Below are 144,179 nucleotides of genomic sequence, written 5' to 3'. Positions count from 1 at the left end.
TAGTCAGAAATGATGGTAAACAGAGAAGCAAAATGTGATTAATCCTTTTTTTGACTTAAGAAAACATCAGCATATGAAACAAAAAAAATGGGTTAGCGTTAGTACAAGCATAAATGGTGATTTTATTCTAGTACGTCTTGTTTTCTTGTATTTTTTCTTAATATATTTGTGGCGCTTTAACTGTGGTGCACCTTTTTGCAGGATCCTGACGGGCTCCTACGACAAGACGGCCAGGATCTGGTCTGCAGAAGGCAAGGCGGTGATGACGGTGGCAGGACACTCGGACGTGGTCAAAGACGTAGCCTGGGTCAAAAGAGGTGAGGAGGCCGGCGGTCACATATTCTCTCTGGCATTAGTATTCCGTGTGATTTCAAACGTTGGGGGCGGTTTTGCGTGCAGACGGCCTGACGTCTCTGCTCCTGACGGCCTCCCTGGACCAGACCGTGCTGCTGTGGGAGTGGAACTCTGAGAGGAACAAGCTGAAGGCGCGGCACTGCTGCCGAGGCCACACAGCAAGTGTGGATGCCGTTTCCACGGACCCCACCGGGTCAAAGGTAAAGCTGTCGCTGCTGGAAAAGGTGGTAACTAGGACTGGGGATCGATTCAAAATGTCAAGAATCAGTTCCATTCCGATACTTAAAATTCAGAATCAATTATCACGCTTTGATTCGATCCGATTCCGATATTGATTTGGGTTAGTGTTATTAAAATAGTTTTTTCAGCTGTTGCATGAATTATATGACTGTAGTTCTGCAACATATTAATACTAGTATTATATTGAGATTCAACAGCAAGTATTGGCAGCTAATGATGCTGTAAGGACCAATCAGCTCCCAGAATGCTGATAGAACTACTTTCAGAAACATCGTGTGGGTCAGAATTACCAAACAGATCCAGGGCAGCAAACAGAGGAACTATGAAATCGGTTTTATTTTTTCTCACATTCCATTTTTATTTGTTCCATTTCCGGTCTTTTTCGGTTTTTAATTTTTGAAAATTTGGTTTTTAGCATTTTATGCAAATTTAACCCCAAAAAAGTATATAAACCAATGACAACTGAAAACTTTAATGTTTTCATACTTTTAAACATATTTAAAGGCAAAAACATGGCAAAAGTTATTTGTGTGAAATAAATAACTCAAATATGCCTTTCAATATCCATTTAAAGTGCCAAAAAATAAAGAAATTGCAACAGCTCAAAAGCGCATATGTGAATTAAATGACGAGACTACTGGGATTAAAGTTCACCGGGTGAAAATGTAATAATGACAAAAATCGATCTTTAGACATACAAATCTGTTTTTTAATTATTTAATTAATGAGAATTGAGTTAGAATCGGAAAATCAATTTTTTTCAACACATAATTACCAAACAGATCCAGGGTAGCAAACAGAGGCCGTATGAAATCGGTTTTATTTTTTCCTATTTATGAGAATTTGGTTTTTAGCATAAAGATATAGACAATGTATGCAATTACAACTGAAAACGTTAATGTTTTCATACCTTTAAACATATTTAAAGGCAAAAACAGGGCACCAGTTATTCTCATGTCCAACAATAATGGGCATAAACAAAAAGTTGTAATGATGAAAAAAAAAAAAAAATCGATCTTTAGACATGAATCGATTTTTAGGAATTAATATGAGAATCGATTTAGAATCAGAAAATCGATCTTTTCAACACAGTCCTAGTGGTAAAACATTTTTTATTTGTTGTTTTACTACTACTACTACTACTGTCATTTAGCAGATGCTTTTATCCAAAGCGACTTACATATGAGAGAACAACACAAGCACAACATTTTTTTGTTTTAATCCCTCTGTGTGTTTGCGTCCCTCCTCTTTAGTTTTGCAGCGGCTCCTGGGACAAAATGTTGAAGATCTGGTCAGCAGGTGAGTGCAGAAGGACGGAGCCCGCTGTTGCAGCACACCTGAACTAAAGGCTTAAACTCATGTCGCTGCTTTCTTTTGGTGCCAGAACCCACAGATGAGGCGGAGGAGGTGGAGGAGCCTTCAGACAGACCCAGGAAGAAGCAGAAGACGCAGCAGCTGGGCCTCACCAGGGTGAGTACACGGCTGTGAGAGCTGCAGATGGCTGCTCCGATATACCGTATTGGCCTGAATATAAGACGGTGTTTTTTGCATTGAAATAAGACTGAAAAAGTGGGGGTCGTCTTACATTCGGGGTCTAGACGTTATACCCATTCACACCGCTAGATGGTGCCAGATATTCTTTAAAGCGAATGCTGAACTTAACTCCCCAGGACAAAGCCAACCCCTGTCACGAAGAAGAAAAATAAAAAATAGTATAAGAAAGAAAAGAGAAGAAAATAAGAGAAGAGATAACAGAAAGTGGAGAAACGTAGCGACAATCTGGAGAAAAGAGGGTGGAAGTTCGGCAGGTAAACCGGCAGCTGAGGAGAAGTTATGATGCAAACTTCAAGATAATGATTTCAAATAGTCAAAATAACATGCTTTTTCTCTCGAATATATTGTTATAATCATTTGTTTCAGATGTACTGTAATTATTTTCTGTATAAAAATTGAATTTAGTGTTCAAAAAGTCTTTCTTCCAACTTGAGTCTTGAAAAAGAGGGGGTCGTCTTATAATCGGGGTCGTCTTATATTCGGGGCTGTCAAAGTTAACGCGTTATTAACGTGTTATTAACGCATTAACGTAACGTCGTCTTAACGCCGACAATTTTTTTTAACGCACGATTAACACGCAGGATAAAAAAAAGAAAAGCGCATTCTATAATTTCTGGCGGTCGACGGCACCGTAGCTTGAGGAAAAGTATGGTGGATTACTGCGTGAACTTTTTTGAAAAGTGAGGAAAGATGGAGAATGAAAGGGACTTGAACGGCCAGTTCACTTTCAAAAAGATGCCAGATGGTTCGCTGGACAAGACTAAACATTTTTGCATGTCGATTTGAAATGAATTACCATGGAAGTACGTCGAGTCTTAAATACCACTTTCAACCAAACACACAGAGATGTAGAGAGCTCCCCCCCTCGTCAAAAGCAGACAACGCTGGATAGCAGCTTGCAAAAAAGGTGTTTTGATTCTAATTAGGAGAAGGGGATATTTTTTTAGCCTTTTATTTTCCTCCATATGAGGATAGACATAATTACATGGAACATTTAACTGACCAATGCACTTTTTGTACAATGTTTGTGATGCATATCGTTCATTGTTGTTCATTGAGCTGCTTAAAAAAACAAGGAATCTTAACCCTTGTACCGTCTTTGGGTCAAAATGACCCAACTCTTCTATCCTCCTTTCCTCCTGCCATGCTCTCTCCTTCCTTCTTCCTTTCCTTTTTTACCCTCCTTTACTCCTTTTTCTTCCTACCTCCCTTCCGTCATTCGTTCCTTACCTTCTTTGCTTTTCCTTCCTTCTTTCCTTATTTTCATCCATTCCTTCCTTCCTCCCTCCCTTCTTTCCTTTCTTTCTCCCTTCCTTCTTTCCATCTTTTCTCCCTTCCTTACTCCCTTTCCTACTTCCTTCCTTCTTTTCCCCTTTCTTCCTTACTTCCTTCTTTCCTTTCTTCCATCTTTTCTCCCTTCCCTACTCCCTTTCCTACTTCCTTCCTTTTTTATTCTTTCTTCCTTACTTCCTTCTTTCCTCCCTTCCATCTTTTCTCCCTTCCTTACTCCCTTTCCTACTTTCTTCCTTCTTTTTTCCTTTCTTCCTTACTTCCTTCTTTCCTTCCTTCCATCTTTTCTCCCTTCCTTACTCCCTTTCCTACTTCCTTCCTTTTTTATTCTTTCTTCCTTACTTCCTTCTTTCCTTCCTTCCATCTTTTCTCCCTTCCTCCGTTCCATCTTTTCTACCTTCCTTACTCCCTTTCCTACTTCCTTCCTTCTTTTCTCCTTTCTTCCTTACTTCCTTCTTTCCTTCATTCCTTCTTTCTCCCCTCACCCTCCCTTGACCCAAAGACAGCACAAGGGTTAAGTTAATCTTTACAAGTGTAAAGTTGGGACTACATTGTGTTTGTATTTATGAAGGAATGTTACATTCAGGTCAAAAGCTTTGCTTTTGTGGAAAGTTGAATAAACATTGGCATAAAGCAAGCATATTTACCCTTTCTCATGTTGTTAACAGTGTTAAAAACATAAAAAAAATGTGTGAATAAATGTGCGATTTAAAAAAAAGAATAATTTGACAGCCCTAATAAATATATAAAATATAACGCGTCTCATCGTCCTCTCGCAGACTCCCTTGATGACGTTATCTGGACACAATGAGGCCGTGTCCGCCGTCCTCTGGAGTGACGCTGAGGAAGTCTGCAGTGCATCCTGGGATCACACCATCCGCCTGTGGGATGTTGAGACTGGAGGAATGAAGACCACGTTGGTGAGAAAAAAAACCCTGATTATTCTGGAGAGATTGTAAATAATTGTCTCTTAATTGTTTATGATTTTGTTTGTGGTTTCAGCAGAGCCGGCGGTTAAAATTCTGAGCAAATTTAATTCTGTAGTAGGGATGGGCGGGATGGACTAAAAAAATGTATCACGATAATTTCTGGCATTTATCCCGATAACGATAAAAAAAATACCACTACAAAAGGTGTCATCAACCGGAATTTCTTTCTTTCTTTCTTTCTTTCTTTCTTTCTTTCTTTCTTTCTTTCTTTCTTTCTTTCTTTCTTTCTTTCTTTCTTTCTTTTGTGCTCATTTTTTTCTTTCTTTCTTTCTTTCTTTCTTTCTTTCTTTCTTTTGTGCTCATTTTTTTCTTTCTTTCTTTCTTTCTTTCTTGCTCATTTCTTTCTTTCTTTCTTTCTTTCAGGCTCATTTCTTTTTCTTTCTTTCTTTCTTTCTTTTTCTTTCTTGCTCATTTCTTTTTCTTTCTTTCTTTCTTTCTTTCTTTCTTTCTTTCTTTTGTGCTCATTTTTTTCTTTCTTTCTTTCTTGCTCATTTTTTTCTTTCTTTCTTTCTTTCTTGCTCATTTCTTTCTTTCTTTCTTTCAGGCTCATTTCTTTCTTTCTTTCTTTCAGGCTCATTTCTTTTTCTTTCTTTCTTTCTTTCTTTCTTTCTTTCTTTCTTTCTTTCTTTCTTTTGTGCTAATTTTTTTCTTTCTTTCTTTCTTTCTTGCTCATTTCTTTCTTTCTTTCTTGCTCATTTCTTTCTTTCTTTCTTTCTTTCTTTCTTTCAGGCTCATTTCTTTCTTTCTTTCAGGCTCATTTCTTTTTCTTTCTTTCTTTCTTTCTTTCAGGCTCATTTCTTTTTCTTTCTTTCTTTCTTTCTTTTTCTTTCTTGCTCATTTCTTTCTTTCTTTCTTTCTTGCTCATTTCTTTTTCTTTCTTTCTTTCTTTCTTTCTTTGTCATTTCCTCAATTAATCGTTTTTACCGCGAGATGACAAATTCTTACCGTGGGGAATTTTTTTGACAGTTTATCGTGAACGGTAAAATATCGCCCATTCCTAATCTGTATGCAGTATTTTCAACAACAAGACTCACTGGTTTGTGTTTGTTTCCACAGATGGGCAGTAAAGTGTTTAACTGTGTTTCCTACTCCCCGTTGTGTCGACGGCTGGCCTCAGGCAGCACCGACAGACACATCAGGCTCTGGGACCCCCGCGTCAAAGGTACCACTGCGTCCAAAATACCACAAAAGTACCTTCTTTTCCTTTCTTTTCCTCTTCGTGCCCACTAACCCCTCTCCTGCGTGGCAGACGGCGCTCTGGTGCTGCTGTCTCTCACCTCCCACACCGGCTGGGTCACCGCCGTCAAGTGGGCGCCGTCTAACGAGCACCAGCTCGTCTCCGGCTCCCTGGACAACCTGGTCAAACTCTGGGACACAAGGAGGTGAGTGAAGATGTGCTTTTCCTCTGATGTCCCTGATGAAACGTTGCTGCAGCCACAAGTCAGGGGAGTAATCCCCTCGCACACGTGTCTATGGAGGATTTTTTGTGCCAAAATTAAATAAATAAATACATCATTAATTCATTAAAATGGGAATGAAATATATCATTAATTAACTAAAATGGGAATGAAATATATCATTAATTAATTAAAATGGGAATGAAATATATCATTAATTAATTAAATGTGTAATTAATTAATTAAAATTAGAATTAAATATGTAATTAATTAATTAAAATACAATTCATTTTAAGTAAAGTGAGTGAAACTGACAGTTTTACATTTCATGATTCACACGCAGCAACACGAAATCATTAATTAAATGTGGCATTAATTCATTTAATGCAGTTTTACATTTCAAGATTTACACACAACACGAAATCATTAATTAAATGTGTCATTAATTAATTAAATGCTGAAATAATAAATATATTTTTTTACTTAAAATGAATTGTATTTTAATTAATTAATGCCATATTTAATTCTAATTTTTATTAATTAATGACACATTTAATTAATTAATGATATATTTCATTCCCATTTTAATTAATTAATGATGTATTTATTTAGTTTTGGCACAAAAAAAGAGGATTTTTTGTGCCAAAATTAAATAAATAAATACATATTAATCGGTCTATTTCGGTTTTTAATTTTTGAGAATTTGGTTTTTAGCATTTTCTCCAAATGTAACACCAAGACAGTATATAAGGTAATGAAATATAGACAATTTATGCAATCGTAACTGAAAACGTTTTCATACCTTTAAACATATTTAAAGGCAAAAACATGTACAAGTTATTCTCGTGTCTAACAAAACATTCCTTTTTTGGGCATAAACAAAAAAATACCAAAAGTTGTAAAGTAATGATGAAAAAAAAAATCATCGATCTTTAGACATAAGAATCAATTTTTAGGAATTAATATGAGAATCGATTTAGAATCGGAAAATCTATTTTTTTTTCAACACAGGACTACTATTTATTTTATCTTTGTAATATATGCCTTTTTTATTCAGCTGTTTCTAACTGTACAGAACTTTGGTCAAACTCAGTTGTTTTAAACTGTACTATATGAATAAAGGTTGAGTTGAGTTTTAATAGTTTAGTAAATGTTGGAATGACTGGACAAATCTAACGTGAACATAAATGTGTCATCCTTCAGCTACAAGGCTCCTCTGTATGACCTGGCAGCTCACGAGGACAAAGTCTTCTGCGTGGACTGGACAGAAAGCGGCGTAAGAAACGGGTTTCTCCAGATTTCAACCGGACAAAGAGACATTCTTTTATTTCTAACGCGTGTCTGTTTTTCTGTTTTCAGCTGATGTTGAGTGGAGGTGCAGATAACAAGCTGTACACGTACAGATATTCAGCGTGTCAGACGGATGCAGGGGCGTAGCGACACACTGCAGGGGACGGGACACGGATGTGGATGTATTGGATAAAAACCTTAGATTTTACACAAATTTCCTCTTGGCTTGTCTTTGTTTCAATGTTATTCAAATAAAGTATTAATTAATTTTGCCTTCTTTTCAGTTTCATTCAAGAGTACTTATTTTGGTATTTTCGGGGTTGCTCTTCATCATTTCAGTTATGCTGTCAGAAAAGTAGCTCACAAATCAGATCAACTATGTTGATCTTATACTTAACATGTCCAGCTTGTGTTATTTATATACACACAAAAAAAACGGTGTATTTCCTATTTGCAGTTATTTCACATAACAAACTTCCTTGTGTTTCATGCTCACAGGAGAGAAACTGGTCTTGTAAATAAGTACGGTACCTTCTTTCCTCCTGCTGTAACTGGTTTTGACGATGGATGAGATAAAATGACGAGTTGTCACTACTCACTCTTCTGATTTAGCTGGAAAGAGCCAATACATCCAGATTACTATCACAGCTTTCCCAGACATTTGAAGAAAGCAACCCCTAATTAATAAAACATTTTAATCCAAGATTAGTTTTGAGTGTTACGGGTTTTCACCACCACCATTATTCTTTATTTCTTTCATTAAAAGAAAAACAACAGTACATATAATTACAACAAATCTCTTTCCTTGAATGAAAGGGATCAGAAAGAAGACTAAAGCTTATTTTATCTGTCCCTTTTTCCTAAGAAATCAAATTTCAATTAATGTAATAATTAAAAAAAAAAAAAACAGATTACAAATTACGCAATTTAAAAAAACCCAACACTTTCCAATAAACTTAATTTTAAAAAACTAAACAAAAACAAAACCACCAATCCAGCATCATCCAGCATCAAGTGTTTTAGCTAATCCTACTATCAACCCTCATTTTCCACAAATTTTGGTTGGTGGCAGTGACTTTAATGAGGTTAAAATTCCAAACAAATCAATTACCGGTAGAAATACGTTTAATTTCATCTCATACCTCTCGGTATCTTACAGAAATTCAATCTTACAGTTTTACCCCAAACATATCATCACCATGTTAGGAACAAAATACTTAAAATTTCCAATTACTCCCAAATCAAAAGAACTCCATTTTAAAACTCATCCAGTGATTTGTTGCGACAGCGATTTGGTATTGAAACTAATACCTGTGTATTTTGTGATGAATGTGAAACCACTCATTTATTATTTGAAACCATATATTCTAATACCCTTTGGCAGGATATACATGACTGGCTTCTCCCAAAGGTGTTTGATCTGCAGGACTTCTCACGAAAAGCTATTATTTTTGGACTTTCAGTGGACAATACCAATGATGACTTTCTGATTAATAATATAATTCTGGGTAAATTCCATATCCACAAATCCAAGTATATGAAAGTGAAACCTATATTTTGTGTTTTCCATAAGGAATTCCTTCACTTTTCTAAAGCTCTTAAACTCATGACAAAAAGAAATGCAACACAACTTTTGAACATAATTGTTGAGTATAATTTATTGGATAAGCCCTAACCCCTTTCATTATTTTCCTTTTCATTTTATTTATTTTCTTTTCCTTCTGTTTTCTCTCAAATGCACCTGTTTCTTGAAGCATTTTGATAAAGTTTGATGCCTTTTTTTTCAAACACTTTATTTCACAAAAACATGAAGTTTACATATTACAGGACTGTCTCAGAAAATTAGAATATTGTGATACACTTCTTTATTTTCTGTAATGCAATTAAAAAAACAAAAATGTCATACATTCTGGATTCATTACAAATCAACTGAAATATTGCAAGCCTTTTATTATTTTAATATTGCTGATTATGGCTTATAGTTTAAGATTAAGATTTCCAGAATATTCTTTTTTTTTTTAGATAGGATATTTGAGTTTTCTTAAGCTGTAAGTAATAAATAAAGGCTTGCAATATTTCAGTTGATTTGTAATGAATCCAGAATGTATGACATTTTTGTTTTTTTAATTGCATTACAGAAAATCACAATATTCAAATTTTCTAAGACAGTCCTGTATATATCTTCAACAGAACATAGAAATCACATTTCATGCCAGGGGGATAAGAGTTTACAAGAAAACATTAAAATGAGCACAGATATTAATAGTTTTGATCGCCTTTTGATTAAGAGAAAATTTAATGGAGTCGATGTACTGTTTGAGCTCATTGTAATAAGCAACAAAAGAGGGTTTTCTATGTGTAAATTTACATTTGTGAATGTGAAATTTTGCCAACAGTATGATGAGGTTAATAATGAATGTTTCATTCGGTTTTGGCTTAATCCTGTCAAAGTCAAAGAATCTAAACTGCACATCCCTCCAAAACAACTTAAATTCTTCTTCAATATTGTTAACAATACAATTACATATATAAAGTTTGATGCCTTGTTGTTTGTATATAAAGGTATTTTAAATAAAAAAAAGAAAAAGTTTTCTTCTGGTTTCCTTTAAACTGGGATAAACTGGGAACAGCGACCTCCTGTGGCCGAGTTTCGCTACTACAGCAGCAGGTGAACAGCGACCCCTGCGGCCGAGCGTCGCTACTACCAGTACTAGAGTTGAGGGGCGATGGCATCCCCCCTGAAATAAAAACGGTCCAAATCATCCCCCCTGTAAAACTGCCATCCCCCCTGTAAAACTGCCATCCCCCCTTTCCATCCCTTATGTCATTTCATCAATGAATGTGGTTTTACTGCTATTTCAACATTTAGAGTCATCACCAGAAAAATAACAGCAGAAAAATAACTTATTTGACAATTTTCACTTAACATAGTAGGAAAATCTGCCAGTGGGACAAGATTTATCTTCTCATTACAAACAAAAAAATCTTTTTTCTACTTGTGCCGAAAAACAATATAAATCCCCCTCACAATATAAATCCCCCCTTACAGAAATAATATATAAAGAAATAAATAGAAAAAAAGAAAAGAAAAAGAAAATAAATAGATAAACATATTTTCTCATCAACAAAGCATATTTTACATTTTTATACATTCCATTACATTTTATTGTCGGAAAAATGGTTCAAATATGTTATTTTGTTATTTGATTTTTTTTAAATTTATTTTGTTGATGAAAAAATATGTCTCTATTTTTGTGATTGGGGATATATATTGTTTTTCGGCACTACCTTGTTCTCTATAGCTGATATAATATGAATTACTCCTATGAGGGATCAATAAAGTTCTTATTTTTGCCTTCTGAGGAAATTAAATATATTATATTTGGTGCCTAACTGTTTCCCAAGTATATTAGTGCGTGTGTGAATAAATAAATTAAACGTAAAACGTAAATTTCTTTGTAGAAAGGCGTTTTATGAAAATAGGTCAATTTACTTGTATTAGTTTACATTGCAGTCTTGCCACATCCAATATGGCGGGTGAACAGCGACCCATGCGGCCGAGCGTCGCCACTACAGCAGCTACATCCTGCTTCTCTGATCAGATGGTGTCGGCTGTCGAAGGAGAACCTGCTTAGCCGACCTTACACAGATGCTCGCACTGCTGGACAACACTAAGGTAGCACTTTATTTATCTAGTCTTATAGTGTCTGGAAGAGGAAGAAGAAAAAAACCCGGACTTGTTTATTATTACTCCACCGCTGCAATAAATATCAGTAAAAATGTGTTGCTACTAGCTAAACTGCTGCTAGCACACAAGATCCTTTTACATCCGTTTTTGTCTCTTTTATCGACTCCGGTCACGCTTGTTTCCTATTTCCTCACATTATCAGTCAACCAGTCTTCAGAAATAGTCGCACCTTGGTACGGCTGGTTATTTGTGTGTCCTGAATGCAGCGTTTATCTGAAACTGAACACCTGCTGGTTCAGCTGACTGACTGGTCCAGGTACAGGTGGATCCTCACTCTCCACTACTGTGTTACATTTTATTTCTTTTCTGCGTCTCTTCGAGCCTCCCTCCATCCCCAGCCCCGGATAACGTACAGGGACGGGTTCTAACTTGGTTATAAGCAGGTGGATTTGGTGAAGCAGCAGCTGGAAACAGCTGGAAACAGCTGGCAGCTGTTCCAGGCAGGGGCGCCACCAGGGTGAGAGGGGGGCCAGGGGTGGCCATGGCCCCCCCTACTAATTTACTGCCCACCCCACTTGCCAAAAAAAAATCCCTATTTATATCATAGTTATATTATATTATATTTATGATAGAGCTTACATCTTGTATTAAACAGGCTATTTTTGTAAAAATTACATATATTTTTACAAATTAGTGTATAGTATGAAAAATTGCTGATTGTTTTGCCCAAATTATTTGGGCACATTGCATATCAGAAGGCGTTTCTTTAAGTATTTCTGAGCCTAATAATAAAAAATATATTTATATGTATAAATGTATGTATGTGTATATATATATAAAAATGCATATATATGTATATGTATTAATAAAATAAATATATAACATATTAAAATGTATATGATATATATTAAAAATGTTTATATATATATATATATATATATATATATATCGTCAGTAATGCATTTCATCCCACATCATTTGGGCAAAATGCATATCAGTAGGTATTTCTTTAAGTATTTCTGAGCCTAATGATAATAATAAAATGTGTATATTTATATATTAATAAACTAAATATATGATATATTAATATATATAATATGATACATATTATATATGAAAAATGCATGTGTGTGTGTGTATATATATATATATATATATATATATATACACACACATTTGTATTAATAAAATAAATATGTGACATATTCAAATATATATGATATATATTAAATATAAAAAATGCATATAAATATATATATATATATATTTTATTAATATATATATATATATATATATATATATAGATATGTATATATATGTATTAATAAAATAAATATATGATATGTTAAAATATATATGATATATATATATATATATATATATATATATATATATATATATATGGGTCAAAGACGTATAAGGCCTTTGAGTAGCCCATTTTTAAAATACTTAAAATAAAGATATTTTTGGCCATTTTCCAAACATTTGAAATGTAGTGTACACATACATGTATGTGAAAACTTCAAACAAAGGTATTTTAGTGTTTTTAAACCTTTAAACCGTCATTCGGGGCGACCATTTATCTCAAACTTAATAGATTTCCGTAACAAAATGTATATTTTAATAAGTATCAGTAATTAAATTAACTGTTCAAGAAAGATAGACACATTTTTCCTTTCATTTTTTGAAAACCCTTTTTAAATACATTCTATCCATAATGGCAGTGTCACCCTCTTACTTACTCTAAAATTCATAAAACTGATTTAAAATGTGTACAAAGTGTATCCACTTATGCATGCTATACCAATAATTTATATTTGAACCAAAACTGATAGACATTCAATTTTGAATTTGATACAGAATTGCCATTTGTTGGTCACCCCACATGATGCTTTCAAGTTTAATCAAATATAACAGGCTAACAGTTAGCTATATGATCTAAGCTAGCTACTTCTCACCACATATCACTAACAAATTTACTTTCAAAATATAGATTTGCAAATAAAACTAATTATTTACAGTTTTAGGGTGGTCACCCCACATGATATCAAAATGTGACGTATACACTGCAGCAGTTAGAAAGAGGATTTATTTGTAAAGGAGAGAGAGACTACTGACCTGCAGGTTGTCTCTCTGGGACCCTCATGGAGTAACTGGCTGATGCAACATCCTCTTTGAGATGATTGTCAATATAAAAGTCCCTCAATTGTATTTTTTTCATGGTCACCCCAGATGATAATTCAGACAATGAACATATTCGGACAAGATTAGTTTGTGTATTATGATTGAAATGTGTGTACAAATGTTCCATAACTTTGTCAATAAATCTAAAACAAGTTTGAAAGTATGCCCAATAGGGCAAGCATTATTTTTAAATTGTTTTAATGTGATTTAAAACCAGTTGTCCAAACAGAAGTCAAGGCCGGACGGTCACCCCACATGATGTTTTCACACTTCAGATGGCAGAAAATGACCAATAACCAACATGTTTAAATAAAATAAGAGTGGGCACATGTAGAAGGAACGTATTAGACATACATGTTATATTTTTTTATTCATTTTTATGTTTATTATTAGGTAAAAAGTTCCATCGGACAGAAAAAGTAAGCGTCACGTCTTTGCCCATATGCCTTAGGTTTTTACCAACATGGTATTGACCATTAATATATAAGCAGTTAGAAAGTAAAAAAAAAAAAAAAAAAGGTTTTCTAAGCCTGTATACTGAAGAATGTCCTTCCTCTGTTCAAATGATATTTATTTAGCCAAATTGAGTATTTTAATTGAACATGTACAGCCCGCCACTTGCTATAAATGTACAATCGTTTGTATACTTGTGCTCCATGTGATCATGGTCCTGAGTTAAATAAATGATGATGATGATGGAAAGCCAGCAGGAGTTTTTTTCCCCTATGATTTCATTAACTTTAAGACACCGAGTGCCGGTTTAACTTATATGTGGTCGTATATGTTTGTGAGAGAACCTTTTATGAGGCCTAAAAACACTGAAAACATGATTCCGTCTCCAAATAATCCCCATTTCTCTGTATAAACCTGACCTAAACTCTTTCTTTTTTGTCTGCTTTCCTAACAGGAAACGTGTAATATCCCGTGATGGATGGGTAAGTTGGTGCTGAGCTTGTACTTGTTATTATTTTACCTCTTTTCTTATAATTTTATTTCATTTTATTTGTTATTTACTGTTTTTTTTTTCTTTTTTATAACTTTATTGATAAGATTTTTCAATATTTTTTAAGACAAACAACCCCACATATATCCCACCCTCCCCGGTTCCCACGTACAAAGAAGATAATAGCAATAAAACAGAATATGTAAACAAGGGAAAAAAAGATAAAATAAAATACATAAATAAAATAATATGAATAATAATAACAACAATAATGATGATAAAATAAATACATAGATGAATAACACATGGACGGTTAAGGGTTACACATTAGTCCAAACATCTGTCAGTTTGTAGTACAATTGAGGGTTTCCACACATCCAAGTAACACTAAAACATGACAAAAATAAATGCTAAGCTACATCATCGAAAGACAGCGTAAGGATGAATTCTAAGAAAGGGGACCAGGCCTTAATACATTTTTGGTGAGATTTCAATCTATCGTATCCGAGCTTTTCTAAAGGTATAAAATATATCACATCTTTGACCCATTCCGTGAATGTTGGGGGTTTGTCAGATTTCCAATTGCGGAGGATAAGTCCCCGGGCTATGAGAGAACAAAATGCAATAAAATTGGCTTGAGGAGCCAAGGAGTAACTGGTGCATCATCCGTGGGAACTCCAAATATAGCAGTCATAGGATTGGGTTCAATAATTACATGACAAATGGTCAAGAAGGCATGGAAATGTTGTCAGAGACGTGAATCCCCAAAACATATGTCACATAGAGGCTCCAGGTGACATCTTATACAAGTAGGGTCAACATCAGGATGATTGTTATTTACTGTTTAATTGTGTCTTGCCGCTTTTAATGTTGATGTAAAGAACTTTGAATTACCTTGTGTGAATTGTTCTATACCGGGGGTCGGCAACCCGCGGCTCTGGAGCCTCATGTGGCTCTTTAGCGCCGCCCTAGTGGCTCCTGGAGCTTTTAAAAAAATGTTTGACCTTATTTTCCAATTTTCTTCTTTTTTTTCTCTTTTTTTCGTTTTTTCTCTCTTTTCTTCTTTTTTTCTCCTTTTTTTCTCTTTTTTTCTTCCTTTTTCCTTTCCTTTCTAATCTCGCCATTTCAACTTTTTTCTAGACATAGATTGTACTTCAACATTCATCTCGACATTTCGACTTTTTTGTTGAAATTTTGACTTTTTTCTCGACAATTCGACTTTTTTCACGAAATTTCGACTATTTCCTTGACATTTCGACTTTTTTCTCAACATTTCGACTTTTTTCTCGAAATTTTGACTTATTTCTCGACATTTCGACTTTTTTCTCAACATTTTGACTTTTTTCTCAAGATTGTACTTCAACATTAATCTTGACATTTTGACTTTTTTTCTCGAAATTTTGACTTTTTTCTTGACAATTCAACTTTTTTTTTCAACATTTCGACTTTTTACTCAAAGTGCATAATGAAAAAAAAAATCTTCCCCCAGTTATACAAGACTTTTCATTTTTTGCGGCTCCAGACATATCTGTTTTTTGTGTTTTTGGTCCAATACGGCTCTTTCAACATTTTGGGTTGCAGACCCCTGTTCTATACAAATAAACTTGCCTTCCTGAATGCTGTCCACACTTGTTTTCTTATTGAAATAAGTGTGGACTGCAACAGCAGCTACTGTATATTCTTCCAGAAATCCAGCTGCTGTTGTTGTGATATGAGCTCTGTAGACAGCTGTCCCTGATGGAGCTGTTCCCTGGCCTGCAGGCTTGCAGGGGACCTGCTGAGCGGGGGACGCGCTCTGCTCGGGGACGACAGCTCGGTCATGGCCCGCATGCAGAAGAAGTTCTGGAAGACCAAGCAGGTTCTCATCAAAGCCACGGGCAAGAAGGAGGACGAGTACGTGGTCGCTTCAGACGCTGACCTGGACGCCAAGCTCGAGGTAGGAACGAACACATTTAACACGTCTTCTCCAATGTTTTCTGAAAAAAAAAGCAACTATTACTACTTCTCTTTTTTTTTTTCTAAATTTTATTTTTGTTTCCCATTATAACAGAACACATGAACATGGGGTGTTTTCTATTGTAGTAATACAAGAAAATAGATACATAAACGAATCTTGTTTAAAAGAGGAAAGAAAATTAAACAAGTGCATGGCGTTTCAGGGAAATATACATTTTCCATTGCTCCCAAATGTCTTTGAATTTAGATTGCTGTAGCCTCATTAAGAAAGTAATTGTTTCCATCACAAATATGTAATAAATTATATTATACCATTCATCTATAGATGGGATGTCTGGCTTAAGCCATTTCTTTGTTATTGCTTTTCTTGCAGCTAAGCTCAGTATTCCAAATAAGTGTTTGGTTTCAGAACTTACAGTGGTTGAACGTACAAGCCCAAAGAAGAGTTCTTCCCAATTAAATGCAATGTCCTCCCCAAATATAATCACTAGTTCTGTGTGAATGTTATGCCAGAAAATATTTTATTCCTACTTTTCATCAATCCAGTAATCATTTCAGCACTGCCTCTAATTTTCCATGACCCCCATTACTTGTTACTCAGCAACCCATGGGAGTGTTGTTTGTTTGTTCCTCTTTTTATTTCAAGTTCAGTGTTTCCCATAGAATTTTTTTATCAGGCCCGGTGGTACACACCGAAAAAACCCTAAACAGACGAGACGCGTGGGACAGCATATTGGACATGTGACATGCAGCAATATAACAAAGTTTCACATTAAAAATCACTGTAGGCCTATATTGCTGAATGATATCACTTCAATGAAATCATTAGGCTTAATCTAACCTTTAACCAAAGTGTCATGGGCCTGAAAGGCTGCAGTGTGCTGGTCTGACCCCATATGAGCATTGAGCACATCTTTTCTAGATATTTCAGAGGGATCTCTATGAAAACCCTCTGGTCCTCTTTTAACGGCTGCTTGTGCTGACGGCATATGCGACAAAACATCCCTATTCACAATTGAGATTATATCAGTTATAAATAATTTAAACATTGTAGAAGATTTTCTTTTTCCCATTTTGTTATAACAGAGTTACATGCATTTGACAATGCCTGGGGAAAAAATTAAACTTCAGTGGTTCTAGTGGAAAGACAATCTATTGTCTATGTTATTTTCATCATTATTGCTTACCAAAAAAAGAACCTCAATCAGAACAAAAATGTAAGCTAAACAACAAATTGGAAATTTACCAGGGGGAGTGTGGTACGACCAAGGGCTTTATTTATGGTTATTAAGCCATTCGGGATCCCAGCCAGATGTTCTGTGTTTAAATGCTTTGTTTTTTACTGGGTCACCAGTCAGACGGGGGTCGGCAGTTGGACCGGTGTCAGCGATGGTAAAGGCTGATTTATGGTTCCGCGTTAAACCAACGCAGAGCCTACGACGTAGTGTACGCGTCGACGCGCACCGTACGCCGTAGGCTACGCCGTGACCTACGGCGATAGCTCTGCGTCGATTTAACGGGGAACCATAAATCAGGCTTAAAGGTAATTGAGCAGCCCCCCTCTCCACTGCAATCTGCCCCTCTTTCTCCCGTCTCACCTGCACCTGTCATGTTTTCCTCTGTTGCCTCTGTTACTCTCCCTTCATCTATTTTCCGTGGCTCCGGAGTCTGGCAGAAACATTTCTTTATATCATGTTGTTTGTCGCCCGCAATATTTTTTCTTTTTTTTGACGGCGCCATAGTTGGCTAGCTACAAACTAATGTATAATAATGTGCCCGCGCTCTCAGCAGCGGTACTCGCATCGTTACTAGGCAACGAACCAGGTTGACTCCTGTTGCAGAACAGCTCCTAAACGTAAATTATCATTGATTTATGAATGAATGGATACGCATCTTATTTTTGGCATATTACATTTTTTTTTTAGGCCTGGCGGGGGGTCTCGTTGGCCTGGCAGCCCTGCCAGGCCTATGCAAGGGTAGGGGAAACACTGAAGTTGAAGTATCGCCGCTGTTGAAAGCACAGCACTTAACCACTTGTGGCAACTTGAACTTGAAAAATTAAATTAAACAAGTGTAAAACCCTTCAACACAAGTAAATGCATTGCTTCGTAATTGTATTTAAGAAAAAGTGGAGAAATACACTTTTATGAGATTGGTTTTTCATTTAGAATTAATTTACCGTTTTATAATTTTAACTAATGCTCACACTACTATTAAGTTTATAATTAACCGGTTTATTCTGGGCCCAGTCTGAGAGGTGGGTTATTCTGAAAAGATTCTGATCACAGGAGGTTGTCTGAATATGCAGAGTCCTCCGAGACATGATAGCGTTTCAAAAAGTGCCCAGAGAGAGCTGGGACAGAAAAAAGTGGGTATAGATAATGGATGGAAGTTTTGGGAACACAGTGTGAGCATTGTGTTAGCTCTGGAACAAGATTGGGCCTCTTCTTCCATTCTTCTCTCGTTCTTCCTTCATTCATCCATCATGAGACAGAAGCCAGAAAACAGCTAACAGTGTTGAGACAGAAACGCCAAACAGATCAAGAGCTCCGTTAACTCACACCAACATCCAGAAAGATCCAGAAAAGAGTTCATACTATCTGTTTGCTTTTCTTCCTCCTCTCCTCCTCACTCCATCAGCAGAGCACTGAAACCACCGGAGCAGATTAGATTTCAGTCGCTTCACAGCCGTACATGTGATGACCTTACACAGTCAGGTTTTTGTCTCTGCATTTTCCTCGTCTGCCTTTCGCTTTGTATCCTGTGAGCTTCTTCAATATGTTTTTTTTTCTTTCTTTATAAATAAGAGAAGAAACATTTTAAGTAGGCCTGTGTTGAAAAAATCGATTTCCCAATTCTAAATCGATTCTCATATTAATTCCTAAAAATTGATTCATAAGACTAAAGATCGATTTTTTTTTATTTTTTTTAAAAATTTTATTTATTTATGTTTTTTTTTTTTCATCATTACATTACAAATTTTGGTTATTTTTTTGTTTATCCCCAAAAAAGGAATGTTTTGTTTGACACGAGAGTACTGGTGCCATGTTTCATGTTTTTGCCTTTAAATATGTTTAAAGGTATGAAAACATTAAAGTGTTAGGTTATAATTGCATAAATTGTCTATATTTCATTACTTTATATACTGTCTTGGGGTTACATTTGCAAAAAATGCTAAAAACCAAAATAGACTGAAAATGGAACAAATAAAAACGGAATGTGGGAAAAAATAAAACCGATTTCATCCGTCTCTGGATCTATTTGCTAATTCTGCCCCACGATGTTTCTAAAAGCAGTTCTATCAGCATTCTGGGAGCTGATTGGTCCTTACAGCATCATTAGCTGCCAATACTTGCTGTTGAATCTCAGTATAATACTAGTAGTAATATTTTGCATAACTACAGTCATATAATTCATGCAACAGCTCAAAAAACTGTTTTAATAACACTAACCCAAATCAATATCGGAATCGAATCAAATCAAATCTTGATAATTGATTCTGAATCTTAAGAATCGGAATCGAATCGATTCTTGACATTTGAATCGATCCCCAGCCCTAATTTTAAGTGATTTAATTTACTCAGATAAACTGAACCATGACGCCACAGTGTCTCATTCTGGTATCATTTTATTTTAGTTCACAAAGATGGTTCACTATCATCACTGCAGTTCTCCCAGTGCAGACTTTCTTGTCGTCTGAAATGGCGTTCATGTGCACCAGGTACCTTTTACTTTTAGCACGTGTCTTTTGTATCAAACAGAAAATATTTGTGAGACGATACACAAACAGGTTAGAAAAGAAACAGTCCCACTGGTTTCTGGTGACGTTTACCTGCAGAGGATGTGAAATGTTCAAGGAGCAGGGATGTTGATTTCAGCCATGCTTTGTGATGCTGAGCTGTTTGGACCTGGTGAAATGCAGCCACCCCTCATGAGCACGTGCACACCTAAAATGCAGAGTGCCGAGTATGAATTATTGCAGAAATGTACCTCGTCTGTCCAACTGTCCATGTTCCACTTAAAAACCCGTCTACAGTAGGCCTGTGTTGAAAAAAATCGATTTTCCGATTCTAAATTGATTCTCATATTCATTCCTAAAAATCGATTTGTATGTCTAAACATCGATTTTTTTCTATTATCACATTTTTGCCCGGTGAACTTTATTAATCCCAGTAGTCACGTCATTTAATTCACACATGCGCTGTTGAGCTGTTGCAATTTCTTTATTTTTTGGCACTTTATGGATATTGAAAGGCATATTTGAGTTATTTATTTCTTAGTTATTTATTTCACACAAATAACTTTTGCCATGTTTTTGCCTTTAATATGTTTAAAAGTATGACACATTAAAGCAGGGATTAAAGTTCTCCGTACGGGGTACGGATTTCCGTCCTGGGGATTTTTTTGGGATATTTTTTTATGAGATCAGCGCAAATCCGACAAAAAATATGAACACCGGGGTGTCTGTAGCGCCGCGGTGACTTGTCGAACGGCGCCCACTGCAGTCAATCAGCTGTTGGCTGTGCACACACAGTAAAGTTCTCCTCTGGTTTTAGATGCACGTAACCTGACACCTAATAACTCAGCCTAGGCTGAGTTATGGTTCTGCGTCAAAACGACGCCGTGCCTACGCATGTGGTTTGCGTCGACGTGTTTTTGATTGTTATTTTATTCTGCATGTAAAGCACCATGTGTTGCAATTATACAGACATCAGAATCTTCCGCGGAATTCCGCGGATTTTAGTCTCAGCAAAACATTTCCGCGGAACGGGGGGGAAAAAAAAAAAAAAAAAATCCCCAAACAACGGACCAGGCCAGAAAAGAAAAACATAATATGCAAAAAATAAGCGACGTATCTATCCATTCATTCAGAAATCAAAAATCATTTCCATTTGGGAGCTTCTGTGCGGCGCTGAATATGCAATGCAGTGTTTTGCGGTGTGCTTCTCATTGAAATGACTGGAGGCAACACGTTGCGAATGAGCAGAGCCGGCAGGGAAAAAAAGTCAACAGTGCCGCGTGTCCGTGTGTAACCCAAATCTACCATGGCCTCAGTGTTAGGGCTCGGCCAGGTGGGGCTTTATAAATATATGGGCTTCATAAATGTATTAAATATATGAGCGCGGAGTCGGCGTGGCGACGAGCCGGGCGCGCGCCGGCGGACGGTGGAGTCGCGCTGTGAAGCCTGAATTATGGTTCCGCGTTAAATCGACGCGTAACCTACGCCGTAGGCCTCGGCGTAGGGTACGCGGCGACGCGCGCCGTACGGTGCGTACGGCCGCGTACCCTACGCCGGGTCTGCGTTGGTGTAACGCGGGACCATAAATCAGACTTAAGTCCCTTTAGGCTGATACTGTGAGAAATAACCTCGCTCTCATAATAGCGGTACTACGGTTAATAAATGTAATAAATGCTCCTACTGCCGTTTCTGCTGCTACTGAGTCCCGTAAGTGGCGAGTGAGTTTTAACTCCTTAATTACTAAGGTGCATCCCTAGTTTTTTCGGTGGGAAAGGGGGATTCTGGCCATTGTAGAAGTTTAAGATATAATTATCTTCATTTCAAGATTTATTCATGCATGAAGAATTACCCATGATGATGAATGCGTGTTATTATGTTATCAAAATGCATCATTCTTTGCAAAAATTCAGATTTTTTGTGTGTATTTTTGTGTGTATTCTTGCGCCGTGTGCTCTGCGTTGGTGTGACGCAGAACCATAACTCAGCGCTAGACCTCGTCGCATGTCGATGTGCCGCAATGTAAACACTGCGTGTCCCCCTACAAGCCTACGTTGCATTACGAATGTGACGCGCTGTGAGCTTGTATATCTGCATTTTAATTTCAGATGCTTTGTTCAAAGTTATGTAGCCAGTCTGTAGTGCAGTGCCTCGTTTAGAACCCCTTGTCATTATTACATAAAAAGTATCTACTAGCACGGATATTGCCACTGGATTAAAAGATGAACTCTCAGGAATGGATTATAAATTTACGTTTTCAATCGCAACGGGGGGGGGGGGGTCTGAAAACTTTCCGTCCTGGGATTTTTTTTTGCTTTAACCCCTGCATTAAAGTTTTCAGTTATCAATGGTTTATATACTTTCTTGGGGTTAGGGCTGTGCGATTAATCGATTTTAAATCTAAATCGGATTTATTAATCAAGACAATGTTAAAAAAAGGAAAATCGATTTTCCTTTTTTGCAGTTGGCTGCATTACAGACAGAGCTCGTCTAGTCATCTTTGTTTGGTCAAGAAAATTGTAAATGTTGTCACTTTACTAAACTCAAGGAGGATTTACAGTAACTTTCAATTGCACTTCATTCCCAATAGGGAAATTTGTTTGCTATTTTTCTTTAAAAATAAAGATAAAATATTTGAAACAATTTATTCCATTGACTTTTGTAGTTTTACCAAAAAAATCCAAATCGGAAATCGGGTTTTCAGAGAAAAAAAAATCAGGATTTTATTTTTGTCCAAAATCGCCCAGCCCTACTTGGGGTTAAATTTGCATAAAATGCTAAAAACCAAATTCTCAAAAATTTAAAACCGAAAAACCCAGAAAATGGAAAAAATAAAAATGGAATGTGGGAAAAAATAAAAGCGATTTCATCCGTCTCTGTTTCCTCCCTGGATCTGTTTGGTAATTCTGCCCCACATGATGTTTCTGAAAGCAGTTCTATCAGCATTCTGGGAGCTGATTGGTCCTTACAGCATCATTAGCTGCCAATACTTGCTGTTGAATCTCAATAAAATACTAGTATTAATTAATTAAGTCATATAATTCATGCAACAGCTCAAAAAACAGTTTTAATAACACTAACCCAAATTGATATTGGATTGAATCAAATCTTGATAATCGATTCTGAATCTTAAGAATCGGAATCGAATCGACTCCTGACATTTGAATCGATCCCCAGCCTGTGCATGCGTGGGAGCAAATGAATATGTTCTTCTCATTTGTGGCTTTGTTTGTGTTCTTTCTTCCTTACATAACACAAGACAGTTACATGAACACGATGATGTCAATGAATCCGTCGTATTGATAGTCTCTCTGACAAGGAGCAGTGAGCTACTCACCGACACACGTTTGGCCACTACTGAGAGGGAAAAGTTGAAGTTGGTGGCTGTTTATTCTGCAGTTAATGAGTAACGCTGCACATGTGCAGGTCCCTCCTGCAGCTGCTCCTGCAGTCTCACGTCTGTGAAGGGAGAAGAAGCAGCCAGCTCTGCGTTTCTTTTATACATCTCACCTTGAGGACAAACAGTGAATGGGGGATGTTCATTCTCTTTCCCAATAAATAAATAAATAAGGGAGCATGATTTTGTATCATAAGTTCGCTATTGAACCATTTAAGGTGCTTTTTGACAGCAGATGTCTTTGCTCCTCATTTTATGACGAGCGTTGGTTTCTCATTACGTCAATTGTGGCTGTTCAAGTACAACGTCAAAAGAACAAATTAAAATGTTTTTCCCTGAATATGAAGTTGCAGTTCCACCCTATTAATCATTTACAAAGATACTAAATATCTCCTTATGATTTTAAGTCATTAAAATTCCCCTTTCTTGAGCTGCTTGGTGGTGCAGTAGGTTAAGCAGCGGCTCATATACTGAGGCTACAGTCCCCTACAGTTTTTTTAATTCCCCTTTCTTTCACGAGTCCTCTGACGTCTCTGTGGTATAAGTCACAAGATGAATGGATTTTTTAAAAGTATTTTATTTACTTACTGATGTTTTTTCGTGCAGAAATAACAATAATGGATGTGAAAGCATTGAGATGGCTTTAAAATATGCAAACAAACCTTTCTGATAAGCTCCAACCTCCATCCATATTTGCTCTTTCTGAATCCTAATGTCTCCACCGTCACTCTGAAGGTCAAGGCTGAAGGTCAAGGTGACTCCTTCCTCTAGTTTCGTGGTTCCTATCCCACGACAGCGACTCCCGCTGGGGGCTTTGATCGACATGAAACACAGAAAAACATCCCCCTACATTTTTAAAAGGAGAAAAAAAAAGTCAAAGCTCTGTTTTGATATTGAAGTTGCCATAGTAACACATTGTATGTGTGACTAACTCTGATCCCACATCACAGATGGCAGGTGGTGTGACTGAATGCATCCGGACCATTACAGCCGACATAATGATGCATAACAATCCTTTAAAGCACATTGAGTCTGCTTCAAAGTGCATGATTTGAGGTTTTTTAACAATGTGATTTTTGTGGTGCATAAATGATCCGGTAGCTACCGGTTGCTTGTACCAAGGATGAAACTAGTGACATTTAGGCCTGTGTTGAAAAAATCTATTTCCCAATTCTAAATCGATTCTCATATTAATTCCTAAAAATCGATTCATATGTCTAAAGATCGATTTTTTTTTTCTTTTTTTCTTTTATTTATTTATGTATATATTTTTTTTCATCATTACATTACAACTTTTGGTTATTTTTTTTTTTATCCCCAAAAAAGGAATGTTTTGTTGGACACAAGAATAACTGGTGCCATGTTTTTGTCTTTAAATATGTTTAAAGGTATGAAAACATTAAAGTGTTAGGTTATAATTGCATAAATTGTCTATATTTCATTACTTTATATACTGTCTTGGGGTTACATTTGCAAAAAATGCTAAAAAGCAAATGCTCAAAAATTAAAAACCAAAATAGACCGAAAATGGAACAAATAAAAACGGAATATGGGAAAAAATAAAACCGATTTCATCCGTCTCTGTTTGCTATCCTGGATCTGTTTGGTAATTCTGACCCACAATGTTTCTGAAAGCAGTTCTATCAGCATTCTGGGAGCTGATTGGTCCTTACAGCATCATTAGCTGCAATACTTGCTGTTTAATCTCAATATAATACTAGTAGTAATATTTTGCATAACTACAGTCATATAATTCATGCAACAGCTCAAAAAACTGTTTTAATAACACTAACCCGAATCGAATCGAATCAAATCTTGATAATCGATTCTGAATCTTAAGAATCGGAATCAAATCCATTCTTGACATTTGAATCGATCCCCAGCCCTAGTGACACTGCAGGACTCTAGTTGGTACGTTCTCTGTCTCTGCTGCATGTCTGATCTTTACATGTCTCTCATCCCTCGTCCTGAAGTATCACATTTATTAGAAATGAGTCTGGGTGCTGGTTAGAGTTGTTTGGATTTGTCTGAAAGCCATTTTGATTTTGTCCTCTTTGCAGTTCTTCCACTCGGTTCAGTCCACCTGCACGGACCTGCTGAAGGTGATTGAGAAGTATCAGTACAGAATCACACGTAAGTCCCATCCACTCACTTCACACCGTCACACATTAGAGGAGGAACATTCATGAAGACAAACAACGCTTTCTTTGCTTGACAGCATGTTTTCGAGTATCTGAAATGTAACTGTCACCCAGGTGACATTGAAACTCCACGCAGAAGAGACCCAACATGATTTATTTAGTAAGACTTCAGACAGGCTTCCTGCCGCTGCATCCATGTTTGCTTCTGTCCACCCGTATATATTCCTCATATATTCAAGATGGTGCCGCGCTAGTGCAGCTCCTAATGTATATACTGTTTATATTTTGTAATTACTGTATTTTCTGGACTATAAGCCGCTACTTTTTCCATAGGTTTTGAACCGTGCGGCTTATACAAAGGTGCGGCTATTCTGTGGATTTTTCTTCCACCGCTAGGGGGAGTGCTAACCGGAATTAGAATCAAAACTAAGACAAAATAAATGCAAAGAAGAATACGCTACTTCTTCTTTAGCAGATAGAAGTAGGTAGAAGCAGACAGATAACAGACAAAGAGATAAATAAATACCGGTTATTTTCTCTTGGTTCTGTCCCGTTTTAATCAGCAAAGTTGCTGCCGTGTTAAAAGACACTTAGGAAAGGATCTATTTAGGTACAAACATGTACATCATTTACAGTTCAAAATCGGTCTGTACATGTAGTAAATATCTAATCTAACAACATAAATATCTGCGGCTGAAATATATATATATTTTTTTAAATAGAGCGGATGCGGCTTGTATGCAGGTGCGGCTTGTATATCTTTTTTTTAATTATTTTTTAAAAAATAAAGCGGATGCGGCTTATATACAGGTGCAGCTTATAGTCCAGAAAATACGGTATATTTTTTTTTACCCTTTCCCTGTGTGTTGAGTGTTCTGCTGCTGCACAAAGAGACTTTCCCCAATGAGGGAGAAATAAAGGACAATCTAATCTAAATCCGTTCAGTAAAGGTTTACGCTGGTTAATACGAGTTGTGTTTTTTCTTTAACTATTTTATTCCTGGGAGCTCCAAAGAGTAGCACCCTGAGATTTCATTGAACAACAACCCATAATTCTCTGCTCTCAGGTTTGTCCCAGGAGGAGAACGAGCTGGGGCTCTTCTTGCGCTTCCAGGCTGAACGCGATCGAACGAAGGCCGGCAACATGATGGACGCCACCAGCAGGGCCCTGTGTGCTTCTGCCAAGCAGAGGTCTGCAACTGCCAGCCATGTAGAAAGAAATGTGAATAAACAAACAAGTCTTCTTGTTTTCTGCTTTTTTTCCCTTTCTCTCAACACCTCACTCTGTCTTCTCCTCCTCCTAGGATGGCGCTTTGCCCGCCGCTGCAGCGCATGCAGCAGGAGGTGGAGACGTTCCGGCGGCGCGCCATCGCCGACACGCTGCTGACGGTCAGCCGCATGGAGAAGAGCCGCACGGAGTACCGGGGAGCGCTGCTCTGGATGAAGGACATCTCCCAGGAACTGGACCCAGACACCTACAAGCAGCTGGAGAAGTTCCGCAAGGCAGGACATAATAATAATAATAATAATTCATTTTATTTAGAGGTGCCTTTCGGGTCACCCAAGGTCACCTTACAAGTGATACAAACACACATTTTATAAGTTGAAATACAGTTTATACAAAAAAAGCAGCAACAGACAGCATAAATAAAGTACATAGACCAATAAATAGAACAAACTGGTGGAGTGTAGAGCTACAGAAGAGTATTAGGGCCAGGCAGGAGAAAAATACAAATAATATTTTAGAGGAGGAAGCTTTTTTTTTCATTATGCACTTTGAGAAAAAAGTCGAAATGTTGAGAATAATGTTGAAATGTTGAGAGAAAAAAGGCGAAATTTCGACTTTTTTCTCGAAATTGTATTTCAACATTAATCTCGACATTTCGACTTTTTTCTCAAAGTGCACAATAATAAAAAATCTCCCCCTCTCAAATATGTTTTCTCCTGCATGGCCCTAATACTCTGTAGTAGTGCACAGTGTCCAGTTAGAGTGAGCGAGCGAGTTTGAACAGGTGGGTTTTGAATGTTTTTTATTTAATTTTATTTATTTTGTACATGTATAAGACAACAATTAAAGAGAAGATAAGAAAACAAAGCAAAAAAAAGCAAAGAATTTCATCCTTTAACACTTAATATCTTAATTTACATGTGCAAAAAGAAGTAGGAAGAAGTGTAACTTATTTAATCCTACCCCCATTCACTAATCATTTATTAACACGTATTTATAATAACTAACTAAACTATAATTATACTCACACATTTACCTATACATACATACACATAGTTGAGTATTTCTATTCTATTTGTACACACATGCCCATATAAATAGTTATATAAATATACTTATTTACACCATAATATCTCTATATTAACTCCATCTCATCTATAGCTATATATATCTACTTACACAAGTATTCACACGCATACAGGCGCTAAACCCCTTCCTCTTTGTACCTTGTGAAAATCATGTTTTATATTTGTTTTTAAACTGGTTAATGTTTGGACATTGTTTTAATTCTGTTGTGATGGAGTCTGTGTGTTTTATGTGTGTGTGTGGGGGGGGATTACAGGATTTAATTGTTCCCTCAGGTGATCTGATATCAGTCTGTAATGGAACTCCGTCTCTCCGTCTGTCGTCAGGTCCAAGCCCAGGTCAGAGGAACAAAGGGCCAGTTTGAGAAGCTGAAGAACGATGTTTGTCAGAAGGTGGACATGCTGGGAGCGAGTCGCTGCAACATGCTCTCCCACTCGCTCTGCACCTACCAGGTGTGTGGAGTCGCCGTCACGGGTACTTATGTAAACCCCTGGAGTAAATCCCACACAGTTCGATAGATGGAACGTCTTATCTCTTTATCTGTTGGTTGAGTATCTTGAAATAATGTAATTAGAGCTGAAATGTAGTCAAATACTTTCCTGACAGTTAGGGAACCACACAACACGGATTCAAACTTTTTTGGTGTTAACTGAAGTGTGTGTATTTGTTCTTCTGGGGGAAGAATTTTTTTTCATTGTGCACTTCGAGAAAAAAGTTGAAATTTTGAGAAAAAAGTCGAAATGTTGAGATTAATGTTGAAGTACAATCTTCAGAAAAAGGTCGAAATGTTGAGAAAAAAGTTGAAATTTCGAGAGAAAAGTCGAAATGTTGAGATTAATGTTGAAGTACAATCTTGAGAAAAAAAGTCGAAATATTGAGAAAAAAAGTCGAAATGTAGAGAAAAAAGTCAAAATTTCGAGAAAAAAGTCAAAATGTCGAGATTAATGTTGAAGTACAATCTCGAGAAAAAAGTCAAAATGTCAAGAAAAGTTGAAATATCGAGAAAAAAGTCAAAATTTCGAGAAGTCGAAATGGAGAGATTAAAAAGTAAAGGAAAAAGAGAAAAAAGGGAAAAAAAGAAGAAAAAAGAAGGAAAAAAAGGGAAAAAGAAAGAAGGAAAATAAAGGAAGAAAAAAAAGGTCAAATATTTTTGAAAAAGCTCCAGGGAGCCACTAGGGCGTCGCTAAAGCTTGTGTTTTCATGCATGTGATGATTGAAAGTGTTTTGTAAACACACACACAGATCCATCTTTGCTATCATGGGCCAGTCTGTTAAACCGAGCCTAAGAAACCTGAGTGTTGTGTTTGACAAAGACATGTCATTATTGCAACACTGCAAACAGCTGACAAGGAATTGCTTCTTTCATCTGAGGAATATCTCTAAACTCAGGAAAATGTTGTCACAAAATGATTTGGAGCTGATCATTCATGCATTTGTGTCTTCGCACCTATTCTTAAAGCTCTTCATTTATTCAGCTGCTCGCTCGGTCGGTAATAAATCTACCATTAACCACAATACATGAGAGTAACCATGGCAACCAAACTCAAGCTGGACATAAATACGGCATAAAATTTGCAAAGGAAACAAACCTTGTGCCCCTTATCAGCCAGGTGCTTTTTGTGTCAGTTAGGCTCCACTTTAGCATACCAGACACTCGTTTAGTCTTACAGACACACTTTCTACTGCCGTTAAACTTTTACCTTTAACTTTTAAGTCCGATGTTTACAAGATCTCGGCGAGACGCCTGCAAAATAAAAGCACTAAATATCGGTCTCCTTAATATATAACAAATAAAATAAAAGCCTGGCTTTAAATAACGTTAATGAGAAAACAAACATAAAAACACATTTATAGAAATACTAATATTAAAGGTAATTTACAATTTCCATTATTTTATTTGATTTTTTCGAAAATGACGTTTTATTATTATTATTATTTTTATTATTATTATTATTATTATTATTATTATTATTATAGAGAAAATACCACAGTTTTTAATGCCGATCTTGTCATTTTAGTTTTTATCAGCTACACCTTTAGATTGGGCCGTGAAAATATTGTATTATATTATAGACATTAAACCGGTCCGCGGTACAGAAAAGTTTGGGGACCACTGCATTAGAGTATTAGTTACCGCCAAAACTAACGGCGTTACTGTAACACTGGTCACATGATACTGTAAACATGATGCTGCCACTTCTGTTGGGGGGAGAAATGGACAACTGAAGGACAGAGTTTGTTTTCTTTCCATGTCAGACCACTCTGCTTCAGTTCTGGGAGAAGACGGCCCAGGCCATGTCGGGGATCCACGAGGCCTTCAGCGGCCACGTACCGTACCAGTTCACCACACTCAAGGTAGGTGGGCGTCCAGCCGTGCAGGATTTTCCTTCATGTCTGACAAGTGCTTTGGTTTGAATCGCTTGATGATTTTTTAAACTTGGAGCATTTTTCCATAGTTTAGTTTTAGTTTGGTTCAGTACCGGGGTGCAGCCCTTTAAACCGTTAAGAACATGCTCGCCGCCTACTGCTAGGATGCGTCTGCCACAAGAACAACAACGTTCCTGCAGGAAGAATATGCGTTGTTCTGGTGCCGTCCTCACCAGAAGGACCAGAAACAGAGTTCAACAGATGGCGTCCAAGTGTGATTATGGGCTAGAACAGGGGTCGGCAACCCAAAATGTTGAAAGAGCCGTATTGGACCAAAAACACAAAAAACAAATGTCTGGAGCCGCAAAAAATGAAAAGTCTTGTATAAGCCTTAGAATGAAGGCAACACATGCTGCATGTATATATAATAGTTATGACTGGGGGAACAATTTTTTTTTCATTGTGCACTTCGAGAAAAAAGTTGAAATATCGAGAAAAAAGTCAAAATTTCGAGAAAAAAGTTGAAATGTTGAGAAAAAAGTCAAAATGACGAGAAAAAAGTCAAAATTTCGAAAAGAAAGTCAAAACGTCGAGATTAATGTTGAAGTACAATCTCGAGAAAAAAGTCGAAATGTCAAGAAAAAAGTCCAAATGTCGAGAAAAAAGTCGAAATGTTGAGAAAAAAGTCAAAATGTCGAGAAAAAAATCTAAATTTTGAGAAAAAAGTCGAGATGTCGAGATTAATGTTGAAGTACAATCTCGAGAAAAAAGTCAAAATGTCAAGAAAAAAGTTGAAATGTTGAGAAAAAAGTCAAAATTTCGAGAAGTCGAAATGGAAAGATTAAAAAGGAAAGGAAAAAGGAAGAAAAAGAGAAAAAAAAGGAAAAAAGAAGAAAGAAGGAAAAAAAAGAAAAAAAGGGGAAAAAAAGAAAAAGAAAGAAGGAAAAAAAGGAAGAAAAAAAAAGTCAAATATTTTTGAAAAAGCTCCAGGGAGCCACTAGGGCGGCGCTAAAGAGCTGCGGGTTGCCGACCCCTGGGCTAGAATCTGTAGGTGTAAAAGCTACCTGAGTGTACCAGAGTCCATGTCCCTGCAGGACCTGCGGGACCCGCTGGAGCAAATACCGGACTCACACAAGCAAGAGGAGAAGAAGGAGAAGGATCAGCAGAGCAACATGGACAGGTCAGAAAACACACTTCACAGATCATTCAAACAGAAATCATGATGATAACATACTTTGCTGCTTCCTAATGGCTCTATCCTCGGTTCACTAAGAGCAGTCTTCACAGTTGTCTGTGCTACACTGTTGCCCTGATTTCATGACACTTCTCTCTCTGACACCAACATTTTTTCTCTGTATTCCCACCTAATCGACTCAGTCCTTGTTTTTCACACAACCCCCTCATGACGTCCTGAAACACGACGACAGCGTTGTACTGTGTTTACTTAGAAGTGTGTGTGGCTGGATGTGCAGAAGTAAGCTGGTTGGTAATCACCGGAGCTGTTCTTCACTGAGTTTTAGGGTGACACGACCAGCATCCCAGACTAAGAGGAGACCTATTGCATTGCTTTTCATCCTGCTTTCCTTCTCTTGCAGTTTGATATTCTTGGAAGACAACAAGCCATCAGGAAGTGCCGCTGATTCAGGTAATGCATGGCTCCTGTTGGCTGGAATATTCTATAGGAGGACAAACATGACACAAACATTCTGAACGTTTTCCAATGCTGTAAAAATGTGTAGAATAAATATTAAATTTCAACATTTTTGTTAACGAAGATTTGTACGGAAGAGTAAGAGTAAGAGCAAGTAAGAGGCCATGCAAGAGAAACATTTTTGAGAGGGGAAGATTTTTTTTTTTATTGTGCACTTTGAGAAAAAAGTCAAAATGTCGAGATTAATGTTTAAGTACAATTTCAAGAATAGTCGAAACTTGTTGCAGTCGAAACTCCTGCAGGGACATGGACTCTGGTAGCTTTTACACTTACAGATTCTAGCCCAGGGGTCGGCAACCCGCGGCTCTAGAGCCGCATGCGGCTCTTTAGCGCCGCCCTAGTGGCTCCTGGAGCTTTTTCAAAAATATTTGACCTTTTTTTTTTTCTTCCTTTTTTTCCTTCTTTTTTTTTCTTCTTTTTCCCTTTTTTCCTTTTTTCTTCTTTTTTTTCTTTTTTCCTTTTTTTCTCTTTTTCTTCCTTTTTCCTTTACTTTTTAATCTCTCCATTTCGACTTCTCGAAATTTTGACTTTTTTCTCGACATTTCGACTTTTTTCTCAACATTTCGACTTTTTTCTCGAAGTGCACAATGAAAAAATTCTTCCCCCAGTCATAACTATTATATATACATGCAGCATGTGTTGCCTTCATTGTAAGGCTTATACAAGACTTTCATTTTTTGCGGCTCCAGACATTTGTTTTTTGTGTTTTTGGTCCAATACGGCTCTTTCAACATTTTGGGTTGCAGACATTTCAACTTTTTTCTCGACATTTCGACTTTTTTCTCGAAGTGCATAATGAACCTTCCTCCTCTAAAATATTATTTTTATTTTTCTCCTGCCTGGCTCTAATACTCTTCCGTAGTTTTGCGTCATAGCCAAACATTTCCACCAGCAGGGCGGCGCAACACTCAGACTCAGCAACACTTTTCTAAACTCATGTTTATATGAATTATTCTGGCCCAGAAGCTTTTACTCAAATAAAAAACCCACTTGTCTGTAGTGAAGAGGACTTGTGTCTGGACAGTGGGGTAGAAAAGAGCGGGGAAGGAGAGACGAGACAGAGATGGGATGTAGCTGGGTGTCTCTGGGGTGTGTTGAGGGGGTGGGGGATGAAAGGATAGACATGTTAATGGAGGACAAACAGGTGGATACAAACAGACAGAGGAGGAGAAGCTTTCACGCTTAGTTGTGTAATGTGTGTGTGATGCATGTAGGTGTGTTAGCATGTTTGAATGTTTGTGTCTCAGCTGGGGAGGTAGTCATAGCTGTATACTGATTACATGAAAGTAACATGTACATACTATCTATGTATAGAAATATACGTTCATGTATCTCTAAATACTCGTACATGTGTAAATATGCCAATATGAAGTCATGATGCAGGAATAAACGTATAAACATATTCGGACAGTAAATTATGCACACACGTATAAATATATTCATGCAGTTAATTGTACACACGTATAAACATATTCATGCAGTAAATTATACACACGTATAAACATATTAATTATTGGTCAAATAAAGTAATAACTGTGCAGTTCTCAATGAAGCAAACGTCTAAGTACTTATCTGAGAGTACATTCATGTCATCCGTTTATCTATTGCAGGGGTCGGCAACCCAAAATGTTGAAAGAGCCATATTGGACCAAAAACACAAAAATCAAATATGTCTGAAGCCGCAAAAAATTAAAAGTCTTGTATAAGCCTTAGAATGAAGGCAAATGGCGAAAGGTGAAATGTTGAGAAAAAAGTGGAAATGTTGAGAAAAAAGTCAATATGTTGAGAAAAAAGTCGAAATGTTGAGGAAAAAGGGGAAATGTTGAGGAAAAAGGGGAAATGTTGAGGAAAAAGTCGAAATGTTGAGGAAAAAATTCAGTATGTTGAGAAAAAAGTCGAAATTTCGAGATTAATGTTGAAGTACAATTTCGAGAAAAAAAGTCGAAATGTCGAGAAAAAAGTCGAAATGTCGAGATTAAAAAAGGAAGAAAAAAAGAAGAAAAGAAAGAAAGCAAAAAAGAAGAAAAAAAGAGAAAATAAAGAGAAAAAAAGAAGAAAAAAAGGAAAAAAAAGGTCAAACATTTTAGAAAAAAGCTCCAGGAGCCACTAGGGCGGCGCTAGAGAGCCGCATGCGGCTCTGGAGCCGCGGGTTTCCGACCCCTGATCTATTGAGATATTGTGTTGTGTGCTTTGCACTTGGTTCACACAGGAGTATGGATAGTTTATTCCCTTCTGTGGAGCCATGTTTGTATTTGTGGAAGACCAACAGACCCCAGAACTAACAGCTTCCCAGCTTGTTCCAACATCCACGTTCACAGATGTTTGTTTTCCTTCCTAGGAGCAGACGTCGGCAGCGATGGGCGGAGTCAGAGCGGGGACACTGGTGAGTTGCTGAGTGTGCATGTGAGCAGTCCAGATGTTGCAGCTGCTGACTGGACTGGATGTGTGTCCCAGCCTCAGCCCTGTGGGATCTCGGAGGAGCCACTGCAGCCAGTGACGACCTGGTGGCGTGCGGCACGCCGAGCTCCCAGCTTCCTCCCCCCTGGCAGGCTGGAGAGCAGCATGAGTCCAGCAGCTGGGGAGGCCCCTCCCAGCCCCCTGTCACCGGTAAACAGGCTGCTTGTCCTGTGGCCTCCTGATTCCTAGCTTTGATGCGCTGGATCTCAGCTTCCTTTCCAACTTTGCTTGATTGGGGCTAAAATTCACTTCTACCGTATTGTCCCGAATATAAGATGATCCCGATTATAAGACGACCCCCTCTTTTTCAAGACTCAAGTTTGAAGAAAGACTTTTTGAACACCAAATTCAATTTTTATACAGAAAATAATGACAGTACATCTGAAACAAATGATTATAAAAATATATTCGAGAGAAAAAGCATGTTATTTTGACTATTTGAAATCATTATCTTGAAGTTTGCATCATAACTTCTCCTCAGCTGCCGGTTTACCTGCCGAACTTCCACCCACTTTTCTCCAGATTGTCGCTACGTTTCTCCACTTTCTGTTATCTCTTCCCTTTTTTTCTTCTCTTTTCTTTCTTATACTATTTTTTATTTTTCTTCTTCGCGGCAGGGGTTGGCTTTGTCCTGGGGGAGTTCAGCATTCGCTTTAAAAATATCTGGCGCCATCTAGCGTTGTGAATGGGTATAACGTCTAGACCCCGAATGTAAGACGACCCCCACTTTTTCAGTCTTATTTCAATGCAAAAAACACTGTCTTATATTCAGGCCAATACGGTACTTCAGCTGCAATTTCTATCGCGTTTGTGCGTCTGTTATAACTTGAGTTGGACACGTACCTGCCAGTTCGTCATGATGGTGCATGGCATTCAGCTTACAACTAGGGTTGTCCCAATCAGGATTTTTTAACTCCCGATCACTTGAGTTTGAGTATCTGCCGATCCCGATTTTTCCCGATCCAATCACTTTTTTTGGCTCCCGATACATTTCCGATACTTTTTCCCGATCAGATACATTTTGGCAATGAATAAAAAAAAAAAAGAGGACTAAAACTCCCAAGTTTCTTTTATTGTCCATTGGAAAACAACATGGACATATATTTCAACAAAGCTCATCAGCTCTGGTACCAGAAAATGTAAAAACCTGAAATTGTAAACTAAAACAAAAAGTGCAGAATAGTGCAATAACAAAAATAAATAAATGTAACTTAGAAGAGGTAGTTGAATGACATACAGTCAAACTCACTTACTTACTTTTTTTTTTTTAATGCAACATGAACATATATAAAATTTCACAATTCAAACATGTAAACCATGTTAGTTTCGGCTCACGGCCGGCCGGAAGTGACACCAGTCGCCGTTAAATGCAACGATATACAAAACGATTTCATATATATTAAAAACATTAATAACTAGGTATGTCCCGATACTTTTTTGGCCGATACCGATGTTTTGAAACTGCCGTGATCGGGCCCGATCGATCGGTACAACACTACTTACAACATAAGTTTTCCTTCAAATGACACTGACACCTGCCAGAAACGAGAGATCAGTTCTGTTGTCGTGAATGTTGCAGCGGCTTCAAGGTGACTGGATGCTGCCTACAGGGTTCCTACGGGTGCTTGAAATCCTTGAAAGTGCTTGAATTTCAATGTTATGTTTTCAAGGCCTGAAAAGTGCTTGAATTTTAGTTTAAGTGCTTGAAAGTGCTTGAAATTGAAAAGTTTGAAAGTGAAGTTTTTGTGTGATTATTTTTAATATTGACTGCCAGATTAGATGGCAAACCAAGACTTCTTGCAGATAGGTGACACATTTTGAAACATAGAAATGTATGTAAAAAAAGAAAATTACAGGGTGTTCACAGATCTCTCTTTGTCTCAGTGCAAGTGTGCCTGAAGAATGCCAAGTGGCTTACCTTTTTTTTGGATAAGATTTTGTGTTCTCCTTTAATTTCTAAACGTTTTGCTATTATGAAACATCAACTAGATGTTTACAGCATGATACAATGTACATAATTGTGATAAAAAGCGGAAAAAATTATTATGAGTATATATATTCCTGTAGATATTTTACCCCAGCGATAAGGTGCTTGAAAAGTGCTTGAATTTGGCCTTGAAAAATGTGTAGGAACCCTGTACCTACATGCTGCCTGGATGCTTCTCTGCTGTGTGAACAGCTCAGGACGTTTGATTCTGTCATCGTACCGTCCACAGAAGCCATAATGGCGCTTTTCCACTAGTACCTACTAAGTCCGACTCTAAACGAAGAATGCATCTTTTCTGTTCTCCACCTTCTCCAGGTGGTGGTGTTCTGGCAGGCTCCGCGCCCCCCACCTCTGAGACGGGGCCGACCCCTGAAGAGGACGACGGGGAGCCGGGGGACATGGCCTTCCTCAAAGACCTGCTCAGCCCCGGCCCCGGGGCCGGTGACGACTTCAGCAGGGAGTGGCAGGACGCCTTCGGCCTGTTCGAGTCCCCCGGCCTCCCCGCGGCGAGCGCAGAGGCAGCAGGCAGCAGGGCGGCTGCAGCTCCAGCCTCCAGCCCCCCCAGCCCCGCCGGCTTCCTGCCCTCGCAGCTGCTGGACCACAGCCTGAGCTCCACAGGTCAGCAGCTCCCCCTGCTGGACACATCTGCTCACTGCAGCACGGAAACACAAACGCTGCAGAGCCAACACAGTAGGGCTGCAGATATCCAATATTTTTAGTAATCGAGTATTCTACTGTAAATTCCATTGATTAATCGAGTAATTGGATAAAACATATTTTTGTTTAGTTAAAGAGCAATTATAAACATACATAAGATGTTATAATACAGTAGGTTCATGGCTGTGCATTTAAAAACCCTGAACCCTGAACTTAGGGCCAGGCAGGAGAAAAATAAAAATAATATTTTAGAGGAGGAAGATTTTCTTTTCATTATGCACTTCGCTAAAAAAGTCAAAATGTCGAGAAAAAAGTCGAAATTTCGTGAATAAAGTTGAAATGTTGAGAAAAAAGGCACAATTTTGACTTTATTCTTGAAATTGTATTTCAACATTAATCTCCACATTTTGACTTTTTTCTCGACTTTTTTCTCGAAATTGTATTTCAAAATTAATCTCGACGCTTCGACTTTTTTCTCGACATTTCGACTTTTTTCTCAAAGTGCACAATAAAAAAAAAAACTTATAATATTATATATATATATATATATATATTATAATAATAATATATATATATATTATATAATAATATATTATAATATCATATTTTTTCAGCAGCATGGCCCTAATACTCTTCCGTACAAAAAACTTATTTCTAACCTAAAAATGCCATTACACCTGATAACACACATCACTTAAAAGGTTAGGTGTTTTTCCCATCTGTTTCAGTTGAACTTTCATTTGTGTCAAGCAAATTTTAAGTTCTAGTTAAGTTTTAAGTTAAAGCAGCACAACGTAACTTTCAGCTTTTCTGAGTTTGGCGGCATCTTTTGGACAAAAGCGGTAGTGTTTTACCAGAAAGAACACTACGTTTCCCATGAGCACCAGCGCGTACTGCCAGAAACTCCTGTCCCGTCGCGTGCATTTGTTTTGATGAGAGAAGACGGGACGCTTTTCTGTTTCATCAAGTGAACAGACAGAATGCAAAAAAAAAGATGTTAAACTGCTGGAAAGGAACTGGAATTTACCGGGATACCTTAAACAAGGAAGCCAGGGAGCGGTATATGGAGAAAATAATGATTATTAATTATTATTAATTATAATAATAATTAATCCCTACTGAAGAGCCATGTGTTTCAATAAATTAGTATAATAGTACAACATACAGTACATGTTTTGTATTACTCTTACTTCTCTTTTCTTTTTTTTGACTGCTATATTATGTGGAAGAGGCTCCGAGTGTGAGCAATATTTTTGTTTTCCTCGTGAGATTATTTTTTTCCTCTGCAGCTACAAATAAGAGTTAATATTTTTTCCTCAACAAACTAGTTTTATCTGAAGATTGGGGTTAATTGCACCGCAGAGAGCTGGCCAGCAACTGCATTTAGCTGGCGAAGTGGGGAATAAAACCCGTGTTTTGATCCGACGCCCGTCTGTGTGAGTGTTTGTGGTTTAAGGCTGATTTATGGTTCTGCGTTAAATCGACGCAGAGCCTACGGCGTAGGGTACGCGGCGACACGCACCGTACGTTGCGTGTCGCCGCGTACCCTACGCCATAGGTCTGCGTCGATCTAACGCAGAACCATAATTCAGGCTTTACTGTGTGGAAGGTTTGGTCGTTACAGCCGCGATCCAAAGCGAGCCGACGACTCTTTCACTCTTTTACTTTGTTATATCAGATACTTGGCCTGCGTGGTTCTGCCTCCGAGCAGGAAACCGTTGAAAAGTTAAACCATTAGGGTCTTTTCCCCACGTCTGTTATGTGGAGCTGCTGCAGCAGCAACGCAGCAACAGGTTCTGCGGGGCTCTGAGCTCCAAGCCCCGCCCATTTTCGTCTCGACTGCGAATCGGGAAGGAGGGGGAAGTGACGTATGCCGTAAAGCAGTCAAAGTCGTAACGATTTGTAGTTTTTTAGTGTGGCAGGGTTCCTACAATGCTCCTCAAAGTTACATAGTGCCAGTGAAGGCGATACAGACCCCTCCAGACCATGACAGAGGTGTCATTAAACCTGTTGGAAGTTGATGTACCATCACAATGACTCTGGAAATATTATATTAAGGTGGAAAAGTTACGTAGTGTCGCTTTAAGCTCTTGATAAGATTTTGAGTTTTGGCAGTGTTCAAAATAAAATTCTGAGACCTGCTGTATTGGAGCACATTAGGTACCAGTGCTACTTGATGTTTTATCCATGAATGACTACAGAGATAAAATTGAAAACTACCCAGTTAGCTTTATTACGTTTTTATTTTTCACCCTAATCATTTTACAGCTCTGTTTTTACAGATTAAATGCATTAGCCGCATCGACAGTAGTAATAATTAATAGAAACCTAGCCCTCCACAGGGCTAATGTTATGTTAGAAAGGTACCGTAACGTTAATCTCATTAATTAGGGCTACGGTAACCTAATTCTACCGTGTCTCGGGTGACGGTCCTCCGCTCTCGGAGTAAACCGGGTGTTGGTGGAGATGCTGCAGCATTGAGGACGTACTGTTGTCGTATCAAGCGCTGTTTTACAGTGAAGATGCAACAGTGTTGCCTTGGTGTCCAGCTGGAAATGCTCCCACACTTTTGACATTTTCTGCCTTTTCCTTTAGTTAAAACCAAACATATCCACCGCCTCTTTCTTCTACCTTTACGTGCGTGGCGTCAGCGCGATGTGCCGCATTAAACGTAGTCCGGGCGAAATACCCTGCTTTTAGCTGGCAAAATTAAACAATTCCTCGAGGCAGAGAAGATTCCTCAATCATTTTTTGTAATCGAATTACTCTAATTATTCGAGGAATCGTTTCAGCCCTACAACAGAGTGAACGTTTCCCCCTGTGCTTTGTCTTTCAGGCTGGGCCACCCCACCCATGTTCCAGGCTCCACCCCTGCAGCCTCCGTCTGGCCAGAACCAGCCGCCCCCTCGGACTCCGAGTTCTGCAGTTAACGGTACAAGTTTCCTCCCAAAATGACCATTAAATAACCATGTCACATATAGACCAGTATGATCCTTAACTGTCCTGATGGGATTCACTTTGATCAGGATCTAAACAGCTTAAACCTGGTTCCCTGCAGGAACTTGCAAAGGCAGTTTTATTATTTCAGTTCTGATGAATCTTCAGTGTCACAGACTACGTTTACATAAGAGATAAGATAATCCTTTATTTCTCCCTCAATGGGGAAACTCGCTTTGTTCAGCAGCAGTACACTTAAGTAAAGTAAAAAGTAAAAAATATAATAATTATATATGTATATATAATAAGCACATTATTGACTACGTTTACATGCAGTCAAAATTCAGTTTATGGTCAATATTCCGGCTACTGAAACATTGGGAATAATCTGTTTCCATGCGTGAGCAAACAGAGTTATCCCTGTATACATGGTAATTAATCATTTATCTGGATCAAACCAGCGACTCACGGAGAACGTCATGACGCAATTCCCATCATTTCCACTTCTTCTTCCTGTATCCAAATCCAAAACAACAACAATAACAGCAGCACGGTGGATAATGAACAGCCCAGTACAAGTTCGTTTAGTTTCTTGTCTTCCAGCGGAGCTTGATCCGGCGTTCGTACAAATCCTGCTTAGCACAACTTTTCACTCACCTTTTTGTAAATCTGGCTATCCCGGTACTTTCTACCGTCTACAAATGCCAAAATGTTCATATATTTCATTAAATTTATGAAGTGATTAGTCTCCTCCTGGTGTTGCGTTTCTCCGTGTTTATAAGAACTTCCTGGACCCAAAAGACCAAGATTCCTCGCATAAAGAACATTATGGGCAGAAATATGTGCCACTAGAAACTGAATTTGAATAATTAAATTTGAATTTAAATTGCTCAACTTGAATAATTGCATTAAAAAACTTAATAGAAAGAAAATAGAGGTTATAGTAGGCTACGTGGAAAGGAGTTCTATGTATCTGCACTCGATGGCTGTTTCTCCGGAAGACCCGGATGTCTGGCACAGTAGAATTGAAATTGAATTGCAAGAACTGAATTTGAATTGTGAGAACTGAATTTGAATTGTGAGAACTGAATGTAGATTCAGTTTTTCAATGCAATGATTCAAATTAAACAATACAAATTCAAATTATGTGATTCAGATTCAGTTTTTTAATGCAATTATTCAAGTTGAGCAATTCAAATTCAAATATAAATTATTCAAATTCAGTTTCTAGTGGCTCATATTTCTGCCCATAGAACATGCAGAAAATAAATTCTTGTTTCTTTTGATGGGGATATCCCGTTAGACTATACATGACCAAATATTCGGGTTAGAAAAGGAGTAACCCAGGGGTCATATTCAGGTTTTTAAAAACCGGAATATGAGCAAATTCCGGTTAATCAAAGGGGTTATTGGTGTTTACATGGCCGTGCAAAACCGGGTTATTGCTAATATTCCGCTTAGAAAGGGTTATTGATGCATGGAAACGTAGTCACAGAGCCACTGGTGTTGTGGCTGCTGTGGTTGCTATGGTTACTAACTGCTGAGTGTGTGTGTTTGTGCAGCTGCCTCAGGGGGATCTAAGGACATGTCTGCGTGGTTCAACCTGTTTGCCGACCTTGACCCGCTCTCCAACCCCGACGCCATCGGTCGCTCCGCAGACGAGCTGCTCAACGCCTGAACTCTCTCTCCGAGTCGCAGCGCTGTGTGTTTTTGTTTTTCTCTCTCTCTCCAAGGATCTCTGTTTCGGTATTGTATCATCTACCAAGTAAACAAACAACGAAACAACAGAATATCTTATCCACTCACACACACTTGGTTCGTCCTGCACACGCCTGCGTTTCTGTCACCAGGAGAGATCAGGGCTGACCGGTCCTGGATTAGTGTTACACTGGAAGATAGTTACAGGTTTACAGGAAACTCCTAGACCTCAGCGTCTGTCTGTCGCTCTACCGCTTCTGTAAAAGACTGTTAACAGTAACTGTGAAGCCTCTAACTCGTGCACTCGGCAGACTCGTGTGGTTTGTGTTTCCGGTTTCCTGATCGGCGTCTGCAGGGAGAAGGTTGGGGTTCTGGGTTTGTTTGGGAGGGGGGGGCGTGTGCCTTCGTGTTTGCTCCATGTTTGAGTTGCTGCCGTGTGTGTCGCTCTGCTGTGTGTCTACATACCACAAGGGACCCAAAATGTTTAAAAATATTAATATATAAGAAGATATACATATATATATATACTTATATAAGAAGTGTGAAACAGAGCTGTTGCAAAACTCTTTAAATGAGGTTTTTTTGGCTCTCTCTTATGGAACGCTGAAACATTCAAAATTAAATAAATAATTAATTCATTAAATAATTGAATAAATGTAGAATGAAATAAATACAATTGGAAATACCTAAATATATAATTTATTTAACATACAATTAAATAATTAAATGTGTCATTCAATTATAAAATTTTGAATATTTCATTGGATATTTCATTTAATTATTTCATTACATATTTAATTATTTCATGGTTCCTGCATTGGGTGAAGCACATTATGAATTTATTTAAACTGAATTTATTTAAACTGTCACTTGGTCCCTTTATAGATATAATTTCCTGTTTTCCGTTTTCGTCCCTGTCAATATAAGCCTCTTGGTATGATCAATTTATTCTGCTCTGGCCGTTTATCTCCAACTGGCAGCTACGGCACCTGAACGCCTCACGGTCCGTGACGTCAAAACCAAAACTAAAACTAATAAAAACTAAACTAAAACTAAGCATTTTTGAAAATATAAAAACTAATAAAAACTAGCAAACCCACACTAAAAACTAATTAAAACTAACTGAATTGAAGGAGAAAAAGTCAAAATGAAATAAAACTAAACTAAAATGAAAAATTCAAAACTATTATAACCCTGGCCCAGATCCTTGTTAGCCCCGCCCACCGAGTTTGACGAATCGAAGTGACAGTTTAAATAAATTCATGATGTGCTTCAGCCAATGCAGGAACCATGAAATAATTAAATATGTAATGAAATAATTAAATATATATCCAATGAAATATTCAACATTTAATAATTTAATGACATATTTAATTATTTAATTGTATATTAAATAATTATATATTTAGGTATTTCCAATTTTATTTATTTCATTGTACATTTATTCAATGATTTAATTAATTATTTATTTATTTAATTTTGACTGTTTCAGCGTTCCATACTCTCTTCCTGAAACATGCCTTGCACCTTTCCTTTGGGCTGGGAGTGTCCTCGTTGTGTCCCGGGTTGTAAGTTCTCAGGTGGGGGGGGGTTGATGCAGCTCTGTGGTTAATCATAGATCCACACAGGCCTGTTTTTGTGAGGTGGAGCCAGCGGGACGCTGCTGTCCCTCAGTTAATCCTCCAGCTCTGAGCAGCCTCTGCTCCACTCCTGTCCATCACACACGGGGCAGCACAGGTGAAAGGAGACCTTTATAGAATACCGTATTGGCCCGAATATAAGACGACCCTGATTATAAGACGACCCTCTCTTTTTCAAGACTCAAGTTTGAAAAAATACTTTTTTGTGTGCAGACAAGGTTAAAAAAAACAAAACAAAAAAAGACCTTTTGAACATCAAATTCAATTTTCATACAGAAAATAATTACAGTACATCTGAAACAAATGATTATAACAATATATTCAAGAGAAAAAGCATGTTATTTTGCCTCATTCAAATCATCATCTTGAAGTTTGCATCATAACTTCTCCTCAGCTGCCGGTTAACCTGCCGAACTTCCACCCACTTTTCTCGTTTCTCCATTTTCTGTTATCTCTTCTCTTATTTTCTTCTCTTTTCTTTCCTAGCTCTATTTTTCTTCTTCGTGACAGGGGTTCGCTTTGGCCTGGGGAGTTAAGTTCAGCATTCGCTTTAAAGATATCTGGCGCCATCTAGTGTTGTGAATGGGTAAAACGTCTAGACCCCGAATGTAAGACGACCCCCACTTTTTCAGTTTTATTTCAATGCAAAAAACACCGTCTTATATTCAGGCCAATACGGTACATGATTATTCTGGGCTTGAGATCATCAAGATGCCTAAAGAAACTATAACATCTTAAGAGGTCTGACCACTATTATCCAGCCCCACCATCCTGTTCTCCCTTCTCTCCGTCCCACCAGTCAGATCTGTCTCCTCGGCGCGGCGCCACTGCTGCGTGAAACGGGCTGCCGACGAGGAGTTTTATCATTATTCCCATTTGAAGATCCTACTGATGAATTGTGCCATTTCAAAGCTGAAGAAGCTTTCTGTGCCTCGGTTGGGCTTTGTGCCTGTTGACTGCAGTTACTTCACTCTGGCCCGTTCGTCTGCTGCACCAGAACCCACCAGAACTTCGACATATTCAAACAAAGAGTCCATCCTGACCCCGTCCCCTCTGCAGCTCCGTCTCCTCCACCTCCCCGTCTCTCTGCAGCTCCATCTCAGAAGCAGATCGTGTAGATTTGCAGAAGAAGACCTCAGTTTTTAATCAGCAACGGTTGAAACAGTGTTTTTCTGCTGCATCCGGAGCAACACGTGGAACGATTATCAACCTTTAGACCTAAAAAGTACGGAAGAGTATCAGGGCCAGGCAGGAGAGAAATAAAAATAATATTTTAGAGGAGGAAGATTTTTATTTCCATTATGCACTTTGGGAAAAAAGTCGAAATCTCGAGAAAAAAGTCGAAATGTCGAAATTAATGTTGAAGTACAATTTCGAGAAAAAAAGTCGAAATATATTTCAACTTTAATTTCGACTTTATTCACGAAATTTCGTCTTTATTCACGAAATTTTTACTCTATTCTTGAAATTGTATTTCAACATTAATCTTCACATTTCGACTCTTTTCTCAACATTTCGACTTTTTTCTCGAAGTGCACAATAAAAAAAAATCTTCCCCTCGAAATGTCGAGAAAAAAGTCGAAATTTCGTGAATAAAGTTGAAATGTTGAGAAAAAAGGCGAAATTTTGACTTTATTCTTGAAATTGTATTTCAACATTAATCTCCACATTTCGACTTTTTTCACAACATTTCGACTTCTTTCTCGAAATTGTACTTCAAAATGAATCCCAACGTTTCGACTTTTTTCTCGACATTTCGACTTTTTTCTCGAAGTGCACAATAAAAAAAAAATCTTCCCCTCTCAAATATTTTTTCTCCTGCCTGGCCCTGATACTCTTCCGTAAAAAAGTTCCCTGGGAACAATGTCTGGTTTTTACCGTCACTTCCTCTGTCTGCGTCTTCTCCCCCATCAATCTGATCACCTTAGAAACCTGGACATTGATCTGGAACTATGTGGTCTAACATGATTAGACCACATAGTGTAATAATTATAGCATATTTCATTAACTTTGCTCGATTGTAAGTAAACGGTTATTGGACGAGTAACGACAGTTGCAGATGAACTGACTGTAAAACTGACTGAGGTGTGAGAAAAGATTACCTTTCATTGCAGCTTGATTCAAAGTGTAAACCGTTAGAGATGTATCGATCCGTCTCCATCAGGGACTCGGACCCGTCCGTCAGCATCACTAAGTTACAGTCAGAGTGGAGGAAAACACTAAACCTCTTTACTGTTACATTTCTCAAGTCAGAAAAAGGACATTTGAAACTCTGTATGGTTAAATCTCCTCGTCATGAGAAAATGTTAAATATCTATTTTGTTAGTTCTCTCCAAGGAAAATGTAATGAACTGGAATCTTATTTAATTTAAACTTTAATGGCTTATTTAAGTTCTACAAGTAAATACCAGAATCTGCTGCATTAAAGTGAATTATTTTTAAACCATACCACAGGTCGTGGTCATATAAAACATGTACTATTTTGTGTGGTAATTTTAAAAATGCAAATGTATGGAAAAACATAATCTGGAGTAGTTTTTACTACAAGTTTCACCCCTAAAAGTGTATTTTTGAGTGGGGAAAAACTAAACGTATAAACTTGTGAACGCTTGTAAATTGTTCAAAGTGAAGGATGTGAAAGTGAAGGGAAATGAAATGCTGCAGTGACGGAGAACCAGAACCAGCCTGCTTCTTCCCCTGGTGCAGCTGAGATAATCAGAGTGCATCATGGGAAATCCAGCAGCTCCGAAAACCCCTTTTTATACGAACCGCATATCAGTCCAGCTGTTTTAGTGTCTCCATCACTTCACGTTGCACAGCTGTTTACTCTCAGTTTACACACTTTAAAACAAACGAATGTATTTCTCAACTCATTCAAAGATATTTTATTTGTTTCACCTATGCATTTTATTTCACTCCAAAGGGGTTTAAAGAAGAAAACTTGGCAGTTCGGTTTCCAAATAAACTTGACAAGCAAACAGAATTGTGTCTAGCTTCATTCCAAAATAGTTATTTGATCCACTTTGAAACGAAAAGACGTTCCACATGAATGAACCCGTTCTGTCAACCTTGATGCCTTCGAGAATAAACTGTTAATACTGTGATTCTTTACCAGGAAGTGGATGCTTTTATTGTGAAATAGCACTTCTTTTTTTTTTTTCATTTTTCATTTTAGCCATTTCAGTAACCAGCTGTTTCTCATTGAACAGAAAACAGCCACACTTCTCTAGCTCTACTCTGCTACAGGTTTAAATAGTTCCCATTCTTCCACTGCATGAGGCTACATACATATCAGCTATCTTCGTTAGCGTACATTTGTAAGTCGACTGACAAATAGATCTTTTAGTATCTTATTTACTGTAACCTGAGATGGATGATGTGATCTATTCCTGCTTAAAATTCTCTGGAGATCCAATTCACGTTGTCTGATAAACCAGTAGATGATGATTATTCACATTAGTGCCGAGAGGTGGAGGAGTTCACAGTACTGAGCGGAGGACGAGGAGGAGGTTGTTGCTCGTTTTCCACGTCGCAGTCGGCGAAAAAAACACAAACACGGTGCCGTGATATTTACAGTCCGGTACATTCCTGTCCCAGCACGGTCCAGGAAAGATGACGTCACGGGGACGCGGGAGGATGGACGTAACCGTGGAGACGCCTGCAGGCCGGAGAGACATATGGTGGCAGAGACCCGCCATTGCTGAAAATAAAAGTAACGCTGCAAACAGAAACAAACGCCGCTGCAAATTAAAGAAACACTGCAAATAAAAAGAAACCCTGCTGCAAATAAAATAAACGCTGCAAATATAAAGAAACCTCGCTGCAAATAAAATAAACGCTGCAAATATAATAAACGCTGCAAATAAAAATAAACGCCGCTGCAAATAAAATAAACGCTGCAAATATAAAGAAACCCCGCTGCAAATAAAATAAACGCTGCAAATATAAAGAAACCCCGCTGCAAATAAAATAAACGCTGCAAATATAAAGAAACCCCGCTGCAAATAAAATAAACACTGCAAATAAAAAGAAACCCCGCTGCAAATAAAATAAACGCTGCAAATATAAAGAAACCTCGCTGCAAATAAAATAAACGCTGCAAATAAAAATAAACGCCGCTGCAAATAAAATAAACGCTGCAAATATAAAGAAACAACGCTGCAAATAAAAATAAACGCCGCTGCAAATAAAATAAACGCTGCAAATATAAAGAAACCCCGCTGCAAATAAAATAAACGCTGCAAATATAAAGAAACCCCGCTGCAAATAAAATAAACGCTGCAAATATAAAGAAACCCCGCTGCAAATAAAATAAACGCTGCAAATATAAAGAAACCCCGCTGCAAATAAAATAAACGCTGCAAATATAAAGAAACCCCGCTGCAAATAAAATAAATGCTGCAAATATAAAGAAACCCCGCTGCAAATAAAATAAACGCTGCAAATATAAAGAAACCCCGCTGCAAATAAAATAAACACTGCAAATAAAAAGAAACCCCGCTGCAAATAAAATAAACGCTGCAAATATAAAGAAACCTCGCTGCAAATAAAATAAACGCTGCAAATAAAAATAAACGCCGCTGCAAATAAAATAAACGCTGCAAATATAAAGAAACAACGCTGCAAATAAAAATAAACGCCGCTGCAAATAAAATAAACGCTGCAAATATAAAGAAACCCCGCTGCAAATAAAATAAACGCTGCAAATATAAAGAAACCCCGCTGCAAATAAAATAAACGCTGCAAATATAAAGAAACCCCGCTGCAAATAAAATAAACGCTGCAAATATAAAGAAACCCCGCTGCAAATAAAATAAACGCTGCAAATATAAAGAAACCCCGCTGCAAATAAAATAAATGCTGCAAATATAAAGAAACCCCGCTGCAAATAAAATAAATGCTGCAAATATAAAGAAACAACGCTGCAAATAAAATAAACGCTGCAAATATAAAGAAACCCCGCTGCAAATAAAATAAACGCTGCAAATATAAAGAAACAACGCTGCAAATAAAAATAAACGCCGCTGCAAATAAAATAAACGCTGCAAATATAAAGAAACCCCGCTGCAAATAAAATAAACGCTGCAAATATAAAGAAACCCCGCTGCAAATAAAATAAACGCTGCAAATAAAAATAAACGCCGCTGCAAATAAAATAAATGCCGCTGCAAATAAAAAAATGACAACGAAAGTGAATTACCGGGGACTATTTTTGCTGATGCACCGGTGTTTTATACGTGAGAGGAGAAGAAGAAGACAAAGAGGACGTAAGTGAAAAGGAAGAAATAAGAAGAGCGAGGAATAAGAAGAACAACGAACGAGAAAATAATTGAAAAGGTTAGTGTTCTTTTCCTCTCACATAAAAACACCGGTGCATCTGCAAAAATAGTCCCCGGTAATTCACTTCCGTTGTGGCTTTTTATTTGCAGCAGGGTTTCTTTATATTTTCAGCGTTTCTTTAATTTGCAGCAGCGTTTGTTTCTGTTTGCAGCGTTACTTTTATTTTCAGCAATGGCGGGTCTCGGCCACCGTAGAGACGAGCACATCCTGCCACTTTTAGTTTGAACCCATTCATTCATTCCATCTGAGCTCTGAGTCAGACCCAGCGGTGGCCGTGACGGCGGTGTTATCTCTGAATCAGTGACGGCAGGTTTCAGGGCCGGCGGCTCAACTCTGGGCTGCGGCTGGCGTTGCCATGGTAGCGGAGGCCAGTGTTTGAGGAGGAAGGGATGGAGCAGACGCGGCCGACACGCCGCTAACACCGTGTCCTAACTGCATGCGACGCGAGCGAGCGTCAGCGACAAAAACAATTCCATTGCTTTATTTTCTATTGGACTGTACAAACTGGCCGCGAGTGACGCAGCGCGACGTTTTGAGCTGATCTTTTGTCGGACGCCCTGCTTCTATTTTCTTCCTGTCGCTCGCGTTGAAAGCGCTGTAGGAAACAGTCATTTCAATACAAGAACCTCAATAAAGTGGCAGCTGGCTGGAGGGAGATCGCCAAGGTTCTGATAAGATAATAAGATATAATAATAAGTAGGAATGGGCCATATTTTACCGTTCACGATATACCGTCAAATAGGGCTGTTCGATTAATCGATTTTAAATCGTAATCGCGATTATGTAATTAGAACGATGTTAAAACGTGAAAATCGTAAAATCGATTTTTCAAAAAAAAAAAAAAAATTTTTTTTTTTTTATAAACCTTGTCTGCACACATATTAATGATTGATACCATATTAATGATTGATGGAAATACCTCTCAATACCTGTGACAAGTGCCCCATCGGAGAGGCTCTTTAGTGTAGGAGGGGGCGTTGTAACCATGGTGATATACTAACATGCCACCGGGTAGACCGGCTCGTGTTCCTTGCAAAAAACTTGCAAATATGAATAGCAAATGTAATGACTGACATTACACACCTCTACCTCCTTCATGGGTTGCATTATTATTTAGCATACAAAGACCCAGTTTAGTTTAATTAGAAAATGTCTTGTTTTATTTAATTGGAAATATAACTTACTGTATTTTTGCAAGTGCTGATTTGCTGATTTTTTTTTTCAGAGATAAAACTTTATATTTTATTATATTTTTTAAAACTTTTTTTCAACTTATTTCACAGAGTTTTGCACTTTATTCATTCATTTTTGGTTTAATAAGAGCAAAGTTTGCACTTAAAGCCCAATGGGGCAAATGTTCAATAAAAAAACAGCATATTTGAAATCATTTCTTTGCCTTTTGTCAATTCACAAATAATCGTAATCGAAAATCGGATTTTGAGAGAAAAAAATCGAGATTTTATTTTTGGGCAAAATCGAACAGCCCTACCGTCAAAAAAATTCCTCACGATAAGAATTTGTCATCTCGCGGTAAAAACGATAAATTCCAGTTGATGATGTTTTTGTGTAAAGCTGATTTATGGTTCTGTGTTAAATCCACGCACAACGTACGTGAAGGAAGGAAGGAAGGAAGGAAGGAAGGAAGGAAGGAAGGAAGGAAGGAAGGAAGGAAGGAAGGAAGGAAGGAAGAAAGAAAGAAAGAAAGAAAGAAAGAAAGAAAGAAAGAAAGAAAGAAAGAAAGAAAGAAAGAAAGAAAGAAAGAAAGAAAGAAAGAAAGAAAGAAAGAAAGAAAGAAAGAAAGAAAGAAAGAAAGAAAGAAAGAAAGAAAGAAAGAAAGAAAGAAAGAAAGAAAGAAAGAAAGAAAGAAAGAAAAATTCCCGTTGATGACGTTTTTGTGTAACAAACATGGCGGATCTTAGAGTGAGATAGATTTATAGTTACAAAGATGGAGTTTAATTGGTATTTTTTTTATCGTCATTTTTATCGTTATCGGGATAAATGCCAGAAATTATCGTGATACATTTTTTAGTCCATACCGCCCAACCCTAATAATAAGATAATATATAATAAGATAATAGGATAATATTTCTTTCTGCCACTTTATTGAGGTTTTTGTAGTGAAATGAGGAGGTATCATAGAGATAACTTCTCATTTCAACTAACTGGATCAGCCGTTCCTCATCATGACTGTTTCCTACAACGGTTTAAACTGGCTTTCAACGCGAGCGGCAGGAAGAAAATAGAAGAACATTTAAATATCACAATATCAAGCTTGTTTTCTGCATAGAAAGTACAAACGTAGACAGATTACAAGTACTCACCCATCTTTTACTTGTCTCTTTACTCTTTTAGGAGTTTCTTTCAGGAGCGCACGGGCGGGTAGTGCGGTGAGTAAAGGCTGATTTGTGGTTCCACGTAAAATCGACGGCGTAGGTCCACGGCGACGCGCAACGTTCGGTGCGTGCGCCGCGTAGCCTACGCCGTAGGGTCTGCGTTGGTGTAACGCGGAACCATAAATCAGCCTTTTAAAAAGCGAGTTTCAGCTGTAAAATCAAAATAAAGTGGGGGCCCATAACGGTTTCAGTGTGGACAGAGAGCGTCCGATACCACGCGATAGTCGGACGTTCGCGTGCAGTTAGGACAGGCTGTAACGTGGAGCCTTGGCCTGAGTTTCCACGGAGACACGGAGGCAGGAGAGCAGCTCGCTGCTCCCGGTTACCGCTCAGATACCGGTTACTGCTCAGCAACCGGTTACTGTTACAGCTCAGCTCGCCGCAGGAGCCAACCGTAAAAGTAGAAAACAGATGTGGCCGTGTCCTCCAGCTTGGTCCTGCTCTGTGAACGGTGCGTCACCTTGAAGGGGATGTTTGTTGTTTTGCCCGGCTCTGTGCATCTCTGACCGTCAAAGATCAGACGATCGCAGCGTCGCGGCGGTTCAGGGAGACCGAGCGGTCGAAAAATATCAGGCACATGTTTTTTTTAACCATCCTTCAAGTTTTACTACGGTACATCTTGCAGCACCAAAGTTTAGCCTCCGTGGTCAATCTTGTGGTCGCCAAGGAAACAAGCGGCGTTTTTTTTTTTTTTTTTTTTTTTTCTTCTTTTCTGTAATGGAAGGCATAATTTACATCAAGAGAAACAACTACAGATAGAAAAAGAGATATGTCCGTGGAAAGGCGCCATGGTATATTATGATGAAAATAAAAAAAAAAGTCTCATCTTTTCGCCTTTTTCCTCCCAAAAACCAGGAACATAACCAGCATTTAAAGGTAGAAGAAGCAATGAAATGTAGCTGCAGACACTGGTGTCGCTGGTCCGGGGGGACGGGGGGCAGTGGGAAGCGCTTTCTCAACCGGGGGAAGGACATCAACGAGAGCTTAGCTGGCATGCTAGAGGCTTGGTTTTCTTTTTTGAGCAGAAGGATTGTGTTTTCATTAGTGATGCACCGAAATAAAAATTTGTGGCCGTAACCGAAAATAATAATAAACACTTTGGCCGAATACTGAATAATACCGAACAACTTCGCAGTTTTTCATTTATTTTGCCAATTTTTTCACCATTGCATAATCAATTAAATGTGCAGTAAAATACCCGCCAGTCACAATTTTTCCAACTGTATTTATTGTATTTTTTCCTCATAATCCTTTTTCATTTTCTCCCGTTCAAATCCAGTTAATCGGGTCGCGGTGGGGCTGATCTCCGCAATTTGAAGCCTTGTATAATTATTGTAAAAATCTGGGTTATTTTCTTGGAGGATCTCGATATATCAGACAGTGAGGGTTCGTCCCGTCACCAGAGGTGTCAAAAGTATTCACATTCATTACTCAGGTAGAAGTATAGATACTAGAGTTTAAAAATACTAGAAGTTGAAGTATCAACTCAAGTTTTTTACTCAAGTAAAAGTATAAAAGTACTGGTTTCAAAACTACTTAAAGTATAAAAGTAAAAGTAATGTAAGGGGGAAAAAAGCCATTAAGGACAAAAGCCATTGAAAATGAATGCATGTTAGTATAATACAAATATATTAAAGAACCATATATGTGTACTATTGAGCATTAACATGTGTTTCAGAGAGCAGGAGATATGATGACTAGTTGCCTATAAGTATTGTAATGGTGCAAAAAGTCAAACTTCAGAGGCATGTTATCATTTATCCTAACCTTTATTGGAATGTACATCCAAGTTTAGTTGCAGGAATCTGAGGGAACGGATGTAAGAACAAAACTGGACAAGAACATCTGAAACAACCACAACCAAATTCACTCTATCCGGATGGAGCAATTTAACTGGATAGTTTTTATTAAAGGCCCAAATGAAATAGAGTAACGAGGCTGTTTATAAAATGTAAGGAGTAAAAAGTACAGATAATTGTGTGAAAATGTAAGGAGTAAAAGTAAAAAGTCGTCTGAAAAATAATTACTCCAGTGAAGTATAGATAACCAAAATTTCTACTTAAGTAAGGTAACAAAGTATTTGTACTTCGTTACTTGACACCTCTGCCTGTCTCGCCCCTCACTCCACGGCGTTCTCCGTTTGATTGCGTCATCTAAACACGCCGTTATTAATTGTTCGTTTTTTTTCCCGCACTTATTCCACCGAACACCGAAAGTGTTTTTTTTGCTATTTTCGGCCGAACAATTTAGTTTACCGAACATTCGGTGCATCACTAGTTTTCATTTCATTGATGGGGGGGTGGGGGCGGTCAGAAGCTCTCGGGCTCCTCCAGCAGGCAGGGCTGGGTGGACAGAGGCACCAGCGACGGGGACAGGCTCTGGCGGGCCATGCTGGGCCGGTAGCCGAGCTCCGGGCCCGGGAGCAGGGGCTTGAGGATGCTGACGAGGCAGAAGGCGGAGCCGCTGTTGGGGATGAAGTTGACCTTGTTGCGGTCCGGACACAGGAAGGGGGGGATCTCCTGCAGAGGTTTGGGCCTGCAGACACACACAACACGGCTCAGTGACCTTTGCAAAGCTCTCTCCACGTCTCATGGAAACAACGAAACACCAGCACATTCTTGACTACGTTTACATGCAGTCAAAATTCGGGTTAAGGTCAATATTCCAGTTACTGAAACATTCGGATAATGAACAGCCCAGTAGAAGTCGTTTTGTTTCTTGTCTCTGTAGTTCGCCTTTTTCAGCGTCTTCCAGCGGAGCTTCATCTGGTCTGACGTTCGTACAAATCCTGCTAGCCCAACTTTTCGCTCACCTTTTTGTAAATCTCACTATCCCGGTACTTTCTACCGTCTACAAATGCAGAAATGTTCATATCTTTCACTACATTTATGAAGTGATTAGTCTCCTCCAAGACCAAGATTCCTTGCGAAAAGAGCATGTGCAGAAAACAAATTCCTGTTCCTTTTGATGGGGATATCCGGTTAGGCTATACATGACCGAATATTCGGGTTATAAAAGGAGTAACCCAGGGGTCATATTCGGGTTTTTAAAAACCGGAATATGAGCAAATTCCGGTTATTCAAAGGGATTAATGGTGTTTACATGGCCGTGCGCAACCGGGTTATTGCTAATATTCCGGTTTTAAAAGGGTTATTCAGTGCGTTTACATGGGAAGTTTAATTCCTCTTTAATTCAGAATTAAAATTAAATCCAATTTAAAATGATTAAAAATTACCATGTAAACACTTAATTCTGAATGAAAATGGCCATTCCGAATTAAACTTAATTCTGAAGTAAGTGGCTGGTTTATTCTGATTTTAAATCCGAATAGAATAATTCCTCGATCATGTTTACACTCATTCCGCTTTAAATTAATTCCGGTCTTTCTTTCTGCTCGTTCTCTCGCCCGTCTGTCTCCATGACGCTTATATTCCGCGCTGGGCTGGTTTTCCAATCAAAGTTTCAAGATGGCAGCACGCAGTAAACGGTGGTCAAGAGCAGAGACCATTTAATTAATAAATAGCTTGGAGGACCTGGAAATAATTAAAAGAACAGATGGAAACAGGAAACATAAAAATTGTGAGCTTTTCAAAGGTGTAGCGGTTGTCTAAGTTTGTTTTTCTTCCGGTAGTTTAACTTCCGGTCCGCCCCCCTATCCAATCAGAACCTTCCCAACCCCCAGACCTTAAGAGGAATTGGATAAAGCCAATCAAACGTGTTTTCCATATAAACCTCAATTCAGAATTACTATTTCCATGTAAACTCGAAGGAAAATAGTTTAATTCGGAATTATTTAATTCTGAATAATTAATTCTGAATAAAAAAACATCATGTAACTGTGGCCATGGACTGCATGTAAACGTAGTCAGTCTTCTCTGTCCTATGGAGGACGGAGGGTTCAGCTCTCACTCACATGGACTCCTCAAACACCTTGACCTTCTCGCAGCCCTCCGGGGGTTCCCTCTTGAACATGTAGCTGTTGTTGGGCCGAGGAGAGGCGGCGTACTTGGGCAGGGGGGAGACGGGGCTGAGCTCTGGGAGGAAGGGACGTGTTAGGACATGTTAGGACACATCACACCCTGAGGAAGGGGACATGTTAGGACGGGGGTCGGCAACCCGCAGCTCTAGAGCCGCATGTGGCTCTTTAGCGCCGCCCTAGTGGCTCCTGGAGCTTTTTCAAAAATGTTTGACCTTTTCGTCGTTTTCTTTTTTTTCCTTTTTTTCTCTTTTTTCTCTTTTTTTTCTTTTTTCTTCCTTTCCTTTTTAATCCCAACATTTTGACTTTTTTCTTGACATATTCACTTTTTTCTCAACATTTCGACTTTTTTTCTCGAAATTGTACATCAACATTAATCTCGATATTTCGACTTTTTTCTCAACATTTTGACTTTTTTTAATCAACATTTTGACTTTTTTCTCCAGATTGTACTTCAACATTAATCTCGACATTTCAACTTTTTTCTCGACATTTCAACTTTTTTCTCGAAATTTTGACTATTTCCTCGACATTTAAACTTTTTTCTCAACATTTCGACTTTTTTCTCGACATTTCGACTTTTTCCTCGAAGTGCATAATGAAAAAAAAATCTTCCTCCTCTCAAATATTATCTCAAAATTTTGACTTTTTTCTCGACATTTCGACTTTTTTCTCGAAATTTTGACTTTTTTTTCGACAACGGAACTAGATGGGGGAGGGAAATATATTTTTTTGTTTTAATATGGTTTCTATAGAAGGACAAACATGACACAAACATTCTTAACGTTTTCTAATGTTGTAAAAATGTGTAGAATAAATATTACATTTCAACATTTCTGTTAACCAAGATTTGCGTCGGAGCCTGCAGCACACGTTTCTACCAGCAGGGCGGCGCCAGGCAGGTGGCTGCTGTAAACAAACCGCCCAAAGGGATTGTTTCCAAAGGGAAAAAGAGGAAAAATAACTGAGGAGAAATTTTTTGGACCGAATCATTTGCATTCGTTGCCTGAATGTTTGCTCTGTAGCGAGAAGTTGTCCAATAACAAAAAGAGTCATGTGGAAAGACATTTGCATGCTACATTTGCAGCCAAGGACCCAGTTATAACTAATATAATGAAGGCAACACATGCTGTATGTATCTATAAGGCTTATTTCTTTTTTGTGTTTTTGGTCCAATATGGTTCTTGGCTATGGCTTCTTTTTAAAAAAATGTTTGACCTTTTTTTCTTCTCTTTATTTTCTCTTTTTTTTCTTGTTTTTTTGCTTTCTTTCTTTTTTTCTTCCTTTTTCCTTTTTTAATCTCGACATTTCGACTTTTTTCTCAACATTTCGACTTTTTTCTCGAAATTTTACTTCAACATTAATCTCGAAGTTTCGACTTTTTTCTCGACATTTCAACTTTTTTATCGACATTTCGACTTTTTTCTCGAGATTGTACTTCAACATTAATCTCGACATTTCGACTTTTTTCTCAACATATTGACTTTTTTCTCAACTTTTCCACTTTTTTCTCAACATTTCGCCTTCTAAGACTCATTCTAAGACTTTTCATTTTTTGCGGCTCCAGACATATTTGTTTTTTGTGTTTTTGGTCCAATACGGCTCTTTCAACATTTGGGTTGCCGACCCCTGTGTTAGGACACCCCGACCGGGGCCGGGGAGCGTGTGTCTTGTCCCCTCACCTTTGTCCTCGTAGGGACTGCCTCCAGCCGCGTCGCTGAGCACCGTGAGGTAGGAGGGCGAGATGGAGTCGGGGCGGCTACTGCAGTTGCTATGGTTACCACTCAGACCCCCCCCTGACGGGGTCTGTGTGTCGATGCTGCGGGTGCTGCTGCTCCGCTGGGGGGGTAAGGGTGGGGGGGCCCGGTGCCCGTCTGGGACCTCCTGAGGCTGGGACACACACACACACACAGACACACACACAAATTTAGTATGAAGTTGCTTAAATTATGTGGCAAATGATAATAAACACAAGAAAGATGGTACTAGAGCCCTGCTATAGCGGGACTGTTTTCTTCATCCTGCTCCCGCATCTGCAAAACTCTGCGAATTCATGCCTGCACGGCGCACAATAATAGAGATGCATTGATTTAGTGCAGGGGTGTCAAACTCATTTTGCTTGTCGGGCCGGATTTGACCAATTTTTTTCTCGCGGGCCGCACGCTCAAAATAACAAAAACGGTGCGAAATTTTTTTTTTCTAATTTTTTTCTAATTTTTTCTAACTTTTTTTTTTTTTTTACTGTTGTTATCTAATCCAATATCAGTTTAATTAATTTTAAAGGAAATATGCACTTTGTTTACACTCTAATTATGTAAAATATATTTCTTCAGGATCTTTTCTTGAAATTTCTCGTTTTTTTCAAATTATGTAAGATACTTTTAATATCATTTTACAAAGATAAACAGAAACAAGTATGTTTTTTCTATATTTCGCTTTTTTATAGGAAATTTAATTAAAAGCAAAATCTTTCTTATTACATCCGAGTGTTTCTTTGTGATTTAGAGATTTTTCCAGTACAATTAAGTGTATTTATTTTTAAAAATTGGCGCGGATATTTACGCCAGTGTGCCGAAAAAGTCAGCACTTCTTTTTTAACTGTTTTACTTTGTCACTATCCTCGTATCCAAAACTGAAATTCTCCGAATAAATATCTTCTATCATCTTTTCTAGCAGTGATATTTTTCCTGCGAAAATATATAATAGTAGTCGGTTAATAAAAATAAACGACCGTCTACAAAGAAATAAAATCGGTAAATGCATTCTAGAAAACTAAAAAAATGTCGAAAACTGCTCTATTTGTGGAATAACGATGGATTTGTAGAAGAAATATATTATCGGATATGCTGCGATTCATGGCAATTATTTATGTCTTCCTTTTTAGTAAATTAACATTTCGTTTTTTTGCGTTGGAAACTTCTCGCGGGCCGTATGAAAACCTCTCGCGGGCCACATGTGGCCCGCGGGCCGCACATTTGACACCCCTGATTTAGTGTCTTCTCCCGTCCCGCAAGAGAAATGTCCAGACAAATCTATCTGATTTAATGTTAACATGATCATTGTGGAGTTTGATGGATAATTGACAGTTCATAGGCATCTGACTGAAAGTTAGATGTAAATCCATCATTGTCATCGTCACACAAGCTTTTTCACCTTTCGCGCAGCATCAATGATTGAGGTTATAGCAACGAGAGTAGGCTCAAATAATACTAATAAATAACATGAAATAAACAAAGTTAACGAATGAAACAAATTAATTTAACAAATGAAAATAGGCTTAATATCTTACCAAGGCCAGTCCGTTTCGTTCAACACTCCGACGTGCTTTCTCTTCAAATGCATTACCGACGTGCTCCCGTGAAAAGCAACATCGGCTTTGCAAACCTTGCAAGTAATCTTTTTATTCGCCGTATCGAGGCTAAAATGCTCCCAAACTTTTGATGTCTTATTACCCGCAGCTGCTGAGACGCTATCGTGCATGCACGACTCTCGGCAGAGATTGTACTGAAGTGAGACGCCTCACTCCGTTGGAAAAACACGTCTGGCGACAATTGTCGACAATGGAATTCATTGTCGACAATTGTGATTATCGATTTTTGTTGCAGCCCTAACCCCCGCCCCCCCGCCCTCCACCCCTCCAGGAAACTCACCACGACGGCCTCATCCTTGTCGGGGGGGTCTCGGATGGTGATGCGCTCGATCTCCTGGTTGAGGCCCTCGACGCTGTTGCGGAAACGCGGGGCCGAGGACTTGGAGATGGGGATGGGGATCAGGATGGTCTTCGGCAGAGGAGACTGATGGACACAAGGAGGACAGAAGGAGGACAGAAGGAGGACAGGAGGATGAATATGTGCCACATGCTTCCATCAAACCAGACAGGAGAAATCCTTCAACAACATCCAGTAAATCGTCCATGTGTTTGAACACAGCCCACTTCAAATGTCAAAGTACACACACACACACTCAACACAGGTAGATACACATACACACACACACACAAGAAGATACACACTAGGCCTGTGTTGAAAAAAATCGATTTCCCAATTCTAAATCGATTCTCATATTAATTCCAAAAAATTAATTCATATATGTCTAAAGATCAATTTTTTTTTTTTTTTTCTTCCTTTTATTTATTTATGTATTATTTTTTTTCATCATTACATTACAACTTTTGGTTATTTTTTTTGTTTATTCCAAAAAAAGGAATGTTTTGTTGGACATGAGAATAACTGGTGCCATGTTTTTGCCTTTAAATATGTTTAAAGGTATGAAAACATTAAAGTGTTACAGTTATAATTGCATAAATTGTCTATATTTCATTACTTTATATACTGTCTTGGGGTTACATTTGCAAAAAATGCTAAAAAAACCGAATGCTCAAAAATGTAAAACCAAAATAGACCGAAAATGGAACAAATAAAAACGGAATGTGGGAAAAAATAAAACCGATTTCATCCGTCTCTGTTTCCTCCCTGGATCTGTTTGATAATTCTGACCCACATGATGTTTCTGAAAGCAGTTCTATCAGCATTCTGGGAGGTGATTGGTCCTTACAGCATCATTAACTGCAATACTTGCTGTTTAATCTCAATATAATACTAGTATTAATATGTTGCAGAACTACACAGTCATATAATTCATGCAACAGCTCAAAAAACAGTTTTAATAACACTAACCCAAATCAATATCGGAATCGGATCGGATCAAATCTTGATAATCGATTCTGAATCTTAAGAATCGGAATCGAATCGATTCTTGATATTTGAATCGATCCCCAGCCCTAATACACACACATACACTCACACACACAGACATAGATGTAGACACACACTACTACTACCGCTACTACCCGGACCCCCCGTACCTGTGACTGGATGATGGTGTGGCTCCCGTTGAAGGGCGACTTGCGCTCTTTATCCCTCCGATGGCGGCTGCTGCGTTTGCTGCGCTGGAGCTGCTGTCGCAGTTTGGCGATCTGGAGAGAGGTAGAGGTGAGGACTGAGAGTGAGGACGGGTGGGGGTGTCGTGCACCCACAACCCCGGGACGACACTCACCTCCTTCAGCTGGTCGGTGCTCCCACAGGAGGCCGAGCGCTTGTGAGAGCCCCTCCTCCTCTCATCTGCCCAGGCCCTGGGGGTCTGACACACACACACAAAAAAACATGGCGGACATTTCTTATTTTTTAGTGAATAAAATCAATATTTTGAGTTAGTTTCTGCATAAAAATGAGTTTTGATTACATTTCTAGCGAGAAATATATATTTTACTTTCATAATATTCACTCAGTGAATGTACATAATGCCTTTTTTGCCCGTTTTTTGCAACCTCGCCAGAATAAAGGCTGATTTATGGTTCCGCGTTACACCAACGCAGAGCTTACGGCGTAGGTTACGCGGCGACGTACGCTGTACCCTACACCGTAGGCTCTGCGTCGATTTAACGCGGGACCATAAATCAGCTCCGGAGACGGCAGGCAGAAATCACGAAATTTTCTGAGCAAATTTCTTTAACAGGCGTAGCTACAACTGTTAGATTTCATCTATTAAACCAACATTTATCTTCCTAAATGATTTATTTCAACCAGCGGTAATTCGGTAACACCTTCACCTAGCACCGCCTACACATTTTCCTTTTTTTCCTCTTTTTTCTTCCTTTTTCCTTTCCCTTTTAATCTTGACATTTCGACTTTTTTCTCGAAATTTGGCCTTTTTTCTCTCGACATTTTAACTTTTTTCTCGAGATTGTACTTCAACATTGATCTCGAAATTTTGACTTTTTTCTCGACATTTCAACTTTTTTCACAAAATCTTGACTATTTCCTCGACATTTTGACTTTTTTCTTGAAATTTTGACTTTTTTCTCGAAATTTTGACTTTTTTCTCGAAATTTTGACTTTTTTCTCGACATTTCAACTTTTTTCACAAAATCTTGACTATTTCCTCGACATTTCGACTTTTTTCTCGACATTTTGACTTTTTTCTTGAAATTTTTACTTTTTTCTCGACATTTTGACTTTTTTCTCGAAATTTTGACTTTTTTCTCGTCATTTTGACTTTTTTCTCGAAGTGCATAATGAAAAAAAAAAATCCTTCCCCAGTTCTAACTAATATAGAAACATGCAGCATGTGTTGCCTTCATTCTAAGGCTTATACAAGACTTTTCATTTTCTGCGGCTCCAGACATATTTGTTTTTTGTGTTTTTGGTCCAATATGGCTCTAAAACATTTTGGGTTGCCGACCCCTGACCTAGCACCTCCTTCACCTGGCATCGCCTTCGCCCGGCACCGCCGCGGCCTGATGATGCACCCGCCTTCACCCGGCTGCATCCCTACCGTACCTGCTTCACCACACACGAGCATCCCCTGCTGAGACTCACCTGGGTGGCTTTGTCCCTCATGTAGGGGCCGTGTTGCTGCTGGCTGTCGTCCTGGCTGTCGTCCTGAGGCCCGGGACCCGTCAGGGGAGCGAGCGCGCCCTGCGAGGGCCACAGCTGGACGCGATGGCCAGGGGACGGACAGGAGAAAGAGGAGCACCCGCTCAGAGGGAGAACCCGGAATAGGAACCGGAGGAGGAACCGGAGGAGGAACCGGAGGACCACGGAGCAATACAGATGATTAAGGCCACGGTTGCAGACTGTGGTCCAAACAGAGGGAGGGAGAAGAGCGAGACGTCAACAACCCATTTGTGAACACACCAACAAATCAACAGACACAAAGCTGGCCTGCAGGATAAGCTCACAGATGTCCGTCTGTTTAGGTGTGTGTGTGTGTGTGTGTTTGGGGGGGATGTGTTGCCAGATTGATGCTGATCCCCCCCAGCTGGGTCCGATGGGATGTGCCCCTGGCCAAAGCTCCCACAGCCCCCTGGCTAATGGCATTAAAAAGAGCTTAGGACGGAGCGGGGGGGGCGTGTACCTGGCTGCTCCTCGCCGAGCTGGAGCTTTTCCTTCTGTCCTCCTACCACACAGATCAGTCAACTCTGATCAGTTGCTGCCTGCAGGTACGTGTTTCTGGTTCCAACATCAACCGGATGCAGATGTACATGTGTGGTGATGACCTGGTGGACGTGGGAGTAAGCAGGGCTAGGGGATCGATTCAAATGTCAAGAATCGATTCGATTCCGATTCTTAAGATTCAGAATCGATTATCAAGATTTGATTCGATCCGATTCCGATATTGATTTGGGTTAGTGTTATTAAAACAGTTTTTTGAGCTGTTACATGAATTATATGACTGTCTAGTTCTGCAACATATTAATACTAGTATTATATTGAGATTAAACAGCAAGTATTGGCAGCTAATGTTGCTGTAAGGACCAATCAGCTCCCAGAATGCTGATAGAACTGCTTTCAGAAACATCATGGGTCAGAATTACCAAACAGATCCAGGGAGGAAACAGAGACGGATTAAATCCGTTTTATTTTTTCCCACATTCCGTTTTTATTTGTTCCATTTTCGGTCTATTTTGGTTTTTAATTTTTGAGCATTTGGTTTTTAGCATTTTTTGCAAATGTAACCCCAAGACAGTATATAAAGTAATGAAATATAGACAATTTATGCAATGATAACCTAATACTTTAATGTTTTCATACCTTTAAACATATTTAAAAGGCAAAAACATGGCACCAGTTATTCTCGTGTCCAACAAAACATTCCTTTTTTGGGGATAAACAAAAAAATAACCAAAAGTTGTAATGTAATGATGAAAAATAAAAAATACATAAATAAAAAAATTAAAAAATTAAAAAAATTAAAAAATAAATAAATAAAAACAAATCGATCTTTAGACATATGAATCGATTTTTAGGAATTAATATGAGAATCAATTTAGAATTGGGAAATCGATTTTTTCAACACAGGCCTATTCAGATCACCGCCGCACGGCTGCGGCGGGACGTACATGACATGGATAGTAGTGCAGGAAGGTGGCAGCGGCTTAAAACAGTCACCTGCCTCCACCTTTTGCCCTTTCACTGTCTCATGTGTCATCCATCCATCCATTAGGGATGGGCGGTATGGACTAAAAAATGTATCACGATAATTTCTGGCATTTATTCCGATAACGATAAAAATGACGATAAAAAAAATACCAATTCAACTCCACCTTTGTAACTATAAATCTATCACCACATTCAGTCTTTGGAGCCCCCAAAACACTGCTCTAAAAGATACTAAATGCTACTAAACTACACCAATTAAATTTAATTATTAAAAACCAATTAAATTAGTACACCTGTACTGCAAAACTGTAATGACTCAAATGAAACAAGTTTGAAATGTAAGAACAGATACATTTATTCAAACTGTATGGCTTAAACAGTGGGATAACAGCAAACAGCAAAAGTAACATTGTCCTTCAAGTTTTCTTAGCTTATAAAATCACAAAGTAGAAAAAAATACAATCTGATAAATAAAGAAATAGGACAAATAAATAAAGGTTCACTGAAAATAAAATCCTATCAGTGATGACCTTTTCTAATATAAATAAAATGTGCAAATTAACCTGTGGTTGGAACATGCCACAAATTAGATACTATTGCAATTTCTTTCCGTAATAGTCAAACGTTATATCAAAATGTAACAACCATTTCCTTCTGTTTTTGCAGACTCTGCACATAATAGATGATGTTTGCTCCTCGTCTCTCTTTTTAAATCCAAACCAGTTCCAGATAACGGAGCTGGAGCCTCGTTTAACAACGAGCTCCTCGCTCTCAGATCCGCCTTCCGCCACGTTTGTTACACAAAAACATCATCAACGGGTATTTATCGCTTTTACCGCGAGATGACAAATTCTTACCGTGGGGAATTTTTTTGACGGTATATCGTGAACGGTAAAATATCGCCCATTCCATCCATCCATCCATTTTCTAAATCATTATTCCATGAGCCAACTACAGCAACTGGGGTTCAAACCAGCATATTTGTATCACTTGGTATTGATTTTCTTTTTCCTCGAACTGATTGACATGACATGAATCATTTCATGTTTGTTTGCACAGATGTGAGAACCCCGCGTCTTTAAATATTGAAGGTCTCTGCGGCTTTGTGACGATTAGAAAAGAGGTACAGTAAATCCAGACTCAGAGATTAAGAAAACTCAAATATCCTATCTAAAAAAAAAAATTTTTTTTTTTTTTTTTTAAATTGCATTACAGAAAATAAAGAACTTTATCACAATATTCTCATTTTCTGAGACCCCCTCCAACATGCACTTGTTCCATTGGGGTCTATTTTGGAAAGGATTCCAGGGGTTCTGAAGAATCTATGGACTATTTCCCACTGGAATTCTCTCCATAGGTTTGCATTAGTTACTTTTTCAGATTCAGATTCAGATTCTTTATTCATCCCTGAGGGGCAATTGCAGGACAACTGAGCAGCAAGACGTTGAAAATATCAAATAGAACAAGAAATAAAATAGAATAAAATGAACAGGGCATGTCTCCTTATGTACAAAAAATATATAAATATACGAATGTCAAAAAAATCTACAACAGAGTGACTGTAGTGGTATAAGTAAAAATATAAAGTATAAAGTGTCAATGCAAAGTGTGTGTATTGACACTTTGTGTATTTCTGATGTAATATTATCCCAAATCTCCTCCCTTATTTCTATTTCGAGCTCTGCTTCCCATTTTTGTTTGATTTCCCATATTTTTAAATCCAAAACCTGACAGGTTTGCATTTAAAAGGCTGTTTTCCCCCCTCGTCTGCACGGTGCCGCGGTTGAATTGGTTTGATATTGGATATTGGATATTATGAATTCAACACCCATAAAACTTGTGATACATACCACTGATTTTGGTCAAACCACTTGTGATGTGTTCATGGTCATCTAGACTATATATCACAAAACAGTAATTATTATAAAATCATATTATGGGCTGATTTAATGTGGTTTAATGAATTCAACACCCATAAAACTTGTGATACATAACACCGATTGTTTTCATTAAACCTCATTAAATCAGCCCATAATATGATTTTTTAATAATTACTGTTTTGTGATATATAGTCTAGACTCTAGATGACCATGAACACATCACAAGCAATATAACCAAAATCAGTGGGGTCCGACACATAATACACAGTACATTAAAACAAAAAAATAAAAACAAACCTAAACATGTTAAAAAAAAGAAAGGAAAAACAGAAAATAAAGAAAAAATAAAGTCATTCCGTTTAACATTTAGATATAAAAAAATAATCCATATTCATACATTTTATAACATCAACAAATTCAAACAATGTATAGTTATCATAGTAACCATTTTTAATAAATATTCATTTATATATATATATATATATATATATATATATATATATATATATATATATACACATATACATACATACTTGTTACAGATTACTTTTGTAATACTGTATTTGATCCGGTCTTTGTACGTTTTTGACCGTATAGAAACGTAATTCTTGCCATTGTAAGAATGTGATGTACCTGCTGGACTCTACTGCCCTTACTTTTTAAAAACTTGTGCTTTCTATTATTTTACCTCTTTTCTTATCTTTTTATTTCATTTAATTTACTATTTACTGTTTAATTGTGTCTTGCCGCTTTTAATGTTGATGTAAAGCACTTTGAATTACCTTGTGTTGAATTGTACTATACAAATAAACTTGCCTTGCCTTGCCTTACATATACATATACAGGACTGTCTCAGAAAATTAGAATATTGTGATAAAGTTCTTTATTTTCTGTAATGCAATCAAAAAAACAAAAATGTCTACAATTCTGGATTCATTACAAATCAACTGAAATATCGCAAGCCTTTTATTATTTCAATATTGCTGATTTTGGCAGTTTAAGATTAAGATTCCCAGAATATTCTAATTTTTTGAGATAGCATATTTTTAAACCTCATTAAATCAGCCCATAATATGATTTTATAATAATTACTCTCTTGTGATATATAGTCTAGATGACCATGAACACATCACAAGCACATCACAAGCATATGACCAAAATCAGTGGTATGTATCACAAGTTTTATGGGTGTTGAATTCATAATATCCAATATCAAACCAATTCAACCGCGGTCTGCACGGTCTCTGCAGGCCCGTTGTGTTTACGCGAGGCAGCCCCTCCCTCTGCTGATCCCCGCCGTAAAAACACACCGCATGCTCGGATAACACGACCCCCATCGATAACACACTCGGGATGATGCAGAGCTCACATTTGCAAGGGATTTTGTTTTTTTTTTTTTTGTTTTTGAGCGAGCTTACCTTCATAAATGTGATGTGTTTGATGTAAAAAGACATGGAGCTCCTCCTGCACAAACCCCCTCTGGTGCTCGCAGCGGCCGGCATGGAGCGCTGGGTGCGGGGCTGATGCGGGGCTGATGCCGCCGCAGGTGTCACATGGGCGGTGCTGAGGCAGCAGCGGCTCCCGCTCCAGACGACGGCCAGGCGGCCACCGGGACCCCGACCTGCCCGGGGAAATAACCGAATACAGCCGGAGGACCGCCGGAGCACGGCCGGGTGGGCTCGAGAGGAAAAAGAGGGGGGAGATAAGAGAAAGACAGAGAAACAGAGGGGACGGAAACACGGCGGTGATGCTGGAGACCAGGGGAGAGGGACCAGTGTGAAGAGAGCGCGGGGAAACACGCACTTCCGGGGGGGATTTCAAAATAAAACATGGCGAGAAAAAACAAAGACGCTTTCTAACGCTGAAACATGGAGAAAAATAAAAATAATGTTTTAGAGGAGGAAGATTTTTTTTTCATTATGCACTTCGAGAAAAAAGTTGAAATGTCGAGAAAAAGTCGAAATGTCGAGATTAATGTTGAAGTACAATTTCGAGAAAAAAGTTGAAATGTCGAGAAAAAAGTCGAAATGTCGAGATTAATGTTGAAGTACAATTTCGAGAAAAAAGTCAAAATGTCGAGAAAAAAGTCAAAATGTCGAGAAAAAAGTCGAAATGTCGAGAAAAAAGTCGAAATGTCAAGATTAATGTTGAAGTACAATTTCGAGAAAAAAGTCGAAATGTCGAGAAAGAAGTCAAAATGTTGAGAAGAGTCGAAATGTTGAGAAAAAAGTCAAAATTTAGTGAATAAAGTTGAAATGTTACGGAAGAGTACTAGGCCCAGGCAGGGGGGAAATAAAAATAATATTTTAGAGGAGGAAGATTTTTTTTCATTGTGCACTTCAAGAAAAAAGTCGAAATGGCGAGAAAAAAGTCAAAATTTAGTGAATAAAGTCGAAATGTCGAGAAAAAAGTTGAAATGTCGAGATTAATGTTGAAGTACAATTTCAAGAAAAAAGTCGAAATGTTGAGAAAAAAGTCAAAATTTCGTGAATAAAGTTGAAATGTGGAGAAAAAAAGGCGAAATTTCAACTTTATTCTTGAAATTGTATCTTAACATTAAATCTCGACATTTCAACTTTTTTTTCGAAATTGTATTTCAACATTATTCTCGACATTTCGACTTTTTTCTCGACATTTCGACTTTTTTCTCGAAATTATATTTCAACATTAATCTTGACATTTCGACTTTTTTCTCGACATTTCGAATTTTTTCTCGAAGTGCACAATGAAAAAAAATCTTCCCCTCTCAAATATCCTGCATGGCCCTGATACTCTTCTGTAGAAACAGGACAGAACAAAACACCTAGTTGAATGAATAACTTAGTGATTACCATCAAAGGTCCTGTTTGGCCACTTTCGTATGTGTCGCGCCACGTTGACTTTCACAAAGCAAGAGTCTGCTCATCCAGGACTCTCTATTCTCCAGCCTCCCCTCTGGTGGACTTTAGTTCATAGTTTTATTTGGATCCCCATTAGCTACAGCAAAACTGCAGCTATTCTTCCTGGGGTCTGAAACATAATACACAGTACATTAAAACAAAAAATTAAAAGCAAACCTAAAGAGGTAGTATATTAAAAAAAGAAAGGAAAAACAGAAAATGAAGAAAAAATAAAGTAATTCCGTTTAACATTTAGATAAATAAAAACAATCCATATTCATACATTTTTCAACATCAACAAATTCAAACAATGTATAGTTATCATAGTTTGCACCAATAACCATTTTTAATAAATATGAATTTATTTATATATATATATATATATATATATATATATATATATATATATATATATATATATATATATATATATATATATATATATATATACACACATACTTGTTACAGATTACTTTTGTAATACTGTTTTGATCTGGTCTTTGTACGTTTTGACCGTATAGAAACGTAATTCTGCTGGACTCTACTGCCCTTACTTTTTAACAACTTGTGCTTTCTATTATTTTACCTCTTTTCTTATCCTTTTATTTCATTTCATTTGTTATTTATGTTTTAATTGTGTCTTGCCACTTTTAATGTTGATGTAAAGCACTTTGAATTACCTTGTGTTGAATTGTGCTATACAAATAAACTTGCCTTGCCTTGCCTTGCATATACCAGAGACGTTCAATAATATATAGAGGATCTTTGCGTATACATATACAGGACTGTCTCAGAAAATTAGAATATTGTGATAAAGTTCTTTTTTTTCTGTAATGCAATTAAAAAAACAAAAATGTCATACATTCTGGATTCATTACAAATCAACTGAAATATTGCAAGCCTTTTATTATTTTAATTTTGCTGATTATGGCTTACAGTTTAAGATTAAGATTCCCAGAATATTCTAATTTTTTGAGATAGGATATTTGAGTTTTCTTAAACTGTAAGCCATGATCAGCAATATTAAAATAATTAAAAGGCTTGCAATATTTCAGTTGATTTGTAATGAATCCAGAATGTATGACATTTTATATATATATACCTATATATACATATACAACATATATATATATATATATATATATATATATATATATATATATATATATATATATATATATATATATATATATATATATATATATATATGTACACACACCCATATACTATCTACATTATTTATGTATTTAATAATAATTAAATACGTTTTATATGTATCTATTCTGGAGGATGCTGCTGAACGAAATGTTATTGTATACTGTACAATGATAATAAAGCTTCTTATCTTATCTTAAATGTTTAACAGTGTTTAAAAAGCCAATATTTAACTCTTATCGAATCAAATTTGCAGAAGAATAAACATTTTCTTTTTGGAAAAAATGTATTTTTGTTTTTTGAAGTCGGCGGACTTCCGGTGCTGCCTAGCAACAGCGTGCAGCTTGACGCGGCCGTGACGTCAGCGGAGCAGGAGCGTGCTGATGCTGCAGTTGCCAGGGCGCGAGGAGCAGACGAGGATGGAGGTAAACAAGTGCAGGGAGGAGGATGGATGGCTCCATGGCTCCCTCGTGTGTCGGCCTGCCGACATCTGCCACGGGAAAAAAAAAAGGTGGGATAATATTTGAAAGGGATGCAGACACCTCTATGGCAAGCCGTTTCAACATTGAATGGCTAAATTTGACTTATCTTCCATTCTGCCTAGTCAATATTTAATTACAGATATCTTGAATTAGATTTTTGACTCGTCAAAATGATATTGGCCGGGTTTCCCAGATCAGTTAAGTAGTTCTTAACAGCGAAAGACTTCTTTCAAACCTTCTTAAGGAGCCTGTGAAAGAAAATCGCGTTTCCCAGAGTCGCTCTTAGCTTAAGTATCTCTTTCATTAAGAAGGAAATGAAAGATGCTGCTGACCCAGTCTTTACAACCATCTTAGTGAACAAAGACTCACAGATCCAGCCGCGTCAGGCAAATCAATATTACACCAAGCAATGAGATATTAAAACAATGCACCCCGCACAAGTTTTGATCTATTTTATACTTTAGATTTATATTGTTTAGCATTTATTGGTGACAGCAAAGGGGGGAAAAAAAAGAAAAATAAGGAATAACAAGTGTGTTCCTGTATATGCTTTATGCATTACGCACAAATAAAACGATCATCATGAATATCATTTATTTGATGATTTGGCTGCTATACATCATGTTCTCGATGCAAATCAACCGCGTCACCGTGCGCGAAGCAGAACTGTTTTTATGAACGCATTCGTGCGTCAGCACTTCAGTCCCCTGGACGTACTGTCGGACCGCGCTGTCCAGGCAGCCGTGACACCGATCCTCCTGCGCCGCGCCCGAGCGCATCTATGTAATGACAGGGAAGCAGCAGCTGATCAACGGGATCCTTTGATGAATCGTTCATTACAGTCTCAAATATAATCAATGGTGTCGGTTTATATTAAAGAATCTTTTTGCCCAGAAGAAAAAAGAGCGAAGACAACGACCCATAACTATTTTCTTCTCTTGAAAAAACCCACCTGCGGGATGCAGCAGCATCAGAAGAGCAGGAATACGTGCGTGGCGGGGATGATCTCTGCAATCTGAAGCCCTCTATAATTGTAAAAAGAATTTCACTTATCACGGGTTCTTTTTGGAACATAACCCCTGCGAAAAACCAGGGATTGCTGTAATTCCACGTTGTGATTTGCGAAACTCGCCTTCTCTTGGCTCATGTTTTTGAACGCACACACCCGCCCACCACGTTTCCTCCCGGTTTCTGCGTGTGGGGAAAAAAAGCCTAACTGTAGCCAGAAATAACGGAGTAACGCACCGTTTGGATGAAAAAGGGTCATTGAATTATATTTATCATCTTAATTTTTTATTATAACGCACAGGCAGCAGTGAATTCGTGCGTTAGGTAGCAGTGCTGCGTGTGAAAATGCGCTGATAGTGATCGGTGATCGATTTGCCTGGCATCGATTGATTTGGTTTCAGAACCGGACAGCTGCTCCAAAGAGCTTCTGAAAGAGCGAAACTAAAGGACGGTGTTAAGAAGTCATCTGGGAAACACCCGTATCTTAGGGTTCTCTCTTAGTTCAAACCTTCTTTGAACCTCTCTTAAATCCTTAAGAGAGGTCGGATCTGGGAAACCCGGCCATTATAGATATCTTCAGTACTCGAGTTGTAAAAAAAAATCAGGGGGGATGGTGGATTTTATCATATGGGGACAGATAATTTGTGCTGATTACAAATAATATAATATATTACAAATAATAGCACTGACCAAAACACCTGCAGAAATACTGCAGGAATGACATAGCAGCAGTTAAATGCAGCCTTCTGTAAGCTTTAAATATCCACTGGGCTTACATCAAATACATCAAAACACAACAATAAAAAACACTTTTCTGAACTTATCAATATGATTCTGTCCTTCACAGGATAAGTAAAATGGATCACTGCAAAAACTCAAAATCTCTCTATTTAAAATGTCTCATTTTAGTAAAAGAAATCTCATTACACTTAAAACAAGACTCATCACTGGAAAAAAACAGAATTTTCACCTGTTTCAAGTAGATTTTCACTTGAAATAAGTAGAAAAATCTGCCAGTGGAACAAGATTTTTTTGCTTGTAATGAGAAGATAAATCTTGTTCCACTGGCAGATCTAATTATTTCAAGTGAAAATGTACTTGAAACAGGTGAAAATTGTGAAATAAGTTATTTTTCTGGTGTTATTTTTCTGGTGATAACTCTAAATGTTGAAATAGCAGTAAAACCACATTCATTGATTAAATGACATAAGGGATGGAAAGGGGGGATGGCAGTTTTACAGGGGGGATGATTTGGACCATTTTTATTTATTTTTTTATTTCCCCTCAACTCGAGTACTGGATATCTTGAATGACAATTCTGACTAGTCACAATGTAATTATGACTACACTGTAAGAAAAAAAACGCCTTTTTTTACGGAAAAAAACTGGCAGCTGTGGGTGCCAGAATAATACTGTAAAAGATACAGCGGATTGTAAAACACATTACAGAACAACCTGTACATTTTACAAGTTTAAACTGTAATCCTTTACAAAATAACATTATACAATGTACGTACAAAACTGGTAAATTCAACATCCATTTTCAGCCAAATTAACATGACTATGCCTTCATTAAAGCTATTTTCTCCTGTACAATTTGCGTGAAGCCATTGCTTATTTTACATCTAATCCCATTACATTTCACTGGAAAACATCACAATAAAGGTATTATTAATCGGTAAAAGCCTCATTATGAGACAGTAATTTGACTGAATTTTTCCGCTTATTTTATTGAAAGATTGTGTGTTGTGTAATATATTTTGTAGTATTAATAGCGGCGTTTTGTTGTGAAATAAAGATCTACATACTATCATTGAATTCTTTGAGTAATGTCTTAATTAAATGAGTTATTACCAGTTAGACAGACAAACTCTGACACAATGTCAACAAAGATTTTCATCTGTAACATTTACGGTCCTTCACCGTTGCTATTTCAGTTTTTTATGGTAATTTCTACGGGCTTTTCTTACAGTGTACAGGAGTGTCTCCGAAAATTAGAATATTGTGATTTTCTGTAATGCAATTAAAGAAAACAAAAATGTCAAACATTCTGGATTCATTACAAATCAACTGAAATATTGGTAGCCTTTTACTATTTTAATATTGCTGATTATGGTTTACAGTTTAAGATTAAGATTCCCAGAATATTCTAATTTTTTGAGATAGGATATTTGAGTTTTCTTAAGCTGTAAGCCATGATCAGCAATATTAAAATAATAAAAGCCTTGCAATATTTCAGTTGATTTGTAATGAATCCAGAATGTATGAAATTTTTGTTTTTGTAATTGCATTACAGAAAATCACAATATTCTAATTTTCTGAGACAGTCCTGTAGTCATAATTACATTGTGACTAGTCAGAATTGTCATTCAAGATATCTATATCATTTTGACTAGTCAAAAATCTAATTCAAGATATCTGTAATTAAATTTTGACTAGGCAGAATGGAAGTTAAAGATATCTCCAATTTGAGATATCTCTAATTAAAATTCATTACAAGATATCTACAATTAAATTATGACTATCTGTAATTCCACTTTGAGATATCTACGTCATTTTTGACTAGTCATAATTCCAGTTCAAGATATCTACAACTTCGTTCCGACTAGTCAATTATCTAAAAAGGATGATGTAAATATCTTGAATTGAGGGGAATTAAAGATATCTTGAACTGGAATTAGGACTAGTCAGAATTAAATTGTAGATATCTAAAACTGGAATTACAGATAGTCGTAATTCAGTTGCAGATATCTGTAATTCACATTGCAGATATCTGCAACTGAATTGTAGATATCTGTAATTAGAAACCCCACACACGATTGGCAAAAGTGACGTCATTTGTCCTGGGCAGAGTGACGTGGATATCTGAAATGACAATTGTGGACAAGAAGAATGTAATTGTAGATATCTGAAATGCTCTTTTTGACTAGGAGAAATTGAATTGCGTATATCTGCAACACATATCCAGTCTAGCTGTTAAATATTAAAACGGCTTGCCATACCACCTCTGCTTGGTCGCTTCTTGAACCAACCAATGAATAAAAGCATCATCATTCAGAATAAAAGTGTCATAACTCAGGATACAGTCGTGTTGATGGTGCAATTGTACAGGACTCTCTCAGAAAATTTGAATATTGTGATAGTCCTTTATTTTCAGTAATGCAAAAATTTCATACATTCTGGATTCATTACAAATCAACTGAAATATTGCAAGCCTTTTATTATTTTAATATTGCTGATCATGGTTTACAGCTTAAGAAAACTCAAATATCCTATCTCAAAAAATTAGAATATTCTGGGAATCTTAATCTTAAACTGTAAGACATAATCAGCAATATTAAAATAATAAAAGGCTTGCAACATTTCAGTTGATTTGTAATGAATCCAGAATGTATGACATTTTAGTTTTTTCAATTGCATTACAGAAAATAAAGAACTTTATCACAATATTCTAATTTTCTGAGACAGTCTTGTAAATGCAAACGCTCCCCAACGGATCAGTATTAAACTGATTATATTTTTTATTCGTATGCTCTGCCTCTCTCTTTTTTTTTTTTTTAATTGCTGCTTCTCATTTAGACTTCTTAAGATACCAAAAATCACAAAAGTATTGGTTACACGGTTCCTACACATTTTTCAAGGTCAAATTCAAGCACTTTTCAAGCACTTTCAAGGGTAATTTTCAAAATCTTCAAGCACCTTATCGCTGGGGTAAAATATCTACAGGAATATATATACTCATAATTATTTTTTCCGCTTTTTATCACAATTATGTACATTGTATCACGCTGTAAACATCTAGTTATGTTTCATCTTACTGATTTTATTTCTCCTTGTAATAACTAAACTATACAGTCTGATCCCAATTTTGTGAAAGACAGTTATAATTTCAAGCACCCGTAGGAACCCTGTGGTTATAAACGGTCAAGGTAATGTATTTCCACTAATATGAATCCTCTTGGGATACGAACAAAAGTATAAATCCAAATGAGGCATGTCTGGAACAGACAGACCATTATTTCATACATTTATTGAGATTTTCTTTCATAGACTTGAAAATGTTTACAGAAACTGTACCGAGCAGACGCATAGCAATGGAATCAAAGGCCATGTCCATTGAATGCACAACTGAACTCCATAAAAATGATGCAAATATTAATGCAATACACGTCTTTTATACAAATTACAGATTACAAAAACCATAAACAAGATTTTGTACGCCCTGAAGCAGCGCTGAAATTACAGAACGAGAACAATGACACTTTAGCATACCTGTACAGTGCTAGAACCCGACGACTCGATGCTGGCCGACGTAAAGAAACACATGCACACGCACTCGCACGATAAATCCATCATTCAAACCAAGGGATGAGACAAGAAGCAGAAATAATATCCAGCGTGCTCCAGTGGTCTTCCCCCCCTTTCCTTTCTTTTTTTTTTTTTTTTTTTTAGTTTCTGATTTTCAAACACAAAACAGCAGATCTGGGCTTTTAGTGTTTCTGGTCTTTCAGTCAAAATACTTAAAATAAACTTCAGCTAAACGCGGTCCACAGTGAGGTCAAGTGGTGGTGGTCCAGGGATTGAGCCGGCCACCGTAACAGATCGCTCCCAACGCTCCGTCCTGCTGATTGTAGCTTTAAAACGGCACGGAGCCGTTGCTGGAGAAGCAGACGGATCCCAGGACCCGAGACGTTCCCGCTCCGTTAAGGTCGATTGTTAGTGTTTGTGTCCCCCTAAATACAGCTTAAATCCAAAAGGAAAAGAGATGATTGCCATCCGGGTTTCTTCTCAAGTGGGGGCGATTGTATGTAGTGTTATCATTTACAAAACAATTGTGACAATTTATAAGTGCAACAGAGATTAACATATCAAAGTAATGAAAGGATAAACAGCCAAAATAAACGGAAGCAATAAAAACACTGAAAGCATCTAAGAACTATAACCTATTGCACGATTAAAAAAAGTATGATACGAAAAATTGATACATAGAAAACAATAACTGGTATTGCATACAAATAAAAAGGATTAGTTTGTTCTGTCTTTAAGACGTCAATTCTTTTACAGAGCTTTTCTCAAACCGCTTGACAAAGCAGGAGAAAAATAAAACGCTCCAAGTGTTGATTGTTTTTCATCGCCTACTTACGTTTAGAGACCACTTTTTGTTAAGGTCGCAACAGACAGGACTTCGAAACACTGATTAAAAATGGTTCAAAGTGCACATAGGAATAAAAAAAAATAAAAAAAATCGAAACAATGCTATGCTCTTCAGGATGAAACAAAGAAAGCAACAGATTGAGAAAGAGAAGAGAGAACGCTGCATAGCTGGATTCCACTTAAAGCAATGCCGTCAGAGAGACACGAGGGGGCGGGGCTGATCAGATTACTGTACATGATCAATCCCAACTGTTCACACGGACGCCGGCCTCCGCCCCGGGCTCCGGCGGAGACGCTGCTGCCCACGTCTGCAGTGTCACTGGAGGATGGAAAGTTCACACTTGTGTGTCGCTGGGCTCGCTGGCCAGGCCCCCCCCCTGCAGGTAGATGGCCGAGCTGGACTTGGGCCGGTTCTGGCTGTGGTCGCGGCCGCGGCTGGACCCGTTGTTGTTGACCTCGGGCCCCCGGCTGTCCGTGGAGATCACCCAGGTGCTGGGCCGCCACTTCTTTAGAGAGTAAGGCGTTTTGACGCGTTTCTTGATTTTCTCCCCCGTCCCCAAGGCGCCGTCGGGCTGCACCAAACCCTCCCCTGGAAGAGGAGAAAAGAGGCAGTGAGGAACAAGCACTAGTTTGTCTGTTTTTCATTATGCACTTCGAGGAAAAAGTCGAAATGCCGAGAAAAAAGTCGAAATGTTGAGAAAAAAAGTCAAAATTTAGTGAATAAAGTTGAAATGTTACAGAAGAGTGCTAGGCCCAGGCAGGGGGAAAATAAAAATAATATTTTAGAGGAGGAAGATTTTTTTTCATTGTGCACTTCAAGAAAAAAGTCAAAATGTCGAGAAAAAAGTCAAAATGTTGAGATCAATGTTGAAGTACAATTTCGAGGAAAAAAGTCAAAATGTCGAGAAAAAGTCGAAATGTCGAGAAAAAAGTCGAAATGTCGAGAAAAAAGTCAAAATGTCGAGAAAAAAGTCAAAATGTCGAGAAAAAAGTCGAAATGTCGAGAAAAAAGTCAAAATTTAGTGAATAAAGTTGAAATGTTACAGAAGAGTGCTAGGCCCAGGCAGGGGGAAAATAAAAATAATATTTTAGAGGAGGAAGATTTTTTTTCATTGTGCACTTCAAGAAAAAAGTCAAAATGTCGAGAAAAAAGTCAAAATGTTGAGAAAAAAGTCAAAATGTCGAGAAAAAAGTCAAAATGTTGAGGTCAATGTTGAAGTACAATTTCGAGGAAAAAAGTCAAAATGTCGAGAAAAAAGTCAAAATTTTGTGAATAAAGTTGAAATGTTGAGGAAAAAAAGGGGAAATTTCGACTTTATTCTTGAAACTGTATTTCAACATTATTCTCGACATTGGTAGATTTGATTGACCGAGTTGGTATTGCCGTCCCATAACCTTTGAAATACTACGAGTGAGGATTGATGTCATCTATTGGTGCTTTTCCACTAGTACCTACTCAGCGCGACTCAACTCGCACCGGTCATCACACTACAGGCCACCGATTGGTCGGGGGGTTGGAGTCAGACGTCTGAAGCTTGAATTATGGTTCAGCGTCAAAGCGACGCCGTGCACACACCGTCACCGTGACGCCGTCACCGTGACGCCGTCACTGTGACGCCGTTGTGAACCTTCGGACTTCTCCGTCACTCCATTTTGCCGCGGTGCAGTACCCCCCACGACCGCTAGATCTCGATCTTTTCCTGAATGGTTTATCCGTCTTTTTCCGGTCACAGTGAATCAAAGAGATAAGGACAACTATTGTGCAAAAAAAAATAAATAAATAAAATTAAAAAAAAAAAAAAATCACACATACACGAAGAAAAGAGCGCTGAAAGTTCACGGCTGCTTCAAACCGGAAACCGGGAATGCGTTGCTACCAAGCAAACCAATCACAGCCCTCTCGGTCTGCGTTTGGTCTGTGTCGCCTCAACGCGTAGTTACAATTTTTGGGAGGTACGCGTCAGTGACGGCGTGTGGTACGTGTCGACGCGTGCCATACGCCGTAGGCACGCCGTCGTTTTGACGCGGAACCATAACTCTTAGCCTTGAGTCAGGATGTGGAAATCAGCAAAAGAGCGACTCGCGGCTTCTTCATTTTATTTGACCAGCAATGGCAGCACAAAAGTCTGTTTCATGATCCAACTCTGAGGTGCAGATGTTCATAAACCTGGTGGCTGAGGAGAGAATTAAAAAAGGGATGTAGACGGGCGAGCTCCTGGTAGATCTGGTTGTTCCTTATCGCCCGTCTAGATCCCTTTTTAATTCTCTCCTCAGCACCAGGTTTATGAACATCTGCACCTCAGAGTTGGATCATGAAACAGACTTTTGCGCTGCCGTTGCTGATGGAATAATTAAAATAACAAGAAACCGTCAGAGTCGCTCTTTCTCTGATTTCCTCCTCCTGACTCAGACGTCTGACTCCAACCCCCCGACCAATCGGTGGCCTGTAGTGTGATGATGTCAGATACAGCCGACTCAGCCGCTTAGAACCTCAGCAGAGTAGTAACAGAAAAAGTATCTACTCGGCACGTTAGACCCCTAGTGGGAAAGAACCAAACTGTGTGGAGTCGGGCTGAGTAGGTACTAGTGGAAAAGCGGCATATGTGACTGTGTTCCTGATAATAATTCAGTAGTGTTTTTCTTTTTCATGTTAAATTGTCTTTTTCTGTCTTATATTATCTATTTCTGTATTGTGTTTTTGCTTTTGCTGTTGTTATTGTTGTTTACGTTTGTTTTATAAAGCTTTTTATAAGCTTTTTTGGCTTACTGTTATGTAGAAATGGGCGATATTTTACCGTTCATGATATACCGTCAAAAAAATTCCTCACGATAAGAATGTGTAAAGCTGATTTATGGTTCTGCGTTAAATCCACGCACAACGTACGTGAAGGAAGGAAGAAAAGAGGAAGGGAAGAAGGAAGGAGAGAGCAGGAGGAAAGAAGGAAGGAAGGGAAAAAAGAAGGAAGGAAGGAAGGAAGGAAGGAAGGAAGGAAGGAAGGAAGGAAGGAAGGAAGGAAGGAAGGAAGGAAGGAAGGAAGGAAGGAAGAAAACAAGGAAAGGAGGAAGGAAGGGAGAAAAGACGAAGAAGGAAGAAGAGAGCAGGAGGAAAGAAGGAAGGAAGGGAAAAAGGAAGGAAATGAAAGAAAGAAAGAAAGAAAGAAAGAAAGAAAGAAAGAAAGAAAGAAAGAAAGAAAGAAAGAAAGAAAGAAAGAAAGAAAGAAAGAAAGAAAGAAAGAAAGAAAGAAAGAAAGAAAGAAAGAAAGAAAGAAAGAAAGAAAGAAAGAACATGGCGGATCTGAGAGGGTGATAGATTTATATTTAAAAAGGTGGAGTTGAATTGGTATTTTTTATCGTCATTTTTATCTTTATCGGGATAAATGCCAGAAATTATCGTGATACATTTTTTAGTCCATACCGCCCATCCCTACTGTTATGTTTTATGTGCAAAATAAACTACACTAAACTAAACTAAACTTAAATAAACTAAACTAAACTAAACTAAACTTAAATAAACTAAACTAAACTAAACTAAACTTAACTAAACTAAACTAAGTTTCACAGCTTCAGTCCAAACAGAGAAACAGAGCAGTCACCTAGAGCCGCCAGGTCCTGCGTGGTGAAGGACAGGTCCAGGGAGTTGGGTCTCTCGGGCCGGCGGGCCCGGGGCTGCCGGAGCAGCGCCTCGCCCCTCATGGTGACCGCCGCCTCCCTGGGCGGGTCTGGAACCGCCGCCGAGCCCGAGCTCTCCCCCGGGGGCCCCGCGGTCTCCCTGCCGGCCCCCTCGGCGCTCCCCTCCTCCTCCGCTCCGTCGCTCTCCCCCCCCGCTCTCGCCCTCGCCCTGGCCGTGGCCCGTGTTGCTGTTGTTGTTGTTGGTGTTGGGCCCGTGGCTCCGGGCCGAGTGCGGGCCGCCCATGCCGGAGGAGGAGGCGTCTCTGGGGTCGGGCTGCTCCCGCTCTCGGCTCAGCAGGGGCTCGTGCTCGTCGGGGCTGGCCGTGATGACGCCCAGGCTGAGCCGGCTGTCCCCCGCCCTCAGGGCCCCGTTGATCCCGGGCCCTCCGAACCCGGTGGCTCCTCCCGCCGCCGCGGACGAGCCCCCCGCGCCGGCGTGGCCGTTAGCCGCCCCGTTGACGTGAGCGTCCCGCAGCGCCGGTACGTTGTTCGTGGCCCGGTGGCTCTCGGCGGCGTTTGTTCCCGCCGCCGCTCCAACGTTCACCTTGGCTCCGTCCACCTGCCGCAGGTTGGACTTCCCCGAGCGTCCGAACTTGAACCTGAGGGACGACGACTCCTTCTTGGCGGGCTTGTTGCGCAGCGGCAGGCTGGACGGCCTCTTTGGCAGGTTCTGCTGCTTGGGCAGGGGGAAGATGGCGGCGGGCATGGCTGTAGCCGGGTCTGCCGCCCCCGACGCCTCGCTGGCCATCTTGATGAGCGGGTAGAGCAGGCTGGAGCTGCTCGGGCTCAGGGGATCCGGGGAGCAGAACTGCTTCTGCGAGTGCTCCATCAGGTTCTCGTCAGAGCTCTCCTTCAGGTTCTTGTCCACCTCTTTAGGGTCCAGCTTGGTGGTTTCCAGGTCTTCCTGGGTCAGGTGGAGGCAGACGGGCACCGTGGCCCCGGCGGGGCCCTCGGACTCGGAGATGATGGTGGTGGTGGTGGTGGAGGCGGACGGCGAGCCTCTCAGGCCCATGCTGGTGGTGCTGCCCTCGGGGCTGGGCAGCCGGGCGTTCTGCTGCTGCCGCTCCTGGTTGATGGAGTTCCTGTTCCTCTCTCCGGTCCCCGGCCCCGACCGGCCGGTCACGGAGCCGGACGGGTCATTCTGGGTGTTCTTGGCTACGCCCTCGTGCTCCTCGATGTAGCTGGAGGGGTGGTCGGCGTAGGAGCCGGTCTTTGGGGTCATGCGGTTTCTGGGGACAACAGGGACAGAGGGTAAGAGCCTGAACAAACCAAACTGAGGAAGTTTACATGGGAAGTTTAATTCCTCTTTAATTCAGAATTAAAATTAAATCCGATTTAAAATGATTAAAAATTATCATGTAAACACTAGGAATGGGTGATATTTTACCGTTCACGATAAACCGTCAAAAAAATTCCCCACGGTAAGAATTTGTCATCTGGCGGTAAAAACGATAAATTCCCGTTGACGACGTTTTTGTGTAAAGTTGATTTATGGTTCGGCGTTAAATCCACGCACAACGTACGTGAAGGAAGGAAGGAAGGAAGGAAGGAAGGAAGGAAGGAAGGAAGGAAGGAAGGAAGGAAGGAAGGAAGGAAGGAAGGAAGGAAGGAAGGAAGGAAGGAAGGAAGGAAGGAAGGGAGAAAACAAGGAAAGAAGGAAGAAAGAAAGAAAGAAAGAAAGAAAGAAAGAAAGAAAGAAAGAAAGAAAGAAAAAAAGAAAGAAAGAAAGAAAGAAAGAAAAAAAGAAAAAAAGAAAAATAAAGAAAGAAAGAAAGAAAGAAAGAAAGAAAGAAAGAAAGAAAGAAAGAAAGAAAGAAAGAAAGAAAGAAAGAAAGAAAGAAAGAAAGAAAGAAAGAAAGAAAGATAGATAAATTCCCATTGATGATGTTTAGTAGCATTTAGTATCTTTTAGAGCAGTGTTTTGGCTCCAAAGACTGAATGTGGTGATAGATTTATAGTTACAAAGGTTGAGTTGAATTGTTTTGTTTTTTTTCTTCGTCATTTTTATCGTTATCAGGATAAATGTCAGAAATTATTGTGATAATTCTTTTAGTCCATACCGCCCATCCCTAGTAAACACCTAATTCTGAATGAAAATGGCCATTCCAAATTAAACTTAATTCCGATGTAAGTGGCTGGTTTATTCCCATTTTAAATCCGAATAGAATAATTCTGCGATCATGTATAAACACTCGTTCCACTTTAAATTAATTCCGGTCTTTCTTTCTGCTCGTTCTCTCGCCCGTCTGTCTCCATGACGCTTATATTCCGCGCTGGGCTTGTTTTCCAAACAAAGTTTCAAGATGGCAGCACGCAGTAAACGGTGGTCAAGAGCAGAGACCATTTATTTAATAAATAGCTTGGAGGACCTGGAAATAATTAAAAGAACAGATGGAAACAGGAAACATAAAAACTGTGAGCTTTTCAAAGTTGTAGCGGCTAAGTTAGTTTTTCTTCCGGTAGACGTAACTTCCGGTCCGCCCCCCTATCCAATCAGAACCTTCCCAACCCCCAGACCTGTAGAGGAATTGGATAAAGCCGATCAAACGTGTTTTCCATGTAAACCTCAATTCGGAATTACTATTTCCATGTAAACTCGAAGGAAAATAGTTTAATTCCGAATTAAAAACCATCATGTAACCGTGGCCAGTGTCCTGGTGGTGTGTTGGGTCCTACCTCTCGTTGTGCAGGGTGGTGGACATGGGGTTGAGTGTGGGGCTGACGGACTTGGAGCGGTCCCAGATGACCAGCAGCTCCGCCAGACGCTCCTCAGCACACTGAGCTGTGAGCCGAGCCTCCGCGTCCTGGTCCCAGCAATCCTCGATCATCTCCTTCAGCGAGCGAACCGCCTGAAACGAGTCAGAATTAACAACACAGGCTATGCAAATAATATCTACATGTAAATAGGGCTGCAACTAACGATTATTTTAATAATCGATTAATCTGTCGATTATTTTTTCGATGAATCGATGAATCGGATAAAAAAAAAAAAAAAAAAAAGCATTACATTCCAACCATTCGAAAACAGAACTGACAGTGCAAATTCACAGTGCAGATAATCTTCAGAAAGTTCACAAACAGGTTGCTCCTTGAACATCCCTGAGCTTTTAAAGTATTGATTAAAAAAAACAACTAAATGGACTAACACAGAAAACATACACATCTCTCACTGCCTTCACTCAAAAAACTAAGGATCTTACCAAGAAGTTTTCTTATTTCTAACCTAAAAATGCCATTACACCTGATAATACACATCACTTAAAATGTTAGGTGTTTTCCCACGTGTTTCAATTGAACTTTCATTTGTGTCAAGCACATTTTAAGTTCTAGTTAAGTTTTAAGTTAAAGTCTTTAAGATTTTGAGTTTTGGCAGCGTTCAAAATAAAATTATGAGACCTGCTGTTGGAGCACATTTTCTTTTAGTTAAAACTGTAGTGGGAACAGATGTTTAGAGGAACCTATTTATGTACCGGTTTAGAGGGGGAACATATAGGAGAACGGACCAGAAGAATATAGCGTGGATTGAAAATAAAAGTTAAGCACTGAGCTACATGTGTCTCCCGTCTGGGCACGGCATGTTACAAAAACATATCCGCCTCTTTCTTCCTCCTTTACGTGCGTGGCGTCAGCGCGTTGTGCCGCATTAAACGTTGTGCCTGCTTTGAGCTGCAAAATTAAACGATTCCTCGAGGCAGAGAAAATTCCTCGATAATTTTTTGTAATCAAATTATTCGAGGAATCTTTTCAGCCCCATCAGAGACCCACTGGTGAGATAAGGAGACCGATCAGAGCCCTGATCAGCTCCACTGACAGGTGCTTTAAAGCAGTGGTCCCCAACCTTTTCCGTACCGCGGACCGGTTTAATGTCTGACAATATTTCCACGGCCCAATCTAAAGGTGTAGCTGAACTAAATAAAATGACCGGCATTAAAAACTGTGGTATTTTCGCTATAGTAGTAGTAATAATAATAATAATAATAATAATAATAATAATAATAATAATAAAAAAACATCATTTTTGAAGAAATAAAATGAAATAATGGAAATTGTAAATTACCTATAATATCAGTGTTTCTATAAATGTGTTTTTATGTTTGTTTTCTCATTTACTCATTAAGTTAAACTTGTATGAATGTAGAAAGACTTACTATTTTATTTTATTCCTTTATAGCTCTTACGGTGTGTTTGCAGTGTATTTACATCCAAGGAATAAAAACATTGTGAACCATCAGTTTGAGAGTCAAACATTATCAGTCGGGGATTCTACAGAAATTATTTTTTAATTAAAAAAAAAAAAAAAAAAAAAATTATTTTTTTTTTTTTTTTTTTTTTTTTTTTTCTCTCTGTGCGGCCCGTTACCAAATGACCCACGGCCCGGTACCGGGCCGCGGCCCGGGGGTTGGGGACCACTGCTTTAAAGCGTGTCCCTCTGGCTCTGCTCCTCAACATACGCACCAGGCTGTTTTCTTTCCAGGCCTCGGGGAATTTGGGCCGTTGCTTCTCCCTGGACACCAGAACCTGCATGTCCTCAAACGTTGGGTGGTTCCCCGCCTCCGCCTGGAAGGCCATCTGGTACTCTGGCACAGATTCCCCTGGAGGTGGGAAGAGCAGGGAGGATGCGTCTCGTTAAGCATTCATTAAGCATAAAACCCTCCTTCGCCAGCCTCTCTTTCTTTCTGTGCATGTGCTGAAATAAAGGGAATGTGCATGACGTCACAGATGCCACTTCAGTGGCAGAAAGACTGAGTGGCAGAAAGACTGAGTGGCAGCGTAAACTTTCAGTTTGAGCAACTGGAAAACATCTAAAATGGGAAAGAGCTGTTGTGGGATCGACTGTACTCAAAGATTTAGCAAGAAATCAGAGTTATAGTTTTACAGACTGCCGAAAAATAAGCTTAAGAGAGACAAACGGATCGCTGAAATTCACAGAAAGAACTGGATTCCAGGCACCGAAACGTGGATTTGCGGTTCCCATTTTGTATCAGGTAATGTTGGATTTTTGGGTAGCTAACGTTAAATGGTCAAATCATAAAGTTCGGTGTCCTCATCACTTTAATTTCACCAACAAATCCTGCCTTGAAGTCGGACCAAGCGTCAAGACTTTTGTAAGCCTTCAAGCTTTGCTTCGTGTATTTCCCCAGTGTAGAAATTAAGTACCGTATTTTCCGCACTATAAGGCGCACCTTCAATGAATGACGTATTTAAAAACTTTTTCCATATGTAAGGCGCACTAAATATATGGTAAAATACCGTACTATAGTGGCTGGGGTTAAGTTACGTTTCTACCTGATGGAGCTGTGCTACAGGAAATGCTGCAAAATCCTACAGGAAAACCAAAAAAAAAAAAAAAAAAAAAAAAAGAAGAAAAGTACCGTATGTCAAACTTTATTAACAAAATAAAAACCAGCTTTGCTCCGTCTCGTCAAAGTCACCATTATGCGACTCAGCGTTGCTGCTGTTGTCTTGAACGTCTGTGATTCCTGACGTTTTTAGCGCCATTACTTCGGCGACACAGACTACATTAACCACAATCCCCCTGACTACAGTAACAGAAATTACTGTAATGATCATATATAAGGCAAACTCTATTATAAGGCGCACTGCCGGTTTTTGAGAAAATTAAAAACTTTTAGGTCCGCCTTATAGTGCGGAAAATATGGTACATATAAATATCAGGAAACTGGATTCGTGGCCAAATATTAATGTCCATGGACCACTGGTTTTTGGGGTAACTGTACGGGTCACTATCAAGTCCAACTAACTTTAATTTAAGCCCATAATCGGCTGTTATCCCGTCTTCTCCACTAGTTGCAGCTGTTTTTGCTGATGTTTTACCACTCAGTGCGGCTGGTCCAGTGGGGAAGTGACGTCAATGCAGACCCTCTATACATACACGACTACAACCTGCAGGACCAAATGTCCTGCTAGTCTGCCGTCTCACCGGGGAACAGGTCGGTGCATCTCATGAAGGTCTCCCAGTACACCAGGCCCAGGGCGTACATGTCCACCTGCTTCAGCGCCGACTCACAGTCCCGGAGGTTCACCGCTCCCTCCAGCACCTCCGGAGCCATGTAGCGGATCGTCCCCACCTGTGGACAACAGGACAGTCAAACGGAGGTGCAGGGGATGAGAGAATGGACATGAGGAGGAAGCGAGCAGCCGCTCTGCCACCAATAACCGAAATCCAGGACTAAATTAATTGCCAATGAATTTAACAATCAATTAGTAGTGATGCACCGAATGCTCGGTAACCGAAATTGTTCGGCCGAAAATAGCAAAAAAAACACTTTCGGAGTTCGGTGGAATAAGTGGGGGGAAAAAACGAACAATTAATAACGGCGTGTTTAGATGACGCAATCAAACAGCGAACAGCGTGGAATGAGGTGTTAAATGCAGCAAACATGTCAGCAGTTTGGAAGTATTTCAAAGGGGCTGAGAATGATACAAGAATGGCTATTTGCAATCAATGCCCAGGACAATTATTCATTTGTTGTGGGTTTATCCACTTCTTTTGCACTTTTTTACAATGCACTTTAATGCATTTTTTTGTTTTAAGGCCTATGTTACAATTTTTCAGCAGTCAGTTATAGGCCTAATGTAAATTCAAAGATGGCCAAAAAAGTTATTGTGCTTTGTTGGTATAATGTCTGCAGGAATATTTAAAAAATACTGGGAATTTAAAAAATCTTCAGTTGTTCATGTTCAATAAATATTTCTACCTTGTCATTTTGTAAAAGATTTTTTTCAATTATTTGATTTATGCAATGGTACAAAAAATGGCAAAATAAATGAAAAACTGCGAAGAACCATGTTCGGTATGTCATTCGCCCAAGTGTTTATGATTATTTTCGGTTTCGGCCACAAATTTTCATTTCGGTGCATCACTAATTACCAGTTATTTCGGCATCAAACATCCATTTCATGCTGTGGATCTGAACTTCCAACACTTCTTAAAGGAATAATGCCGTTCATGCTTCTTTTAATGAAAAGAGTCAATATAAAAGCTTTGCAAAGATAAAAACTAGATATTTTGGTCTGTTTCAGGTGGTTGGCGTGCTCTCTGCCCGCTGGTGGGCGTGTCCCACCTGTGAGGCTCCAACACCAGCCATACAGAGCAGAGAAAACTGGAAATTAACGAATAGAAATGTTTGATGTGTTTTTTTTTAAAAGAAAATGACCCAAATATCCCAGAAATTGCTCCCCCAAACTCTCCATGCCTCTAAATTTCAGTCAGATACAACGCCATCAATAACTGCACACAGGTCAGAGCTTTTTCACAACCAAACAAAGCAACCAACCAACCTCCTTTTGTTACTACAGGGAAGCTCCTGTGAAGGGTCATTAATGCCAACTAGACTATTTTTCAGATGACAGGGGCTCAAATTACAGGTAAATCATCGGGACTGCACTGCAGCAGAGCTGAAACTATACTACTGACATGTTTTCTCCAAGAAACAACTGATGCAACATGGTTTTTTTGGTCCAATATCAGACAATGCTGATCGTATGAAAACATCTGACTTCCTCAGAGCTGTGGTTTGATGTTCCAGAGCCACAATTTATACCTTTAAACATCCCTCAAGCCCAGCAACTGTTTTTGCAGTGAAGAGTTAAAATAACTGACAACACTGGACAGTAAAGGCTGGGGATCGATTCAAATGTCAAGAATCGATTCGACTCAGATTCTTAAGATTCAGAATCGATTATCAAGATTTGATTCCGATATCGATTTGGGTTAGTGTTATTAAAACTATTTTTTCAGCTGTTGCATGAATTATACGACTGTAGTTCTGCAACATATTAATACTAGTATTATATTAATTTAATCAATATATTAATTTAATTAATTATATTAATTCTTTCTATTTTTGGTCTATTTCGGTTTTTAATATTTGAGAATTTGGTTTTTTATGCAAATGTAACACCAATACAGTATATAAAGTAATAAAATATAGACAATTTATGCAATTATAACTGAAAACTTTAATGTTTTCATACCTTTAAACATATTTAAAGGCAAAAACATGGCACCAGTTATTCTCGTGTCCAACAAAAACTTCCTTTTTTGGGCATAAACAAAGAAATACCCAAAGTTGTAATGATGAAAAAAAAATCGATCATTAGACTTACGAATCGATTTTTAGGAATTAATATGAGAATCGATTTAGAATCGGAAAATCGATTTTTTCAACACAGTCTTAGTGGACAAGTGTCAGCAGATGAGGGATAAGGCGAGAGCAGATGTAGGACTGAACAGGTCCTATCATTGCCACTGGGAGTGGACTGCTTTCCACAATCACACAAGGATAAATTAAAAAATAGATTGATTTATATAACTTGCCTTAAGTTATTCAAATGTAGAAGCAAACATTTCTGAATTGGTTAAAGTATTTGCAGCATCAAAACTCTGCTGCTGCTGATGGAAAGATTCTTGCAGGATGCGTCACCCTGAGCCCTCACCTCACTGATAGCAGCGTTCTCCTCCTCCCCGTGACGCGCCGGCCGGTTGCCCGTCAGCTTCATGGACAAGCCAAAATCAATGATGACGCACGTGCCGTCGTTGCGGACCAGGATGTTGCGCGTGTTGAGGTCCCGGTGTGAAACCGCTGGCTTGTACAAGGCTGGAGGCAGGAAAGGAGGAAAGATGGAAGAGAGAGAGGGAGATTTGTGGGATTTGTGCAGAATTTTCTTTCACTCAAATATATTGCGTGCACAGCCACCCCAGAAACTATGTGCTCGGTCAAGTTTGTGGTATTTGCTGCTAGACAGAGCTGGGGATCGATTAAAATGTCAAGAATCGATTCGATTCCGATTCTTAAGATTCAGGATCAATTATAACGCCTTGATTCGATCTGATTCAATTCTGATATTGATTTGAGTTAGTGTTATTAAAACGTTTTTTTTGAGCTGTTGCATGAATTATATGACTGTAGTTATGCAACATATTAATACTAGTATTATATTGAGATTAAACAGCAAGTATTGGCAGCTAATGATGCTGTAAGGATCAATCACCTCCCAGAATGCTGATAGAACTGCTTTCAGAAACAGCTTGGGGCAGAATTACCAAACAGATCCAGGGCAGCAAACAGAGACGGATGAAATCAGTTTTATTTTTTGAGAATTAGTTTTTTTTAGCATTTTATGCAAATGTAACTCCAGGACAGTATATAAAGCAAAGAAATATAGACAATTTATGCAATTATACCTGAAAACTTTAATGTTTTCATACCTTTAAAAATATTTAAAGGCAAAAACATGGCACTAGTTATGCTTGTATTCCAACAAAACATTCCTTTTTTGGGCATAAACAAAAAAAAATACCTAAATTTGTAATGTAATGATGAAAAAAAAAAAAAAAAAAAAAAAAAAAAAAAAAAAAAATAGCGTTCACCTTCCTCATCAGGCTTTGATATCCAGAGGAAGCTGCATTTTCAGCACAGTTAAAGCCTCTAACACAATCTACAAAAATGAGATACAAGCACATTGGCTTGGCCTCTGCTTGGATCTCTTATTTCCAAACAGTCCAGCAGATGGAGCAGGGAAGGAGCTGGAAGCTGCAGCCGTCACCGCAGCTATGGACAGCCTTCCTCTGATGTGCAGGACAAGTGGGGGAGGATGACAACTGCACCTAAGCCCAAGAGACGGTGCTGCTAGCAGCTGCACAGAGCTCCCAACAACAGCTCTGTCCCTCCCAAAGATCAAGGTACAAGTACTGACACTCAACATTGATAATATCAGGGAAAAGAAAAAGGAGTCAGAGACTCGGTTTAGTTGTCCTTTCTCCTGGGACGGAATTCACTGAGCCGCAGAGATATTAACATTTTATCCAGCTCAATAGCTCGCCTCTTGAGTTTGCTGCTCTCCCCGTTTTTAAATCTCAAAGGATAACTAGAGGCAAGTCTATAAATACACTTGGCGGATGTGCATGCAGCATGTGCGTGATTGTTTATCAAAACAGGGGGATACAAAGCTCTCCAAGACAAATGGATCCCAGTGGAGCCACAGGACAAATGCAAGACGGCACAAGCAGAGAAATCCAAATACGCTAGCTAATAGCTACCTTGTAAACCATCACAAATGACACGGAAGCTAAATTTGACAATGATTCTTGTGTGCTCATGTTTCAGTAATGGATGGAAGGAGAATGTGAATGTGTTTTCAGGCGTGTGCAGGTTTGCGTGGCCCCACTTTACCTCCTTTAAAGAGCTCGGTGTGCAGGTAAGCCAGGCCCCGGGTGACGGAGTGAGCCAGGCGACAACTTCTGACCCAGTCGTTGGTCTGGAGGCTCAGGTAGTGACTCAGAGAGCCCTGAGAGAACAAGCATGAGGTAGAAGTATAGATGGAAGATGAGAGGCCAGGTTGAAACACACAGAATGAGACAGAGGAGACAGGATATGCAGAAAACCATTAGCATAATTAGTTGCTTCATCTCAATTCACATCATTTTCCCAATAGAAATATAACCAAAGAACAAATGCATGGAAACTAAACCTGTCCAGTATTACAGAACACGCACATTGATTAGGACATATAAGAAAACAAATAGGCTGCACTGAATAGTTCTACTGCTGAGACTTTGTTTAAAGCTTTTTATTTATTGCTTTTGTGCGGTACCCAGCAAAAATTGTTACAGGAAAATACATGTCTGCGTGGTAACACGAGGCAAACTTCTTCATATTTTATTCAGAACCCGTGACTAGAAGGAGAAAATGAGTAAAAGATGCATCCAACAGCAGGAACAGTCACGCGACTGACTACGCCTGTCCTTTTATTCATTAGCAGTTAGCGTTTGAGAGATAGTCATATTTGGAAGTACAACATCTCTGTCCAAAAGACGGAAGTCGTTCTTTAAATAAAATGAAAAAAAAAATAAAAAATTGATAAAATGATTAATGACTTGTGTGATGCTTCATTCAATCACACCAAAGCTAGTGGTGTCTCCACTAGCTGGGCGATAGGAATGGGTGATATTTTATCGTTCACGATATACCGTCAAAAAAATTCCCCACGGTAAGAATTTGTCATCTTGCGATAAAAACGTTTTTGTGTAAAGCTGATTTTTGGTTTTGCGTTAAATCCACGCACAACGTACGTGAAGGAAGGAAGAAAGAAAGAAAGAAAGAAAGAAAGAAAGAAAGAAAGAAAGAAAGAAAGAAAGAAAGAAAGAAAGAAAGAAAGAAAGAAAGAAAGAAAGAAAGAAAGAAAGAAAGAAAGAAAGAAAGAAAGAAAGAAAGAAAGAAAGAAAGAAAGAAAGAAAGAAAGAAAGAAAGAAAGAAAGAAAGATTCCCATTGATGAGGTTTTTGTGTAACAAACATGGCAGATCTGAGTCATTCCAGTTTTGCAGTACAGGTGTAACGCATTTAGTATTCTTTTAGAGCAGTGATTTGGGGGCTCCAAAGACTGAATGTGGTAATAGATTTATAGTTACAAAGATGGAGTTGAATTGGTATTTTTTTTATCGTCATTTTTATCATTATCGGGATAAATGCCAGAAATGATCGTGATACATTTTTTAGTCCATACCGCCCATCCCTACTGGGCGATGTATCGAATATACTCCATATATCGCGGCTTGTAGTCTGTGCGGTGTCGAAAATGAAACTCGAGTATACTTTATTCCTGTTATGCAGCTATTTTTTATTTTACTGATTTTGAAATTACGAGTGACATCCTACACAAAAGTGCATTATATATATATTTTTTAAATATCCTCGTAACTTTATACAAAACAGGTGCACTTTAATTAAGTGTCGTCTTGAAATGTCATCTCAGTGAAAACATGCACAAAAAGGCACTTTATTTGTTTTAAAATATTGTAGTGGCATTGCATACAAAAAGTGCACTTTAATTTTGTGTTTTGAAATGCCAAGTGAGTTACATCATGCACGAAAAGTGCAGCAATTTCTTGTTTTGATATGTTGTCTCAGAAAATGCACGTTTGGTGCCAAATTGTCAGTTTTGAAATGACAATTTTATGTTTGTGCCACTCACTGTTTAATAAATACTGTTTTGGTAACTGACTTACTTGTGAGTTTAGAATTAGCATTAGTATTAATGCAGTATGAACAGTAGAATCATCATACAGGTGTGATTGTATGCATCAAAGTGTTAATTCAAGGCTAATGCAAAATATCGAGACATATATTGTGTATCGTGAAATGGCTTAAAAATATCGAGGTATTTATAAAAGGCCATATCGCCCAGGCCTAGTATCCACATTGTGAATCCGAAGACCAAACCAACTCAAAGAATTAGCTTCACTTGTGCTTCTACCTCGACTGAGACAGTTTTACGATGAAATTTAGTGAACCAAATATTTTGAGCACTAACCAGCAAAGGCAGCAGCTTCTTTGGCAGAAACAGACCTGATGCTAGACTTGATATGTGGGGGTAAGAATGTCGTCTAATGACCATAATCAGCTGCAGCCTCAGAAATTGCATTGGATATTATTCATTTCCCCCCTCAATTATCTTGATCAGCCTTAATAATTAATTACTGGCTCGGTCACAAACAAATGTACAAGAAAAAATAAATAAAAAAATCAAACCCATGCACAAGATCTTCTCTTACAAGAAAAAAAAAAAAAATCAATCACAAGGCAATTTCTATGTCCATTAAATTACATTAGATCTGCTTCATATAAATTACATCCCCATTTCCTTGAAGGCACAGCGTGCCCATGTCTTCCTCCCCGGCTGGAATGAAGTTTCTATGACCGTTTTGTCAGATTAATGGCTAAAGAAACGTAATGGACTCCTTCCTCGCACTGGATGAAGTCGGCTGACTTGTAATTGGCTTAGTGTTTGGACGGCACGCAAATTCAGCTCGTATTCAGCTCCACATTAATATTGGATTGCATTTTTTAAGCATTTTTATTGCTGTTTTTATTACACAGGGGAGAAAAAATCTTCAGCTAAACACCAGCCTCTTCATTTGTATGGAGGAAAGAAATCTTTTTTTTAGTCCCTTTCTGTATATATGGGTTATTCTTAGCAATGATTTGAATGTCTTTGAGTTAGGAATGGGTGATATTTTACGGTTCACGATTTACCGTCAAAAAAATTCCTCACGATAAGAATTTGTCATCTCGCGGTAAAAACGATAAATTCCCGTTGATGACGTTTTTGTGTAAAGTCAGATTTATAGTTCTGCGTTAAATCCACGCACAACGTACGTGAAGGAAGGAAGGAAGGAAGGAAGGAAGGAAGGAAGGAAGGAAGGAAGGGAAAAAGGAAGGAAGGAAGGAAGGAAGGAAGGAAGGAAGGAAGGAAAGAAGGAAGGGAAAAGAAGGAAGGAAGGAAGGAAGGAAGGAAGGAAGGAAGGAAGGAAGGAAGGAAGGAAGGAAGGAAGGAAGGAAGGAAGGAAGGAAGGAAGGAAGGAAAGAAGGAAGGAAGGAAGGAAAGAAGGAAGGAAGGGAAAAAGGAAGGAAGGAAGGAAGGAAGGAAGGAAGGAAGGAAGGAAGGAAAGAAGGAAGGAAGGGAAAAAGGAAGGAAGGAAGGAAGGAAGGAAGGAAGGAAGGAAGGAAGGAAGGAAGGAAGGAAGGAAGGAAGGAAGGAAGGAAGGAAGGAAAGGGGAGAAGGAAGGGAGAAAACAAGGAAAGGAGGAAGGAAGGAGAGAGCAGGAGGAAAGAAGGAAGGAAGGGAAAAAAGAAGGAAGGAAGGAAAGAAGGAAGGAAGGAAGGAAGGAAGGAAGGAAGGAAGGAAGGAAGGAAGGAAGGAAGGAAGGAAGGAAGGAAGGAAGGAAGGAAGGAAGGAAGGAAATGAGCCGGAAAGAAAAAGAAAGAAAGAAAGAAAGAAAGAAAGAAAGAAAGAAAGAAAGAAAGAAAGAAAGAAAGAAAGAAAGAAAGAAAGAAAGAAAGAAAGAAAGAAAGAAAGAAAGAAAGAAAGAAAGAAAGAAAGAAAGAAAGAAAAAAGGATAAATTCCCGTTGATGACGTTTTTGTGTAACAAACATGGCGGATCTGAGAGCGAGATAGATTTATAGTTAAAAAGATGGAGTTGAATTGGTATTTTTTTTAATCGTCATTTTTATAGTTATCGGGATAAATGCCAGAAATTATCGTGATACAATTTTTAGTCCGAATCTGAAACATACCAGCTGTGTATTTATAACCTTCTCCTCAATAACATCTTTGTTTACTAGTGATACCATTAAAAGAAGAACAGAAAAGGTACTAACAGGAAGTAATGCAGCATCAAATCCCCCAGAAAATGTGAGATTTGGTCCCAACTCCGACTGCAAGATGTTTCTAAATACTGGTAGAGTTGAAGTGCCTTCACCATTACTACTTAGTCATTTAAGTACTCACATGTGGGTAGTAGGTCATGACCAGCAGGTATTCTGTCCGTCCTTCTGCGCCCGTCCGCTCGTCGGCGGCGACAAAGCGAGCGATGTTGTCGTGCTCCAGCAGCGGGAGGCGGTAGATGGAGCACTCGTTGAGGAAGTTCTGCCGGTTGGCTGCGCTGAACACCTTCACGGCGACGGGCTGCTCGTCCAGAGAGCCGCAGTACACGGCGCCGTATCTGCCGCGTCCAATCAGCTGGATGGAGGGAAAGGTAGTAAGTTAATTACCAGCTACACATTCTACCGTTAAGCACTCGCTAATCTGCAAGTATAATGGCACTTTTCCACTAGAACATACACAGCCCGACTCGACTCGCCTTTGCGCTTTCCCACTAGGGGTCTAACGTAGGGCTGGGCGATATATCGAGATTTTAATATATATCGATATATTTTCAAACGCGATATGGTACGAGACAATATCGTTTATATCGATATAGCTTTTTTTTTTTTTTTAATGATTTTGATATAGTTTATTTTTTGACAAATTGACTTGAATGTTTTATTTGAGATTTGCACAAATGTTTTGTTATTTGCACAACTGTCAACCTCAGTGGAAAAGTCTGCCTGTTACTGTCTACACTGTATTAATTGCACAGTGTATTTTAATTTAATTGTTATGCAGGAAAGGGATATTTGTTTTATTTTATTCAAGAAGCATTTTTATTCTATATATGCAGGCAGTTTATTTTTATTTCATTTGTTTTATACATTTTGATATTGTGCAGACCTCTGTTAATAAAGATAACTGTGTGACATTTGGCACGAGGCTTTGTATTAAAACTGACTGTCTTTTTAAGGATTTGCCTCAGAAAAAAATGAAGCTAACAGAGATGCTATGCTATAATGCTTTGGGGGAAACCCCAATTATGGCACAGAAAAAATATCGATATATATCGAGTATCGCCATTCAGCTAGAAAATATCGAGATATGACTTTTGGTCCATACCGCCCATCCCTAGTCTAACGTGCCGAGTAGATACTTTTTCTGTAACTACTCTGCAGTCGGCTGTATCTGACATCATCACACTACAAGCCACCGATTGGTCGGGGGGTTGGAGTCAGACGTCTGAGTCAGGAGGTGGAAATCAGTGAAAGAGCGACTCTGACGGCTTCTTGTTCATTTAATTCGACCAGCAACGGCAGCAAAAGGATCCATCATGATCCAACTCTGAGGTGCAGATGTTAATAAACCTGGTGGCTGAGGAGAGAATTAAAAAGGGATTTAGACGGGCGATAAGGAACTACCAGATCTACCAGGAGCTCTGTCACTTCATACCTGAATGGCTCCAGCTGATTTGCAGCAGCGCCGAGACAAACAAACAAAAAAAGCGTCGCTGCTTGAAGCTTCTCTCACTCTCATTTTTTAACTTGATATCGAACACAAGTCACAGACCCAGCAGCACATTTATCATCTCCTCCAGGTTCTACATCTTTAGTGTTGTTGTCTTCTTCGTTTAGATCACACAATCAAATACGTCACAGCAGCTTCGCTCCAACCTCCTACTTCTGCTCCAGGTGCTGAATTGTAGTGGAAAAGAAACCAGGCCGAGCTGAGTTGAGTCGAGCAGAGTTGGTGCTAGTGGAAAAGCGCCATACGTCTGAAGAAAATGTTAATCATGTGAGAGGAGCTTTATCGCTGAAATGTTGCTCAGCAAACGTTCAGGCAGTGCTTGACAAACTTGAAGGGGGCCACCAACAAGTCCAGACCGTCAGAGGAGTAAACTCAACTGCAGCTCAGAACAGGATTAAACAGTTAAAATGGCCTTGAGTCAGGTCCAAATTATTCAATTAGTGTCAGGAATTAGGCAGAGCCCAGCAGGCTACTGAGGCTCTGATATACTGCCTGAAAAAGTCATCGGCACAGTGGGGAAGAACTCCGAAGTGCTGGTGTTTAGGTTTCTACCTCCAAACATTTATCTCTGCTCAGAAAACAGCTAAGCTGTTTTGTCTGTGAGTGAGGCTTCCCGGCTTATCGCCCTCCTGCCCCCCCCCCCAGAGGCAATGAGTTTAATGTGAAAGATCATGTGCACTTGATAAAGGTACAAGGACGGGGTTGTGAATTAAACTCCCTCAAGAAAAACATACTCCTGTTTCCAGGCTGAGAAGGACTAACTGGAGGAGGAGGATCTGATAGCAGCAGTGCAGCTGGATTAGTTTATCAACTGCTCACCAGCAGACAGTCTTATCAGAGCAAGCTGCATGCAAAGGGAGAAGTGAAACTTTCTGCTAATATCCCAGAAATCATCAGAATCTATGCAAAAGAGCTGACCATAGTACCGGTACTACGCTCTTCCTCAGCGTTGGCCCTGGGAACTGGCTTCTTCATGAGCCGGTGGAACTTGCAAAGGCTCAAAACATTCAAGTAATACAAGATGACAAACTCAGTGCTCAATTTTTACTCAAGTTCTCAATTTGTCAGCAGCGGTAGTAGTAGACAACTGAGAGCAAGGATGCATTTGATTAAACTGCTAATTAAGCACAGTGAAAATGCAAAAACACAAGTTTAAAACAATTACTAGGGGTGTAACAATATATCGTGCCACGAAATTTCGCGATACAAAAACGTCCTTAAACCTTTTTGGGGTCGTGAGTAGGATAAACACGGGGACAACTTCTGCTGAGTTCCAGTGTACTTCAATGTCCGCTCAACAGCGTAGGATTTTAGAACATCAACACAGCACCTAGTGCCGTATTACTCCGCCCAATCTAAAACAGACTAATCACTACAGATAAACTGACTAGTGTCATTATAGTCCCTGATTTACATCAGAATATAAAGAATATATTTATAAAATAATGAACCCTGAATTACCAAAATAACCTTCTTAACAAAAATAAATCTCCTCTTACACTTATAAGGTGAGCATGAATCAATCTTTTTTATTATGTAAAATTTTATGTATTTATTTACTTTTATTTATTTATTTAATTTTAGTTGTTAAATTTCTGGAAAAGAAAAAAGTCAAATCATACATGAGAGAAACTATTGAGTTTGTGGCAAAATATTTGTACTTGTATGAAACTGAAGATGCTTAATGCAAACCTGACATTTACTTTTAGTTCAGTTTGTGGAAAATGGTTGGCCTGGCTTTCTCTTTAAAACTTAAACAGTTATAAAGCATTACAAACTGGAACAATAGGACAAACGTACAGCATTGTTTTGTATTTTGTGTCTTTCAAATAAAATACATGTTTTTCCAGTCATATGTTCCTCATTCAAGGTTGTTAAAAAAATACTGCTATAATATCGTATCGTTATCGTGACCTCAATATCGTGTATCGTATCGTGAGATTAGTGTATCGTTACACCCTGTTACAACCAAAAACGTAATAACGGCCAATAACGTAATAACTGCCAATAATGTAATCATTTTGGCCATTTCAAATGTAATAAAGCCAATAGTGTAATAATGTGCCAATAATGTAATAAAAAAAAAGTTTTATTACATTATTGGCACATTATTACACTATTGGTTGTAACAATCCCGACCCCCCCTCTATATCGGATGAACCTGGCTCTTTGTTTCAAACTGAAGCTAATTCTGATAAACAGTCTATGGCTAACCCTTTGGTTGACAATGACATCGAGGATGCTGGAAATGAGCTGGGAGGCCAATACCTGCCTCCAGAGATTTTATCAAGAATGATTGAATTTGCTTTAATTGAAGATATGTCCATGCTGGGGACATTTAATCGGGTCTCACACTTATTCCAGGCACTATCGGCACCATTTCATCCCAACCTCTATATCAGAGAAACACTTGAGGAGAGCCTAGAACTAGAGAAAGAAGATGACTGTTCTATTAGTGTTATGAAGCTGTACAAGGCTGCTGGACGCAACAGTGGTCTGAGCACAAGAATAAAGGAGTTGTTTAGCAAGGACAGCCGATGGATGAAAGCCTGGATAGTCCTTACTCATCTGACTTTCGGGCAGTACAAAATCAAAGACATATACTGGAAGAAGTAATGCCAGTTGTCTGTTATGATTCCTCCTTTGTCAACTATTTTAAGTTTTTTTTTCATAGCTCTCTATGATAAAGCAGCTGTGTAGATTTTTGTATTGCTCCATATTTTGTGAATATGAGTGAAAGCTACTTTTCATTTGAGAAGGAACAGTTTTAATTTAATTTTGATTGTTCATGTTCTATCCTGTGTATTGTACACTGCAGTTCAGATTTTGGGATTGGAAATAAATAAAAATGCAAGTCCAGGAAAATATATGGTGAATTCATTTGACACCTCAACACCCTCAACGAGACACTGATTTTATGGTATATGCATGGTGCACATGAAAAATTGCCATCCACTCCATATGTCCATCCACTAACTGCCCAAAAACTGCAAAAAAAACCTTTATTTCCAAGAGCTGCTGTCATATTTATGTGTTATTACATTATCACCACCAGTTATTACATTTTGAAAGGTTTTTTTTAATACCAGGCCAAAAACGTAATAACCAGCCAATAATGTAATGCCTTATTACATTATCGGCAAAAAGTTATTACGTTATTGGCTCAAAAGTTTTATTACATTATTGGCACATTATTACACTATTGGTTTTATTACATTTGAAATGGCCAAAATTATTACGTTATTGGCCGTTATTACGTTTTTGGTTGTAACACACCCCTAGTCATTACGAACAAGTTCATTTGGCAAACATGACCAAACACAGCAGCTCCAACAAAAAATGACTGAGAAACCTGATTCACCCACTGACTATTTAAACTTATTTCAGTGTGTTGTATTTGCTTGGTTTGCACATGTGGCTGGTAGCAGCTGTTTGCACTTCCCGTGACTTCCAACACCGTAAGAGTTTAAACTGCTGTTTATTTGGATCAAATGTGACCGCGACACGATGATAGAAGCTAATCAGAAGTGCATCATCACAGCAAGGAGGATAACTATGAAGGTCAGTTAAAGATGTGGAAGAATGAGTATTTCTAAACAGATTTCTGATGGCGGGCTAACCAAACTAACCAAACTGAGGCCTCAGGGGGCTCAGACTGCTCACTGTTTTACACAAAGAGGCGAGCTCTATGCTGGAATTATTATTGTAACAGCTCCTTTACGGTCCACCTTAAAAGTCAGTTAGAAAACTGCAGCTCATCCAGAACTCTGCTGCTCCTCACTGAGTGTGTTTACATGGGAAGTTTAATTCCTCTTTAATTCAGAATTAAAGTTAAATCCGATTTAAAATGAGCCGAATGAAAATGGCCATTCCGAATTAAACTTAATTCCGAAGTGGCTGGTTTATTCTGATTTTAAATCCGAATAGAATAATTCCACGATCATGTATACACTCATTCCGCTTTAAATTAATCCCGATCTTTCTTTCTGCTCGTTCCCTCGCCCGTCTGTCTCCATGACGCTTATATTCCGCGCTGGGCTTGTTTTCAAGAACAAAGTTTCAGGATGGCAGCACGCAGTAAACGCTGGTCAAGAGCAGAGATAATTTATTTTATAAATAGCTTGGAGGACCTGAAAATAAATAAAAGAACAGATGGCAGGAAACATAAAAATTGTGAGCTTTTCAAAGTTGTAGCGGCTAAGTTTGTTTTTCTTCCGGTAGACGTAACTTCCGGTCCACCCCCTTATCCAATCAGAACCTTCCCAACCCCCAGACCTGTAGAGGAATTGGATAAAGCCGATCAAACGTGTTTTCCACGTAAACCTCAATTCAGAATTACTATTTCCATGTAAACTCGAAGGAAAATAGTTTAATTCGGAATTATTTAATTCAGAATAATTAATTCCGAATTAAAAAACATCATGTAACCGTGGCCACTGAGACCAACAAAGTGGACCACATCAGTCCTGCTCTGAGGTCTTTACACCGGCTGTCTGTCCGTCAGAGGAATGACTTTAAAGTTCTGGTGCTGGTCTATAAAGCTCAGAATGGTGCAGGACCAGAACAGTGACCTCCTGACCCAGTATGAGGGTCAATGAGGAATAAGGATTTTCAACAGGTCAATTTTTTGAGTTTTTTGTCAAGATGAATTGGCACTAGCCTTAAAAAAGGTCATGTGGTGCAACCATGATTCATATTAAAATAAATTAATTTCCTTAACATCTTTTTTTTCCTACAAATTTTCCGTATTATACAAAAATGGTTGTTTTTTTAATGGTCGCGCCACATGATATTTCATAAAATGGACATCAGTCAAACTTTGTTTGTATATTATGATGGAAATATAAATACAAATGTGTTGCAATCTTACACACTACAAGACACTTCTGAAATCATGCCAGATAGGGCAGAAGATTGATTTAAATACATTTAGAGTGATTTCAAAACAAGTTTTCAAAACAAGAGTCATGGTCGGACGGTCGCACCACATGACATTTTGACGCTTAAAACAACAAGAAAATCCCAAATAACTAGTATTTTTTGTAAAATTCAAGTGAGTCCATATGTGGGACAGGTAGGTCATATATATGGTATTTTCTTATCCATTTAAACCTTTTTTGAATTGAAAAAAAATCTGTTTTTCAGAAAATATAGGCGTCACGTCATTGACCCATGAACCTTCCAGACCCCTCAGATCATCTGGATCTGGTTTTTCATCAGTTCCCAGAGTCAGAACCAGACATGAAGAAGCTGCATTCAGCTTCTCAGCTCCACATGTGTGGAAATAACTCCCAGAAAGCCTCACATCAGCTGAAACACTCGGTTATTTAAGTCCAAAACTCACCTGTTCTCCGCTGCATCTGAGTAAAGATCCAGATCTGCAGTTTTACTTTTAAACTTGAGTTTAGAAACTTGATCATATTTCAACAACTGATTTTATCTGTTGTTCTCATGTCTTTCTTTTTTGTTTAAAGTTTAAATATCACGCTTTTTATTTATGTTTTAATATCTCTGTAAATCATTTTGAATCTCCTTGTTGTTGAATTGTGCAATAGAAATAAACTTGCCTAGCCTAGCCTAGCTATCAGTCTGAAGAGACAATTTTAAGAATAAGACCAAGGCTAAATAAAAATCTAAATTCATTCTTTTTAATACGGTTTAGGGCTGGGCGATATATCGAGATTTTAATATATATCGATATATTTTCAAACACGATATGGTACGAGACAATATCGTTTATATCGATTATTTTTTTTATTTAAATTCTTTTATGATTTTGATATACCGGTAGCTTATTTTGTGACAAATTGACTTGAATGTTTTATTTGAGATTTGCACAAATGTTTTGTTATTTGCACAACTGTTAACCTCAGTGGAAAAGTCTGCCTGTTACTGTCTACATTGTATTAATTGCACAGTGTATTTTAATTTAATTGTTATGCAGGAAAGGGATATTTGTTTTATTTTATTCAAGAAGCATTTTTATTCTATATATGCAGGCAGTTTATTTTTATTTCATTTGTTTTATACATGTTGATATTGTGCAGACCTCTGTTAATAAATGTAACTGTGTGACATTTGGCACGAGGCTTTGTATTAAAACTGACTGTTTTTTTAAGGGTTTGCCTCAGAAAAAAATGAAGCTAACAGAGATGCTATGCTATAATGCTTTGGGGGAAACCCCAATTATGGCACAGAAAAAATATCGATATATATCGAGTATCGTCATTCAGCTAGAAAATATCGAGATATGACTTTTGGTCCATATCACCCAGCCCTAATACGGTTTATCTTTCATATCAGTGCGATATTAACACTGCACTGCTTTGGTAATTGGAGAGTGCTGTCCTCTCGTCCTAACCCCCCCCAAAGATAAAATAAAAAAAGCTTCCATGAGACAAACAGACCTAAATCAGTTCCTGCGCTTGTTTGCTTTCCTCTCGTGTGCTTCCACCAACTCTATTGACTTCCTATCGCAGTACGAGCTCTGCCACTGCCATATCGGGTTTTCAGGATCCTGTGACAGTGGAAGCCAATTTCTATTTTTATATGCCTGACCTGTCACTTAATGTATCCTGCCGTGATTAGAGGATAAAAGTCACATTGAAAAGAGAAATGTAATCATAAACCTTGATGTATTGGGTGACTTTGTTTTCCCCCCTCTCTCTGGCAAGCTCTCATCCCTCCCTTTCCGTCTCTGGAGGAACGTTTGTGTGTTTATAGATGCTGGAGCTGCTCCGAGTACTACACGTACATACACTGGTACCACGTTTTATGCTTGCATGTGTGAAATAGAAGATTTATTGAGCCGTGCTGCTGAGAACAGCTTTGACATCCATGAATACGTATGTATTATAAACAATAATAATAATTAAAGCTGCAAGCAGCGATGAACTTGCACTCATGGCCACCACCCCCGGGTTCCCCCCACATTCCTAGGTCAATAATACTATAAAAAGTGCCTTTGCTGTTCACATAAAACTCAACTTATCATCATAAGCATATCAGAAATTACACCACCCACGACTCTCAATGTCAAACCATTCAAAAGTTATGGCAGAAAATAGGAACTATCAAATATCGACCAATCAGAAGAAGGGGCGGGGCTAATTCATGCCAATGAAGGTCAAGTACTCAATACCGAGTCCGATGACACCACCCACGAGTCTTTATGTCAAACCATTCAAAGGTTCTGGCAGAAAGTAGGAACTATCAAATATGGACCAATCAGATGAAGGGGGGGCGCGCTTTTTGGCGTCTAGCGTCGCCACGGTAACGCTTTTGACTGAGAAAAGTAATGCGCATCGTCGCAGGATGGAGACGCACATTTTGATGTATAACACACCTGGGTGCACGTTACGGTTCGGGACGCATTAGAGGCCAAAGAAATAGCATAAATTACCACCAAAATGACACGATTAATTCAAAATGGACGACTTCCTGTTTGGTTTCGGCCATGGCGCCAAGAGACTTTTCTTTAAGTAAAGACATGATACAGGTGTGTACCGATTTTCATGCATGTACGTCAAACCGTATTGTGGGGCTTGAGGCACAAAGTTTTCTAGGGGGCGCTGTTGAGCCATTAGGCCACTCCCATTAATGCAAACCATTGAATATCACATTTTTCGCCAGGCCTGGCTTGCATGCAAAATTTGGTGACTTTTGGGGCACGTTTAGGGGGAAAAAAAGGCCCTCCTTTCGTCGGAAAAATAAAAACGAGAACTCCTACAGATACAATAGGGCCTTCGCACTGTAAGTGCTCGGGCCCTAATCATCAATTTTATTTATATAGCACTTTTAAAAGATCTCAAAGACGCTTAAATGTAAGTAGAATAATTTTATGATGATGTGATCAAGGTCTTTTGTTCATTGTTCTGGTTTAAATCTGTCAAGTTATTGATAAGAAACAGGGGTGGGATTAAATAAGTTTTATTCTTCCACTTCCACTCCCTTTCCAGTGTTAATGAATTCAAATGAATATTGAACCTGCACGTCTACTGTAAAAGGTATTTGCTTAATTTTCTGCTGCACGCAGGTCATTTATGTTGTAAAAATGTTATACCGCTCAAAATAAAAAAACACCCTTACCATTAAGAGGTTAAATACTGCTACCAAAGGTACTGTGAATGTTCAGTGCTGCGCTAAATACTTGAGCCAGAGAACAAAACTCAATTGATCAACATGACTGTTGAAGCACAAAAATAGCAGCTTTACAAGCTGCAGCCCAGACAGACAGATATAGAGGGATGACGAGGCGGATGTTTGCACTGACCTCCAGCAGTTTGAGGCTGTCCAGGTCCAGGGAGCTCTCGGAGCCAGCCGCCTCCATCATATTCAGATTGTGCAAACCTTGTTTACCGTCCCCTGTTAATGTAGGCAAACACGGAAACATTACACAACATGTACCTGCGCTTCAATTAAACACCACATTCAATTCTTTGAGGGAGACTAAGTGAATGAAATTTCACCAAAAAACATTTTTTGATGGCCTTGAATAATGAATGTTCCCTGCTCTTCCTCGCAGCCTGGCGCCATGGTAACTCACCGTGCATCATGCGGTAACCGAAGAAGGCTGCTAGAGCGACCACAGCCAGCACAGAGGCTGTTGTCAGGACGATGATTATGGTCTCCTCACGACGCAGCGTTCCAGAGTCTACAACCAGAATGGAGACAAACCAAAACAAATAGAATTCAAATTTTAACCTTTGTTAGGTACAGTAAACATTCTGAGACAATGTACTGGCCTTTAGTTTGTTGTCAAAGCTGAGGACTCTCAAATACATAAAAATACCAGTCGACTAGGTACAAATATAGCACATATACACAATATAGGAAACAAGTCGATAAAAATGGGTCTTAGGTGTAAATGTTCAGATGTACTTTAAGATTATTTGGTCTAAAACAGCAATAAGATATTTTAAATGAAATCAAAAACTAATCCCTGCAATTTCTTTACAGTACATTATTGATCCTTCCTTTACTCCTTGTCTTACACGTTGCACATCGGCAGGGAAACTAGAGTATTTGGATGTTTAATATATATAAGACATGCATTCAGTATGAAGAAATGAGAGGGAATGCGCATGATGTCACAGATGCCACAGAAAGACTGAGTACAGCGTAAACTTTCAGTTTGAGCAACTGGAAAACATCTAAAATGGGAAAGAGCTGTTGTGCGATCAATTGTACTCATAGATTTAGCAAGAAATCGGGGTTATCGTTTTACAGACTGCCGAAAAATAAGCTTAAGAGAGACAAATGGATCGCTGCAATTCACAGAAACAACTGGATTCCAGGCACCAAACGAAGATTTGCGGTTCCCATTTTGTATCAGGTAATGTTGGATTTTTGGGTAGCTAACGTTAAACGGTCAAATCATAAAGTTCGGTGTCTTCATCACTTTAATTTCTACAACAAATCCTGCATTGAAGTCGGAACAAGCATCAAGACTTTTGTATGCCTTCAAGCTTTGCTTCGTGTATTTCCCCGGCGTAGAAATTAAGTACATAGAAATATCAGGAAACTGGATTCGTGGCCAAATATTAATGTCCATGGAACACTGGTTCTTGGGGTAACTGTACGGGTCACTGTCAAGTCCAACTGCCTTTAATTTAAGCCCATAATCGGCTGTTATCCCGTCTTCTCCACTAGTTGCAGCCATTTTTGCCACTCAGTGTGAGTAAGGGGGCTGGTCCAGTGGGGAAGTGACGATAATGCAACCCTCTATATATCGTGAGAACAGTTCTCCTCCCGTCATCTTGTCCCGGTCCCCCTGCCCCCCCCATGAAAACGTTACACAATAGACTGGATGCTGTCAGAGCCTCTGCCCTTCAAGGGAGAGCTGGAAACTGCTCTGCCCAGTGACAACAATGCAGAGAGGAAACGTCCTCCTCCCTGAAGAGGAACAAGTGACAGCTCCTCCGTTGGAAGCACAGGCTGCTTCTTCAGCACATTGCAATTATTTCAATAGTGCAAAATTTCAAGGAAAAAAACTAAACATGTGTTTATAACAAGCCTTCATTTTTCAGTTCATAGAACGCAAAGTTAAGACTTGGCTTTATTTTTACATGTTTGTGGACAATGTCGTACAAATTCCTTAAATTCCATGGTGTTCTAAAGTAACAAAACTATGGAAGAGTATTAGGGCCATGCAGGAGAAAAGATATTTGAGAGGGGAAGATTTTTTTTTATTGTGCACTTCGAGAAAAAAGTCGAAATGTCGAGAAAAAAGTCGAAATGTTGAGATTAATGTTGAAATACAATTTCAAGAATAAAGTCGAAATTTTGCCTTTTTTCTTCAACATTTCAACTTTATTCACGAAATTTCAACTTTTTTCTCGACATTTCGACTTTATTCTCGATATTCCGACTTTTTTCCTCGAAGTGCATAATGAAAAAAAATCTTCCTCCTTTAAAATATTATTTTTATTTTTCTCCTGCATGGCCCTAATACTCTTCCGTACAAAACCCTGAAAAATACCAATAAAAAACACTTTTTTGTGGGAATTTCAAGCACATTTATGCACTTAAATGTTTTAACTTCCCTGGAGCAAGCTTCCCTGGAGCAATAAAATTTGATCAATTGTTGATATCTAGGATATTATAAGAGAAAATGTCTTGAATACCTGTAATTCCCAAGAGTAACAATTCATATAGATACCAGGATACATCCAACATATACAAATATTAACAGTACCGGTACTCTCACATGCTAGTACAGCCCAGAAATACTAACGATGAGTACTAACAGACAACACACTGCTGTTGCCGGGGCACATCGTTTTTATCAATAATAGATGGCTTACAGAGCCCCGGGGCAGCTTTGACTGACATACTAGCACGAGCAGGCATGCATGCGTGCTCTGGCACACGCACAGAAACACCAGAGTGGCCAATGCTCCCTCGAAATGCCAAGGTCACTTCAATCATAACCAGCACATGGAGACTATCTGACAACACACACATGCACACACTGATGCACAGTCCAGATCCACTCAAAGGTAATGGACTCCTCAGCTGGTGGGATCACCTTCACGTCACAAACTAAACTCCATCTTTAACAGACACGAGACTAATAAAGTAAACTTAAACCACCAGTTCCACTTGTAACATTTCTGGTAGTGATGCACCGAAATGAAAATTTGTGGCCGAAACCGAAACCGAAAATAATAATAAACACTTGGCCGAATACCGAACAATACCGAACATGGTTCTTCGCAGTTTTTCATTTATTTTGCAAATTTTTTCACCATTGCATAAATCAAATAAATTTGATTTAGGCATGCTTTTCAAAGAAAAAAATATTTTACAAAATTACAAGGTAGAAAATATTTATTGAACTTAAAAAACTGAATTTTTTTTTAATTTCCCAGCATTATGTTGTTTTGGTTCCACCTCCTGGTGAATGTTAGGTAAAATTCTTATGTGGTTACTTTTTGGTTGGCCAACGACTTATGTTTGTGGTGTGCAACCGTTATCAGTTGTTCATTTTTTTCCCCACTTATTCCACCGAACACCGAAAGTGTTTTTTTTTTGCTATTTTCGGCCGAACAATTTCGGCTACCGAACAATCGGTGCATCACTCATTTCTGGATGGGAATATTGTTATTTGGTATTCATTCATTCACATCCCTTTTCAAGTAGAGTGCTGGTAAAGCAATGATTGCTCACTTAGAGAAAATAGCAGGAACATAAACGTACACACCAGATGTTTTATTTTACCTGTGGCTAGGCTGAGCAGGTAACGGGCCTGTAACGGTGCTGTAACGAGCCTGTAACGGATCACATCCCACTAGGGCTGGGTATCGATTCAAATGTCAAGAATCGATTCGATTCCGATTCTTAATATTCAAAATCGATTATCATGATTCGATTCGATCTGATTCAATATTGATTTGGCTTAGTGTTATTTAAAATGTTTTTGAGCTGTTCCCTGAATTATATGACTGTAAAATAACTAGTGAAATAATAATTTCACAATAATTATTGTGAAATAACTAAGAAATAAATAACTCAAACAGGCCTTTCAATATCCATTTAAAGTGCAAAAAAGAAAGAAATTGCAACAGTTCATGCAGTAAACAAATCATTTTAGCTTATCTAATTTATTCTCAAAAACATGGCACTAGTTATGCTCGTATCCAACAAAAAATACCAAAAGTTGTAATGATGGGGGGGAAAAAATAAATTAAAAAAATCGATCTTTAGACATAAGAATCGACTTTTAGGAATTAATATGAGAATCGATTTAGAATCGGAAAATCGATTTTTTCAACACAGGCCTACATCCCACCAGGTTCAGGGATAAACTCTCACTGACGTTACAGACCAGTAAAGTTTCAAACAGAATAGGGGAAGCTTATTTTGCTTCCCATTGAAAAGTAGAAACACCTAAAGGAACCATGTTTAAATGTTTGAATAATCTTTAAAGAAAGCAGCATTTTAAAAGGGCAAAGGTCAAACCTGCTTCATTTTCATAACAAGAATTTGATTTAGTTGAAATTAAAACATTAAGAAAAAAAACAGCAACCGGCGACTCAAAAAGTGCAATAAAACAAAGTAAAAAGAGCAATTTTATCACTGTGTTTATTCACTATTACACTCAAATAGGAGACACCTGTTTTGCAAATTAGCCCTACTTTGTAAGAGAAAGCTTTCTTAAATTACCTCATCTTTTTTTTTTTTTTATCTTATCTTCAATAAATGTAAGTACGTTTCTTCAGCTTTTCTCCCATCAGTGGGATAACCATCTTTAAGTGTCGCCATGTACTGTGGCAATGCTGACATACCGCAACTGTTTAGTCTGCTACACTTAAATAAATCATGAATCACATATGAGGTCATTCACCCGCTGCAGGTGGAGACCTTCTCCTCCAACACCCCCTTCAAACGTAGACGTGCATTGATTCCTGCAGACTCCAGTCAACAGGGGAGCCGAAGTACTCCCATAACGGTGACTCAAAAGGTAGAAGAGGTTTATCAGGTTCCTCCTGCTCCGCATGTTTGCCACAGCTACTTGCCGTCTGAAGCCTCACAACCCACACAGCTGAACCAAACGTTCACTTTTCATTGTTTCTAGTCAGAAAAACGTGAATGGGGACTGATCCATGCAACCCAGGGATCAGATATGATCAGCCCTGGCAGGCAGTCAAAGTGTGTGAATGCTAGGGATGGGCGGTATGGACTAAAAAATGTATCACGATAATTTCTGGCATTTACGATAAAAATGATGATTAAAAAAATACCAATTCAACTCCACCTTTTCAACTATAAATCTATCTCGCTCTCAGATCTGCCATGTTTGTTACACAAAAACGTCATCGTTTTTTTCTTTCTTTCTTTCTTTCTTTCTGGCTCATTTCCTTCCTTCCTTCCTCCTGCTCTCTCCTTCCTTCTTCCCTTCCTCTTTTCTCCCTTCCTTCCTTCTTTCCTTGTTTTCTCCCTTCCTTCCTTCTTTTTTCCCTTCTTTCCTTCTTTTTTCCCTTCCTTCCTTCCTTCCTTCCTTCCTTCCTTCCTTCCTTCCTTCCTTCCTTCCTTCCTTCCTTCCTTCCTTCCTTCCTTCCTTCCTTCCTTCCTTCCTTCCTTCCTTCCTTCCTTCCTTCCTTCCTTCCTTCCTTCCTTTCTCCTGCTCTCTCCTTCCTTCTTCCCATCCTCTTTTCTCCCTTCCTCCTTTCCTTGTTTTCTCCCTTCCTTCCTTCCTTGTTTTCTCCCTTCCTTCCTTCCTTGTTTTCTTCCTTCCTTCCTTCCTTCCTTCCTTCCTTCCTTCCTTCCTTCCTTCCTCCTGCTCTCTCCTTCCTTCTTTCCTTCATTCCTTCTCCCCTTCCTTCCTTCCTTCCTTCCTTCCTTCCTCCTGCTCTCTCCTTCCTTCTTCCCTTCCTTCCTTCCTCCTGCTCTCTCCTTCCTTCTTCCCTTCCTTCCTTCCTTCCTTCTCCCCTTCCCTTCCTTCCTTCCTTCCTTCCTCCTGCTCTCTCCTTCCTTCCTTCCTTCCTTCCTTCCTTCCTTCCTTCCTTCCTTCCTTCCTTCCTTCCTTCCTTCCTTCCTTCCTTCCTTCCTTCCTTCCTTCCTTCCTCCTGCTCTCTCCTTCCTTCTTCCCTTCCTTCCTTCCTCCTGCTCTCTCCTTCCTTCTTCCCTTCCTTCCTTCCTTCCTTCTCCCCTTCCCTTCCTTCCTTCCTTCCTTCCTCCTGCTCTCTCCTTCCTTCCTGCTCTCTCCTTCCTTCCTTCCTTCCTTCCTTCCTTCCTTCCTTCCTTCCTTCCTTCCTTCCTTCCTTCCTTCTTCCCTTCCTTCCTTCTCCCCTTCTCCCCTTCCCTTCCTTCCTTCCTTCCTTCCTCCTGCTCTCTCCTTCCTTCCTTCCTTCCTTCCCTCCTTCCTTCCTTCCTTCCTTCCTTCCTTCCTTCCTTCCTTCACGTACGTGGATTTAACGCAGAACCATAAATCAGCTTTACACAAAAACGTCATCAACGGGAATTTATCGTTTTTACCGTGAGATACAAATTCTTATCGTGAGGAATTTTTTGACGGTATATCGTGAACGGTAAAATATCACCCATCCCTAGTGAATGCACAGCTTCTTTATTTGCAACGTTAGATATTGCTGCTTACACTTAACAAGATAAATGAAATAAAAATGCTCTGACCATTTACCCAGCTCTGGTCTGGCCACCAGTGCGTTACTATCGCCCAGCCCCCGCAATGACGTACACCGTTTTACATCTACTCAAACATTTTTAGCACAATTCAAACTTGGATTTAACCAACAAGACAATCACACCCAACTCTTCTTCTTTGACATGTAATATGTCTCCATGCAGCGTGTTTGCGGACAGAGAGCAGACGCTGTGCAATCCCTGGAATGCAGAGAGACGACATTGATGTGTGTGTGTTTCTGTGTAGGCAGGAGTGACGTAAACGTGAGGAACGATCAAACAACAATACCTGTTTACACTTACTCCTCAGTCAGAACTCATTCATGTCACAAAAACATTAGGAAGCTACCAGAACCCCTCTCACTTCATGTTACTGGGTTGCAATCTATACTAGCACTCAGTAACCTTTAATAAGTGCTACATTGATTGGATGCAAACAAATAATTCATCTCTTGAATACAAAGCTGATGAGATGCACATGACAGTTGAAAGTAGGGCTGGGGATCGATTCAAATGTCAAGAATCGATTCGATTCCAATTCTTAAGACTCAGAATTGATTATCAGGATTTGATTCGATTTTGTTTTGGGTTAGTGTTATTAAAACTATTTTTTGAGCTTGAATTATATGACTGTAGTTGTGCAACATATTAATACTAGTATTATATTGAGATTCAACAGCAAGTATTGGCAGCTAATGATGCTGTAAGGACCAATCACCTCCCAGAATGCTTTGCAGAAACATTGTGGGGCAGCAAACAGAGATAGGGCCGTATGAAATCGTTTTTATTTTTTCCCACATTCCATTTTTATTTTTTCCATTTTCTGTGTTTTTCGGTTTTTAATTTTTGATAATTTGGTTTTTAGCATTTTATGCTAATTTAACCCTAAGAAAGTATATAAACCAATGATAACTGAAAACTTTAATGTTTTCATACTTTTAAACATATTTAAAGGCTAAAACATGGCAGTAGTTATTCTCGTGGCCAAAAAAACATTATTGTTTTGGGCATAAACAATGAAATTCCAAAAGTTATTTGTATAAAATAAATAACTAAGGCATAAATAACTCAAATATGCCTTTCAATATCCATTTAAAGTGCAAAAAAGAAAGAAATTGCAACAGCTCAACAGCGCATGTGTGAATTAAATGACGTGACTACTGGGATTAAAGTTCACCGGGCGAAAATGTAATAATGAAAAAAAAAAATCGATCTTTAGACATACGAATCGATTTTTAGGAATGAATATGAGAATTGATTTAGAATCGGAAAATAGATTTTTTCAACACAGGCCTAGTTGAAAGCTGTTTTTAACCATTGTGGTAAAGGATAAAGCAGGTTATTTCCTGTTGACAGCCTTGTGTGTATTAGGCCTCCATACGCTTTCCAACTTACTTTTCTTTCCAGGTTATTTATTTCCTTCCGTACATCTACAACCCCTAACTGAGGCTACTCTCTCTTTCTCTCTCTTTCTCTTGATGTGGCTTCAGTGCAACAGGACTGGGCCTGTGGTGCGAGAGCCGGTGTGTGTTCTTACAGATGGACTGCTCGGTGGTGGGTCTCGGCGTGGGGAAGTCCTCGGTGAAGTTTACGTTGCACATGTCGCTGCCACAGCAGCAGAAGTGGTACGTCCCGTTCTGGATCTGCGGAGGCAGGTTGGTCACCACGCAGTGGTCGTCATGGCAGGCGTGATTGTCACCCAAGTGAGTCCAGCAACCTAACAGGGAGGAAAACAGAAAAGATGGAAAGAACATATTCATTACTGCACTGAAATTAAGGACATAACTGGTAGGGATCAAATCAGAGCACCCAGAAGGTTAGAAACTAAAGTTCAGAGTTCATTAAATGCATTAAATCTTCCATGACATAACTGCAAAAATACTTTATCTGTCCTTCCTGTCTAATAAAGCAATGTTTTTTTAATCTAATACACGGTTTTGCAGTTTTTCACAATATCTTTTGTTATCCCTGTTGAAGTCAACCCCCATTAAAAACGTAACGTAGATTTAACAGTTTATATTAGCTGTTACAGTCAAATGCAGTATTTAACAGCACATGTTTAATCAGAATCAGCTTTAATGACGTTTGAACACATCAAACAGGGAATTTGACTTCGGTTAACACCGTTAATACTGACCTGGGAGATTAAAGTCTGACCATCTGAACTCTGATAACGCCTCAATCATGAAGGCTGTTGTCAAACTACCAGCCCAAAGACCTCAAAAAGTCAAAACCTTTGATAGCATAAAACTGTCACATTTTATTTGCTGAAATGTTATTTTGTCTCATTCAACATGAATAAACAACTTCAGCTGGTTAGTAGGTATTTATTCATCTTCTTAGGAACAATAAATCAACCAGCTGTTGTAGCTTTGCTGTGATCCAAGAAGTCGTCTTATTTATGGAGAAACGTTTAGAGTACGCCAAATGATTTGACTAATAAATTAATTGCAAAATAACCGGTACTGTACTTAAATCCATCATCTTGTTTTCTTTTCTTTTTTGTATATTGTTGATACTGATATATTAATTTATAAATGGGTATATTTATACGTGTATGTAGGTGTGAGGATGTGTTATTATTGATATTCATATAACATTTGTTTGTGTGTATGTACATATGTGTGTGTGTGTGTGTGTGTGTGTGTGTGTGTGTGTGTGTGTGTGTGTGTGTGTGTGTGTGTGTACAGGACTGTCTCAGAAAATTTGAATATTGTGATTTTCTGTAATGCAATTACAAAAACAAAAATGTCATACATTCTGGATTCATTACAAATAAACTGAAATATTGCAAGCCTTTTATTATTTTAATATTGCTGATCATGGCTTACAGCTTAAGAAAACTCAAATATCCTATCTCAAAAAATTAGAATATTCTGGGAATCTTAATCTGTGTGTGTGCGTGTTTGTTATATATGTATATATATCTTTTGTTTTTTGTATAGAAATTAAATTAATTTTGATTATAATGAAATAGAGTAATACGTTTTTACTTCTTCCTACTCCTTTTTGAGCATGTTAATTATGATGGATGCTTGTTTTTATTCAGATTTGTTTATTTAGTTTTCTTATTTATATGTATTTATTATTGATTATTATTGTTTCGTTTTGTACTCACTACTGTTTCATGTTCGAAAAAAAATGTCAATTCAATTCAATCTTTGATCACTGTAGACATTAGCTTGGATGATGTAAGCACCTTGTTTGACGAGCCGCACTTCTCCCGGAGGACTCTTCTCCCACAGGCCGAAGCAGTGGCGGCCCTTGGCACAGCGGATGGTGGTGTTCTCCGGGGAGACCCTGCCTTCGCCTCCCGCCACCCGGTCCGCTTCGAACTGCTGCTGCTGGTCCGTGAAGGCACACTCCCTCTCCTTGCCTTGCACCGCTGGGAAGAGACAGAAACAGACACAGTCCCACCTCAGTTTTCAAAAACATGACATAGCTACGTAGTCAAAACAAAGAGGCTTTAATAGTTTCATAGACAAAATGCGAGCACAGAGTGCATCGGCAATTAAGAGGTTCCATTGATGTTTTATCGCCATCAATTCCACTTTCTCAAGCTGTATATGAAAATTACAGCTGAAAGCATGAGAACAAAAATACAAATTATTTACTGAAGTCGTTATAGAGGACGTTATTCTGCTAGCATGTGAGTACAGGAAGAATCCACCGATGGAAAAACAACTGCCTGCTAGGGATGGGCGGTATGGACTAAAAAATGTATCACGATAATTTCTGGCATTTATCCCGATAACGATAAAAATGACGATAAAAAAATACCAATTCATCTCCACCTTTGTAACTATAAATCTATCACCTTATTCAGTCTTTGGAGCCCCAGAAACACTGCTCTAAAAGAATACTAAATACTACTAAACTACACCAATTAAATTGAATTGATAAAAGATCCCTGTTCCGCCATGTTTGTTACACAAAAAATTATCAACGGGAATTTATCTTTCTTTCTTTCTTTCTTTCTTTCTGGCTCATTTCTTTCTTTGTTTGTTTCTTTCTGGCTCATTACTTTCTTTCTTTCTTTCTGGCTCATTTCTATTTCTTTCTTTCTTTTTTCTTTCTGGCTCATTTCTATTTCTTTCTTTCTTTTTTCTTTCTGGCTCATTTCTTTCTTTCTTTCTGGCTCATTTCTTTCTGGCTCATTTCTTTCTTTCTTTTTTCTTTCTGGCTCATTTCTTTCTTTCTTTCTTTCTTTCTTTCTTTCTTTCTTTCTTTCTTCTTTCTGGCTCATTTCTTTCTTTCTTTCTTTCTTCTTTCTGACTCATTTCTTTCTTTCTTTCTTCTTTCTGACTCATTTCTTTCTTTCTGGCTCCTTTCTTTCTTTCTTTCTTTCTTTCTTTCTTTCTTTCTTTCTTTCTTTCTTTCTTTCTTTCTTTCTTTCTTTCTTTCTTTCTTTCTTTCTTTCTTTCTTTCTTTCTTTCTTTCTTTCTTTCTTTCTTTCTTTCTTTCTTTCTTTCTTTCTTTCTTTCCTTCCTTCCTTCCTTCCTTCCTTCCTTCCTTCCTTCCTTCCTTCCTTCCGGCTCATTTCTTCCTTCCTTCCGTCATCAACGGGAATTTTTCGTTTTTACCGCGTGATGACAAATTCTTACCGTGGAGAATTGTTTATCGTGAACGGTAAAATATCGCCCATTCCTACTGCCTGCCTGCTAAAGCAACTGCCGCTCACGAGCCACAATGATCGATAGAAAAACTAATTTAAGTTCCAGTCTGAAGGACATAATATTCACATAAAAAAGTTCAAGAATAGCATACAGAGAAGCTTCCTGTCCAAACTTAATTATGAGTGTGCACAGACAGGAAGAGGCAGAATTAGTGGAGCTGTGAAAGCAGGCCGTGCTTGTTGATGTGCAGGGAACATCTGGGAGACTGGGGCCCAGGCCAGGAAAGAAACGCTCCTCATTGCAGGGTGGGTGTATACATGCACACAGCCTGCGTTGGAGGTAATTTCAGATAAGAGAAACATGACGTGCCAGTGCGTTTCCCTCACTCCCAGCTCCTCCCTTATCTCCAGCCAGGAAGGGGGGGGCAGTGGGGACGGGGTTTGTTATGGAGTGGTGGAGGGAGGAGGGTGACTCTGCCCTGTCCAAGGTCAAGTCGGCCTGTGTGAGCAGAGGGTTGAGGCGATGGAGTGGTGGCTCTGCTGGGCACCGTTCCAGCTTCCCTCTCCTGTTCTCATCCACTGATAAAGCTCTCAGGCCAGGCCTACTGTCGGCCTTGGCTACCCTCCACCTGTGGGAAACTTCACTGCCTACTGTTCTGGAAGTCAGACCTGTCCCTGTGTTTATTTGCAGAGTCGGAAAGGGGATCAAACTACGGTTGTCCCGATCAGGATTTTTTAGCTCCCAATCCCGATCACTTGAGTTTGAGTATCTGCCGATCCCGATTTTTCCCGATCCGATCTATTCATCGCGGCTGTTATAGTTTTCGGTCACTATGTTGTAATGATGTAAAACAGAAAGTAGGAACCAAGTGTAGTTGTTCAGAGACGGACCCTTTAGACCGTAACACCAGCCCGCAAAATAGCAGTCCGTCATCCCTGTGTTGTGTTGTCACCGAGAGTCAATAAAGTTGACCAAAAGATGATTAACGAGTGACGGATAATCATTTACATAACACTATAGTCACTTTTCTCTAGGGGTGTAACGATACACTAATCTCACGATACGATACACGATAGAGGTCACGATAACGATACAAGTATTTTTCTAACAACCTTGAATGAGGAACATAGGACTGGAAAAAAATGTCTTTTATTTGAAAGACACAAAATACAAAACAATGCTGTACGTTTGTCCTATTGTTACAGTTTGTAATGCTTTATAACTGTTTAAGTTTTAAAGAGAAAGCCAGGCCAACCATTTTCCACAAACTGAACTAAAAGTAAATGTCAGGTTTGCATTATGCATCTTCAGTTTCATACAAGTAAAATTATGTTGCCACTAGAGTTGTCCCGATCCGATCACGTGATCGGAAATCGGGGCCGATCACGTGATTGCAGACTCGATCCGGACTCGGACGTTATGAGCCGATCAGGAATCGGATATATATATATCAGGGTTTCCATTGTCCGGTAATTGCCGGACTTTGTCCGGTAAAATATGCCGAAGTCCGGTATTTTATAATCTCTCCGGTCAAAATGTCCGGTGAAAATACTCACTGGCGCCGACATCCACGTGTGCGTTGATTTATGGTTCCGCGTCGCACCGACGCAGAGTCTACAGCGTAGGGTTCGCGGCGACGCGCACCCTACGCCAGACCCTACGGCGTAGGCTCTGCGTTGGTGTGACGCAGAACCATAATTCCGGCTTAAGTAAACAACATGCGCCCAAGTACCCGTGCATGACAGGCAGACACACACGGGGAGAAGAGACAATTTCTTTAATTTTTATTTTTTTTAAAAACGTTATCCTTATGAACGCAATTGTTATATACGGTAGTCCAACTTTCCTTATTTTAATCAGAACACTTTCTTTTTTCCTCTTCGGCGTGGAGTAGTGGGCTTGGAGCGGCAGCCATCGGTTAGTTTTTTCTTTATAGATCCGAGGCTTTGCGTAGATGGTGGCTTCCGCAACTTTCAGGCGTTTTTTCTGCGCAAGCAAGCTTTATAGATGAGGCCCCAGGACTGAAGCGGAGCTGCGGCGCCGACATTATGGTTCCGCGTCGCGGAAGGCTCTGCGTTGGTGTGACGCGGGACCATAAATCAACGCACACGTGGAGTAGTGGGCTCGGAGCGGCAGCCATACACCGCATGCGCGCAGAGCACGCCTGTTTGTTTTGAAGCTGAAGCAGCCCTATGCTAAAAAAAAAAAAAAAAAGAAAAAGAAAAGACATTTTTTTTATACTGACTTAAGAATGTTCAAGCTGCCTACCTCCTATGCGCTCAGTTTACAGTACACATGTTAAAATATAATAAAAGGGTCATCCTGCATAATTTTCTTTTCTCTTCTTCATTTTTTATTGTTTTATAAAAGTATCGGATCGGGACTCGGTATCGGCAAGTCCTCAAAATCAAAGGACTCGGACTCGGGGGCAAAAAAACCTGATCGGGACATCCCTAGTTGCCACAAACTGAATTGTTTCTCTTATGTATGACTTGACTTTTTTCTTTTCCAGAAATTTAATAACTAAAATTAAATAACTAAATAAAAGTAAATAAATAAACTATGAAAAGTCCCAAACTCAAAGTGCAACATGACTGTTATTTATCTTCTGCCAGAGCTCAGAGCTTCACATGCTCCAGCCTGAGGCCGTAAGGTGAACCCCGGTATCATTTCATCCTCCCACCTTTAGGGACGACACAATCTTTACATCACAAAAAAGATTGATTTATGATCACCTTATAAGTAAAAGTTCGGAGCTCAAAACCCCCCAAGAGTCCCGTGATTGGGACCGCAAAACGCTACTAGTTTCTTCTGAGCATAGTAAGATTTTGGTCCCGCTGAACCAATAGGACGATACTAGTAAACACAATATATTAATATTAATAATCCAATATCGCGCTACAGTTTGTCACCTCCACGACACGTATCGTGACATTTTTGTATCGCGAAATTTCGTGGCACGATATATTGTTACACCCCTACTTTTCTCCAACAGCTTTTCTTTCTTTTTAAAACTTTCAGACATTGTCTCCGTTTATCTGAGCGTAGGCTAGCTGTTGTTAGCTTTCTGTTAGCCACGCTTCTCTCCTCCTCCAGCACAAACGTCTCTTCCAGCCGCCGGCGCCGCCCAAAAGCAATATCTTATAAACACACATCAACTGTCTGTATTGTTAAATACAGTTGTTAAAGCGACACTACGTAACTTTTCCACCTTAATATCATATTTCCAGAGTCATTGTGATGGAACATCAACTTCCAACAGGTTTAATGAAACCTCTGTCATGGTCTGAGGGGTCTGTATCGCCTTCACTGGCACTATGTAACTTTGAGGAGCATGGTAGGAACCCTGCCACACTAAAAAACTACAAATCGTTATGACTTTGACTGCTTTACGGCATACGTCACTTCCCCCTCCTTCCCGATTCGCAGTCGAGATGAAAATGGGGGGGGCGTGGAGCGCAGAGCTCAGCAGAAGCTGTTGCTGCGTTGCGGCTGCAGCAGCTCCACACAGACGTGGGGAAAAGATCCTAATGGTTTAACTTTTCAACGGTTTCCTGCTCGGAGGCAGAACCACGCAGGCCAAGTATCTGATATAACAGAGTAAAAGAGTGAAAGACTCGTCGGCTCGCTTTGGATCGCGGCTGTAACGACCAAACACACAGTAAAGCCTGATTTATGGTTCTGCGTTAAATCGACGCAGACCTACGGCCAGTGGTGTAAAGTAACGAAGTACAAGTACTTCGTTATTGTACTTAAGTAAGATTTTTGAGAATTTGTACTTTTATTGATACTTTAATTTTTCTGTACTTTTACTTTTACTTCGTTACATTTTCAAGGAAAAAAATCGTACTTTTAATCCGCTACATTTAAAATTGGACACGTCGTTACTCGCTACAAATTAAAGCCATGAGAAAAGCACAGCGGGGGCTGATTTATGGTTCCGCGTTACACCGGCGCAGAGCTACGGCGTAGGGTACGCGGCGACGCACACCCTACGCCGTAGCCTACGGCGTAGTTGTGCGTCGATTTAAGGCGGACGGGAAGGAAGGGGGGCGAGTAAATTGCCCGTGATTGCCCGGCGGCGGGTCCGTGACGAGACACCTGGGGCAGACGGGGAGACTCGGCCTCCCCGAGAAGGAGCCGCAGCCCCCGGGAGAGTTGCGCCGCAGAGGCGGGCCGGAAAGGCCTGAGGAACCGCCGTCGCGTCGAGTACCGATGAAGACTGAAGCCTGAATTATCGGTCCGCGTTAAATCGACGCAGAGCCTACGAATTAAGGTTCGGCGTAGGGTACGCGGCGAAGCGCACCGTACGGTGCGTGTCGCCGCGTACCCTACGCCGAGGGCTCTGCGTTGGTTTAACGCGGAACCATAAATCAGCCTTGAGCGGCAGCCGACGCTCAAGCCGACGAAATTAAAATGGGGTAATGGAAACAAACGCTAAAGGGGTCAGAATAATATCACCATTATTTAGAGTTGTAAGCAAATTCTTGGATTCTTCATTTCTTTGCAATCCTTTTGAAAATAATTTTGTACTTTGAATTTTGTACTTTGTACTTTGTACTTTTTACTTTTTACTTTTGTACTTAAGTACATTTTACACCATGTACTTTTGGTACTTTATTATATTTAATTTGAGGTACTTTTGTACTTTTACTTAAGTAATTTTCTTAATGGGTACTTTTTACTTTTACTTAAGTAATTTTCAAGCAGAAAATTTGTACTTTTACTTAAGTACAATATTTTTGTACTTTTTCCACCTCTGCCTACGGCGTAGGGTACGTTGCGACACGCAACGTACGGTGCGTGTCGCCGCGTACCCTACGCCGTAGGCTCTGCGTCGATTTAACGCAGAACCATAAACAGCCTTAAACCACAAACACTCACACAGACGGGTCGGATCAAAACACGGGTTTTATTCCCCACTTCGCCAGCTAAACGCAGTTGCTGGCCAGCTCTCTGCGGTGCAATTAACCCCAATCTTCAGATAAAACTAGTTTGTTGAGGAAAAAATATTAACTCTTATTTGTAGCTGCAGAGGAAAAAAATAATCTCACGAGGAAAACAAAAATAATCACGCCTCGGAGCCTCATAATATAGCAGCCAAAAAAAAGAAAAGAAAAGAAAAGTAAGAGTAATACAAAACATGTACTGTATGTTGTACTATGTCACGTAAAGTGAGTTCAATAAAGTTGTTTGTTGTGATCTGCTCATGTGCACAGCGGCGTTACAGCGGAGGCTAATAAATAAAAGGTAAGTTACAACGGTGATTGAAAACCGAACGCAGCTGGCGACTGTGTCGTCTTCCTCAGCTGAGCGTTTAGAAAAACACCACAGGCTGCGTGGTATATTCCTGCCGACTTGCACGAGGGCAGCGTGGTGGACACCCTGGTACCACGGGGAAGATCGTAGCTCACTTCAAACACAAACAATTATTTAAGCGAGAAAAGGACAGTAAGAGTACGGTCTAAAAAGCACATTACTGCCTTACTTAATGACTGCTTGGTATTTTAAGTTGAGCTGCTGTTTTTATTTAATTCAAATTTATCGGGATCGGGACTCTGTATAGGCAGATACTCAAAATCAAATGACCCAGAATCAGATCGGGGCCAAAAAAACCAGATCAGTACATCCCTATCCTTAATCTTCTTGTATTTTTTAGTCATCTTAAAAGAAAAATATCAGATAAAACAAATATATATATATTTTCTCCACAAAACCTTCAACTTTTTTACATGTGCAAATGAAAACTGGTCCACAGAGTGATCAAAACTTAGCAGTTTTACTGAAAGTTATCAAGCTGACATCATCATGTGTGGCATGGCTTGGACTTCAGCACATCATTTCACACAATCGTATATATTTCTAACCTAAAATGCAGAAGATGCCTGCCCATATTTAGCACAACATCATGCAATATTTAGCAAACCCAGGAAGGGGCTGCGGAAAACAAAGAATCCACAAAAATGCACCAAGACCAATGGAATCGAGGCCTAAAGATGGCACTGGGAAGGCCGTTCCCCGGGCAACGAGGACACTCCCACGTTGTTGCTGCATGTCTCAGTGACATGTACTGACACGTTTGGTTGTTATGAACATGAGACATACATAAAACAACGTAAAACCTGGACATCTAAAGCTTGCAGACTGTATTTTGGCCTCTGTGTTTTTACTACCAACACCATACATGCTAGCTGGCAGCAGAGACAGGCGTTGGCTGGAATTAGTGTATTTGGAGGCTGTTGCTGAAACAACTCACCAGGCTGGCCATTTAAAATTCAGCTGTGTCATGAATAAAAAAGATAATAGGGACTACATGAGGTAGTCTCCCCTTTAGGGGATGGGAGGATGGGAGTTTTCCCTCCTAAAGTAAAGTTTTTCCTTGCCACTGTTTGGCTTAAGGTTTTTCTCCCGCTAGGGGAGTTTTTACCTGCCACTGTTTCTGTTATGTTTATGTAATAATTGCTCGGGGGTCATGTTCTGGATCCCTAGAGACAACTTCTGTTGTAATAGACGCTACATAAATGAAATTGAATTGAGGTTAAGGACAAATAGACCTACATTTGAAAAGTGTGAAAGCTGATGGCTCATCTATCAGCTCAGGTGACGAACAACAGTCACAGCACACATAACTCAAAACACACATTGTGCATATCTAAGTCTCAATTACACCAATCTCTAAAAACACAGAACTAGGCTTTCTTTATTACAATTTAAGTTTTACAATTTCCTGAGATCTCTGAAAAGCTTTAGTTAAAATCCCACAAGGATAAAGTACAACAGCTCTATTTTCAATCACGTCATCACACCTCTGTTTAGAGTACCTTGTTTTAGGGGACTGAATGAGTAACTCCAACCCCCTCTTCTGTTTCATAGTTGTTTGTTATAGTTTTGAGCTACACACTTCCAAAGTACAAAGAAAAACAAAAGAAGTCTAGGATGGTTTTAACCTGAAGAAGCTAGATAATTGAAGCTGAACTAAGTCCGTAACGTGACGTCGCAGCATCCTGCAAATCTGAACAGCACCCCGACTGACGCATCGCCTGGGTAAAGAGTCGGTGCTCACTTCAGACACTCAAGGACACCGCTTCAAAAAAGGAAAGTTAATCTTCAATTCATTGAAACTTTAAGAATATCAATCTAAAAATGATCAACAAAATAAAGCTTTGGCTGGCATTTTTGTTTTCAAGAAGTTGTAAAAATGAACATTAGCAAAAAGTATTTTAGTTATTCCTGTGATTCAAAGGTTCGTTTTATGTTTTACATTATATAAGGCCACGTTTACACATAGCCGGGTATTTACAAAAACTGATATTTTCCCATCTACGTTTTGAAAAATACCATTATTTACAAGAACCCGCATAAATACGCTGTTAAGGTGCTATGAGCATCCAAACCTACAGGGGGCAGTGTAACGAGAAGCATAAAGTCATGCTAGCCAATCAGAATCCTGGAAAAAAACGTCAACAAATGACAAGAGTAACTTCCAGTTACTTCCAAGATGGAACGAGAGTCTTTCGTTTGGAGTGACAGAGAAGTGGAGTTACTTTTAAGTGTGACTTTACAATATGTTTGGCCACCGTCAATATTTTCTTGTATTTTACTTGTTTTATATTCTAAACTCAGGTCGCACACATGACGCTGCACTGCAAAAACTCAAAATCTTACCAGGAATATTTGTCTTATTTCTAGTTAAAATGTCTCATTTTTAGTCAAAAAATCTCATTACACTTAAAACAAGAGTCATCACCAGATAAATAACTTATTTGACAATTTTCACCTGTTTCAAGTACATTTTCACTTTTTTCCAGTGATGAGTCTTGTTTTAAGTGTAATGAGATTTTTTTTTTACTAAAAATGAAACATTTTAACTAGAAATAAGACAAATATTCTTGTTAAGATTTTGAGTTTTTGCAGTGTGGTGACGTTTCTGTGGCATAATGTGACGTTCTGAAGCCTAAATGTCCGTTTCCCTCTGTTTACAAGCAAATGTGAAGACGGAGTTTTTGCAAATCTCCACTTTGGCCGGAGTTTTGAGAAATGATGGTTTTTGGTGACTTTGAGCTTCATTTTCGTGTAAAAGAATAGCCAAAATGCCACCGTTTTTGCTACGTGTAAACGGGGCCTAAGATACAGAAAAAATGTAGTTTAGAACCTCCAAATATGTACTGTATGCATGTATTCATAATTTCATTTTTTAATAATGTTTGCCCTTAAACAAGGCGTGAAGTCAAAATACACAAATAAGGGCTAGAAAGATTATTTTTTTGTCCGTCTTGGGAATGTTAGGAAATCCAGCAGTAGTGGAAGTGAGGACACAAGTGTTACAGAAGGAACTCTGGTGTTAAGAGAAGGAACAAAGGAACAATAGCTGGAGCACAACAGAAGGAAGTGCAGAACTCGCGACAACACCCAGAAAATTTAATAAACATTCATCTTGCGTTCAGGCGTGGTAAGAACTGAAACTCACCAAGCATTTAGTCTTCATGACAGATTTGGGTTAAAGACTGTACATTGATGTAGCATTCTAGTCTATAAAAGCAAGTTTGCAAATACAATTGATTTTTTCCAGCGAGTTTAGAGAAGTTACTTTGGTGAAACTTAAAGCGTTCTAATACAAATGTTCTCTTACTATCATACCAGGAACTGGTAGTTAGTTGGTTTATTCTGAAATTCTGAGTGTGTAAATGGAATATTTTTTGCTGTTTAGTTCTGGCTGGTTTCAATAATTTAAGGGTTGAACTCCATTACATCTCAGATAATTTTTGTTTAGATTTAGTTATGTTTTAATTGTAAGGATAGTATTTTATTGTTTTATGTATGCAATGTTGGACCCCAGGAAGAACAGTCTTCACTGCAGTGAGGACTAATGGGGATCCGTAATAAATATATAAATAAACTGAACTGATACCAGTGTTATTTTTGGTTTCCATTAACAAATGTAACAATTATTTTACTGTCTGCTTAGTATCGGCTCAGGCATAGATGTAAATACTCATCGATACTTGTACCCTTGTTTCCAGCTGTATTAACACGTATTTTTGTTATTGGCATCTGTATTGAAGGAACTCGGTAGTCAATCAGTACGTTTACATGCAGCAGTTCAATCAGATTTCTGATCGTATAAGACATTGTTCGGACTTTTAAACTGCATGTAAACATCTTAATCCGATCTACTTCGGACCTACTTCGGACCTATATCGGACATTTAATAATCTGATAGCAACACCTAGATAATTCGTTCATAGTCGGAATTTTAACGCCATGCATACGGAGACATCGGATATCGCAGTCTGCGCATGCTCGAGAATTTCCTCTGGGGTATTCACCCGGAAGTGAAAGGAGACGGCGCGTGTTAAATAGTTGTTTAAAGACCAACATGAAGATCGCGAAAGAGATGGCAAAAGCTTCATCAGGACACCGGAGCAGATCAAAATAAAGTGGAAAAATATACGGAAGGCGTACATTGGCGCCAAACAAAACATGTCAACCGGAAGTGGCTCTTTGTTGAAATGGTTACAATGGTTACAACGCCACGGAGTCAGCCATGCTCTGGCCATTTATCCCATTCTCTGAACAGCATGTAAACTCAGACAAGTGATTCGGTCTTCTGGATGTCTTTATCTGATACGATCAGAAATCTGATTTCTTTGCCTCATGTAAACGTACTGAGTGTCTCAATACAAACATTATTAGATTAATAGGGTAGTTTTAACTCATCCTGCCAAGAAAACATACATCTTTTAATCACTGCTGTGTGACTGAAATGATGTTATGACACATAGACTGATGTGCAAAGCATTAAACAGATCTATTGTGCTGATATGACCACACACAAGCAGGGAAAGGTATATGCTGAGTAATATCCTCCTAATTCTTCGGAATCATCTTTGTAAATATATTTTTGCGGATTTTTAACTCAATATATGAGATATTAACACACAGAGAGGATAATGTTAGGACGGTGTAGGATGGGATGGAGCTCAAAGCCAAGCAGCCTGGACTTTAGTCATTTGGAGTCTGACCCAGGGGGAAAATCCTGCGTTCAGTTTTCATTGGCCCGTCTGCAGCCCGGCTCGTCTCTGGTTGGTCCGTTGGTTTGAGCTCTATGTTTTTAGGCGTTTCTGGTTGTCTGCCAATCTCTGTGTTAAACTTTGATTGGTCTTGTCAGGCTCTGTTCCTGGTTCTGCTCTAAGGAGTTTGCTATGCAATCATGGCTTCCACTGCAGTGTTGGATTGTGGGTCAGGATATGCAGGCGAGTCCAGTGGAGCGAGGCAGATGGGAGATAGAAGGGGAGAGAGAGGGTGGTCATATCAAAAGGCTACAGAGTCGTTTTCTGCTCCAAGCCCCTTCACTGGATGATGGCAGGCGCTGAGTGTTTACCCATGGCCCAGTTATTTGCTAATCTCTCCCTCCTCCCCCAATTGGCCTTCGGTGCGCCCTCCCCCCAACCCCCCAGACAGCCCTTTCCACTCAACTTTGCAACTAAAAAACAACAGCAATCTAATCTTGCTCTCTCCCTGCTGCCCAGCCATGCAATAATGGCACAAGACAAGCCAGCCTGAAACTTGATTTACAGTCAAATTATACGTGTGTATTAGATGTTTTCTCTCCACACATAGATTCGCCCCAAGATTAGAGGTAAAAACCAGAGGGAGGGAAAGGAAGTGTTCAAATAATAATAATAAAAAAAAAATACAGCAAATACGCTTTCTTTCTGGAGTATTGTCTGAAACGTGCTTGATGCACTTTTGCAAACATGCACGCACTTTCCAAAACCACAACATTATTGAAACAAATGCTCCCTTTCCCAGAATCTCTCAGGGAGATAAACCACGATGTTTTGATATACCTTAATACTGGAGATGCACCTTTATACTGATGATGCACCTTAATACTGGAGACGCACCTTAATACTGGAGATGCACCTTTATACTGATGATGCACCTTTATACTGATGATGCACCTTTATACTGACGATGCACCTTATAAAATAAACTTGATTCTGATGTTTTTTATTAGTTAAAAGTCATAATAGAAATAGAAGTTATATAGTCATTTGTTCCTACATAGATCTTAAGCCAGGGCTGTCCAAAGTCGGTCCTCGAGGGCCGGTGTCCTGCATGTTTTAGATGTGTCCCTTTTTTGAATCAAACCGTGATGCAGGGAGCTTGGTCATCAACAGAACTATCCACACTTTGATGACAAGGTGGTGACGACCGTTAATTAGAATCAGGTGGGTTGATGCAGGGAAACAACTAAAACATGCAGGACACCGGCCCTCGAGAACCGACTTTGGACAACCCTGCCTTAAGCTGTGCAGGTTCAAGTCGGCTTCACGGTAGAGGTGGGTGCAATTCATCAATGTGTCGATGCATCACGTGACGATTTGGAATCGATTAATAAAAATTTTTTATTTTATTTTATTAGTTATCCTATCCAGATTCCAGACTGAATAAGCTGCTGAATTTCTTATTGTTCACTTGAAATATGGCAGATATGTTTACACTAAATAAATTTGATGGAAGTACATATCTTGTTTAACTTGAATTAATGAACTCATTAAATCCAGGGCTTGACCGTTTTCAGTGTTTTCCGCCAATAGAGGGCGCAAGTGCAGCTTTCCCTGGTCAAAGTTAAGTAAGTCAAAGAGCAAATGTTTACATAGTCATAAAATGAATTATTTTGTGTCTTTGAAAAATACATGTCAAATGTTCAAAAAACCTTGTTATTTACTTAATTAGTGTTGTTAGAGGAACTGAGTTAATTGATTGGCTATTTATTTACAAATGTAGCCACAGATGAAGACAAAATCAATCTTGTATGGAAAAAAGCCTTAAAAATCACAATAATCGAAGAATCGTGGCACCAATAATCGAATCGAAAATCGTTATAATCGAAGAATCGAAGAATCGAAGCTCCAATAATCAAAATCGAATCGTGAGGTACCCTTGTTTGCACACCCCTACTTCACGGGCCTGTTTGCCCATTTACAACACGGCAAGCTGCATTACATAAAAAGAGATGTGGAAACTGTTCTCCAGAAAACCTACGGCGTGACACTGCAGGTCATCCGTCCAACAGCTGTTTAAGTATATGGTCAGTAAAAATGTCCACGTTACCATGTTGCCCCAGCTGAGTGAGTTCATAAACAAGTCATCAGTGCTCGCCGTTTTATTTGCACATTGTCATTTACACTGTTAAGAGACATCTGTACTATCTTATTCTTCTTCTCTGTCATGTTATCAACCAGCTGAAAGGTGCATTATTGCCCCCTCCCAGGCTGTGTCATCTTCTGTGCGTAATATCGCCCAAACTCAGTGATGCCACTGCTCAGCCAACTGTATGAAAAGCTGTTGAAATTTAACTGGTTGAAATATGAAAAGACCTGCGCAGTGTGGTGCCAAATGCAAAGAAAAAAACGAAGCTTTCTGAGGAAACATGGCACTCACAGATCAAACAAGGGAGCGATATAAAGAAGAACTGTTAGTAAGGCTGCAACGATTCGTCGACGTTGTCGACAAAAAACGATAATCAAAATTGTCGACAATGAATTTCATTGTCGCAAGACGCGTTTTTCCAATGGAGTGAGACATCTCACTTCAATACAATCTCTGCCGAGAGTTGCGCATGCACAATAATCACAATCTGTCGAGCGGTGGCGAGTAAAACAGAATGATGGCGTCCTGTACAGCAGCTGCACGTAATAAATCTTCAAAAGTTTGGGAGCATCTTAGCCGATACGATACGATTTGCGAGGTTTGCAAAGCCGACCTTGCTTATTACAAGAGTACGTCTGTAATGCACGAGCATTTAAAGAGAAATCACGTCGGAGTGTTGAACGAAACGGACTCGCCTTTGTAAGATATTAAAAGAGAGCTTTAACGTTATGCCTGACAAAAGTATTTTAAATTAATCTTGGAAGAGAGACGTACGGGATTGGGACCGCAGTCGGTCAGCAACATTCTCTCCCTCCACAGCAATGTAATGGCCAAGCGATTCATTTGTTAAATTAATTTGTTTAATTCGTTAACTTTGTTTATTTCATGTTATTTATTAGTATTATTTGAGCCACTCACAGCCTACTCTTGTTGCTATAACCTCAATCATAATTGATGCTTACGCGAAAGGCGAAAAAGCTTGTGTGACGATGACAATGATGGATTTGCATCTGACTTTCGGTCAGGTGACCTATGAACTGTCAATTATCTATCAAGCTCCACAATGATCATGTTAACATTAAATCAGATAGATTTGTCTAGGACATTTCTCTTGCGGGACGGGAGAAGACACAAAATCAATGCCTCTCTATTATTGTGCGCCATGCAGGCATAAATTCTCGGAGTTTTGCAGATTCGGGCGGGAGTGGATATAAACACTGCGGGAGCGGGCGGGAGTGTAACACACGTTGTCTGTGCAGGCGGTAATGGTCAGAAATTCAGCGGGAGCGGGCAGGAGCAGGATGAAGAAAACAGTCCCGCTATATCAGGGCTCTAGTACCCATCTTTCTTGTGTTTATTATCATTTGCCACATAATTAAAGCAACCTCATACTAAATTTAAAAAACAATTACTAATGATCCGATTAGTCGACTAATCGTTTCAATAGTCGGTGACTAGTCGACTATTAAAATAGTCGTTAGTTGCAGCCCTAACTGTTAATAACAGCGTCAAATTTAATAATCGCCTTGTCCATTACCAAAGAATTTGTGAGTATTGCAGTTAAAATGGGAGAAATGTTTGAAATTGGCCGAGTTCAGGCGTGCTCCTAAATTTAAAATCAATGTATCGGTGACAGTGGTCGTGATTTAAAAAACAAAGTCAAACAGGGCCTGGATCCTTGTACATCTTTGTTGCTGTCTGACAGGAGTTATGTTTGCTGACATATTATTTTTCCTCCAAGTCCTAGGTTGAGTTTAAGGATGTGGCGTGGCATACTGTAGTGGGGTGTAAAGGTGGGGGTTGGCTTTAATCTGTCCCATCTGCTGTCCTGTGACTGCCCACCACCCCTCAGTCTGTGTCTGTCTGGGTCTGGTACAGTTATGCTAATCCTGGAGTTTATACTACACTACACCCCCCTTCCATTAGCCCCCCCGCCCTCTCCCTGAATATCTTAACTTTCCCAAATATGTCATTAAAACACAGATGACAAGTGGCATTTACTCTCGCTCCACGGGGGTAATAATCTCAGATTATATGAATAAAATAAACCCTGGTTTAAGGCCGTGTCTGAATTGAGTCTTTGTTTACAACTGCATTTCCTTGTTGAAGAACAGGTTTAGAAGACTATATAATAGCCAGGCTGTTGTGCACTATAAGTCCTCCCACACATAAATGTTTATGGTTGTCTGGTATGATGGCGCTCGTACCTGTGGAGAGAGGTGACTCATCTGTACAATCTGGGAAAGAAAAAAAAACTACTTCACAATGACGTTCAAATAAAATGAATTCAAGTTGTTTTTTCTCAGTTCTCCCACTGCTGGCAATTCATTGTCCCGTGCATTGTTAAAAAATACAAATGTGTGCAATTTCTGGTTTAAACCAAAATGTTGCATGTTCGCTTCAGTGTAGTGCGTAAACCAAGTGGGGAAAAAGTATTCTCTTATTTAAGTACTCCGGGCAACAACACTGTTGGCAGTTTTTGTAGAAGAGCCTGACTAAAAGGTTACTGTAGAGAACTAAGTCAAAACATAATGCGTTTATTATAAGAGGTTGGACAAGGGACGAGTGATATCTATCAGACGTTATGAGTTGATATAGAAGGAACAATCACATCATTTTTATCAGCTGGATAAATAAATTAAATCTGATAAATGGCGTTGATGAATTAATATAAAAGCGTGCAGTGTCTTTTTTTTTTTAAAGTCTGTCGTGCCCATTCCGTCACCTGCCGCACCTTTAAGGGCGGATCGTTTCCAGTCAGCCCGCAGGGCCCCGAGACTTTCTGACTGGAAGTAAGTGTTAACAGCACAACACCGGCGCTGAGATGCTAGTCTGGTTAGTTTTCCTCGCCGACCAGACAAATTCACTGTGTGCAATCACTGCAGCTTTGTGGTTCAATCACTTTTACATCTGATATAAAGCATGCCAGACCTCCAAAAGTTCATGCTGAAGTAAACTGGTGGCTGACTCGCACAAAAAACTAGTAATTTCAAGCATCAGGACTATTGTTTTCCCTAAAATGGGTCTTTTTAAATCACTGCATTTTATATTTTTTATTCTTCTGGGATGCATATATATATATATATATATATATATATATATAAAAATAGATCATATTACAAATAAAAAATATGAACTTATTCGTTACCGGTATCTGCCATGCACAAGCAATAAATGATCAATTAAGGGTTACAACTGAAATTTTCTATGCATCATTAATTCCAGCTGTTATCTACTATTGAAGGAAACTGACCACATAATTCTTACAGCACTAAAACAGCCAATCATCAAAAAAAGATAAAATCAATCAACACAATATAATGAATAATTCTGAAGATATAAACACTTCAAGAATGATCCTTTTTAAAAGTAAAGATTTGATGCTTTAATCGATTTGTTATGTTCCTTTAAGAACACAGACTGTCACTCCATCTGCTCATCAAGGTGATCTTTGTGTCGTACGATAAGTCTTTAAGCATCTTTGAGGCTAATCATCATCATCACCTGCCATATATATCAGGCACATTTCCTGCGCCGATGTCTCCTTTTATTTATTTCTATATGCACAGGCCTGATTTGAAGTTAAAACTATGGAGACAATCTACTGTGTCAAAATTGCTTAAGCAATGTGTTTGTTTTATAATTTTATTATGAGCTGATTTAAGCATGTTTCTTTTTTCCTGAAATCCCATCGACCTCAGAAATGTTGTAATAACTCAGTAAACATTCATCCCTTGACTCCTAACCGCTTTTCATTTTTCCTGGGTCTGTGTGGTGGTTTAAAACTTGTTCCTTCCAACAATTGTTGCTTGTACCACAACCTAAGAATGAGTTCTACTCTGTTGCTGCAACCTTTCTAAACTTATGCAGGCAAAAAAAGAGTTATACAAGTTATACAAAGGAAAAAATACAAAGATGCAGCAGCATCCTTGCAGTTTCTGATGAGTATCTTTTCTTATGCTTCTGTCCATGGGAAAAACAGACCCAACCAAAACGGCTCATCCATACCCTAAGCAACATTTTTTGCGCGCTCTAGACTTATTGTCTCTTCTAGTCAAGGAGACTGCTTCATGTTAATCATAAGCTGTCACTCTGAGTTACCATCTCAAGGCTGCACCTTTTGTTTTCTAAAACATCCCCTAATTTCTTCTTTCTGGCAAACCAAAGGGTTCACTGAACACTGTTCTATTGTATAATTCACAGCTCTTACCGCAACTAAAAGCTCAGACTAAGATATTATCGGAGACCAAAGGGCCTCCAAGCTCTGCCTACGTTTCAGCATTGGCTGCTCTGTTTCTAGCAGCAGTCAGAATCATCTTCCACTCAAGTAACAAGTGTAAAAAAGATTATGGCAGAGCTTCATCAGCGCTGCTTCGCCTCCATCAGAGAAATCCTTGACTGACAGGGTGAAGAAACTTTAAATGTTCAAGTGTTGTTGACTGTGGTATTTTTTTAAATGCATGGATGCTAAATCGGTCAGAGCATAAATATACAAAATGGTTCATATAATGAATTGAAACTGAGGTTTTTCAGTCTAAACTAACTTGACCTCGATCTATGGTGAATTGTGAATACAGAACTAAAATCACACGACTTAAACCAAAGATTTCTTTGTTAAAGTTGTCTAAGTTACTGAATAATGTCCTGATGACGGTCCTCATAACACAGCTATGGTAAATCCCTACGCTAGGCAGAAGACCCCTCATCACTACTGGTTTTTCATGTCTTTTAGGAATATAAAAAGTCAAAAAATCTTTTTCCCCAATCAAAAAAAGGAAATAATTCACTACAATAATATGGCCACTCTTTTTTAGTAACTGCCACTTAATTCCACATGAAACAATGTGAGCCTAGACATACATCAACTAAATAATTTGGACTTGGAAGCCACTGACTTCCCATTCTGTTGAGTTTTGTTATGTGAGGGCAGGACAGACCACTTCAGGAGTCCCATCGCTGGGAGCAGGAGAGGAACAGAGTAACAGGATGAGCATTTCATGTGTGCGTGCATGTATCATATCCGAGTGAAAGAGGAGCTAATGCCAGTCTGTTGTCATCATGTTCATGGGTCGTCAGCTTTCCCTGTTTGCTCAGGAAGTGCTGGGCTGTCACTGTCACTTTGCTCCACCCTTAAACCAGGGCTGTACGCTTACTTTTTTGAATGGTAGCACTGGTGCTAGTTAGTTAAAAATTTTAGTAGCACAAATAAAAATTTACTAGCACACCCGGGTGGACAGTTAGTAGGGGTGTAACGATACACTAATCTCACGATACGGTACGATACACGATACTGAGGTCACAATAACGATATGATATTATAGCAGTATTTTTTTAACAACCTTGAATGAGGAACATATGACTGGAAAAAATTGTCTTTTATTTGAAAGACACAAAATACAAAACAATACTGTGTGTTTGCCCTATTGTTACAGTTTGTAATGCTTTATAACTGTTTAAGTTTTAAAGAGAAAGCCAGGCCAACCATTTTCCACAAACTGAACTAAAAGTAAATGTCAGGTTTGCATTATGATCTTCAGTTTCATATAATAAAAATATTTTGCCACAAACTGAATAGTTTCTCTCATGTATGATTTGACTTTTTTCTTTTCCAGAAATTTAACAACTAAAATTAAATAAATAAATAAAAGTAAATAAATACATACAATTTTACATAATAAAAAAAGATTGATTCATGCTCACCTTATAAGTGTAAGAGGATATTTATTTTTGTTAAGAAGGTTATTTTGGTAATTCAGGGTTCATTATTTTATAAATATATTCTTTATATTCTGATGTAAATCAGGGACTATAATGACACTAGTCAGTTTATCTGTAGTGATTAGTCTGTTTTAGATTGGGCGGAGTGATACGCCACAGTACGGCACTAGGTGCTGTGTTGATGTTCTAAAATCCTACGCTGTTGAGCGGACAGTAAAGTACTCTCAAACTCAGCAGAAGTTTCCCCGTGTTTATCCTACTCACGAGCCGAAAAAGGTTTAATTTAATAAGGTAAGGCTTAACTCTACACCAGCCTTAAAAGTTCAGAGCTCAAAACCCCGCTAGAGTCCCGTGATCGGGACCGCAAAAAGGTACTACTTTCTTCTGAGCAGAGTAAGATTTTGGTCCGCTTGTCGAGGCGCGGTCTGCGCGCACGGTCGGATCATGGATGTATTAATAGTATTAATAGCCTTTCCACACGGCGCCCCGGCCGTATGGTCGCGAAAATACGGTATTTATTTATGAAATGTCAGAATAGGTAATTTTTTTGACGACACCCCAGGGTGCCGCGACACCCGGGTTGAGAAAGGCTGGTGTATTGATTTTCACACTTTTTTTAACATGACCCCAGCGCAACTCACTCGCACAAATGCGAGTGGATACATATTTCTCTTCGCACCGGATGATTTTTATTCGCAAATGCGATGAAAACTGTCGCACTGTACAGCCCTGCTTAAACTCTAAAAAAAAGTGGGTGATCTGAGTTTGAAAAAACGTGTCTATGTAAAAACTTATATAAACTGATCAGGTGCAGGGTGCCTGCCTAAAACCGCCTTAAAATGATACCTGTGGATAAGTGGAAATGACTGAAATGATAAAACAATTCAGAACATCTATCCACATTATGAAGGAGGAGCCTTTTTCCTGTGGACACTTTGGACAGGCAGGAGAATAAGCAGCGCCTGCTGCTAACACGTTACAACCATGCAAATACAAACATGTTCAGATACTACAGATCAGCTGAGATGGGAGATCAGGAGAGATGATGGGGGAATTAAGGCGTGAGATGTTGGCTCAGAGCACACATGTCTCCTCTTGTGATAAATGTGATTACAATTGCAATTCCAAGAACAGGGAAATGGGACATTATTGCTTTGCATTCATATAGTAGCAGAAGAATAAATAATTGTCCCCAGTCTCTTTACAGTCATTAAGGCAACAAAGTCTGACTGTGGCCAAATCAATTTTGCACAGTACATCGATTTGCATTCACTGACTGCTTGTGCGATATCCATAAGTATTTAGTGAAGATTTCACGATTTAGTCGCGCGAAAAAGAAAATATACCCTCCTTGAATCTAATCTTCAATTACACTGTTTCCCAAATCAGTACAAAATAAATATTGGTTCTTAGAATCAAGTACATACAACCTAAAATAAATCTCACCAAAGATATAACAACTGGTGTTATTATTTAACAAAAACTATGCCAGTGAATGAAAACTTAGTGTTTTCACAATGAAAGCATAAATATCAGTCAGATGCTGCTAATTAAATTTGATCAACTGAAAGTGGACACATTCAACTAAACTAAAAGCACCATCTTTGACAAAAACCAACAAGCATATCAGCAAAAACACCTCGTACCACAGCTCACACCTCAAATGCAAAGCCATCTATTCAAGAGCCACAACTGGACATGTCAGCAAATGGGTGAAAAAAGGAAATAATTAGGGTGTTGCTATAGCCCAACCAGAGTCCAGGCTTCAACTTGACTGAAATGCTGTAGTGAGACCTTAAAAGAGCAGAGCGTGAACCAATGAAGACTTCAATGCACTCAAGCAACAGTGTAAAGAACTAGCACATATTTCAGTGTGAGACTAAGAACCTTGTACACGGACCAGTTACTTCAATAAATTACTGCTGAAGACGGCTCTTTAAGTTTTCTTTTGCTTTCTCATGAATGAGAAACAGGCTGATGTAGTTTTGCGGAATAGTAAAGGTTAAAAGTCCGTGACTACATTTACATGCAGTCAAAATTCGGGTTATTGCTAATATTCCGGTGACTGAAACATTCTGAATATTCTGTTTCCATGCGTGAGCAAACGGGGTTATCCCTGTATACATGGTAATTAATCATTTGGGATATCTCGATCAAACCAGCGACGCGCGGAGAATGTCATGACGCAATTCCCGTCATTTCCGCTTCTTCCTGTATCCAAATTCAAAACAACAACAATAACAGCAGCACGGTGGATAATCGGACCCGCTGGTACCGTTTTGTTTCTTGTCCCTGTAGTTCGCCTTTTTCAGCGTCTTCCAGCGCTGCTTGATCTGCTCTGGCGTTCGTACAAATCCTGCTTTGCGAAACTTTTTGCTCACCTTTTTGTAAATCTCGCTATCCCGGTACTTTCTACCGTCTACAAATGCCAAAATGTTCATATCTTTCATTACATTAATGAAGTGATTCGTCTCCTCCTGGTCTTGCATTTCGCCATGTTTATAAGAACTTCCTGGACCCAAAAGAGCAAGATTTCTTGCGAAAAGAACATGCGCAGAAAACTAATTCCTGTTCCTTTTGACGGGGGAAATCCTGTTAGGCGTTTACATGACCAATAATTGCGGTTAGAAAAGGAGTAACCCAGGGGTCATATTCGCGTTTTTAAAAACCGGAATATGATCAAATTCCGGTTATTCAAAGGGGTTATTGGTGTTTACATGGCCATGCAAAACCGTATTATTGCTAATATTCCGGTTTTAAAAGGGTTATTGGCTGCATGTAAACACAGTCACTGTATAAACAGATCAGTCACTTCTGCAGCCACTATTGTTCCCGGGAAGTACAAATAATACAGTTACAGAATCTGCAGAGGAAAAAGTTGCAAACCACATTCGTTCACTGATTTGATTATAACCTTGGATTTGTAATCACAGGATATAATAAATACCTGCAACACAAACAACGAATTTTCCTTGCAAATGTATTAGAGAGAGGACACTAAATGGAAACAGCATAGACATGGGGCATTGTCTTAATACAATAACAATTTTTAAGTAATAAACACAGACTGTGTATGTAAATTGAACTCTACACTCATGTGTTCCCCTCTGCAACAGTGGCTGTTATTTTGGGCTTCTGAAAAACACCCAGACTGAATGAATGGATGGATGAATGGATGGACCTCGGCACTAACACACACTCTTGGACATGATAATACGTCATTATGAAGCTGTTTATACACACTCACCAGAGGCATATGTGAGACCCCTATCTGAACAATGTACAACGCAGGGCTGGGCGATATATCAAGATTTTAATATATATCGTTATATTTTCAAACGCGATATGGTACGAGACAATATCGATTATATCGATATAGCTTATTTTGCGACAAATTGACTGTACATCAACGCTGACCCCTCGCGCTGGCAAAAAAGTACTTTTGTGTGCTGAAACCTGACAGTGTTGACAGGTTAGTTTTCCTGGCACAAAATCTGTAAAATGTACAGTAGTTGACTTGTTGTAATTATTTGAGATTTGCTCAAAGAGATGCAATATCTGTTTACATGTTTTATTTGAGATTTGCACAAATGTTTTGTTATTTGCACAACTGTCAACCTCAGTGGAAAAGTCTGCCTGTTACTGTCTACATTGTATTAATTGCACAGTGTATTTTAAATTAATTGTTAGGCAGGAAAGGGATATTTGTTTTATTTTATTCAAGAAGCATTTTTATTCTATATATGCAGGCAGTTTATTTTTGTTTCATTTGTTTTATACATTTTGATATTGTGCAGACCTCTGTTAATAAAGGAACCTGTGTGACATTTGGCACGAGGCTTTGTATTAAAACTGACTGTTTTTTTAAGGGTTTGCCTCAGAAAAAAATGAAGCTAACAGAGATGCTATGCTATAATGCTTTGGGGGAAACCCCAATTATGTCACAGAAAAAAATATCGATATATATCGAGTATCGCCATTTAGCTAGAAAATATCGAGATATGACTTTTGGTCCATATCACCTAAGGCTGGGTGATATATCGAGATTTTAATATATATCGATATATTTTCAAACACGATATGGTACGAGACAATATCGTTTATATCGATTTAAATTTTTTTTTTTTTTTACGATTTTGATATAGCTTATTTTGTGACAAATTGACTTGAATGTTTTATTTGAGATTTGCACAAATGTTTTATTATTTGCACAACTGTCAACCTCAGTGGAAAAGTCTGCCTGTTACTGTCTACATTGTATTAATTGCACAGTGTATTTTAATTTAATTGCTATGCAGGAAAGGGATATTTATTTTATCCAAGGCGCATTTTTATTCTATATATGCTATACATGCATTTGTTTTATACATTTTGATATTGTGCAGACCTCTGTTAATAAAAGGTACCTGTGTGACATTTGGCACGTGGCTTTGTATTAAAACTGAAAAACTGAAGCTAACAGAGATGCTATGCTATAATGCTTTGGGGGAAACCCCAATTATGTCACAGAAAAAATATCGATATATATCGAGTATCTCCATTCAGCTAGAAAATATCAAGATATGACTTTTGGTCCATATCACCCAGCCCTAGTACAACGTTGAACCTGTCTCAGGTGAACTACCTGTCCTGTCTCCTCACACCCCACTTGACTCGCTCCTGGTCCTCCGTGCAAACACTACTCCTCTATCTTATCGTGCTCAAGGTCCCACAGAAGCCTTGCTCCGGCCAGAGCCTGGAGCAGGCGGCTCGGCAGACAGGAGCTGCGGTATGTTCAGCAGTGTTTTTCCAGGCCTTTGTACACACAATGATTAAAAAGGAGCCAGCGTTTACATTAGGTCTGTTCAAGGCGAGATAACTCTGGACGTCTAACCGCATGAGCTCCACTGATCACTTTAGAGAGAGCAGGGTCCATCAACAATTCTAATCAATAATACAAAAACAAATAACCCCCCTGAAAGGAAAAGTATGTGGACTACATCTGCAGGCCAATGTGAGAGGACCACGGGGAGACCTGCAGGAATGCATCAAGTATTCATCAGGACATTTTTCCCCAGTTCACAAATCAATTCCCCCGATAAGACACTCAACTCACCAGCAACTGAAGTCAGGACGACCGCCAGGAAAAACACGGATTTGGCCAGAAATTTCATGGCAATTCGGACCACAGCCATGGCAGCACTTGGTGGTGTGTCTCTCGTGGTGAATGTTTGTCTCCTTCTGGTGACCGCCGTGTGGAGCCTCCTGGAGGTCTTGTTACTGTCGTGTGGAGCCTCCTGGTGTGGAAACTCCTGGAGGTGTTGTTACCACCGTGTAGAGTCTCCTGGAGGTCTTGTTACTGTCGTATGGAGCCTCCCGGTGTAGAGTCTCTTGGAGGTCTTGTTACTGTCGTATGGAGCCACCTGGTGTAGAGTCTCCTGGAGGTCTTGTTACCACCGTGTAGAGTCTCCTGGAGGTCTTGTTACTGTCGTATGGAGCCTCCCGGTGTAGAGTCTCTTGGAGGTCTTGTTACTGTCGTATGGAGCCACCTGGTGTAGAGTCTCCTGGAGGTCTTGTTACCACCGTGTGGAGCCTCCTGGAGGTCTTGTTACTGTTGTGTGGAGCCTCCTGGAGGCCTTGTTTCCACCGTGTGGAGCCTCCTGGTGTGGAGCCTCCTTGTGTAGAGTCTCCTGGAGATCTTGTTACTGTTGTGTGGAGCCTCCTGGAGGTCTTGCTACCACCGTGTGAATCCTCCTGGTGTAGAGCCTCCTTATGTAGAGCCTCCTGGAGGTCTTGTAACTGTTGTGTGGAGCCTCCTGGAGGTCTTTTTATCACCGTGTAGTCTCCTGGAGGTCTTGTAACTGTTGTGTGGAGCCTCCTGGAGGTCTTGTTACAACCGTGTAGTCTCCTGGAGGTCTTGTAACTGTTGTGTGGAGCCTCCTGGAGGTCTTGCTACCACCGTGTGAATCCTCCTGGTGTAGAGCCTCCTTATGTAGAGCCTCCTGGAGGTCTTGTAACTGTTGTGTGGAGCCTCCTGGAGGTCTTGTTACAACCGTGTAGTCTCCTGGAGGTCTTGTAACTGTTGTGTGGAGCCTCTTGGAGGTCTTGCTACTGTTGTGTGGAGCCTCCTGGTGTGGAAACTCCTGGAGGTCTTGCTACCACCGTGTGGAGCCTCCTGGTGTAAAGCCTCCTTGTGTAGAGTCTCCTGGAGGTCTTGCTACCACCGTGTAGAGTATCCTGAAGGTCTTGTTATTGCCGTGTAGAGTCTCCTGGAGGTCTTGTCACCACCTCCCGGAGAAGCCGCCGCCGGGGTCGGAGGAAGCAGCAGGAATCTCCCAGGAAAGTTCACTCAGCTTCGCGGCGGAGCCCCGCACCGGCCGGATCTGCCGCGGTAACGTCCATGTCCGCCTGCTAGCGCGCTAGCCGCCAGGCTACCGTCTGGTGGTCCAACTTAGGGGGGGATAGGAAGCCAACTACCGCCGGAATAATAACACACGCCCCCAGCCAGTCGGTGGAAAAAAAACAAAATCACAGCATTATCAGATAAAAACGCGCAGCGTGCCGCCTGTTCGACGGCAGCTCGGTATCAGCGGTCAGATTTATCCAGCTTTATCTCCAGCTAGCGGGAGCTGCTAGCGGGGCAGCTAGCTGGCCGGGTCCGTCCCGGGATCGCTTCACGGTCGGTTAATGTGAGGCAGAAAAAAACACGCCCGATGCCTTTCGGCCTCCACGGTCGGCTGTGGCGGGTGTTGCGGGGAGCGGAGCCGCGCTCCTTCCACGCTGACAGACGCGGAGGGGGAGACGGTGTCGGTGGTCTGGTCGGGGCGGGACCGCCGCGCTGCTGTCTGTCTGTCTGGACCTCTGGCTCCGGGGAGGGGGGGCGCGGGGGTAGTGCTGGGGGCGGGGCTTAGGGTGGTGACGCGGTGCTGGGGGCGGGGCCTCCCTTAAACCCCGCCCCCCGGCACCGCGGCGCCGCAGACCACGAGATTCACCGACTGTTTTGGATGTTATTTTACGCCGTAGACGCCGGTGTCGTGCCAAAAAGTGATTGCCTGCCAGAATCTGATTTCTGGCCGCGGGAGCAGGAGTACTACTTTTATTATTACTAATAATATAATATTATTATTATTATTTACAGCGCACAGCAGCCCGTTGAGCGTCAGATTTTCAGATTATGAAGCTCAAGAATGAGATCAAGTCATATTTAGGTAGAAACAACTTTCCATTAACTGTATTTGGCCTTCAATCAATTCTTGGCAGGTGATAATGCCTATTTTGTGTTGTAATCAGAGGTGTCAAAAGTATTCACATTCATTATTCAGGTAGAAGTATAGATAACAGAGTTTAAAAATACTCCTGTAGAAGTTGAAGTATCAACTCAAGTTTTTTACTCAAGTAAAAGTATAAAAGTACTGGTTTCAAAACTACTTCAAGTATAAAAGTAAAAGTAATGTAAGGGAGAAAAAAGCCATTAAGGACAAAAACCATTGAAAATGAATGCATCTTAGTATAATGCAAATATATTAAAGAACCATATATGTGTACTATTGAGCATTAACATGTTTCAGAGAGCAGGAGATATGATGACTAGTTGCCTATAAGTATTGTAATGGTGCAAAAAGTAAAACTTCAGAGGCATGTTATCATTTATCCTAACCTTTATTGGAATGTACATCCAAGTTTAGTTGCAGGAATCTGAGGGAACGGATGTAAGAACAAAACTGGACAAGAATATCTGAAACAACCACAACCAAATTCACTCGATCTGGATGGAGCAATTTAACTGGATAGTTTTTATTAAAGGCCGAAATGAAATAGAGTAACAAGGCTGTTTTTAAAATGTAAGGAGTAAAAAGTACAGATAATTGCGTGAAAATGTAAGGAGTAAAAGTAAAAAGTCGTCTGAAAAATAATTACTCCAGTGAAGTATAGATAACCAAAATTTCTACTTACGTAAGGTAACGAAGTATTTGTACTTCGTTATATGACACTTCTGACAAATACAGATAACAATCAATTGAGGTAAGTTTGTAAAATGGGACTCCCCAGAAGTTAACTGTAGCTTATGAATAGGGGCCCAGTCACACAGCAAAGCAACTATACTGTACATTACACAGATACATATAATAACCTTATAACCTAAAAAAAAAACCACACAATAAAACCCTGAGACCTCCTCAGATTTCCTAGATACAAAGATATTCTTGTAAAAATAAGACATCAGGTATTGTATAAACATTCACAGATCGTTTTAAAGTTAGACATAATTTGAGAATTAGACATAATGTGATAAGAACAGACATAATTTAATAACAATTTTTGTTTTAGTCTCTTTTTGAAAATTGAGAGAGATCCAGACTCTTTTATAGCTATCTAACAATCTCATTCCAAATTTTTGGACCTTTACAAGTTACACTGAAACTTGTACATTTCAGTTTTCTTTTCTTTCCCTTTAAAAAGTTGTTTTCCCCTTGTGGTGTGTTCATGAGTGGGAGCATAAATTGGGATGAGAGATGACAGAGTCTGTCATTGAGTCTAAACACTATATTATACATTACCGAGGCATTGTGGAAAATGTTACACTCAGTAAGTTTCAGAAGCTTATATCCATAAAAAAAGAGATGTTACTGGACTATCAAATTATGCTACCCTTGAAAATATTGATTTAAAATTGATAAATTGAGGTGTAAGTATGCTGACATTCATCCTATAGTGGCAGCGTGGTGATTAGTATCTTACCTGAATGCATTAAGTGACGGGAGCATTATTTGATGATAGGATGTTACTGGACGATCAAATTATGCTACCCCTGAAATATTGATTTTAAATATGGGATGTTGAGTATTTGATCATTCAAAATACACCACCTATGACATGAATTGCATGACACTTTGTGAACATTATACGTTAAAGAAAAAAAACAACAATTCTATCGCTTTATTTGATATTCATTCAGTCATTCACCTTTATTTAGCAGGTCATTAAGAACATTCTTATTTACAATGACGGCCTGGCAAGCGACAAGGGAGAAGGAAGTGGGCTAGGGAGTAAAACACAGTAAAATTGTAGCTCTACAAAGGTAGGAAACCATTAGGTAGCATTTTTTGATAGGGTAGCAAAAATCGAGAGACAGACGTTATCGGTTTATGCGGCGGTAGCATTTTTCGACAAAGCAGCAGAAATCGACAGAACACCAGCTTTTATTATTTTTTTATTTTATTTTTTATTTTTTAAACGTTATTTAACACAAATAATATACAGATCAAGGCAGGGTGAAAAAGGTATAAAATGAGGAAATAATTACAGCAACAATGGTGAAGATAACAGATTCACACAAGAAACAAAACCAAACAAAACAAACAAAAATCACAAGGACAGCAAGGTTCAATAAAATCAAAAGAGCAAGGACTGAGTTATGGATGAGTACAGTTTCTTGGCAACCCTATTCATATTATCAATATTTTTCATAGATTTAAAGTAGTTGGTAAAATAAAAAGCAAAAATATAGTAAAGGAGGGAGTATTTTTACTCCACTTACAAGTGTGAATATGATATTTACCCCAAATAATCACCAGGTTGATAATGTTTGAATATTTAGGATCCAAGTTATCCATATAATAAATAACATAATTGTAAGTAAAAACAGGAATTTCATCAATTTTTAAAGATAACCAATTATGAATGTCAGACCATAAGGACTTTTTTTAAAAGAGCAATTGAAAAAAAGACGTTCAATGGTCTCGGCCTTAGAAGAACAAAATATGGAAGGATCAACTTCCAATTTAAACCTTCTCTAACAGGATATACAGTATATCTGATGCTATTTTAAAGTGGGTTTCCTTGACGACGCCAGCTTTTATATGGTTAGGCTACTTATTTTAGGATTATAGTTATACGCGTAAATGAAAGGATTGAGAAACATAAATAAATACTAGCTGTTTATGCATTTGTAGTATGCATTTGAATTATTATAAGAAATTAAGTGATTACATTTAGCACCTGTAATGCCTATTAGGCAATACAATGAAGTGCAGCCTATATACAAACTTGCGCCACGTTACAGTAATGTTACTAATGTCATCAGTAATAATAAATCACTGATGGTACTTTAGTGCCTCTCTGTGGTCAAACGAACAAGAAGCATCATCCAGCAGGGGGCGCGGTGTGCTGCGGCGCTTCCTCCAGCAGGGGGCGCTGATGCTCTGCTGTTCGCCGAACACACTGTGTCAGGCAGCTTTGCGGTTTTATTTTATTTAATTTTTTTTCCACGTCTTTTTATGAGCATTTAGACATATATTCTTCATACATTCCAGGCTCTTTTTTTCTACATACAAAAGTAATGTTTTACAAAATGGCTATAGAAGGATATTGTACAAGAATGAAATAAAAACATAACAGATGCAATGAATTATATAATGTCAAGCATCATGAAACTTAAAATAAAATAAGACGACAGAAAAAAAAGAGACAAACAAAAGGTTGACTGGGAAAGCCATCCCTGGTAGGCTCCCCTCCCCTCACTGATTGTGCATTACTTAGTTTCTTGAGTGTTTCAGATACCCCAAGCATAATGAGTAGAGGTTCTGGTTTGATCGCAGTTTTATTTGTTTTAAACTGTTCTTGGTCTGCTTCCAAATTGTTGAACAAGTACAGGAAGTTAAAGTCTTTATTTCACACAACCATTTATTGTCAGGCCTTCTGTCATGCTGGTATGGTGAGGACCCAGATGCAGGAGAGAGAGTGGCAGGCCGGAGGCAGGAGTTCTCAAAAAAACAAGGATTTATTAACAAAAGGCAAGAACCAAAACCAAAGCGCTGCTCAGCAGGATCAAAACTCACAGGAACAGGGATTAAAAAAAAAACTATAGCACATGGAGGGGAGCACAAGGAGCAAGGGAATGACAAGACCAATATACACAGGGGATAACGAGACACAACGAGCCACAGGTGCAGACAATCAGGGCAGATGGGACACAGGCGGAGCAAAACAGAAACTCAAAGACTGGGGGGAATGTCAAACCCTGACATTTATTTGATCCACCCACAATGCCTGCAAATAATTGGGGATTAAAAAGAGAAAGATAACTCCTTTCTGTCTAATCTGAAGGAGCTGGTTTCATTGGAGAAATTACAGTAAAAGTTGTAAATAAACTGGAGGCAGAAACATAATGGCCGGGTTTCCCAGATCAGTTAAGTAGTTCTTAACAGCGAAAGACTTCTTTCAAACCTTCTTAAGGAGCCTGTGAAAGAAAATCGCGTTTCCCAGAGTTGCTCTTAGCTTAAGTATCTCTTTCATTAAGAAGGAAATGAAAGATGCTGCTGACCCAGTCTTTCCAACCATCTTAGTGAACAAAGACTCACAGATCCAGCCGCGTCAGGCAAATCAATATCACACCAAGCAATGAGATATTAAAACAATGCACCCCGCACAAATTTTGATTTATTTTATACTTTAGATTTATATTGTTTAGCATTTATTGGTGACAGCAAAGGGGAAAAAAAAGAAAAATAAGGAATAACAAGTGTGTTCCTGTATATGCTTTATGCGCACAAATAAAACGATCATCATGAATATCATTTATTTGATAATTTGGCTGCTATACAGCATGTTCTCGCTGCAAATCAACCGCGTCACCGTGCGCGAAGCAGAACTGTTTATATGAACGCATTCGTGCGTCAGCACTTCAGTCCCCTGGACGTGCTGTCGGACCGGGCTGTCAGGCAGCCGGGACACCTGCGCCGTGCCCGAGCCCGAGCCCCTATGTGATGACAGGGAAGCAGCAGCTGAAGAACGAGATCCTTTGATGAATCGTTCATACAGTCTCAAATATAATCAATGGTGTCGGTTTATATTAAAGAATCTTTTTGCCCAGAAGAAAAAAGAGCGAAGACAACGACCCATAACTATTTTCTTCTCTTGAAAAAACCTGCACCGCGGGGTTTAGGATAAAAGACGCTGCAGCGCGAGTCGGAATGCAGCGTCTCAGAAGAGGAGGAATACGTGCGAGGCGGGGCTGATCTCTGCAATCTGAAGCCCTCTATAATTGTAAAAAGAATTTCACTTATCACGGGTTATTTTTGGAACATAACCCCTGCGAAAAACCAGGGTTTGCTGTAATTCCACGTTGCGATTTGCGAAACTCGCCTTCTCTTGGCTCATGTTTTTGAACGCACACACACGCCCACCCCGTTTACTCCCGGTCTCCGTGTGTGGGGAAAAAAAGCCTCACTGTAGCCAGAAATAACGGAGTAACACACCATTTGGATGAAAAAGGGTCATTGAATTATATTTATCATCTTAATTTTTTATTATAACGCACAGGCAGCAGTGAATTAGTGCGTTAGGCAGCAGTGTTGCGTGTGAAAATGCGCTGATAGTGATCGGTGATCGATTTGCCTGGCATCGATTGATTTGGTTTCAGAACCGTACAGCTGCTCCAAAGAGCGTCTGAAAGAGCGAAACTAAAGGACGGTGTTAAGAAGTCATCTGGGAAACACCCGTATCTTAGGATTCTCTCTTAGTTCAAACCTTCTTTGAACCTCTCTTAAATCCTTAAGAGAGGTT

The 144,179-nt window shown here is 39.1% G+C and overlaps 4 protein-coding genes across 4 annotated transcripts in view; 2 read left to right on the top strand and 2 right to left on the bottom strand.

Annotated features, from left to right (window-relative positions):
- Window positions 1-7,386, top strand: part of wdr12 (WD repeat domain 12) — an 11,003-nt gene extending 3,617 nt beyond the window's left edge. Inside the window, exons 5-13 of the mRNA XM_061715596.1 lie at window positions 202-317; window positions 400-554; window positions 1,848-1,893; window positions 1,979-2,064; window positions 4,218-4,358; window positions 5,484-5,589; window positions 5,677-5,809; window positions 7,028-7,100; window positions 7,184-7,386. Of these exons, the coding sequence (XP_061571580.1) occupies window positions 202-317; window positions 400-554; window positions 1,848-1,893; window positions 1,979-2,064; window positions 4,218-4,358; window positions 5,484-5,589; window positions 5,677-5,809; window positions 7,028-7,100; window positions 7,184-7,261 (934 nt within the window). The 3' untranslated portion in view covers window positions 7,262-7,386. The remainder of the gene's footprint in view (window positions 1-201; window positions 318-399; window positions 555-1,847; window positions 1,894-1,978; window positions 2,065-4,217; window positions 4,359-5,483; window positions 5,590-5,676; window positions 5,810-7,027; window positions 7,101-7,183) is intronic.
- Window positions 7,387-10,707: 3,321 nt separating this feature from the next.
- ical1 (islet cell autoantigen 1-like) lies at window positions 10,708-41,502 on the top strand. Its single transcript, XM_061715510.1, has 14 exons — window positions 10,708-10,790; window positions 13,894-13,921; window positions 15,691-15,865; window positions 25,079-25,151; window positions 26,226-26,349; window positions 26,463-26,661; window positions 27,799-27,924; window positions 29,729-29,827; window positions 30,934-31,019; window positions 31,435-31,484; window positions 33,889-33,933; window positions 36,310-36,612; window positions 39,488-39,583; window positions 41,151-41,502. Exons 2-14 carry the CDS (start codon window positions 13,914-13,916, stop codon window positions 41,264-41,266), a joined length of 1,500 nt encoding a protein of 499 aa, XP_061571494.1. The 5' UTR covers window positions 10,708-10,790; window positions 13,894-13,913; the 3' UTR covers window positions 41,267-41,502.
- Window positions 41,503-52,565: 11,063 nt separating this feature from the next.
- On the bottom strand, window positions 52,566-74,090 carry fam117ba (family with sequence similarity 117 member Ba). The gene is made up of 9 exons (XM_061715372.1): window positions 74,057-74,090; window positions 65,874-66,257; window positions 61,013-61,269; window positions 59,691-59,774; window positions 59,500-59,610; window positions 58,286-58,429; window positions 56,318-56,525; window positions 54,573-54,693; window positions 52,566-53,194 (listed from the first exon to the last, which is right to left on the bottom strand). The coding sequence occupies exons 1-9, from the start codon at window positions 74,088-74,090 to the stop codon at window positions 52,969-52,971; spliced, it is 1,569 nt and encodes a 522-aa protein (XP_061571356.1). The 3' UTR covers window positions 52,566-52,968.
- Window positions 73,993-137,540, bottom strand: LOC133425424 (bone morphogenetic protein receptor type-2-like). The gene is made up of 15 exons (XM_061716276.1): window positions 137,468-137,540; window positions 137,039-137,091; window positions 136,732-136,880; window positions 112,343-112,528; window positions 110,681-110,860; window positions 103,046-103,153; window positions 102,773-102,864; window positions 93,115-93,345; window positions 88,999-89,113; window positions 87,263-87,423; window positions 84,744-84,891; window positions 83,258-83,394; window positions 81,479-81,651; window positions 78,727-80,031; window positions 73,993-75,722 (listed from the first exon to the last, which is right to left on the bottom strand). Exons 3-15 carry the CDS (start codon window positions 136,808-136,810, stop codon window positions 75,245-75,247), a joined length of 3,393 nt encoding a protein of 1,130 aa, XP_061572260.1. The 5' UTR covers window positions 136,811-136,880; window positions 137,039-137,091; window positions 137,468-137,540; the 3' UTR covers window positions 73,993-75,244.
- Window positions 137,541-144,179: the final 6,639 nt, after the last annotated feature.

Source organism: Cololabis saira, chromosome 24 (genome assembly GCF_033807715.1).
Source record: "Cololabis saira isolate AMF1-May2022 chromosome 24, fColSai1.1, whole genome shotgun sequence".
NCBI lineage: Eukaryota > Metazoa > Chordata > Actinopteri > Beloniformes > Belonidae > Cololabis > Cololabis saira.
The sequence above is the reverse complement of the archived record's forward strand: the minus strand, read 5'-3'. Positions and strand labels throughout refer to the sequence as shown.

Bases quoted from the DNA above. Each gene is read 5' to 3' on its own strand.
- ical1 (XM_061715510.1), top strand. The intron at 27,925-29,728 runs GTGTGTGGAGTC...TTTCCATGTCAG, and splicing joins ACTCGCTCTGCACCTACCAG to ACCACTCTGCTTCAGTTCTG. The intron at 36,613-39,487 runs GTCAGCAGCTCC...TTTGTCTTTCAG, and splicing joins CCACAGCCTGAGCTCCACAG to GCTGGGCCACCCCACCCATG.
- fam117ba (XM_061715372.1), bottom strand. From the start codon at position 74,090: ATGGCCTTTGATTCCATTGCTATGCGTCTGCTCG. The intron at 59,775-61,012 runs GTGAGTCTCAGC...TGTGTGTGTCAG, and splicing joins TGAGGGACAAAGCCACCCAG to ACCCCCAGGGCCTGGGCAGA. The intron at 56,526-58,285 runs GTGAGTTTCCTG...TGTGTGTCCCAG, and splicing joins ACAAGGATGAGGCCGTCGTG to CCTCAGGAGGTCCCAGACGG.
- LOC133425424 (XM_061716276.1), bottom strand. From the start codon at position 136,810: ATGGCTGTGGTCCGAATTGCCATGAAATTTCTGGCCAAATCCGTGTTT. The intron at 103,154-110,680 runs GTAAGAACACAC...TTCTGGTTGTAG, and splicing joins CACCACCGAGCAGTCCATCT to ACTCTGGAACGCTGCGTCGT. The intron at 80,032-81,478 runs GTAGGACCCAAC...TGTTGTCCCCAG, and splicing joins ACCACCCTGCACAACGAGAG to AAACCGCATGACCCCAAAGA.